This window comes from Mus musculus, chromosome 11 (genome assembly GCF_000001635.26).
Source record: "Mus musculus strain C57BL/6J chromosome 11, GRCm38.p6 C57BL/6J".
NCBI classification, from domain to species: domain Eukaryota; kingdom Metazoa; phylum Chordata; class Mammalia; order Rodentia; family Muridae; genus Mus; species Mus musculus.
The window spans coordinates 45,652,230-45,796,408 of record NC_000077.6 but is presented as its reverse complement, the minus strand read 5'-3'; the positions used below and the strand labels follow the sequence as shown (position 1 = coordinate 45,796,408).

The window sequence follows — 144,179 nt, the reverse complement described above, 5'->3', positions numbered from 1 at the left end:
TGAGCTAAATACCTAATAAAAAATGGAAAAGGAAAAAAAAAACACACAATCTGGGTTTAGTGGCTGGGTATAGGCAAGGTGATCAAGAGTTTAAAAGTCACCAATTGGTGACACAACAAGTTCGAGGCCAGCCTGGGTTGTATGAATGAGACCCTGACTCAAAAAAAAAAAAAAAAGAAGAAGAAGAAGAAAGAAAGAAACAAAACAAAACAAAACAAACAAACAAAAAAAGAAAGTCAGACAAATGAACAAAACCAAACAGCCCAGTGGTTTCTGGTGTACAGCCAGGTTTGAGAACCCCTGCTAGATATGTATATATATATTTTAAAAAACATTTCCTGGCAGGGACTTTCCTGGGGAGACAAGTTGTTACTGGCAAAAGGCCACAGCACATGCTGGTCTGGGATTATATTTCATGTTACAGATCTCCAGAGGTTTTTTGTTCTGCTTGGCCTCAGAGACCTGAGGAACTTCTCAGAACTCAGGATGGGAAGGAGCCAGGCATGCTGGGAGAGTTTGGGTTTGGCTCAGCAGCCCCCTCTGCTGTCAGAATTCCAAGGTTCAGTTCAGCAGAGCCAGCAGGGGATCTGGGAGGGAAGTGAAAACAGTCGCCTATGGATGCTATGGATGCCAACGGTAACCATAGCAACGAAACCTGTTGGTACCTTGAGGGTCACAGGAAGAGAGATTGCAGACCGAGTCTTAGAGCCAAGGAAGCTGTGGAGGTCGTTTGTCCCCTGCAAGCTCCTCTAGAGAATTTGGACAAATTAATTCTTCCTGAACGTCAGTTTCCTCATCTGAGCAGGGGAATAATGAGCTGCTTGCTCTGTCAGCTTTCCACACTGGAGACTATGGCAGTCTTAGCAGAATACGGAGAGTGGAGAGTGCTTTTGTCTGGCAAATGCTGCCAGCCAGTGACTGAACCATGTGTTGAGGAAGCTTTGGTCTCTTAATTGAGGTGGATCAGCCAGTTAACAAAACAAAGGAGAGGTGTACTCAGCCACTTCCGAAAGAACAGAGTGGGCCATGTTTATAAGGGTAGTTGAGGTTGGTTTTGTGCCTGGATGAATTAAAGTCAGGAGACCGTGCTCTTATGATACATTCACTTTCTCATGTATTCAGCTATTTTTTCAAAGCTAATTTTTACAAGGAAAGATTTCATGTTCCATAGACTGGCCTCAAACTCATCTTGTAGCTAAAGATGGCCTTCTGATTCTTCTGCTTCTACTACCTGAGTGCTGGGCTTACAGGTGTGTGCTGAGAACCCACTTTGTAAAGTGCTGTTGATAGAACTCAGGCTATCATGCCCGTTAGGTAGGCAAAGTCTCTACCAACCAATGGAGCCTCCTCGACTGAGCACCTCTTGCATGGCTGAAACTGTGTGAGAAGGCATGCTAAGGCAAATTAGATGCTCTTGTTTTGCCTTTGGCTGTTGATGTATTTTGCAGGTTTCGGTTGCCAGAGATGCCTTCAGTTAGGTGTTATGGTATCTAAGACCTCAACTAGGGGACAGAATATTAACTGCTATAAGTTGGGAGTTGTTTATGTGTCAGGCACTTCTTGTGTACTATCTTGTTCAGTAATCAGAGCAGAGGAGGAAATAGAGCTGAGGTAAGAGAGCAGGAAGTGGTGGTGGTGTGTACATGCCTCTAGCCCACATGGAAAATTACTTGTTTTTGTGAAAGGCTATGAAGTTCTAGGGAAAATACATTTACTTGGGTGTGTTCATTAGCACTACCTATAATAGTGCAAGTAACTCCAAATAGACAAAATGTATAAGACCATAGCATAGCAGCACACTTTAAAGAAACTACTGTCTGAGTGGGTTTGTACATATGAATGCAGTGCCAGCAGAGGCCGGAAGAGGGCGGCAAATTCCCTTGGTATGTGCTATGGGTACTGGGAATCAAACTCTGGTCCTCTGCATGAGCAGCGTGCATCCTTAACTGTGAAGCCATCTCTAATTAGGCATGGAAGGTGGCACAGGGAGGGGAACAATTGCCCAGCGAGCTTGAGGACCTGAGTTTAAGTCCTACACAAAGCTGGGTGTGGTGGTACATGTATGTCTGTAATCCTGATATTCCTAGGGATAGAAACAGAAGAATTCCTGAATGCTTGTTGCCCATCTAGCCTGGCTTAAGCCACTGCAAACAAAAAAGAGACCCTTCATTCCTTAGAAGGCAAGGACCCAGGAGTGAGGTTGTTCTCTGGCTTCCACATGTATTGTGGCTTGTGCACACCCCATTACAAAAATCTGCAACTGCTCGAGCGCTCGCGCGCGCGCGCGCACACACACACACACACACACACACACACACACACACGGGATAAAACAGATAGAGACTATTACATCTGGCTTTAAGCAATGACAACGACAACAACAACAACACCACAATAGAAATGTGGGGTCCCGGGGACCAAACTCAGGACAAGCACTTGACCAACTGTGTTCCCTTCTACCACCCATCTGGAGTTTGATTATGACAATTTCTAAACATAGAAAGAACTTGAAAGTAGGTCACTGCCTGACGGCATCGAGCAGAGCAAGGAGCGTTGGCTGTGGGCTCTGAAGAAATGTTACTGTGAGACCAGATGTGAGAGCTAAAGGGCAAGGTCAGTAACAGCATGGAAGGAAAGTAAGACTTGTAGCTGGGGACGAGTCAAGCTGACCAGGTAAGAGAGAGGGCAGGCAGGTTCTGGGAAGGCAGTGTCTGCAGGCTATGGTTGGTGACTCCCATGAAGTGATGAATCACTCTTTTTGCCCTTATACATATCTTGTTTCTTATACAGCCCCGTGTAAGCTTTAAGTAAGATGATATCTAACAAGGGTATTCCAGGCCACTCCATAGATAAGTAGTGAGGGGGCTACTTATGATGCACTCAATAAAGTCTGCAGCTACAATCTTGGCAACTATGGTAAGAGTCAGTTCGAGGTCAAAGTAAATTTGCAAGCTGGTAAGAGGACGTGGTTTAGCTAAGGGCTAAGAGACCCTGGCAAAATCTATAGCTAGCAGTACTTCAAGGTTAGTGAGTGACGGGGCTGGCCATGTCTAATGGCCAGAACACAATGAAAGTCACTAGCTATCAAAATGAGTCAGAGAGGGAGTGAGGACATCAAGGCATGGCCATTCTCCCAATGACAGGAGCAGCATGTGTGCAGCACATGAGCCTGTCCCTGGTACAGGGGGTGGGGGCACAGGTCTTGAGCTTGTTGGCTCTCCATCCTCTCAATATTCAAGGTGCTCAGAGAATTAACCAATCTCAGTAGAAATCACCCCAGTCTGTTCATTTTCTACTGTAAGTCCTATAAAAATCCTTACACGAAGAAGCCCAGTGCAACCCATTTGTGCCCCACTCCATACTCCCCCCCACCCCCCATGTACCACAGGGGGTTTACTTTTCTCACCATCCTTCCTTGGTTCCATCTGGAGCTTTGCTTGGTTTCTGTCACCCTCAAAGCCTTTGTTAAATCTTCTCTACAATCAAAGCTCTTTTTCAGGGCCTAGAGAGACGTGTAAGCAGTCAAAAGACCTTGCTGCTCTTGTGAAAGACCTGGGTTCAATTCCCAGCACCCACGTGGCCGCTCACAACCTTCTTAATTCCAGTTCCAGGGGATCTCAGTTCCTCTCCTGGTTTCTGGCAGCACCAGATCTACAAAGCTATGTACAGACAAAGCACCTATACATGCAAAAGGCATGAAAAAAATATAAAACAATAACCTCCAGTCCTTTAAAAGTGCATCATATTTGTCTCTGTGAATTTTGCTCTTCGAGATTCAGAGATTAAAAGCCCAAACCAAACTGTCACCTCAGTAACATGTGTGTGGTCATGAGTGTCTCACATGCTAACTCGATCCAGTTATGCATACCTGAGACAAACGTCAGTTGTCACCTTCACATTCAGAGATACCCACTTCTCCCATTTCAGCAAGGTCCAGGCTTCAGAGAGACCACGGAGAATAGTAAGGAGAATTGAAGTAAGGAGTCAGATTAGGGGTTAGGTTCACATCCAGACAAAGTTCTCTTCTTGCTCATTCATTTTGGGCAAGGGCTTGCATCTCTGCTCATAAGCTTCTCTCCTTGCTGAATGAAGACACTCTTAACTTTGTGTGTTTTAAACTGGATGAAGATACAGCCACCATTGTTTATGTAGGTGCCTGGGCAGCCTTTTGTCTTGGAGTTGGTAGCAGCTTCCATCTGGAATAGCCAGGTTTTAAATTTTCCCATTAGACCACAGAACAAACTCACTTAGCGATTTCACCCTAGCCAAACTCAATGAAGAGACTCGAACGAAGAGACAGCTATGTCACACATCTGCTGCTGGACCACTTGGCTGGTAGGTTTTCAGAGGTTGTAACCAACAAAAGAACAGAAATAAGCTCTCAAGGAGACCTGTGGGAGGGAGGGAGATTAAACTCTTCAACTCTTTAACTTCTACTAGTCAAAGCAGTAGCTCTAAAAAACCACATTGCCAGTCACTTAGCTTTACCACAGAGCTGTCTGTCGTACTGGACCATGGTTCTTCCCACACTTAGGCACCCACTTCCTTGAAATACATATGCTACCTATAGGGTGTGTATCTATACCTATAGGGTGTGTATCCATCTCATGCATCTCTTTCCTCTGTTGTTCTGAGTTATGGGGTGGCAACCTATTTTTCCAAAACTGCATGATCTCTATCGTTATGAAAACCACACATGTCTCAGTCATGATAACTTAACCCAGTCAATATCTTTCATGGCTGTTCAGTAGAAAGTTTGTGGCATTAGTACGCTTTTTTTTCAAGATTTATTTATTATTATATCTAAGTACACTGTAGCTGTCTTCAGATGCACCAGAAGTGGGCATCAGGTCTCATTATGGATGGTTGTGAGCCACCATGTGGTTGCTGGGATTTGAACTCAGGACCTTCGGAAGAGCAGTCGGTGCTCTTAACCACTGAGCCATCTCTCCAGCCCATTAGTACGCTTTTATGCTTAAATTTACATTAAGAATTTTGGGAAGGGGATGTGACTAAAGAGATGGCTCAGTGGTTGAGACTATTGGCTACTCTTCCAGAGGATTGGAGCTTGAATCCCAGCACCCACATGGTAGCTAGTAACTGTAACACCAAATCCTGAGTACCAAATGCCCTCTTCTGGCTTCCTCAGGCCATGTATGTGTGATGCACAGGCAAACACGTAACCAAAACACTCAAACACATGAAATTTAATAAATAATTAAATATTAATTTTTCCCCACAAAACTTACAATTAAAAATTTAGACTTCCTTCACACCCGTTTGCTTGTCTGTAAATACTCAGGAATCTTTTACAGGTGGTTTGATTGGATAAGGGAGCACGAATGGAAGATAAAAGAAATGAAACCTCCTTAACCCACCTTGAATTTTGTTTCTTTTTGTGTGTCTTTATGTACGTTATGCAAGCACATGTGTCGTGCATATGGAGGCCAGAGGCTAATATTCAATGTCTTCTTCAATTGCTCTCCAGATTGCGATTATGATCATTATTTACTACGACGACGACTACTACTGCTGCTACTACCGCTACTATTGAGACAGAGTCTCTCACTGAACCCAGATTGTGCTGATTTGGCTAGATTGGTTGGCAAGCACACTCCAGGGGCGCTCCTGTCTCTGACTACCCATTGCTGGATTATCTCTGACTGACTTCCCATTGCTGGATTATACACGCTCTGCTACGTAGGGCTCTTTGTTTATGTGTAGGGGATCAAACTCAGGCCCTCATCCTTGACTGACAAGTGCTTTACAAACTGAGCCAGCGACTGCTTGAAATTCCTGTTGTTCCCCAGACCTGAATAAGCTCTCTTCTTCCTTGCATGCTCCCAGACTTTGCAGAGGACCACTCTTGAATTAACCTCTCTGCCTGGAGATCATGAGTCAGGAATTTTACTTCAGACTCACTCAAAAAGTTGTGACTGCCGTTGAGAAAGCCTTTCAGGAATCTCTTAGTTTTCTGACGTGTCTCATGGTGTAGCAGATTAAAATGACTTTAAAATGTTGTGAAGACATAACCTGGACCCACCTTTCCATGTCTGTTTTACAGGACCAGGATTCACTTTGAATCAGGAGGAATTTGTTATCAAGCTCTGATGAGCCAAGGCATAGAAAACATGGAAGAAATACTGTTGCATTTTTTGCCTGGTTTTCAGACAGGGACTTACTGTGTAGTCCAGACAAGCCTGGATATTGCTTTTATAGCCTAGGCTGCCCTGAATCCCATGATCCTCCTGCCTTGGTCTCTTGAGTGCTGAGATTACAAGCATACAGCACCAAGGCTGGCTTTGTTGATTCATTCTTATGCTTTCCAACACAAATTTGGTTCAGAGCCTTTGCGGCTATGAAGAAATTCTTTGAAAGCAAAATGTAAGAGCGCTTTGTTTATCGAAAACCCCTCTTGCTCCTTGTCTGAAACCTCTTTGTTCATGTGCCATCTCTGCTCCTTCTGCTTTGTTTATACAACAAAGTCAATATTGTACCCCACTTACTATCATTTACTGTGGCAGGGAAGATGCTTGGATTGTAAACTGTGGCCCTAAAGGCACCGTGGCATAATAGAAGGGCTGAGAATTCAGTTCCGTATTCTGGAATTGAGGCTTGGGTTTTGCACTAATCATGTCTAAGAAAAAAGACTTGGACATCATACTGCAGATGAGATATTTGAGTTAGTAAACCTCTGGCAGGGTTTAGCTGTAGTTGACATGAAAGTGTTTTAGTCAGCATTTTCTACTTAGGAGGTAGGGGGAGAAAGCTGAACTCCCCAAAGCACAAGCTAAATGGCTCCTGAAAGGAGGGGGGTTTTGTTCAGAATGGCACACTATTGAAGATACACACTGGCTAGTGCTTTTCCTGAAGGCTATGGAGCAGGTGATGTGATTGACATGTTGTGGATTTTGAATAGGAAATATTAAGGCTTCAGGTTCTGCTCCATCCTTTAGTGGGATGCATGTAAAGTAGTTTGTAATAGAGAGTTAAGCCTTTCTTCTTACATCGTTATGAGGCTCCTGTGAGCTAAGGCAGTAGTCAGCAGAGTGATTCAACTTTTCTCAAGTGCTCCATAGCTGATGCTGAGAACTAGGCTAGAGGTTTGGATGACGTAATTAGTTAGGCATTCAGAAGGTACTAGTGTCCGTTGAAACAAGGTATGTCATTTGGGATCTCTAACTCTTCACACAATTGGATTCTTCTAGCTACAGATGAGTACCAACAATAAGTCCATAGCAGAGATTAGCTGTAATTGGTACCTAGTTGTTGCTTTGGGGTAAGTGCTGACCCATTCACTCTGAGGCCATTAGGTTTTGACTCTTTTTCTTTTTCTTTTTCTTTTTCTTTTTCTTTTTCTTTTTCTTTTTCTTTTTCTTTTTCTTTTTCTTTTTCTTTTGTCTTTTCCTTCCCTTCCCTTCCCTTCCCTTCCCTTCCCTTCCCTTCCCTTCCCTTCCCTTCCCTTCCCTTCCCTTTCCTTTCCTTTCCTTTCCTTTCTTTTCCTTTAAGACAGGATCTATTATGAAACTCTGGCTGTCCTCAAAATAAGTATGTATTCTAGGCTGATATACATATGCATGTGATATACTCACAGGGATCCTCTTGCCTGTGCTTCTTGAGTGCTAGGATTAAAGGCATGTGTCACCATGCCTGGCTTAAGTTTTGGATCTTAAATGACCCCAAAAGGACTAAATACTCTTGGAAGGTAGTGTCTATTGAAAAGATGGACCATTAAGTCTTCGGGGATATTTCTTTAAAGGAGACACTGAGAGTTTACCTCCTCCCCTCTTTGTTTCCTGCCTAGCTGTCATGAGTTAAACAAGGTTCTTCCTATAACCCCCCAACCCCCTCAGTACAAGGTGTGGTCTCACCACAGGGATGAGTAGCCCTTGACTGACACCTCTGAAACCATGAGCAAAATAAATCTCTGCTCTTCACAAAGTGCTATGATTGGATATTTTGTGAGACCAAGGGGAAGCTTCCTGTAAAATTTAAAACCACACTTCTGCCTTTCCTGGGAGCTTGGCCCATGCTCTGACCTCTCTTGGTTCCCTTTGTTCCAACTCGATCATAACCAATCCGCAACCCAGGAAAACTCGATCATAACCAATCCGCAACCCAGGAAAACTCGATCATAACCAATCCGCAACCCAGGAAAACTCGATCATAACCAATCCGCAACCCAGGGAAACTGGAAGCTGCTGTCTGCCACTTCACCAGTTCCCTTTGGCTTCTCTTTTGTTCTTCCTGGCTAGCTTCACCAAGATGCCAGCCTACTGCCTTTGCTCAGGAGCTGTGTTACCAGCTAGCTCACAGGAGACCTTTGAGTCCATGGATAAAAAACACACGCTCAGCCTTATTATTTTAGAATTTGCCTACCAGCACAATTGCTGGGCACAAAATCTCCTGCCCTAATCTTATCAGATATCAGCTAGTTCCAGTCAACCTCCTTGGGTCCCCGTCCTTGGCAGAGGCTGAAGATTGACCCTAGCTGCCAGGAGGCCTTACATGACTGCTTCTTTCTCTTCCTTTTATCCCTTTTCCTTCTGGGACCCAGAGGTCCCATCTTTACCCTTTGCCCAGCAATTAACTTCAGCCTTCTTTATTGATCAAATCAAGAACCAATTAGGGATTTTTTTTTTTTTTTTTTTTTTTTTTTTTTGTAGCAGTGCCTCTCCCTACAGCTTTAAACCGCAGAAGGCTAAGATGTCTAGAGTTGACTGAAGGAACTGCAGAGGAGAAAATTCATTCACATATGACTGTTGGGCATGTGTAATCCCTGCTCAATCTGTTTGGATCTCTCTATGAGCCAACAGTGTTTCGGCACCACGTGGATATGAGTGTTGTATCTAGGTTTGTAATATGTGTGGCTGAGACGGAGAGAATTATGTTTGATTTTTAAGTTGCGATGTAGACAAATCAGGATATAAACATTTAAGCAAAACAAACCAACCAAAAACCCAAGTAGACATCTGCTTGCTTAACTGATCTCATATGGATTTGTGTAACTTCAAAAGCTCTATAATCTGGATACAGTGGGATATGCATATAGTCCGAGCACTTGGGAAGTGGAGGCCTGAGCTAAACAGGAGTTTGGCTGTACAATGAGCTGAGTACCAACCCAGGCTACTTGAAACCCTGTCTCAAGAAGTCCAAAATAAACAAAAAGGAATGGAATTATTTTGATTTATGAACATGACCCATCATGAATTCTAATATATATATATATATATATATATATATATATATATATATTAGAAAAAAAAAATATATATATATATATATATATTTTTTTTTTTTTTTTCGAGACAGGGTTTCTCTGTATAGTCTTGGCTGTCCTGGAACTCACTCTGTAGACCAGGCTGGCCTTGAACTCAGAAATTGACCTGCCTCTGCCTCCCAAGTGCTGGGATTAAAGGCGTACACCACCCCACTGCCCAGATTGCATTCTAATCATTTAAAGAATAATTTTTATTTCATGGGACTAAGTATTTTTTCCTGAATGTATCTATGTGTACCACATATTTACCAGTTCCCTGAACCTGGGGTTAGAGAGAGTTGTAAACCACTCTGCGTTGGAAATTGAGCCTGAGTCTTGTGTGAGAACAGCAAACACTCTTAACCATTGAGCTATCTCTCCATCTCCAGCTTCTAATTTCTGTGAATTCCGGGTTAGCCTTGAACTTCAATCTTACTGGTTCCATTTCCCCAGTGTTGGGATTACAGGCACAAATGTCACTATACATAGTAAGAGTCATTCCTATTCATCGAGTGCCCCCCACCCCATCTCTCCATCCCTCCTTCCTTCCTGTGAAGCACACTGAACATGTCTGCTTTGTGTTAGAAATGAAATATAAGGGAAAAAAAACCTGTCTTTGAAACAGCAGACAAGGCCCCCCAGGACCTGGCTGACATTTCCTCTTTCTGTCTAGCCTTACCTGCCGTCATTCTAGCTCTTAATCTTCAAGCCAACTGAAAGTTTTCACTCCCTCTAACTTTCAGAGACGCTATAGCCTCTTAGAGCAGACTGGTCGCCTTCTGACGCCTGTTTCAGTTCTCCTTGTCTTTCACCTTTGTTTCCTGACTTTCTACTCAACCTCAGCTTAGAGATGACACCCTTGGATTGATTTTCCTTGACACCTCACTCGAGTGTCCCCCTGTCAGGCTTCTATATCATGGTCACTTCCCACCTCTCTCCTTTAACAGAGCATGAACTTGAGGAGACCCTCACATGGTGGCGGCGGTGGTGATGGTGGTGGGGTTATGTCTTTTTTTGTTCATTTGTGTCCTACCATACTAGGTAATTCTTTCTAACAGACTGGTTGGTACTCTGCCCACAGGCCAAATTTACCTCAGTCAGCCTTTTCTACCCCACCATTTGTTTTAATTGCACAGTTGTACATGACCGAGCAAACGGCACACAGGTACCTGTAATCAAACAGCCCAGAGAATTTAAGCACTTTTGTTCCTTCCCGGAGCGGTCAGTGAGCCTTGACAATAGGTAATTTAAATTCTGGACAACGAGTTCGCAAGCTGCTTCATTGGCTACATTTGGGGAAGAGCGGAAAAACCCTGGCCCTTTGATAATTAGACTGAATCAGTTTTCATAATTCTACTTTACTCACTAGAGTGGTTAGCAAACTTCATTATCGGCAGCTTGATGAGAAAGCTTTATGCATGTAATATGGATCTGGCGAGTAATTTCTCTCTGCAAGGAGGCTAAGGCCGTGCCACACGCAAGTGTTTCTGAGATAAGATGGTCTTACACTTTCGTCATTGTAAATAATTTCAAAGTGGGTGCAGGGTAAAGCATACAATTAGTGTTTTGTCTGTGTGCGATTGATCCAGAGAAAGGACAATAGATTGTCCCAGGTTGAAAGCAGCCACTGCAGACTGGTGTAACCTAGCCGGCCTGCATCTGCTGAAATTGTAAGTTGATATCTTTTCTTTGGCTCTGTGTATCTGGAACATTGCCAGTTGCCAAGTGATGCTCCATAATTAAGTGGAACGTATCTTTAAGAAATTTCCAGAAAAAAGATTTGTGGCTGATCTGTCAAGGGCTCAAAGAAGCTTGGTCTTTCCCTCTTTGTAATAGCCATAAATTGCTCTTTGTCTATCTCTCTAACCCACAATAGCCTGCAAGCTCTGTCAAGGCAGAGATGATTTCTGTCTTTGCTTCTGAACTCTCAGCATACACAAGAGGCATATTGTTGGCTGGGCAATTGATGGACGTGGACGAGTTCAGTTCTGCAGTGATATCTATTCAAGTTTTGTCTTCTGCACTCAGCCTGACTCTTCTCTGAGTTAGGACTCTGTAGTTTATGTGAGACCTTGCTTCACACTGCGGTTCAATTACAATGGTGGTGGGGCGGGCAAACTACCTCAAAAAGGAGAGAGAGAGAGAGAGAGAGAGAGAGAGAGAGAGAGAGAGTGTGTGTGTATGTGTGCTCATATGTGTGTGCTGTGGCCCACATGTGGAGGTCAGAGGTCAACTTATAGGAATCAATTTTCTCCTTACTCCATGTGTGTCCCAGGGTTCAAACTCAGGGTATCAGGCTTGTCAGCAAGCACCTTTATCTCCTGAGTCATCTTGGTGACCCCATGTTTGCTCTTGTTGGTAATGGTTGACAGTTTGGAGGCCAAACAGTCAGGATGGAATTCTCTGAGACCCATACCTATCCTAGGAGCCCTCAACATTGTGGGCCAGGTCAACTGACCTTAGATGTCTCTTCCTAACTATATGTACTCTTCTCGTTGCTTCTTGAGCATATTGGCCTCAGGATAAGTTGGATTTTTTTTAATGTGACAGCCCAGAGCTCCAGTATTCTTTTCTAAGAGGAAAATCATGTAGAATTTGTACTGCCTCATAAGTCTCAAGGCTATCCTGTAACTCAATTGTGTCCATGGAGAGACTAAGGCCAGGGCAGAATCTTTAGAAACTTTGTATTTTTGTGTGCAAGATGTTGGCAACCTTGCAAACATGTTTTGAATACCTCTGGTGATGTTATCACCATCCTGGAAGTTTTGCACAAAATTTGATCAAAATCTAAACTAAAGTTCAGACTTGAACCCTGGCTTTGAACCAGATAAAAATTTGTGTGGATGGATAAACCCAAGATGTGATTGTTGCTCCTTACAGGATTAAAGAGGTATGGTGTCATAAGGCTCTTCTCATTACAGTAAACTCCTCTGAATGGGAATGTTAGCAGGTCTACTTTTGTTTGTCGGATGGAGGCAAGGAGATGATGTCTCATAAATGGCGAGGTCAGCCTTTGATGTCAGTAGATGTTCTACTGTTAGATATACTGTCATCGATCCTTATTGGCTGCCTCTGAACTCTGGCTTATCTAGAACAGACCTTATGGTAACTTTCCCCTGATCCTCCCTTCTCCAACTTCTACCAGGGTTGTATAATTGTCTATAATACAGTCAATAAGTATGGGATTCTATGTTGCTGAGAAAGCTTGCTAGCTAGCAAGGGAGAATTACCCAGAACTGACTTTTACCTGATAGAATTATGACTGACAGTGAAGTAAAGTGTCATATTATTAAAAATTCTTAGCATTCTCATATATACCTTGAACAGCTGTGACTTACAGTATGAAGTCTCAGCGGAGATGTGGCCTATCAACTATGGATATGGGATTTAAAGAAGTCTCTGGTGTTCTTGTGACACATGGCACTAATCTCTATTAAGATAAATTGTAGGTTAACAACATATAGTGCAATGTGTGTGATTTTTGTTTTGTTTTTGCCAGACTAAGGACTAAAGAGTTTTTTCTTTTTTTCTAAGACAGTAAACATTTTGGAGTTTGATTGTCTCTGTTGGTAAGACCTCAGCGTGCCATTTTAGCTCCAAAGTAGCCACAGGGGCTGGTGAGATGACTCAGCAGGTAAAGACATTTTCTGTACAAGTCTGGGAATCTGAGTTGGATCCCTAGAATCCACACACTGAGTGACAGGAAAGAACCAACCCCTCAGAGTTGGCTTCTGACCTCCACACATGCACCATGGCACATGTGCCCATATATGCGCATCATACACTAACATGCACAGTGAACACAGAAACAAAACAGCCAGCCACAGACAATAAAACATGGGCAGAAGGTGATGGTGTCTTCCAGTGAAGCTTTATGTATAGATACAGGGGGTGGGCAGTGTTAGATCCTTGGGTCTTAGCCTGCCAACTAGTGTTCAGAAGTTAGCAGGCAGCCTATAAACCTAGACCCGAGGGAAGAAAGTGCTGTGTAATGGAAATAAAGATGGTGAAAGAGGAGGTAGAGTCAAACAGGCAAGGGATGGAAGAGACTGGAGATGCAGAAGAATAGTGCATGTGGTGGGGAAAATAGCACCCTCTGGAAGAGTAGAAAGGGGGAGGAACTCAGAGATGGCACCTGAACTATGCCATGCTGGACTTGAGACTCGGGGACGTAGTGGACAGCAAATGTAGGGGAGACTTGTTCTGATTTCCTGTGTCTGCCTAAAGACAATATTCTTAAAAAGACCCAACAGTCACAAATATCCTCCCTGGACTCGTGTCCAGTAGGGAAGACTAGAGAGCACCATCCCCAGGCTGACTGTCACAGGCGGGGTCCCCTGTCCTCCTGAGAGTCCATTCACTGTCTCCTCAAATCTCTTACTTTCCTTATGTGTTTCTTTGCTGCGCCAAAGTAATTCAGAGCCTTTAAAAGGAGAGAGAGGTTTCCTTCGACTCCTTCATTTCAGGCTGTGGCTGTTTGTTCTTGTTGCCTAAGTGCCTGTGCTAGGCAGGGCCTCATGGTGAAGGGCAAGTGGTGACTCAGCTCAAATCTACTCATCTTGATCTGGCCAGGAAGCAAAGATGGCGAAGGAAAGAGAGAGATAGAGAGACAGAGACAGAGTCAGAGACAGAAAGACAGACAGAAACAGACACAGAGAGGTACAGAGAAACAGAGACAGTGAGACAGACAGAAATATACAGAGAGAGAGAGAGAGAGAGAGAGAGAGAGAGAGAGAGAGAGAGAGAAAGAGAGAGAGTGTGAGCGAGAGAGAGCAAAACAGAGACAGACATGTACAGACAGACAGACAGAGGCAGACAGACAGACAGACAGACACAGATAGAGACAGAGAAAGACAGAGACTATATTTTTGAATGGTTCTACCCTCTCCCAGTAGTACTATAGGAACAGCAACCAAGCCTTTAGCATATGGACTATTGGGGAACATTCAAAATGTAAACCATAATATATCCTTAACTGCTTGTATTTCCCTTTCCCTGTACCCGATGAATAGAGCATGTAAGGTTCCAGATCTCTCTCCCTCTCTCTTACACACACACACACCCCAAATAATTTTTCTTTCACGTGACATTCATAACATATTGCAATACATTTTCTTCTCCTAGTTTTCTTCTGTCTACTTTTAGTTTATTTTACAGACACAGTTATTAAACCCTTAGAGAGAGGGAAAGTCTCTCTTTTGTGGTGGAGAAAAGGTTGATAATGAAGAAATGAAGGCTTAGGTTTAAACTGTGGGTTTTTTTTTCTGTGTAGTAGTAGAAAGCTTTTCATAAAAGGTACATGTTTTACATTATTCAAAAAATATTGGATGCACCTCAGGCTCTCAGTTAGCAAGGCTGGTAACACCAATAATGCCAGCCATTTGCCCCTTTTGAAGTCCTACATCCTATATAGTCAGGAATACAGCACTGATGCTTGATGTTCATGGCAAGACGACCCTGGTACCCGGGTCCACGTGTGGGATGTTTGAGAAGTCTCTGGAAGGATCCAGGCTTCAGCCCTGGAACCTGTGTTAGTCTCTCCCAGTCTTCCAACCATCTGCTTGCTTCCAGTGACCTTCAAAGACCAAAGTGCCCAGAGGGAAGTCCTCTTCATTCGGCAACGGTCTAGCTAATTGCAAGTATTGCCTCTAGAATATTCCGCACAGATGTCTTCTAGACAGTTAGCTGAGCATTTATGGTTCTATCTAGATGGAGCCTATCTTCCGTCCAGGTCTGGCCTCTAGGGTAATTCATTCAGGAATGTGGGGATGTGTGTATATAAGCAAGGGTCCTCCTCTCCCCTCTCTGGAAGTTTTGCTTTATGGCTTTGACACAAAGACTTGCTGGGAGGGAATAAATACTCATTCCTTCCTAGACAAGTACAAATAGATGAGTAGGTTATCTTGCTACATGGCACACTCAATAAATATTCATGCTGTGTATGTAAAATACTCTTTGCTGCTTAAACCAAACCCACAAGGAGGAAGAAACGAAATGATTCATGAGAAAGTTGGCTTGCTTTTATTTTCTCAGTGAGTGTAGGACATGTTTCATGGATGCAAACACATATTTCCTCGGCGAAGGAGATGTTCACACTTTAAAAGGGAGGAGAGTGCAAATGAGATTTTTATTTTTCTTAATTGGTTTCAGTATAGGAGGAGGAAATGCTTTTGCAGAACTGTGAGTTTGCTGGCTTGTTTTTGTTTTGTTTTGTTTTTTGTTTGTTTGTTTTGTTTGTTTCTTCTTCTTTGAACTTGTAATTATGAGGAGTTTGTTCTGAGTCCCTGAAAGTGGGTCAGCTGTGTGCGAAGCAATCATGTCAGTATTTCTGAATCCTGATCATCTCCAAGAGGCACTGAAGAGTCTGTCATTCTTTGTTAGTTCAAGTGATGTGACTGGACTAAGCCCTGCTGCCGTCTGTACACCCTCTAAGTGTGGTGGTGCTGCACAGGGCTCTGTTGAATTGAAGTGTTGGAGCTGGGGAGATGACCAAGATGGTAAGGTTACTTCCCGTCCAAGCGCAAAGTTCTGAATTGAAATCCTCATGTAAAAAGCCAGGAGTGGTGAAGTCCATGCCAGTAGCTTGTCAGTGGCGGAGACAGGAGGATTGCTGGTGTGTGTTGGCCACTTGCCTAGCTCCCCATCCAGTGAAAGACCCTCTCTCAAGGGAATAAAGGGGAGGATGATAGAACGAAGTACCTGACATCATCTTCTCATGGCTATGTGCGTGTGCACGCACCGGCACACACACACAACACACGTGTACACGAAAATTCAAAAGGAATATGTTAGAACATTTTCCTTCTAGCTGGTTCCTTAGTTAATTGTATAAGTTTTGGCCAAGGTCCGTAAACCACAGGCTGCTTTTCTCTAAATAGAGGTGATGAGAGCATCTCTCTGTAAGGTCAAGGATAGTATAGAGAGGAACGGTAAAGAAAGTGAACATGATACTGGATTGGGTTGTCCCGTGTTTTCATCTCTGCTGCCTGTCAACTCTAGGATAGTAGACTAAGCTGTTGACCTTAGCCCCAGTTTTCTGATATGGAGGTCAGAACCAACCAGGACCTGGCTCATAGGGATGCTATAATAGTTTACAAGTGGCTGTGAACGCCAGAACTGGGGACTGCCATCCTAGTGGCAGACAACTCAGACTGTTGCTCTTTCAGAATCCGTTCAACTATTTTTCATGCCGGACGAGAATTAAATGATTTACGGATTGTTTGCCATCTTACCACATGAAACAACCAATCAAAATAAACCAGACCTTAGAGTTGCTGTCATAAAACACAGTTACTGTCCAGAATCAAGTACCAGCCAATCAAAACTGACATGATTCAGTCCTTTGTATGGTAAGGACCAGAAATAGGGCAGATGCCATATAAAGTCACATGCTTCAGCATCTCCACATGGGCTATTCTGCCATGCCTGACCCCACTGCTCTCTTGCATTGAAATCAACTAGTAAACTATTGTTTTTCTATTCTGATGTGACATGGCAGATTCTTTCACCACACTTAAGGTAAAGCTTATGGCTTAGCAGAGCTCAGAAATTATGTGTTATTGGAAACAGAAACAAAAATCAACGTGAAAAAAATAGGTGGGACTTTAAGAAGAACAAATGTCACAGTAGAAGGAGAGGAAATTCAAGATACAAGATTATTTTGTATGGCATTTTAAGTTCTTAGAAAGGTTCCTTGGATGGGTGTCTAAATTGCCAGTGCAGACTGATAGTCATTAGAGGACAAATTCTTTATCTTAAGATGGTATGTTTTGATTGTTTCTTGCCAATTAAATCATTTGCCAGTTTTACTGATCAAAATACCAGTTCTTTGGGTTAACTCAGCAATTTTGCTCCCTGTGCTGGTGGGATTTAATTGGGGAGCTAAGTTGAGGGGGTCATTTAGCTTGGCAGGCAATTTGTAGTAGCTGTTGATAGGGAACTTAGAAGGGATAGCCTGCTCTCAACTCTTTCTTCCACATATTTTTCTCTGTGTGGTTTTAGTTTCTCACAGTGCACACTTATGTTCTAAGAGATAGGTTCCAGAAAATGGGGATGGGCAACTTTCCTAATTCCCAGGCTTCAAAGTTTTATAGTCCTCAGTCTAGAACTGGAGACAATCTGATGTGAGCAAAGTCAAGGGTTTCTCAGGCCATGTTAAAAATATCAGGGCATGCTTTTATGTGAGAAGTGAAGGTAGTGCAACGGAATATTCTGGAAACGATTGGCCTGGCTGGCTACTCATTATGGATTCACTGGCTGCTTATGGTAATAGAACCTTGTGAGGGCAGCTGACATTCAAATGACTGGTACATATTCCTTTCATAGAGTGTGGCCTATATTTTATAGGCAGCGATTGGAGACTGTCGATCATCTTTATTTCATTCTGGTCATAATGTTTCAGTAGCATCTGAAAGACATTATTAAAAAAAAAAAACCAAAAAAAAAAAAAAAAAAAGATGGCCACAGTCACCTTTGGCTCTGGCATGTATTAATCAGAAACAAAAGCAGTTTGTATTTAATTTAATGGTAGTGGGAGGCTTGTTGCACACATTGGTTATATGCCACACAGTGAAGGATTTCTGGGCAGATTTGCTCTTCATATCTTTTGTCTTTCACAGCCATCAGCCATGGTTGAATGGTTGAATGGTTGAGTGTGTGTGTGTGTGTGTGTGTGTGTGTGTGTGTGTGTGTGTGTGTTTGAGATCGTGACTCTCCCCTTCTTAGTGACAAATTTTTAAAATTTCATTTGTTTGTCTATCTTGTGGATTTGTAGGTATGCACATATGCCATGGTGCATGTCTAGAGGCAGAAGATAACCTGTGTGTGGGCTTGAGTCATTTCACAGTGTAGGTCCTGGGGATTGAACTCAGGTTGTAGGTACTAGTCCCAGATTTGTGCCAAGCGCCTTTATTGGTTGAGAACTTTGCCAGCCCCCTATTTTCATTTAAATCCCCCCGCCCCGTGTAGTCAATGTTGTATTTGGGGTTTATTTATTTTCACCTTGCATGCTTTTATTTTTGTGTTCTCTTTCTGGAGGGCCAATCAATTCCACTTCAATTCAATGGTCAGCAGCCTGATGAGGCTCACTGTGCCTTTGTGACTGTGTTTTCTCCCATAGTAATCTTATAACCTTCCCCTAAGATGCTAATATGCCATTGAGGTATTGATCCACAGAAAGAAAAAAATATAACTTGAATTCTTAAAAGTTGATAAAAGTTGAGAAAAATTTGATGAATAATTGGTGAGAGAATGATTTGAAACCTGGGGCAGTAAGACCCAACTTTGATTATCCACAGAGCTGGCTATCAGAGAACTGAGGGGCAGAGTACAAAATGTCTTTGTATTTTAAAACTCTTAATTGATTATATCAGTTTTTGAAAAATCATTTAATTTATTGTGATATGTGTGCGATATGTTTGAGTGCAGACATGTGTGTGCCACAGCATGCTTGTGGAAGTCAGAGGATAGCCAGCTCTGTGCAATTGGTTCTCTCCTTACACTTTTGATCTGGAGACTGAACTCAGGTCATCAGGCACTTGTACCTTCTGAGCATCTCACTGGCCAAGAATAAGGGTTTTAAAGGGTCAAGCAGAAGAGACTGGTGTTATAGACCGAACATGAATAAAGGAATCAGAAATAACCAAAAGATGGATTGGACATTTCAAAGTGCTCACATGGTGATAGAACATTAGAAAACAGCCTGATTGGTTCATATCAGGTGACCCTATGGTGGGAGTATTAAAAATTAGGCACTTCATTATCATACTAGTTGAAACTGGTCCATTTAGGAAGTTTTGCTGATCTCTCAGAGAAGAAGCTTAGTTTTGGCTGGGTGATGTGGAACATGAAGACTCAGTATAAATAGTTTGATTAATTTTATGTATTTTATTGTCATCATCATCATCATTATCATTACTACTGGGGGCAATGCAAGGATTGAACACAGGTTGTCACGTCTACACAGCAAGCTTTTTCATTACAAGTCAGGGTCTCACTCTAGGCCAGGTTGGTCAGGAACTCACTGGGTAGTCCAAACTGGCCTCATACTTACAGTAATTCTCCTGTCTCAGTCTCTCAAGGGTTGGGGTTATAGGTGTGAGCCAGAATCATTCCAGTTTTTTTTTTTTTCCATTTTTTATTAGGTATTTAGCTCATTTACATTTCCAATGCTATACCAAAAGTCCCCCTTACCCACCCACCCCCACTCCCCTACCCACCCACTCCCCCCCTTTGGCCCTGGCGTTCCCCTGTACCGGGGCACACAAAGTCTGCGTGTCCAATGGGCCTCTCTTTCCAGTGATGGCCGACTAGGCCATCTTTTGATACATATGCAGCTAGAGTCAAGAGCTCAGGGGTACTGGTTAGTTCATAATGTTGTTCCACCTATAGGGTTGAAGATCCCTTTAGCTCCTTGGATACTTTCTCTAGCTCCTCCATTGGGAGCCCTGTGATCCATCCATTAGCTGACTGTGAGCATCCACTTCTGTGTTTGCTAGGCCCCGGCATAGTCTCACAAGAGACAGCTACATCTGGGTCCTTTCGATAAAATCTTGCTAGTATATGCAATGGTGTCAGCGTTTGGATGCTGATTATGGGGTGGATCCCTGGATATGGCAGTCTCTACATGGTCCATCCTTTCATCTCAGCTCCAAACTTTGTTTCTGTAACTCCTTCCATGGGTGTTTTGTTCCCACTTCTAAGGAGGGGCATAGTGTCCACACTTCAGTCTTCATTTTTCTTGAGTTTCATGTGTTTAGGAAATTGTATCTTATATCGTGGGTATCCTAGGTTTTGGGCTAGTATCCACTTATCAGTGAGTACATATTGTGTGAGTTCCTTTGTGATTGTGTTACCTCACTCAGGATGATGCTCTCCAGGTCCATCCATTTGGCTAGGAATTTCATAAATTCATTCTTTTTAATAGCTGAGTAGTACTCCATTGTGTAGATGTACCACATTTTCTGTATCCATTCCTCTGTTGAGGGGCATCTGGGTTCTTTCCAGTTTCTGGCTATTATAAATAAGGCTGCTATGAACATAGTGGAGCATGTGTCCTTCTTACCAGTTGGGGCTTCTTCTGGATATATGCCCAGGAGAGGTATTGCTGGATCCTCCGGTAGTACTATGTCCAATTTTCTGAGGAACCGCCAGACTGATTTCCAGAGTGGTTGTACAAGCCTGCAATCCCACCAACAATGGAGGAGTGTTCCTCTTTCTCCACATCCTCGCCAGCATCTGCTGTCACCTGAATTTTTGATCTTAGCCATTCTCACTGGTGTGAGGTGGAATCTCAGGGTTGTTTTGATTTGCATTTCCCTGATGATTAAGGATGTTGAACATTTTTTCAGGTGCTTCTCTGCCATTCGGTATTCCTCAGGTGAGAATTCTTTGTTCAGTTCTGAGCCCCATTTTTTAAGGGGGTTATTTGATTTTCTGAGGTCCACCTTCTTGAGTTCTTTATATATGTTGGATATTAGTCCCCTATCTGATTTAGGATAGGTAAAGATCCTTTCCCAGTCTGTTGGTGGTCTTTTTGTCTTATAGACAGTGTCTTTTGCCTTGCAGAAACTTTGGAGTTTCATTAGGTCCCATTTGTCAATTCTCGATCTTACAGCACAAGCCATTGCTGTTCTGTTCAGGAATTTTTCCCCTGTGCCCATATCTTCAAGGCTTTTCCCCACTTTCTCCTCTATAAGTTTCAGTGTCTCTGGTTTTATGTGAAGTTCCTTGATCCACTTAGATTTGACCTTAGTACAAGGAGATAAGTATGGATCGATTCGCATTCTTCTACATGATAACAACCAGTTGTGCCAGCACCAATTGTTGAAAATGCTGTCTTTCTTCCACTGGATGGTTTTGGCTCCCTTGTCGAAGATCAAGTGACCATAGGTGTGTGGGTTCATTTCTGGGTCTTCAATTCTATTCCATTGGTCCACTTGTCTGTCTCTATACCAGTACCATGCAGTTTTTATCACAATTGCTCTGTAGTAAAGCTTTAGGTCAGGCATGGTGATTCCACCAGAGGTTCTTTTATCCTTGAGAAGAGTTTTTGTTATCCTCGGTTTTTTGTTATTCCAGATGAATTTGCAAATTGCTCCTTCTAATTCGTTGAAGAATTGAGTTGGAATTTTAATGGGGATTGCATTGAATCTGTAGATTGCTTTTGGCAAGATAGCCATTTTTACAATGTTGGTCCTGCCAATCCATGAGCATGGGAGATCTTTCCATCTTCTGAGATCTTCTTTAATTTCTTTCTTCAGGGACTTGAAGTTTTTATCATACAGATCTTTCACTTCCTTCGTTAGAGTCACGCCGAGATATTTTATATTATTTGTGGCTATTGAGAAGGGTGTTGTTTCCCTAATTTCTTTCTCAGCCTGTTTATTCTTTGTGTAGAGAAAGGCCATTGACTTGTTTGAGTTAATTTTATATCCAGCTACTTCACCGAAGCTGTTTATCAGGTTTAGGAGTTCTCTGTTGGAATTTTTAGGGTCACTTATATATACTATCATATCATCTGCAAAAAGTGATATTTTGACTTCCTCTTTTCCAATTTGTATCCCCTTGATCTCCTTTTGTTGTCGAATTGCTCTGGCTAATACTTCAAGTACTATGTTGAAAAGGTAGGGAGAAAGTGGGCAGCCTTGTCTAGTCCCTGATTTTAGTGGGATTGCTTCCAGCTTCTCTCCATTTACTTTGATGTTGGCTACTGGTTTGCTGTAGATTGCTTTTATCATGTTTAGGTATTGGCCTTGAATTCCTGATCTTTCCAGAACTTTTATCATGAATGGGTGTTGGATCTTGTCAAATGCTTTTTCTGCATCTAACGAGATGATCATGTGGTTTTTGTCTTTGAGTTTGTTTATATAATGGATTACATTGATGGATTTTCGTATATTAAACCATCCCTGCATCCCTGGAATAAAACCTACTTGGTCAGGATGGATGATTGCTTTAATGTGTTCTTGGATTCGGTTAGCGAGAATTTTATTAAGGATTTTTGCATCGATGTTCATAAGAGAAATTGGTCTGAAGTTCTCTATCTTTGTTGGATCTTTCTGTGGTTTAGGTATCAGAGTAATAGTGGCTTCATAAAATGAGTTGGGTAGAATACCTTCTACTTCTATCTTGTGAAAAAGTTTGTGCAGAACTGGAGTTAGATCTTCTTTGAAGGTCTGATAGAACTCTGCACTAAACCCGTCTGGTCCTGGGCTTTTTTTGGCTGGGAGACTATTAATAACTGCTTCTATTTCTTTAGGGGATATGGGACTGTTTAGAAGGTCAACTTGATCCTGATTCAACTTTGGTACCTGGTATCTGTCCAGAAATTTGTCCATTTCGTCCAGGTTTTCCAGTTTTGTTGAGTATAGCCTTTTGTAGAAGGATCTGATGGTGTTTTGGATTTCTTCAGGATCTGTTGTTATGTCTCCCTTTTCATTTCTGATTTTGTTAATTAGGATTTTGTCCCTGTGCCCTTTAGTGAGTCTAGCTAAGGGTTTATCTATCTTGTTGATTTTCTCAAAGAACCAACTCCTCGTTTGGTTAATTCTTTGAATAGTTCTTCTTGTTTCCACTTGGTTGATTTCACCCCTGAGTTTGATTATTTCCTGCCGTCTACTCCTCTTGGGTGAATTTGCTTCCTTTTTTTCTAGAGCTTTTAGATGTGTTGTCAAGCTGCTAGTATGTGCTCTCTCCCGTTTTTTCTTGAAGGCACTCATAGCTATGAGTTTCCCTCTTAGAAATGCTTTCATTGTGTCCCAAAGGTTTGGGTACGTTGTGGCTTCATTTTCATTAAACTCTAAAAAGTCTTTAATTTCTTTCTTTATTCCTTCCTTGACCAAGGTATCATTGAGAAGAGTGTTGTTCAGTTTCCATGTGAATGTTGGCTTTCTGTTATTTATTTTGTTATTGAAGATCAGCCTTAGTGCATGGTGATCTGATAGGATACATGGGACAATTTCAATATTTTTGAATCTGTTGAGGCCTGATTTGTGACCTATTATGTGGTCAATTTTGGAGAAGGTACCATGAGGTGCTGAGAAGAAGGTATATCCTTTTGTTTTAGGGTAAAATGTTCTGTAGATATCTGTCAGATCCATTTGTTTCATCACTTCTGTTAGTTTCAGTGTGTCCCTGTTTAGTTTCTGTTTCCATGATCTGTCCATTGGTAAAAGTGGTGTGTTGAAGTCTCCCACTATTATTGTGTGAGGCGCAATGTGTGCTTTGAGCTTTACTAAAGTTTCTTTAGTGAATGTGGCTGCTCTTGTATTTGGAGCATAGATATTCAGAATTGAGAGTTCCTCTTGGAGGATTTTACCTTTGATGAGAATGAAGTGTCCCTCCTTGTCTTTTTTGATGACTTTGGGTTGGAAGTCAATCTTATCAGATATTAGGATGGCTACTCCTGCTTGTTTCTTCATACCATTTGCTTGGAAAATTGTTTTCCAGCCTTTCATTCTGAGGTAGTGTCTATCTTTTTCTCTGAGATGAGTTTCCTGTAAGCAGCAAAATGTTGGGTCTTGTTTGTGTAGCCAGTTTGTTAGTCTATGTCTTTTTATTGGCGAGTTGAGACCATTGATGTTAAGAGATATTAAGGAAAAGTAATTGTTGCTTCCTGTTATTTTAGTTGTTAAAGGTGGCATTCTGTTCTTGTGGCTGTCTTCTTTTAGGTTTGTTGAGGGATTACCTTCTTGTTTTTTCTAGGGCGTTGTTCCCGTTCTTGTATTGGTTTTTTTCTGTTATTATCCTTTGAAGGGCTGGATTCGTGGAGAGATAATGCGTGAATTTGGTTTTGTCGTGGAATACTTTGGTTTCTCCCTCTATGATAATTGAGAGTTTGGTTGGGTATAGTAGCCTGGGCTGCAGTTTGTGTTCTCTTAGTGTCTGTATAACATCTGTCCAGGCTCTTCTGGCTTTCATAGTCTCTGGTGAAAAATCTGGTGTAATTCTGATAGGCTTGCCTTTATATGTTACTTGACCTTTTTCCCTTACTGCTTTTAGTATTCTATCTTTATTTAGTGCATTTGATGTTCTGATTATTATGTGTCGGGAGGAATTTCTTTTCTGGTCCAGTCTATTTGGAGTTCTGTAGGCTTCTTGTATGTTCATATGCATCTCATTCTTTAGATTTGGGAAGTTTTCTTCAATAATTTTGTTGAAGATGTTTGCTGGACCTTTGAGTTGAAAATCTTCATTCTCATCCACTCCTATTATCCGTACGTTTGGTCTTCTTATTGTGTCCTGGATTTCCTGGATATTTTGAGTTAGGATCTTTTTGCATTTTCCATTTTCTTTGATTGTTGTGCCGATGTTCTCTATGGAATCTTCTGCACCTGAGATTCTCTCTTCCATCTCTTGTATTCTGTTGCTGATGCTCAAATCTATGGTTCCAGATTTCTTTCCTAGGGTTTCTATCTCTAGTGTTGCCTCGCTTTGAGTTTTCTTTATTGTGTCTACTTCCCTTTTTAGGTCTAGTATGGTTTTGTTCATTTCCATCACCTGTTTGTATGTTTTTTCCTCTTTTTCTGTAAGGACTTCTACCTGTTTGATTGTGTTTTCCTGTTTTTCTTTAAGGACTTGTAACTCTTTAGCAGTGTTCTCCTGTATTTCTTTAAGTGATTTATTAAAGTCCTTCTTGATGTCCTCTACCATCATCATGAGATATGCTTTTAAATCTAGGTCTAGGTTCTCAGGTGTGTTGGGGTTCCCTGGACTGGGCGAAGTGGGTGTGCTGGGTTCTGGTGATGGTGAGTGGTCTTGGTTCCTGTTAGTAAGATTCCTCCGTTTACCTTTCGCCATCTGGTAATCTCTGGAGTTAGTAGTTATAGTTGACTCTGTTTAGAGATTGTTCTTCTGGTGATTCTGTTACCGTCTATCAGCAGACCTGGGAGACAGATTCTCTCCTCTGAGTTTCAGTGCTCAGAGCACTCTCTGCTGGCAAGCTCTCTTACAGGGAAGGTGCGCAGATATCTTGTATTTGGACCTCCTCCTGGCCGAAGAAGAAGGCCCAAAACAGGACCTTTCTCAGACACTGTGTTGCTTTGGCAGTTCCCAGGTGGTACAGACTCTCACCTAAGCAGACTAAATTCCTAAGTTCCTTGGAGTCCCGGGACCAAGATGGCGACCGCTGCTGCTGTGGCTTAGGCCGCCTCCCCTGTCGGGTGGGCACCTGTCCTCCGGTCCGGAAGGTGGCCGGCTGTCCCCGGCCCACACAGGGTGCTGCCTCAGCGCCTCTGTGCTTCTGCCTGTTCCAGAAGCTGTCAGGTTCTCTGGCGCACCCTCTCACCTGTTCAGACTAATTTCCTAAGTTCGGCGGGTCTCGGACCAAGATGGCGACCGCTGCTGCTGTGGCTTAGGCCGCCTCCCCAGCCGGGCGGGCACCTGTCCTCCGGTCCGGACGGTGGCTGGCTGTCCCCGGCCCACAAAGGGTGCTGCCTCAGCGCCTCTGTGCTTCCGCCTGTTCCAGAAGCTGTCAGGTTCTCTGGCGCACCCTCTCACCTGTTCAGACTAATTCCCTAAGTTCGGCGGGTCCCGGACCAAGATGGCGACCGCTGCTGCTGTGGCTTAGGTCGCCTCCCCAGCCGGGCGGGCACCTGTCCTCCGGTCCGGAAGGTGGCCGGCTGTCCCCGGCCCACACAGGGTGCTGCCTCAGCCCCTCTGTGCTTCTGCCTGTTCCAGAGGCTGTCAGGTTCTCTGGCGCACCCTCTCACCTGTTCAGACTAATTTCCTAAGTTCGGCGGGTCCCGGACCAAGATGGCGACCGCTGCTGCTGTGGCTTAGGCCGCCTCCCCAGCCGGGCGGGCACCTGTCCTCCGGTCCAGACGGTGGCTGGCTGTCCCCGGCCCACAAAGGGTGCTGCCTCAGCGCCTCTGTGCTTCCGCCTGTTCCAGAAGCTGTCAGGTTCTCTGGTGCACCCTCTCACCTGTTCAGACTAATTTCCTAAGTTCGGCGGGTCCCGGACCAAGATGGCGACCGCTGCTGCTGTGGCTTAGGTCGCCTCCCCAGCCGGGCGGGCACCTGTCCTCCGGTCCGGAAGGTGGCCGGCTGTCCCCGGCCCACACAGGGTGCTGCCTCAGCCCCTCTGTGCTTCTGCCTGTTCCAGAGGCTGTCAGGTTCTCTGGCGCACCCTCTCACCTGTTCAGACTAATTTCCTAAGTTCGGCGGGTCCCGGACCAAGATGGCGACCGCTGCTGCTGTGGCTTAGGCCGCCTCCCCAGCCGGGCGGGCACCTGTCCTCCGGTCCAGACGGTGGCTGGCTGTCCCCGGCCCACAAAGGGTGCTGCCTCAGTGCCTCTGTGCTTCCGCCTGTTCCAGAAGCTGTCAGGTTCTCTGGCGCACCCTCTCACCTGTTCAGACTAATTTCCTAAGTTCGGCGGGTCTCGGACCAAGATGGCGACCGCTGCTGCTGTGGCTTAGTCCGCCTCCCCAGCCGGGCGGGCACCTGTCCTCCGGTCCGGACAGTGGCTGGCTGTCCCCGGCCCACAAAGGGTGCTGCCTCAACGCCTCTGTGCTTCCGCCTGTTCCAGAAGCTGTCAGGTTCTCTGGCGCACCCTCTCACCTGTTCAGACTAATTTCCTAAGTTCGGCGGGTCCCGGACCAAGATCCCAGTTTTTTTTTTTTAAAGCTTTGTTGGAGCCTAGTACATGAGCTCAGTTTAACACTTAATACAATTTACTTGGATTAGAGTAAAGGCTAAGAGTATCTAGAAGACAAACACAGTTTAGGGTAAAACATGATGTTTGAAGGTAACTACAAGTATTCAGGGCCTGGAAGTTCTTTTGTGAAGTTTTAGAAAGCTGTAAGACAAGAATTTCTTGTAAGATGCGTCTAATGGGTGAACTCTGGACTACAACTCTTGAGATAGCTTATTTTCTCTTAGGAGAGCAGACAAACCCTCTCTGTGGTGAGCATGGTTTTGTGTCCTGGAACGAGTCCCTGGCTTCAATTTGCTATGCAGCAGTTATGTGAGAACAACAAAAGCACCAGGTGATTTACTGCTATAAAACAGTATTGATGACTTTCTGTGCTATCCTCACTTCCCAGACTTTTTGCATAGATTATTGTACTTCGTTCTTCCAAACAAGAGCAGAGTTCTTATGAGTAGACTAGACTGTGGCTGCTGGTTCGTGTCTGGTGTCTGCCGGGTGGACTGGTCTTCGGCTGCTGATTCATGTTTAGTGTTTGCTAGTGGACTGGACTGAGAACAACAAAGATTGGAATTGCCCCAAAGAACCATTTCTAAACATAAGAACAGAGTTCTTATGAGAGTAAAGTTTCCTGTTTTATAAGCAGGGTAACTGAGTGAGAAAGACATTTAATGTAGTTTTCCCTGAAGCGGAAACTTCTGGTATCTTTAGAAAGCCATTTATGCCAAAAGATGTTTCGCTGGGGCACACAGGTGAAAGAATGCTTTGCTGAAGCAGGCACAGGTCAAAGGATGGTTTGCTATAGCAGACACGTGAAAGGACATGTGATGTTTAGAAGGAGTATAAATATGACTCCACAGACAGTAGGAGCTGGAGCATTTGTTTGCTTTGCTCTGCCTTGCTATTCTTTGCTGAGGACACACATGTATTGGTTCACCTTACAGTGTATTGCTAAACTTCTCTTGTGGTGACTTCATAGAGGAAAACTTGACAAAGAACATCTTGTAAGGTTCCTGCAGCTTCCACTGACTTGGGCCAGTTGGTGAGCCTCACGGTTTCTTCTGGATTGAACTGCCCTTGCTGATTTGGGTGTGGTGTTCACCAAATGGACTGGTCTACAGCTGCTGATTCACATTTACGGTTGGCTAGTGGACTAGACTGAAGGCAATGAAGATTGGAATTGCCCCCCAAAACTATTCCTAAATGGGTCTGCTTGCCTATATCCTAATAACCCTCCTTTTCCACTACCTCTGATGGGTTGTGGGCTAAATGGGAGGTTGAACTCTTATTAAGGTAGGCTATAAAAAATATATGTCAACATTTCCCATCCATAGTTGGTTATGGGCAAGAGGTGAACTCTAGAACCTTTTATTTCACAATTTATTTTATCTTCAATTATGTGAATGGGTGTGTTTCTATGCACTCAAGTTCATGGAGGCCAAAAACAAACAAACAAACAAACAAACAAACAAACAAACAAAAAGGGTATCAAATGGTGTAAGCTGCCTGACATAGGTTCTGAGAACTAAAATTCTGGTTCTCCGCAAGATCAAAAAGTACTCTTAGCCAGCTCGCCAGGCCTCAGAACCTTAAATACATTCATTCATTCATTCATTCATTCATTAATTCACTCATATATTTATTCATTTATTGGCTGATTGATTTAATTAGGATAGGGCCTCATGTAGCCCAGGCTGGCCTCAGTTTCACTATGTAGCCCAGGATGATCTTCCTGCTAACTTCCTGGGGTTGCTGGGATTGCAGGTGTTCACCACCACATCTGGTTTTCTGTAGCACTGCCATTGGACTTAGGGCCTGGTGTAAAATAGGCAAGCACTCTATGGGCTCAGTCACACTAGCCTTTTCTCTTCACACTCAGTTTCAAGGTCTTTCTGAGCTCACTGGATTATTTCTTTTTGCAAAGGGAGACTTGTGATCATTTCTGACATGCTTCTCTTATTCAAGAAAATCGAAGGAGTAAGGAAGGGACAGTGTTTTAAAGATGTTAAAGGAGTAGAAACATATAACCATCTATTTATTTAATTATGGGCAGGCTGAAATAAAGCCAGGGAAAGGCAAGCTCCCTGGAGTGAGCTGGGACATTGACATAAGTGGCCAAGCTGGGAACCTGCGTCCCTTTCCCGCAGCTGTCAGAATGCCAGTGGAAGGGCACAGATGCAAGGCCTGGGCATCCGGGCATGAGGGAAAGGCTCCCTGAACTGCATCTGTGGTTAGAAGTGGTGAGTGCTTGACATTTTGAATGCAAAATACTTGTCAGGGTGCCAAGGGCTAGCCAGCCACGGCTGGGGCAGTGGGAATTGTGCTGTGGCTGCCCCAGGATGCACAGGGTCTGTTTGGAGAGAAATAGCTTCTACTGAAGTAATATTTGGAAATTAGAATCCTGTGCCATCTGGCTGGCATCTCTCAGTTTTCACAAAGCTTGCTTCCATTTTATTTTAATTAATTTAGCAACAGGGTTCCTTGTGGGCAGGCTAGTCTTCATGTAACACGGGATGACCTTGAACTTTCCTGGGTCACACCAGCCCATGCCTCTACCTCCCAAATACCAGGACTGCAGGTGTTCATCACCATACTAGACAAGATCTCATTGCATAAATGTGTAGCCTCTTGTAATTTGCATTACTGGAGGGTTGGTGTGTATGTGTGTGTTATCTATCTTCTAACTATAAAATTGTATGATGTATTTAAAGCAAAGGTTTTAAAATTGAAATTTTTCTCTCCATCCCTACCCTAATTCTGAAAAATCTCTTGGGGCCAGGGAGGAATGCTGGTTTATTTTACTGGGAATCGCCATTATAAATAAATAGAATTTGTATAGAAATGTCTCAGATGAGTCATTTGGAGCAGAGATCTGTATGCAAAATACAGTTGTGGGCTGTTTTTACAGTTGTTTCTGGCATGAATGCTTTCCTTTAGGAGTCAAGATGCAGAAGCTCTTAGGATAGGTTAGTGGTTTTAAGTTAGGTGTTTACAGATGTTGAGCTACTACGTTGCTTATGAATTCACACTAGTGTTTAAATGTTTGTCATTAGGTGGACTGTAAAATGAGAGATCTGCCACATTCTGTATTAGATTCCCCTTCACCACTTAAATTTGTTTCTTTTCCTCTTAATAAATGGAGTCTGGGGCTGGAAAGATGGTTCAGGGTAAAAGGACTTACGGCTTCATCAGTGACCTGGAGTTTGGCTCCCAGTATCCATGCTGTGTGGCTTACAAATGCTTGCCACTCTAGTTACAAGGCATCTAATGCCCCCTTTCTGGCCTCTCTGATCACTTGCACACAGGAACACATATCCCATACAGACATACAGACACAGACTCACAGGAATGGACACACCATAGAAACACACGTCTTCAAAAAAGAAGAAATGCAATCTAGCTAGGCTTTGTGGTGTGTGTCTGTAATACCAACACTGAGAAGGCAGAGGCAAGAGAACCAGGATGCTACATAGTAAATTGTGTAGCCTGGGCTACACAGGACTCTATCTAAAAGTATTCCTCAAAGGGAAAAAAAAATAGAGTCAGTTCTGCACCCCTGCGTTCACACTTGGTCATGCAACTTACTTTGCTGAAAGAAATAAGGAGAGCAGAGCCTTGAGCAGGCCCTGCCTGCCAGCTGTCCCTTTCCTATTGCCACTACCCCCTTTGTCACTGTATGCAAAGGTTTAGAGTGCTCGGCTACATAAGAGGAGCTTTGAGAAGCCAGGCTGAGCATGCCTAAATGAGGTCCTAGACTAGTGGTTCTCAACCTTCCTAGTGTCTTGACCCTTTAATACAGTTCATGTTGTGGTGACCCCCAACCATAAAGTCATTTTCATTGCTACTTCATAACAGTAATATTGATACTGTTATAAATCATAATGTAAATATCTGAAAGGGTCACTCAAGGTTGAGAACAGCTGCTCTAGACCAACTTTATTAACAAGCCCCAGGGAGGGAGAGTACAGTCAGCCTGGATGCCCCATTTGCAGAGACTCAGACTGAGATTGACCCAGACTGAGATTGACCCACAGACTGATATAGGTGCATTGCTTTGTGCCACTAAGTTTTATTTTGCTCTATGATGATGAACTGAATCAGACTCTAGCAAGTGTTTTTTTTTTTTTCCAGCCTAAATTAATGGTTGTTCTGTGTTTGTAAGCCAGTTTGTGGAACATGGTTGATTCATCCTGCATTTCGTATGTACCTTTGTGAAATGACTGAGTGTTGAAGGTCATCTGTCCTCACAGATTAAACTCCTTATCATCTGGCCATTTGAGAAAGTATGGAGCCAGTCTGTGAGGCAGTCAGTGGGTAAAGTGCTGATCTCACAAGTGAGAGGTCCACATTCCATGCCTAGAACCCCGTATAGGCTCATATTTTTTAAACCTACTTTTAATAAGGGTTCTCAAATGCTTCCATATCTCCATTTAGCCCGCCATCCAAAGATAGGAGAGAAAGAGGACAAATAGGTCAAGGAGATGTGGACCTATTTAGAAGTAGTTCTTTGGGGCGATTCCATTTGTCAGGATAACAACAGTCCAGTTCAGTAGTGTCAGGATACCAAACATGAATCAACAGTGGTGGCATGATCCAGCAGAAACAGCCAGGCCTCCACTGAATTGGCACGAGTCAGTGGGAGTGACCAGAACCAGCTGGGATGGCAGGAGAAGTTCTCTGCCATGCCTCTCTCAATGAAGTAAGGATCAGCAAAGATTTGAGACCAACTAAATGTTGCAAGGCTAGCTATGCAAGTGCCCCATCACTGTCCATTGAGTCCTATTTATACTCTCTCTAAACATCTCATGTCCTCCCACTTCAACAAGACACCACATGAGTCTGCATTATATGACACAACCAGAAACTTTCACTCTAGAACCTACTTAAGTGGAAAGAGAGAATAACTCCATAAAATTGTCCTCTTGCCTCAACATGTGTGCTGTGGCACATGAGTGTGCGAGCACACACATAGGCACACACATGTACTCACTTTAATAATAATACACACACTTACTCACTTCAATAATAATACTAAATTAAAAATTACAAGTGTTTAGACCCTCTGATGACTTGCTCCTATGTCTGTAAGTGTCATGTGGGACTTCTGGGACGGTCACATGCATGGAAAACATTTGCTTACAGTCTGTCATGTCTTTTTCTTTTCAGTTCTCTTTTGATGAATACTTTCTTAATTTTTAAATAGCCAACTGGATAAATCCGTGTTTTACAGTTAATGCTTTTTATGTCTTTTAAAATGGATCATCTGCTACTATAAGGTTAAAAAAAAAAGCTACTTAACTTTTTTTTCAAAACAAGAGCTTTGTTTTGACATTTATGTCCTTAATGCATCTGGAGTTGGGTTTGGGAGATGATGTCAGGAAGAAAATCAATTCTTCTTTTGCTACAAGTACATCTGCTTATTGCTTCACTTGTTTATTTTTATTTCTAGAATTTAATTTCATTTTATGTCTATGGTTGTCTGGCCTGCATGTATGTCTGTACACCATGTGCATTCCTGGTTTCCATGGAAGCTGAATGATAGTATCAGACCCTCTGGTAGTAGAGTTAGCAACAGTTGTGAGCTGCCATGCGGGTGCTGGGAATTGAACCTGTGTTCTCTGGAAGAACAGCCAGGGCTCTTAACCACCAAGCTCTTTGGCTTTAGTGTTCCAGTTATTGAAGTGATAATTTTTTCCACTGATGCAAGATGCCACATCTGTCATTTCTATGACTTAAATGTGTTAAAAATGTCATTCTTAATGCAAAGGTGCCAAGAGTCAGGATCTTGTTATTTTTTTTAAATGAACTTTAATTATAACTTTTAAATAATGTATATATTTTTTCCTGTGTATGTGTACATGTGCACAGATGTTTCTGGAGTCTAAAGGCTTCAGACTTCCTGGAGATGGAGGTCTTAGGCAGTTGTGAGATGCCCAGGAAGGAAGCTAGGAAGCAAACTTTGGTCTTCTACAGGTGTAGTGTGCACTCTTCAAAAAAGATTTTTTATTGTTTAACTTGTGTTAAGTATGCATGTATACATGTATGTGTAGGTGCCGGTAGAGGCTAGAGGCATCAGATCCTGAAAGAAAATTAAATTCAAGGTCCATGACTCATGCTGCTTGCTAGTTAGGAGGGCGTTTTTGGCCAAGGGCAAAGAACAAAGACTGTTGCTGTTAAGTCGTTCCAGGAACTGGCTAGCCAGAAAGATAGGAGAGGCAATTTGCTGATGTTTAAACTGTTCAATTGTGTGTAACTGTGCCAATTCTTCCCCTGCCCCCAACTTTTTTGTATATAAACCCTAGCTTCTGAGCCTCGTGGTTGACACCTCTGTCTCCTGTGTGAGATACATGTCAGCCCTGAGCTCCGTCATTAAACTACCTCGTGTGTTTGCATCAAGATGGTCTCTCATTTCCTGGTGAGTGCACAGGGATCCGCCAGCCCGAGAGGTTTGTGCCTCAGGCCCCAGCGGGAGCCTCCTTGGCTCCGGGACTCCACGGAGGGCAGGCTGCGGAGGGCAGGCTGCACGGGTGACGGTGTGGAATACAGAGGCCAGCTGTTTCTGGGACAAGCAAGAGCCAGAGAGCTTCTGAGGTGGCGCCATCTTCGGCTCCAGACAACCGGCCACCTTCCTGGCCAAAGCAACACAGCTTCTGGGAAAGATCCTGTTTTGGGCCTTCATCTTCAGCCAGGAGGAGGTCCAAACACCAGATAACTGTGCACCTTCCCTGAAAGAGGAGAGCTTGCCTGCAGAGACTGCTCTGACCACTGAAACTCAGAGGAGAGAGCTAGTCTCCCACGTCTGCTAGTAGAGGGTAACAAAATCAACAGAGGAACAATCTCTAAACAAAGACAACTATAACAACTAACTCCAGAGATTGCCAGATGGCGAAAGGTAAACGTAAGAATCCTACTAACAGGAACCAAGACCACTCACCATCATCAGAACCCAGCACTCCCACTTCGCCCAGTCCAGGGCATCCTAACAAACCTGAAAAGGTAGACCTGGATTTAAAAGCATTTCTCATGATGATGGTAGAAAACATAAAGAAGGAATTTAATAACTCACTTAAAGAAATACAGGAGAACACTGCTAAAGAGTTACAAGTCCTTAAAGAAAAACAGGAAAACACAACCAAACAGGTAGAAGTCCTTATAGAAAAACAGGAAAACACATCGAAACAGGTGATAGAAATGAACAAAACCATACTAGACCTAAAAAGGGAAGTAGACACAATAAAGAAAACCCAAAGTGAGACAACGCTGGAGATAGAAACCCTAGGAAAGAAATCTGGAACCATAGATGCCAGCATCAGCAACAGAATACAAGAGATGGAAGAGAGAATCTCAGGTGCAGAAGATTCCATAGAGAACATCGGCACAACAATCAAAGAAAATGGAAAATGCAAAAAGATCCTAACTCAAAGCATCCAGGAAATCCAGGACACAATGAGAAGACCAAACCTACATATAATAGGAGTGGATGAGAATGAAGATTTTCAACTCAAAGGCCCAGCAAACATCTTCAACAAAATTATTGAAGAAAACTTCCCAAATCTAAAGAAAGAGATGCCCATGAACATACAAGAAGCCTACAGAACTCCAAATAGACTGGACCAGAAAAGAAATTCCTCCCGACACATAATAATCAGAACATCAAATGCACTAAATAAAGATAGAATACTAAAAGCAGTAAGGGAAAAAGGTCAAGTAACATATAAAGGCAAGCCTATCAGAATTACACCAGATTTTTCACCAGAGACTATGAAAGCCAGAAGAGCCTGGGCAGATGTTATACAGACACTAAGAGAACACAAATTCCAGCCCAGACTACTATACCCAGCCAAACTCTCAATTACCATAGATGGAGAAACCAAAGTATTCCACGACAAAACTAAATTCACCCATTATCTCTCCACGAATCCAGCCCTTCAAAGGATAATAACAGGAAAAAACCAATACAAGGACGGGAACCACGCCCTAGAAAAAACAAGAAGATAATCCTTCAACAAAAATAAAAGAAGACAGCCACAAGAACAGAATGCCAACTTTAACAACAAAAATAACAGGAAGCAACAATTACTTTTCCTTAATATCTCTTAATATCAATGGTCTCAACTCCCCAATAAAAAGACATAGACTAACAGAGTGGCTACACAAACAAGACCCAACATTCTGCTGCTTACAGGAAACCCATCTCAGGGAAAAAGACAGACACTACCTCAGAGTGAAAGGCTGGAAAACAATTTTCCAAGCAAATGGTCTGAAGAAACAAGCTGGAGTAGCCATTTTAATATCGGATAAAATCGACTTCCAACCCAAAGTTATCAAAAAAGACAAGGAGGGACACTTCATACTCATCAAAGGTAAAATCTTCCAAGAGGAACTCACAATTCTGAATATCTACGCTCCAAATGCAAGGGCAGCCACATTCATTAAAGACACTTTAGTAAAGCTCAAAGCACACATTGCACCTCACACAATAATAGTGGGAGACTTCAACACACCACTTCCATCAATGGACAGATCGTGGAAACAGAAACTAAACAGGGACACAGTGAAACTAACAGAAGTTATGAAACAAATGGACCTGACAGATATCTACAGAACATTTTATCCTAAAACAAAAGGATATACCTTCTTCTCAGCACCTCACGGGACCTTCTCCAAAATTGACCATATAATTGGTCACAAAACAGGCCTCAACAGATACAAAAATATTGAAATTGTCCCATGTATCCTATCAGACCACCATGGCCTAAGACTGATCTTCAATAACAACATAAATAATGGAAAGCCAACATTCACGTGGAAACTGAATAACACTCTTCTCAATGATACCTTGGTCAAGGAAGGAATAAAGAAAGAAATTAAAGACTTTTTAGAGTTTAATGAAAATGAAGCCACAACGTACCCAAACCTATGGGACACAATGAAAGCATTTCTAAGAGGGAAACTCATAGCTCTGAGTGCTCCAAGAAGAAACGGGAGAGAGCACATACTAGCAGCTTGACAACACATCTAAAAGCTCTAGAAAAAAGGAAGAAAATTCACCCAAGAGGAGTAGACGGCAGGAAATAATCAAACTCAGGGGTGAAATCAACCAAGTGGAAACAAGAAGAACTATTCAAAGAATTAACCAAACAAGGAGTTGGTTCTTTGAGAAAATCAACAAGATAGATAAACCCTTAGCTAGACTCACTAAAGGGCACAGGGAAAAAATCCTAATTAACAAAATCAGAAATGAAAAGGGAGACATAACAACAGATCCTGAAGAAATCCAAAACACCATCAGATCCTTCTACAAAAGGCTATACTCAACAAAACTGGAAAACCTGGACGAAATGGACAAATTTCTAGACCGATACCAGGTACCAAAGTTGAATCAGGATCAAGTTGACCATCTAAACAGTCCCATATCCCCTAAAGAAATAGAAGCAGTTATTAATAGTCTCCCAGCCAAAAAAAGCCCAGGACCAGACGGGTTTAGTGCAGAGTTCTATCAGACCTTCAAAGAGGACCTAATTCCAGTTCTGCACAAACTATTTCACAAAATAGAAGTAGAAGGTACTCTACCCAACTCATTTTATGAGGCCACTATTACTCTGATACCTAAACCACAGAAAGACCCAACAAAGATAGAGAACTTCAGACCAATTTGTCTTATGAATATCGATGCAAAAATCCTCAATAAAATTCTCGCTAACCGAATCCAACAACATATTAAAGCAATCATCCATCCTGACCAAGTAGGTTTTATTCCAGGGATGCAGGGATGGTTTAATATACGAAATCCATCAATGTAATCCATTATATAAACAAACTCAAAGACAAAAACCACATGATCATCTCATTAGATGCAGAAAAAGCATTTGACAAGATCCAACACCCATTCATGATAAAAGTTTTGGAAAGATCAGGAATTCAAGGCCCATACCTAAACATGATAAAAGCAATCTACAGCAAACCAGTAGCCAACATCAAAGTAAATGGAGAGAAGTTGGAAGCAATCCCACTAAAATCAGGGACTAGACAAGGCTGCCCACTTTCTCCCTACCTTTTCAACATAGTACTTGAAGTATTAGCTAGAGCAATTCGACAACAAAAGGAGATCAAGGGGATACAAATTGGAAAAGAGGAAGTCAAAATATCACTTTTTGCAGATGATATGATAGTATATATAAGTGACCCTAAAAATTCTACCAGAGAACTCCTAAACCTTATAAACAGCTTCGGTGAAGTAGCTGGATATAAAATTAACTCAAACAAGTCAATGGCCTTTCTCTATACAAAGAATAAACAGGCTGAGAAAGAAATTAGGGAAACAACACCCTTCTCAATAGTCACAAATAGTATAAAATATCTTGGCGTGACTCTAACTAAGGAAGTGAAAGATCTGTATGATAAAAACTTCAAATCTCTGAAGAAAGAAATTAAAGAAGATCTCAGAAGATGGAAAGATCTCCCATGCTCATGGATTGGCAGGATAAACATTGTAAAAATGGCTATCTTGCCAAAAGCAATCTACAGATTCAATGCAATTCCCATCAAAATTCCAACTCAATTCTTCAACGAATTAGAAGGAGCAATTTGCAAATTCATCTGGAATAACAAAAAACCTAGGATAGCAAAAAGTCTTCTCAAGGATAAAAGAGCCTCTGGTGGAATCACCATGCCTGACCTAAAGCTTTACTACAGAGCAATTGTGATAAAAACTGCATGGTACTGGTATAGAGACAGACAAGTAGACCAATGGAATAGAATTGAAGACTCAGAAATGAACCCACACACCTACGGTCACTTGATCTTCGACAAGGGAGCTAAAACCATCCAGTGGAAGAAAGACAGCATTTTCAACAATTGGTGCTGGCACAACTGGTTGTTATCGTGTAGAAGAATGCGAATCGATCCATACTTATCTCCTTGTACTAAGGTCAAATCTAAGTGGATCAAGGAACTTCACATAAAACCAGAGACACTGAAACTTATAGAGGAGAAAGTGGGGAAAAGCCTTGAAGATATGGGCACAGGGGAAAAATTCCTGAACAGAACAGCAATGGCTTGTACTGTAAGATCGAGAATTGACAAATGGGACCTAATGAAACTCCAAAGTTTCTGCAAGGCAAAAGACACCGTCAATAAGACAAAAAGACCACCAACAGATTGGGAAAGGATCTTTACCTATCCTAAATCAGATAGGGGACTAATATCCAACATATATAAAGAACTCAAGAAGGTGGACTTCAGAAAATCAAATAACCCCATTAAAAAATGGGGCTCAGAACTGAACAAAGAATTCTCACCTGAGGAATACCGAATGGCAGAGAAGCACCTGAAAAAATGTTCAACATCCTTAATCATCAGGGAAATGCAAATCAAAACAACCCTGAGATTCCACCTCACACCAGTCAGAATGGCTAAGATCAAAAATTCAGGTGATAGCAGATGCTGGCGTGGATGTGGAGAAAGAGGAACACTCCTCCATTGTTGGTGGGATTGCAGGCTTGTACAACCACTCTGGAAATCAGTCTGGCGGTTCCTCAGAAAATTGGACATAGTACTACCGGAGGATCCAGCAATACCTCTCCTGGGCATATATTCAGAAGATGCCCCAACTGGTAAGAAGGACACATGCTCCACTATGTTCATAGCAGCCTTATTTATAATAGCCAGAAGCTGGAAAGAGCCCAGATGCCTCTCAACAGAGGAATGGATACAGAAAATGTGGTACATCTACACAATGGAGTACTACTCAGCTATTAAAAAGAATGAATTTATGAAATTCCTATCCAAATGGATGGACCTGGAGGGCATCATCCTGAGTGAGGTAACACATTCACAAAGGAACTCACACAATATGTAATCACTGATAAGTGGATATTAGCCCCAAACCTAGGATACCCAAGATATAAGATACAATTTGCTAAACACATGAAACTCAAGAAGAATGAAGACTGAAGTGTGGACACTATGCCCCTCCTTAGAATTGGGAACAAAACACCCATGGAAGGAGTTACAGAGACAAAGTTTGGAGCTGAGATGAAAGGATGGACCAAGAAGAGACTATGTTCATAGCAGCCTTATTTATAATAGCCAGAAGCTGGAAAGAGCCCAGATGCTCCTCAACAGAGGAATGGATACAGAAAATGTGGTACATGTACACAATGGAGTACTACTCAGCTATTAAAAAGAATGAATTTATGAAATTCCTATCCAAATGGATGGACCTGGAGGGCATCATCCTGAGTGAGGTAACACATTCACAAAGGAACTCACACAATATGTACTCACTGATAAGTGGATATTAGCCCCAAACCTAGGATACCCAAGATATAAGATACAATTTGCTAAACACATGAAACTCAAGAAGAATGAAGACTGAAGTGTGGACACTATGCCCCTCCTTAGAAGTGGGAACAAAACACCCATGGAAGGAGTTACAGAGACAAAGTTTGGAGCTGAGATGAAAGGATGGACCATGTAGAGACTGCCATATCCAGGGATCCACCCCATAATCAGCATCCAAACGCTGACACCATTGCATACACTAGCAAGATTTTATTGAAAGGACCCAGATGTAGCTGTCTCTTGTGAGACTATGCCGGGGCCTAGCAAACACAGAAGTGGATGCTCACAGTCAGCTAATGGATGGATCACAGGGCTCCCAATGGAGGAGCTAGAGAAAGTACCCAAGGAGCTAAAGGGATCTGCAACCCTATAGGTGGAACAACATTATGAACTAACCAGTACCCCGGAGCTCTTGACTCTAGCTGCATATGTATCAAAAGATGGCCTAGTCGGCCATCACTGGAAAGAGAGGCCCATTGGACTTGCAAACTTTATATGCCCCAGTACAGGGGAACGCCAGGGCCAAAAAGGGAGAGTGGGTGGGTAGGGGAGTGGGGGTGGGTGGTATAGCATTGGTATACCATTGGTATGGGGGACGTTTGGTATAGCATTGGAAATGTAAATGAGCTAAATACCTAATAAAAAATGGAAAAAAAAAAAGAAAGAGTAAACTAAGATGAACAATGGGACTAGGGATATAGTCCAGTGGTTAAGAACATGCCCTGCTCTTGTAAAGGTTATAGGTTCTGTTCATTCCCAGAATGTGCAGGGGAGCTCACAAAAAAAAAAAAAAAAAAAAAGATGGTCTCTCATGATTCCTTGGGTGTGCGCGCCATCTTGGGGCTTGAGTGGGGGTCTCCCCACTGCGGTCTTTCAATCCCTTCTGTAGCAGTAGTTATGAGAGGCTGTGAACTATCTGATATATGTGTGGGGAACTGAACTTGGGTCTTCTGCAAGAGCAATATGTCTTTTTAACTGCGGAGCCATCTCTCCAGCCCAATTTTGTGTAGACATTCTTTTCAAGTAATCTTTCAAATTAGTGTTAATTATACAGCTAACTAGAGACATTGTTTTCTTTTCCAGTTTTGCAGCTTCAGTTTCTTTTCAGGAGTTGTATCGGTGTTGACCATCACAATATGCACAGGAACAGCATTGGGGGAGTCCTACCCTGTGCCTGATTTTCAAGGGATGTTTCTAGTATCTCTCACACAGAATAATGTTTTACTTAAGTCACTTGTTAGTATGTCTGCTTGGTGTTAAATCCTCAATATCCTTTGAGCCCTTCCCTACTTTCTACTGATAAGTATGTTCTATGTTGAGCTTAGTTTTAGAGTCAGCCTCTTCTTTCCAAAGAGTCTTGATTGTTGTTAAGTAGAGACTGGAAAGCAGTGTTTGGGTATCAGGCATACTGACTCTTATTAAATCAGGCTTAACTGTCTATTAGTGGGTAGAATCTCTATTCTATAACACATGTGCATTTATTCCTTTTTCTTCTTATTCATATGCAAAGAACTATAAACACACATGAATACCTCATACCATTTCCCCCCCATATTTATAACTCTTTCCCCAACAACAAACATGGTTTTATGATTATCTATGGAATTATTTTCTTTCTGATATATAATCAGACTTTTGTAATGTTGGCCAAAAATACAAGGAAGGCGTGTGTCTTGGTCACATGTATCATGGTCACACCATGACCATGGCAACTCTTACAGAGTAAAGCATTTACTTGAGGTTGGCTTATAATGTTGGAGATTGCAGTAGAAGAGAGGCACTGGGCCTGGCTTGGGTTTTTGAAACCTCAAAGCCCACCCTCAGTAACACACTTCCTCTAGCTTGGCCACACCCACTCCAACAGGATCACACTTTCTAATTCTTCTCAAGTAGTGCTGCACAGGGAAGGGTGGGTGAAGAAGAGAGAACAAGGGAAGAGTAGGTCAGGAGGGGGAAATGTTTTGAGTAATTTTGTCTTATTTTACAGAACCACCTCTCCCTTTTAATAAAACAAGGGGCAAATAGGCAGGGAAGGGGAAGTGCCCCGTGGAAAACAGACTATGTGGCATCTGCAGTGTGGAGAGGGGCTGAATGGCTCTTAGGAGATGGAACCAGTTACCCTGTCCTCTTGCCTTTCAGGTGGCTCCTGGAAGCCTTTTGCTTTTTTTCTTTACTTTAAAAAGACAGTACTGGAGATTGAACTCAACATCTGCCTCACGCCAGGCAAATGCTGTACCATTGAGCTGTACCCCCAGATCTCTGGCAGCCTTTTAATCAAGTTCTCTGGTTATTGTAAAAAAATAAATCAGAAAAAGCAATACAAGAGAAAGAAAGAAAGAAAGAAAGAAAGGAAGGGAGAAAGAAAGAAAGAAAGAAAGAAAGAAAGAAAGAAAATAAGAAAGAAAGAAAGAAAGCAATCAAACAAGCAGAGACAGAGAGCAAAGGAGTGGAAACAGATTTGACTCAGGAGTGTGATAATAGGTGAAAAGAGGCCTCAGTTTAGAACTGGATCCAATTTCAAATAGAATAGACAAGTGGGAATTCATATCAGATAGCTGTGTGAGGTAGGGTCTATGGATGGAGACCACTAAGTAAGGGAAAACGTCAAGGTGAGAGAGGCTCAGGCTAACCTGAGCTAGCGATGTTGCTGAAGGCCTGCCAAGATCATCAGTATCACTTGTTGGATAGTGGAGAATGAGGAGCCTGATTGGATGCCCAGGGTGATCAGATACCGAGGTGGAGGCCTCCAGTTAAAACAACCTAGCATGGTTCTTGCAAAAGCTGAACAATATGTTTGTAATCATGAGATTATAAAAGTCAGGCCTTTGGGGGGAAAAAAATGTCTGGAGAGCCTGGGTTGAGTTTGGTTAAAAGAATCTTTGTCCCTGTTTTTGAAAGTGCTGCTTTGGAAGGCTGTAAAGATGCAAAGCATGCTTTGTCACTGAGATGCTTGGGGACAGCAGAGTAAGAGTTTGAGTCCCTTTGCTGTTGGCTGCGTGGAGCCCTGGCCCTGGGTACCACTTGTGCACAGCAGCACATCTCTTACTCAGCCTATGCTGGCAGCTGTCCAGGTTAAGACTCTTCCCCAATTCAAAATCAGGCATCATCTCCATGGGTTCCCCGGAGAGTGAGATCTCCATATTTCACATATAACAGTTGTAGGTGTGGCTTGGCCTCTCTAAGCTTTTATTTTTACCTCATCATTTTTTTTTTTTTGAGGCAGGTCTCATGTGAGAGACCAGATCTTGGGTTCAGACTCCATCTTAAGAACCTGACCTAAGGTTGAACTCTCTAGCACCAGTTTCCAGGTTACTTCCCAACAAACGTGTGCATCCAAGTTACAAGCTTGCCCCTGGCACTTCACTTCCTAACGACCACCAATCAGGAGGAAAGAGGAAGTTAAGTTTATGGTTTGGTTCCCAGCACCAGCCAATTATTTTAAAGGGCAACAAAATTCCACTCTAGCCCCCCTCCCAATCAGATGTGTGCCAGGCTAGAAGTCCCCCTTGCTTGTTTGCTATAAATGCTTGCTTGAAACTGGGCTCTGGGCTTCACCCTCTCATCCTACTGTGTCAGAGATGGCAGTGTGGCCTGGGCTCAAACTTGTAAGTAGAGACCTTAGTGTGATGGCCTCGGGGATCGGCTCCTTGGTGGTCTTTTGGGGTTTGTGAACACTGAACGGCACAACACATGTAGTCTAGATTGGCCTTGAACCCATCACACTGGGGGACATGAACAAAGGGTAGGAATTCTTTAACTGTAATCCCCCATCAGGTTAGAGCAAGAAGGAGGGACTGCCATTGCAAGTGATAATCCAGGCTGCATTCCTCCTGGTTTAGTCTCAACAATAGTTTCTTTAGATTTATTTATTTATTTAATGCATATGGGTACACTGTCAGTCTCTTCAGACACACCAGACGAGGGCATCAGACAGCCACCGTGTGGTTTCTGGCAATTAAACTCAGGACTTCTGGAAGAGCAGTCAGTGCTCTTACTGTTAAGCCATCTCTCCAGCCCCAAATGTGGGGATTTTAAACTTATCTTTTACATTTCTTTTAAAAATTGTATTCCTACTATAGCTTGTGCCTATAAAGCAAAATGACCTCATATAAGCAAAGTTAGCAATGACATCATTCTAAAAGAGGAAGTTTTAAAATCTTTAACATCTCCTACTTCTGAAATGGTTTCATTTCTTTTGTATTGTGTGCTTGAGTCAGAAGCCAAGGGAGGTTGCCACACGGACCGGTAATGGCTTGTAAGTCTGTTAATTCATGAATTTCCACTCTGACTCCTCACTGTGTGAAGAATTCAGGTTGCTGCTGGCTTTTGCTGGTTTTAATCCTGTAGAGCAGTGGTTCTCAACCTTCCTAATTCTGTGACCCCTTTACTGAGTAATTTATATGTAAGTCAATTACGTGAGGAATACAGTTCCTCATGTTGTGTGACCCCGGACCATAATGTTATTTTGTTGCTGCTTATAACTATAATTTTGCTACTATTATAAATCGTTATGTAAATGTCTGACATGCAAGATATCTGATATGGGAGCCTTGTGAGAACGACTGCTATAGACAATGTAGTGCCTGCATGTGAACAGAGAGATGGTGAAGTCTGATTGGAATCAGATGAGATCTCTTCCTAGCTAAGAGAGTCTGTTCTTTGAGGGGTGTGGCTTGCTCAGCAGCCTGGGGTTTGTATATGGTACCTGTAGCCTCTTGTCTTTCCCTGAGTCCCTGCTTTGTGCACTGCTCTGACCTCTAGTGGAATTGGCTTGTTAACACATACAGACCAAGTGCTTCCTTCTGCTTTGGCTGGGAGCATGCCTGCCCTTGCATCCTTAAGTCTGCTGCTCCTCAGATTTCTAGGACTTGAGGAGGAGTCAGGATTCCAGATACTGTCTTGAAGTGATCAGGTGGATTTTGACCACTAAATCTTTCTTAGGAGTAGAAGAATCATTCTTTAGAGCAGCTGGAAGCAACTGTCCTTCCACCAACATTTCAAGCGGCCACAGAACTCAGCTTGACCAGTGTTCAGAGAGAGGCCGGGACCCAGCCTGGGAATGATGGGAGGGTAAGCCTCTTTTTGTTCCTGGCATCTAGAGTTACAAGGTCTCTGCCTCTTTGGTCACATGGAGAGACAGGCTGCCTGAGAATGAAATCAACAGTGTCTCTGGAGCCATCATTAAGCTGCACTTCCTGGTCGTGCCTGGATCGAGCCAATGCACTTTTTCTCTCTTTGGCTCATCGCACTGGGATACTGTTCCTTGCATCTGTAAAAGCAATTTCGGTGGCAATCAGGTTAGCTATGACTATTTCATAGGTAGTGAATCAAAACTAACTGTGAAACATATATACTGTGGTACTATTTCTGACCCTCAGCACATTCAAAATTACTGAGGAGTCCAAGGGACTGTTTTGAAATGCCAGACTCCACCCATGAAGGCAGGAAGCAGGTTTGCTAAACTCATCTCTTTCACTCACTGATCGAGAACAAGTCCTCAGTAAATTTTGGTGGAACTCATCGGCAGTTGCTTGGTAGTGCTCACTGATATGGGGATGTAATCTCCATCCCCTGATACTGGCGAACCATTCAGGAGAACGCCTTTTCTCAGTTCTGCTAAAGGGAGAATGAGGCTTACAATTTGGCTCAGGGAAAAAGTGTGTATCTTGCATGTGTGCATGGGGTGAGGGAGGAAGCAATTGCCACTGAAGGTTTAACTGCTGCAAGATTTCTGTGGCAGCCTAGTGGGATGCTCATTGTTTAAATTCTTTCAACATTCCTATGTTTAAGAATAACCAAAATGAAAAGCTACCCAAAGAAAAATGGTTATCAATATCTAGTGGGTACTTCATGTTTATCCAACCCAAAACAAACTTTCAATTCTTGAATCATAGGGTGAATGTCAGATAAAGCCAACTGCTTACAAAGTAAGTATTCATTTTCTACAACAACAACAACAAAACTCCCTAGAGTCTTCTTTAAGGAATAGGAATATAGCCTCAGCTACTGGGAAAGTTGGGGTAACAGAATTATTTGGACTTGGAGTCGGAGGTCTGCCTGGGCAACCTTGTAGACTCTTATTTCAAGAGAAAGAAGCAATATAAAACGATAACAGTAATTAAAGTAATCCAAGAGGAGCCCAGCGGGGATGGCTCAGCAGTTAAGAGCACTTGCTGCTCTTCCAAAGGACTCGGGTTCAATTCCCAGCACCCACATGACAGCTGATAACTTTCTGTAACTCTCCTTCCCAAGGGCTCCTTACCCTCTTTTGGTTTCTGTGGGCATGAGGCATGCATGAGGTGCACAGACATAAATGCAGGTAACACAGCCACACCTATAAATAATAAAACATCTTAACTAATGACCCTGTAAAGAGACAATTTAAGCTGAAGAGGTAAGAGGAAATTGGAATCAGCTCAGAGTGTAGATTCTTCCCTTTTGCCTTCCTGCCTGCCCCTGTCCTTTACTTTGCTAAGATAAAGAGGCTTTCATATTATAACATCATTGCTGAATTTGGGACCACAGACAAGATGGTAAGATTTATCCATGATGTGATCACCTAACAACAGTGGTCAACGTGACTCAAAACTTCACACTTTATAGACACTGGCAAGCTGAAGCTATACAGCCCTAGGGAGAATTTCCGTTGTCAGCACAACTTATTGATGAGGAAGCTGACCAGGCAGAAGAAAGGAAGTTTCTTCTGCAGAGCAAATGCCAGCTCCACCCAAGAGCCACAGGGGAGTCTGCACTTGAACTCAAGGGCTCTGTAGCTTTTCCTCATCCACACTCTGAGTGCAGCCTGGCTGGGGAACTGGTTCTCTTGAACTAGTTCACTATCCTTTCATATAGTTGGGGCACTGTGGCTCATTGGATCAGTGCTTGCCTTGCTATGTATCAGGCCCTGAGTGGGAGTCCCAGAATGGCAAAATCCCCTCAAAATCCTTTCATATTGATAACTGCAGAATGCACACATGTGCTCTCTCTCTCTCTCTCTCACACACACACATACACACACATACGATCACACACACACACACACACACACACACATATATATATATATATATATATATATATATATATACACACACACATGACACATGTACAAGTATAACATTTGTACAATAACTTTATTCATGGCGCTTTATGGCTTAAACACTATCTACAAAGGGCTGAATTTGATGGCACACTCCTTTAAGTTTAATACTTGGGAGGCAGAAAGTGGCTGAATTTGATGGCACACTCCTTTAAGTTTAGTACTTGGGAGGCAGAAAGTGGATGATCTCTGTGAGTTTGAGGTCATCCTGGTCTACATCGAGTTTCAGGACAGCAATAGCTACATAGAGAGACCCTGTCTCAAACAAAACAAGCAAAACCCCCAAACAACAACAAAACTGTATATGAAAAGGGCTGGAGAGATTGCTCAATGATTAGAATGCACACTGCTCTCACAGAAGATCCAGTTGGTTCCCTATATAGGGCAACTCACCACTGCCAGTAACTCCAGTTCTCTTCGGGGCTGGGGCAATAGCTAGGTTGGTGAAGGATGATGGGTAAGGATGGTGGCCTGACTCAAATCCCCAGAACCCGCATGAGCCATTGGATGTGGGGCATATGTGTATGATCAGCGTTGGTGAGGTGGAGTCAGGAAGCTCAGCCAGCCTAGCCTACTCATTTTGAGCTCTGTGTCAGTAAGGAATTCTGTCTCAGGAAACAACAAGCAAGCAACAAAAGCGGGTGTCTGGCACTCAAGGAATGAGATCGGAGGGTTGTTCTTTGGCCCCTATACGCACTTATTGTTCACGAACACTGTCCCCACAAGTATATACAACAAAATAGGCTCTTTGCAGATGTAAACAAGTTAAGATGCAGCTTTTGTAAGACACACCCTAAGACTGCTAGTATCTCTTAAAGAAAAGGATACTGCCACTTGAAGCTGATGCGAAGGAAGCCTTTCCAATGACCTAGGGAACCAGATGATAGGTCGAGGCAGGGCAAGGTACCTGAAATCTCAGAGTGTGGCCCTGGCTGGCATCCTGATTTCAGACTTGCAGCATCCACAGCCGTGGGAGAATAAACCAGAGTTGTTTTCTGCCACTCAGTTTGTGATAAGTCTGTTATAGTGGAAAAACAAGTAAGACCCCAATTCCCTTTTAGGGAGCCTGGGCATTACCCTAAGGATTGGAAGGCCATTAGCTCAGCATAGACTCCGTTTCTCTCTGTTTGCCCCTCTGTGGTTTTCCACCCGGTGAGCACACAGGGTTTCCCACGTGGAGGCGCATGCGTGATCTGCAGGCGCTTTCCTGCGCTTTTCCGGATTATTTAGGCTGGGTGCAAATTGCTTCTTAGGCGATTATTAGGGTACAACCCCTCGTCTTTGCATTATGCTTTTCCTTCCTTCCTTCCTTCCTTCCTTCCTTCCTTCCTTCCTTCCTTCCTTCCTTCCTTCCTTCCTTCCTTCCTCCCTCCCTCCCTCCCTCCCTCCCTCCCTCCCTTCCTTCCTTCCTTCTCAGTATTTTCTCTTCCATCGGTCGTTTTTCTTGGAATGTTTTGCTTAACCCCCTGCCAACTTTTGTAAGACTATGTTCTGGTGGATTTATGTCTGTGGTTCTGGACAGAGTAGCTATCAATTGTCCTTTCCCTGGGTACGGGTGTTGAACTTCTATCAATGAGGTAAACTGTTGTTGCTGCCGTAACATGGTTATTTAACTAAATACCACATCTCTTTTCTATTTTAACCTGTAGCTTTCGAAACATACTTACCTAATTTAATATCCCTCTTTAACCGTAGGGTGTCACATGGCTCCTGTTATTTACCCCCCCCCCCCAACTCTCATAATTTCCTTCCAGCTTGATGAAATAGCCTTGTTTCTGTGAGAGCACTGTTTCTTGTGGATTTAGTTAAGAATTTTGTGTTTTACAAATACAAAAGAATAGCTTTGCCCCTGTGGGTTGATTACGCTGTTGAATGAGGGCTTGGGGGATGATGGTGGTGGTGGTGATGATGATGTGTGTGAGATAGATAGATAGATAGATACATAGATACATAGATACATAGATACATAGATACATAGATACATAGATACATAGATACATAGATACATAGATACATAGATACATAGATAGATACAGACAGACAGACAAGGACTCACTTTGCAGCTCAGGCTGGCCTACAACCTGTTATGTAGACTAGGCTGGCCTCAAATTCACAGAGATCCTCTTGCCACCTAGCACCATGCCAGGCTGACACTCCCTATCCCCATAGACTCTCAGTGAGGAGTGGAGCCTTCGAGCCCCTCCCCCACACATGATGAAAAGCTGACCAGTGTTCTTGAGTGGATAATTCCAGCTGCAGTAGTTGACTAGTGCTTTGGCCCTGTGAAGGGGACAGTGTTTCACAGCACCTCTGCTAACTCTGGCTCTCACACTGCTTTTGTCTCTCTTCTGTGATGTCTCCTGTGCCCTCTTTCTGTGTTCTGAGGAGGCTTTGTGTCTTTTTAGTCACAGTGCTATTAAAGGAGGCCTCTGCTTTCTGAGCATTTGACTCTGGAAACAACGGCATTCCAAGATTACAACTGTATGATGGAGACTGCTGGTGACGTCATTACCTATATCCTAGACATTATTAAATGTCCTTCTCAGATGGAAATCCTAGGACATGAATTGAAACACCTGAAAGTGCACAGTTGCACTGAATGTGTGACAGGATTGTTGGAGTCCTTTTGTCCTGTGGTGCCAAGGTAATGTGTTCAACACTTTCTGCCCATTTCCAGCCCTTAGTCACAGACACAAGCTTCGTTCTGTCACTGTGGGTTTATCTGTTTTGGAGATCTCATGTGAACGAACTCACAGAACGTGTGCTTTCCATGCCCTGCTTTGGCTTAGTGTAATGCCTTGAAGTTTCATCTATGGTATTATGTGTGTCCGTAATTCATTCCTTTTTACAAATGTGTAAGAATCCAGTGTGTGTTTGTCTATGCAGTCATCTATTGATGGGCATTTGTGATATTCTCATTTTCAGCTGTCATGAATAGTACAGCTATGAACATTCTGCATTATATATGTATATATATAATACACACACACACACACACACACACACACACATATCATGTGGGCCTTGAACTCACCATCCTCCTGTCTCTGTCTGTTGAGAGCTGGGATCCAGGAACTGCACCCAGCATCCATCATGTTTTCTGAGACAGTGTCTCATGTAGTCCAGGCTGGCCTCAGACTTGCTTTATAGCAGAGGATGATTTTGAATTACTGATCCTCCTGCCTACATCTCCCAAGGTCAGGGATTACAAGTGTGTGCCCCTGTGCCCAGTTTATTCAGTGCAGGGGATAAACCCAGGTCTCTGAATGCCGAGCAAGCACTCCACCGGCTGAGCCACAGCCCCATGCAGTCTTCATCCTCTGGTGATATTCTCTATCATTTGAGGGTTTATTTTATAATATATACTGGTTATTACCCTCATTTTGCAGATGGGGAAACTGAGGCTTGTAAAACGCAAAGCATCTTTGCAAGTTATACATCACTAAGCGATAGACTATAAATCTCTGTGATTCTGAAAGTTGAAATTTGTCACAATTATGTGCCCCTATTTGAAATTTTTTCCCTTCTGATTTTATTGAACAGTTACATTACTGCATCAGAGTAGATGGAGTATATCATATGGCAAAGGTTATGATTTTATCAAACTCTGATTTATCTGTGCATTGATAAACACACATGTCTTTCCTGGGTCATGATGCAGTACGTATGATTGTGAACTGGAGTCAAAGGCTGCCAACACACTGCTCTGAACTTTTTATGTGTGTGCATATGTGTCTGTGTGTCCAAGTCTGACAAACTTCTTGGAATTATCCTTGGAATTCACAAGTCAGAAATCCCTCTCCCCCAGGCGCAACTTCCCTCTACACAGCCACCACTGCCCCACCCTACAGGCTTTCAACCAGCATTTGTTTGCAGAGAGGCCAATGTCTTTGAAGTTTATTTCCCCTCAATTATTAAATGACAATGGTGTACTTTTTCTAGGTGATAGTCCACATCATCTCACTTAGCATGACAGACCCGGAGTGCTCTTTTTGTCTTTATTAGCTCCCACATCAGAAAGACAGGCCTCTGGAGGAGTCTAAGAGAGAGACATCTTCCTTCCTAGAATGGTAGTCCCCAAGGAACTTCTGGAAAGGGCCCCCATGGCTGTGCCAATGATGATTTCCTGTAGTGAACGGCGGGTTTTCTGCACATCAGTCGCTGTCTTGTAGTGGTTCTCTAGGGAGCACTTCAAAAGCCAGTCTGAAAATGTGTTCTGCAAAACATAGATTTTTATTATTAATAATGAGAATGTATTAAAGTTGTCAAGTTGTTGGTCGGCAGACTCCAAAGTGGCCTTTTAGTAAACTTGAGTGAATTATGGTCTAAATCTATAAACCATGATTAGGATGTTGAGTTTTTATTTATTTTAGAGGCAAGAGTTGTGTCACTGAAATGGTTTAGAAAAAGCCAGAATGTCCAGAGGCTCTTAAAAAATCTTTACATATGTCTTTATTATTTTTTAAACATTTAATTGTTAAATATACTTTCACTGTGTGTATGTGTGTGCGTATGTGTGCATGTGTGTGTGTGGGTATGTATACCCAAGGATAACAGGTGTCATTCTCTATTAGTCTTTATCCTATTGTCTTGAGAAAAGATCTTCCACTAAACTTGATCTTTGCCATTTCTGCTAGACTCATGGCCAGAAAACCCCAGTGCTCATTCTGGTTCTACCTCTGTATGATGCTGGGGTTTGCAGGTGTGGGTATAGCTATGTCTGCTGTCTTTTTAAGCTGGGTACTGGGATCTGAACTTGGGTCCTCATACTTACATAGGTACTCTTACCCACTGAGACATCTTCCCAACTCCTCTACATACAAATGCTCAAGTGTAAAGGCATTTTAATCCAGTAACATGGCTACTTTGATCACATCCAGAGATCTTCTAGGTCTGTTCTAGGTCTGTGTGATCTGACTGGAATACAGACACATCCTTAGTACACGCCTTTAATCTGTAAAGCTTAGTTTGTAGAAGGAAGCAGCCATGTTTGAAAGTAACATCTAATTGAGGGGCAGACAAAGTGATGAATCACAGAAAGATTTGACAGAATGAATCACAGATAGGATACTCCCAACTTTCAGGAGAAAAGCTATTTAAGAGCAGTGCTGGGGGAGAGACTCAGTTTCGTTCAGTCAGTTCTGTTGAGTGGAGTTGAGTTTGACAATTAGTTGGGAGTTGAGAAGGGTGGGAGTCACTGCAGTGAGTGTAGTGCAGTGGAGTTGCATTTGTTAGTGAGTTCATGCAGGTCAGTGCAGGTCAGAAGAGGCAGTTGATAGAGAGTAAGAAGGAGCCAGAAGACTAGAACCCAATTGCCAGAGTTAGTTTGAGGTCAAGCAGAGCAAATCAGCGAGACGCTGAGAGAAGACAGATTGAATCAGTTAGCTTGGAGAGGAGTTTGAGCCAGAACAGCTGAGTTGAACCAGTTAGTCAGAGCTCAGAAAGAACAAGAAAGGGTGACTTTATTCAGTAGTAAACCTCCAAGACAACAATTACATCTGGTGAATAAGAGTTATATTTACACTCAAGGTGTATTGTGATGATTTAATGAGATGCCTATTGTGTAGTGATTTCTGCCATCATCAGACTAACATCTATGACACTCCCCATACTCAACATGAAGAACTTGTACACACTGTAACTTAAAATTGGCACATTTTATCCAATGTCTCCTTACTTCCTTTATCCCTAGCCATTTTAACATATATATATATATACATATATATATTTTTTTGCCTTTATGTATTTGACTTTTTTATTTTTTTAGATACCACATGTTAGTATTTGTCTGATCGTACTTGGCTTGATGTCCTCTGTCAACTAACATGCTTTGTGTGTGTGTGTACACATGCATGGATGTGTATGCATGTGTGTGTACATATGTGTGGATGTGTATGCATGTGTATTACAATCTTTTAAAATAGGCTATTTGATTCTTTTTTTATTAGATATTTTCTTTATTTACATTTCAAATGTTATCCCCTTTCCTAGTTTCCCCTCTGAAAATCCCCTATCCCTTCCCCCTGCTCCCCAACCCACCCACTCCCGGCTATTTGATTCTTAAAGATCCTATTTTTAAAATAGGATTTTTCTTATTGTTTTTATTTTGAAACATTACTTTAAAAAATGAATTATTTATTTTATATATAGGACTATACTGTAGCTGTTTTCAAATACACCAGAAGAGGGCATTGGATCACATTACAGATGGTTGTGAGTTACCATGTGGTTGCTGGGAATTCAACTCAGGACCACTGAGCCATCTCTCCAGCCCCTGAAAAATTACTTCTTGTGAGATAATATTAATGTATTTCCCTGAATACCTATTTTTCTTTTTTCCTTCCTTCCTTCCTTCCTCTTCTCTTCCTTCCCTTCTTGTCCCCTACCCTCCTGTCCTCCACCTCTCCCCTCCCCTCTCCTCTTATCTCCTCTTCTTTTCTTTTCTATTCCTTTTCTTCTCCTTTTTTAAAAAATGATTTCAACTCATAAAAATTGGTTTTAGGCTTCAGTTGGGAAGCAAGCCCATGCTGCTTGGTGAAGGAGACACTTTCTGAGGAATGTGTCAGTCACCTGATTACATCATGTGAGCATTTTGGAGTACATTTAAACTAACACAGTAATGACATCACCAAATGGCATAATCTTTTGGGACATAGGTTTATATATGCAGTTAGTCATTGGATAAAATCTAATTGTGCAATAGAACTAGTTATGTGAATCATACGAAGCATGTATGTATGATAGACTAGACTTAAGAGCAATAGAACAAAGCCAGGTAGAAACCAAGCAGACATGTCTTCCTAGAAATGGAGGCAGAGGAAGGCAACTCGCTGCACAGGGAGCTATTGGGAATGATGTATTGTTTTGTATCTTGATCATAGCTGTAGATGCACCAGAATATATCATTTCCAAAATTTATTGCAAAGTCACATCAAAATATTATTGAATATTATTGTATATTAATTTGTCTTCAATAAACTGACTTAGAAAAGCAGTAGAATACAAAATTTTATGCAAAAGGGCAGATTTCCCAATAAAACACAAATCTTTATGTCACCTAACAGCTTGTAAGTACTTCTACTGTAGGACTCAGTGTCTCTGCAGTGCAGATAAAAAGTGACAATAAACATTTATCAAAGTCAACACACTGACTAGCATACTGACTCAGAATTCATGGAAAAGAGGCCGGAGGTGGATCATTGAGTGAAGCGCTTGCAATGCAAGCCTGAAGCCCTGAGTTTGGATCCTCAGTACCCATATAAAGGCTGGGGGTGGTGGCGTGTGTCTGTAGGCCATGTGCTATCAACCATGGTCTTGGAGACAGAAGAATTCCTAGGGCTTTCTGATACTGAGCCAACCAAATTGTTGAGCTCCAAGTTCAGTGAGAGGCTCTGTGTTAAAGCACAGGGACAGCGTGGGAGAGAAAGATGCCTGGCATCAGCCTCTAGTCTCCAGGTGTGTGCATACATGTGAACATGTGCCTCTGCATGCATATACATACAAGAAATTCTTGGGAAAGAAACTCTGTAGAACTTCATGTTTCTTTGAAATGGGATCCCTCTGTGTAGCGTGGTCTGGCCTTGAACTCATCAACTTCTTCCCAAGCTTCTGAAGAATTCTTAGAGGCACTGATTAACATTCCCAGCCCCAGCACATGTATAGAGCAGCCTTGCTTTCTTTTTTAATGTTCTCTGTTAGCAACCAAACTCTTAGAACAGATCTGTCTTTAGAATTCCATTTCCTCACATTCTAACAAGCTGGGCGGGGGCTACTAAGACTTGGTTGCGCATGCATGCATATCATCTGAATGTTGATTAAAATGCTGTTTGATCATAGACCTGCCCCTTGCCCCCCCAAATTAGGCTATACCTCCCCAAAGCATGTCATTCAAAATAAGGAACTTCCAGGCTTCTGATCTGTCTGGTTAGAGCACTCAACCTTCTGGGCAGGAAAAGCAAATTCTCCTTTCCCACTCTGCTGCCCAAGACAAAGGCAGTTTTTTTTTTATTAGATATTTTCTTTATAATATATATATTTCAAATGCTATCCTGAAAGTTCCCTATACTCTCCTTCTGCCCTGCTCCCCTACCCACCCACTTCTGCTTCTTGGCCCTGGCATTCCCCTGTACAGGGGCATAAGTTTGCAATACCAAGGGGCCTCTCTTCCCAATGATGGCTGACTAGGCCATCTTTTGCTACATATGCAGCTAAAGACAAGAGCTCCCGGGTACTGGTTAGTTCATATTGTTATTCCACCTATAGTGTTTGCAGACCCCTTCAGCTCCTTGGGTGCTTTCTCTAGCTTCTCCTTTGGGGATCCTGTGTTCCATCTTATAGATGACTGTGAGCATCCACTTCTGTATTTGCCAGGCACTGGCATAGCCTCATACGAGACAGCTATACCAGGGTCCCTTCAGCAAAATCTTTCTGGCATATGCAATAGTGTATGGGTTTGGTGGCTGATTATGGGATGGATCCCTGGGTGGGGTATTCTCTGGATAGTCCATCCTTTCGTCTTAGCTCCAAACTTTGTCTCTGTAACTCCTTTCATGGGTATTTTGTTCCCTATTCTAAGGAGGAATGAAGTATCCACCCATTGGTCTTCCCTCTTCTTGATTTTCTTGTGTTTTGCAAATTGTATCCTGGGTGTTCTATGTTTCTGGGGTAATATCCACTTATCAGTGAGTGCATAACTAATGACTTCTTTTGTGATTGGGTTACCTCACTAAGGATGATATCCTCTAGATACATCCATTTGTCCAAGAATTTAATAAATCCATTGTTTTTAATAGCTGAGTAGCAACTTTAAACTACGTTTCCTCTAGTGTACGCTGCCTCCAAGTCAGGAGTCATGTAGGCTGGGGTCACTTGGTGGGAAGCTTGCCTACCCACTCTAGGGAACTTATGAGTCAGAAATCCTGCATTCATTTTGGGGGCCTGGCTCTCTCCCTCTTTCTTCAAGCCCCATCACGCTCCTTGTGGTATGGTACTCCATCCCTGACAATGCTCTCCCACTTTGAGACTGACCATGGCTCCTATGGTCACCAGTCTCTCCCTCCTATTAAAGTTCTTCTGAAGGGAGATCTCATGTTAGCTCCCTTTATTAACCTGCATTTTATTTCTATCAGATGCATCTCTGACTCCATAGATCTGAATGTGGCCCGAGATTCTGTGTTTCTAACATGCTCTTAGGTAACACCACTGCTGCTGTCTGTGGGCTACACTTTGAGCATCAAGGTGGGAATTCTACTTTTAATTTCCCTTCTCTTCTCCATCCCCACCCTGCTTTTAGGTTTTAGAAGTCAGGATTGGTGGAGAGGGAACCCACCACTAGCCATATCTCTTGCATTAAGCTCTGGTATAATTTCATATTATTTTCCCCCTTCTATCTTGTATATGACATATTTTGGGCTCTTCCTTCATCCTTGTTGGATGTTCATCTTCTAGCTCTCATGAATTGGGATTATCCCACTGAAAGAAGGTGACACAAAGAATTCTATGTGATGATAGAACCATCTATTATAATGTAGTTTGTAGTGGCTGTGTCTGTTTTGTAGTCTGGGACAGCAGCCTGGACGAAATGATTTAAATCAGTGAAAAAAATATTACTAGGGAAAAATATAATTAGGACAGGCCTGGTGCTGAATAAATCCCATTGTGTGCAGCACATGCCTCATAGACAAAGCAACAGAAGCCATTGTTCCCAGCATTCATTTGCTGGCTGTCACCCATGTTGATTTCTGTCTGCTTCTGAGGTGGATGTGGGAGGAGTAATGGTAGCAATTATAGCTCCTCAAGGATCTATTTTTTTCCCATGGCACTAAGAGAGGTCCTGAAGGTCTGACACAGAGTAGCTAAACATAGTAGTGAGGGACCTTGAGCTAATCATTGAAGCTGCCATTAGTGCAAGAGGTGGACCCCCTTGTAATAGGAATTACTGTAAATGGATATAGGAGTCAGGGGGATAATTGACTGACCAAGTCATAAGCATGTTTGTGGAAAGGAAAAGCCACAAAACCATATTGGATGCCTTCGTCCATTAGCCCTTCAGTGTAAGTGAGTGGCTGCTGCTGCTGGTCCATCTTGGACTAAGAGTGGAGCTCTTAAGGGCGTCAAATCCTGTAGAAATGATAACTTAAGGAGGATGTGAGGATGTGCTTCTTGAATCTGTGAGACTGTATCTTTATGAGTTGGATTCTTTTCCAAGAAACTGTATTCAAATTCAACTTATCACGAACGCTCTTTGGATGAACTATGTTAGCAGTGCGCATGGTGAGAAAGAGTCTTCCAGGGATTCTTTGAGAACACTCTGCTTTTTTTTTTTTTTTTTTTTTAACTGCTGAGTTTGAAAGTTCACTTGGCCAGAATTTGAAAGGTAGAGAAAGGAGTAGTGCCACCCAATGCTACCTCTGCAGCCTGCTGAGAGCTGGAGTCTATGGAGTGTCCTGTTGGGAAGCTCAGGATTCCAGGCTCTGTGGTTTGCACGTGTTTCTCAGCCAGGTTCCTTCAATCTTTTCATCCCTGTTAGAGGTGATATTGGTGTAGTTCTTTAGACTTGCCAGGTATAGTCACATCCATATTATAAATAGGAACTTATGATCTTCATTTCCAGCTGGCAGGGGCCCAATGTTTGAATATACAATGGTGATTAATTATTGTTCCACAAAATCCTTGGATATCAAAACCTTTTTATTACATTACAAAACAAACAAACAAACAAACAAACAAACACCAAAACACCCAAACCAAACCAAAACCCCAGCTAGGCGGTGTGGTGAATGCTTGGATCTCTGAGTTTGAGACCAGCCTGGTCTACAGAGTGAGTCAGTTCCAAAACAGCCAGGGATACACAGAGAAATGCTGTTTTGAAACTGAAAGACCCACAATGTGAGGGCTCCCCCACGTTCTGACTCAGGAGAGGCGACACCCCAAAATCACCCACAAGAAACAGGTCTTGCTGCAAATTGCAAGAGGATTTTTATTCAAGAGCGCTCTCGGGCCCATGGTCATACACCACGCAGGGGTAGAGGACCGTGGCGAGTAGCTGGGTAAGGGGGTATTTAAAGGAAGAAACCGAAACTCAAGGAAGTGGGGAGGGCGTTGTTGGAAGATACCAAAGATACCAGTTAAGAGTCACAAGGAAGTGTAAAGTTACAAGAGTCACAAGGAATACCTGGTAATTGTTAACTCTCAAGACAGCTTCTAAGAGCCTCTAACAATAGCACATTTGCATTGCAGGTTCTGGTAATGGCCAGGGTGACTTTCTTTGAATGAGCACTCTTTGAACCCAGGAAGCGGGTGGGTAGAGGAATGTCGCTATCTTTTTTATGATTAGCATACCTTTACAAAGGCCACATTCCCAAGCCTGGGCCTAAAGGCCTAGAATTCTGTTTTTACGTTGTTATACTTTCAAAACCAAAACCAAAACCCAAAACTGAAATAAACAAACCAAAACCAAAACCAACCAACCTAAGAAACTACCGAAACCCAAAGAGTAGCTCTTCAAACATTGAATAACTGAAACCCAGATGCTGCCTGCCTCCCGTGGTGGGGCTGGTGCTTATACTATTTCCTAAGGTCCATGAACACGAATGCAAAAACACTTAAATACACACACACACACACACACACACACACACACACACACTGAATTCACGAGATACTAGACGTGATTTATAGCACACACCACATAGGAGGCAGCTAACAGACCTCCCATCCCACTCTGTCCTCTGCCAGCTGCGCCCTCCCTTACTTCAGACAGATCTTGCAACTCTGTTATCTAGGCCACACTGTATGTGTTTTTCACACCCCAGCTGGCTAGACCAAACCTTGGGATTATCTCTGGATCATTTTCCTGTACCTCTCAGAGGTATTTTTACAACCAGAGCTTTGGAGTTAGCACATGGTGAAGGGAGGCTGAGGCAGGAGGATTGTGAGTTAGAGGTTAGACACTGTTGCAGAAAGAAACAGAACCCTACCAAGCTTCTTGTAGTTTTCACTCATTAGAACCTCACTGAGAGCTGTTAGCTTCCTCTGCTGAATAAAGACTGTCTCCATTTTGTTAACCACTTTGCCTACTGAAAAAAAAAAGTGAATCCCCATTTTTATGGGTTCAGGTGTTTGTAAAAATAAGGATTTTTAAAGTGCATAGTCATTTTTCTAAAAAGAAAATAATTTTGTTTCTATGGGTCTGAGCATCTTGCCTGCATGTAAACCTGTTTATCTTGTATTTACATTGATTGTGGAAGCCAGAAGAGGCTGTTGGATCCCCTGGAACTGGAGTTTTACAGACAGTTGTGAGTGGCTGTTTGAGTTCTGGGTCTTCTGGAAGAGCAGCCAGTGTTCCTAACCATTGAGCCATCTTTCCAGCCCCTAAATCATGTAGTCTTAATGGGAGATGTCATTTGAATCATTATTGATCACCATACAGTCTTCTAGTCTCTCCTTTCAGTGACTCTGAAAAAAGAAAAACTGGTTTTGTGTCTCTCTACACTTTTCTTTAATGTCTTGGCAGGACGCTTGCACTTCCTACTATGCCTCTTGGTCCTCCCACTATGCCTCTTGGTCTCCACACTGTCATGCTTTCTCCCCCATGCTATGCCACATTATTTCACCACAATCTTTCTGAAGGCCACCCCTTAGATTTTTCTCTCTTTAGATTTTTTTCCTTCACTGTTTCTGTTACACAGAGATGTTGGTGAGTGACAGTAACATGGTGTGTCCTGTGTACAAGGCCATTTGCATGCCAGTAGGGACTACTGCATTTGTACAGTCTGAACCCTGGTGAGTATTCTCCTTGGGAGAATTACAGTCACTCGTTAGACCAAAGAGACCAGTTTTTGGCAGAGGATAGCCAACCTCATGTGTGAGTTTCCCCATGTCAGGGTCAGGGTTAAGTTGCATGCTGAGATAAGAACATGAAAGAGAACTTGACATTACAATTTAATTTTGTCTAGTGGCTTCGATGAGCTCCTCTATAACCAAACAATAGAATCATAGTCACACATTTTTGGATAGCTGGCTTGCTGCGATTTCCTATGTATTTTGAATGGTGGCTTTCACATGATAAATCTTGAATAATTATTTGTGAAATAGGCAGATCAATAGATTTAGTTTCCCAACATTTACCCAATCTGGTCTTCACCTATCGGGACTGAAAACACCTTTCTCTTGAGAATTCTGACCTGAGAGTTATTTGTGAATTCTGCCTTTTTCTTCTAGCTGCCAGAGGGTGTCGCTGTTGAAGCTGTATTCTGACTTAGCCCAATGAGGCTCCTATATCTGGGAGTCTGTGCCAGAGAGAGGCTGTTTCTATCTCTGCAAAAGTCAGGGTGGTCCTCTAGGGACCATAGGTCAGGGATGTTCAGAGCTCTGGGTGCCAAGACTGCAGATCTGAGCGTGTCTCTGTGTCCCTGGGCTCTGCTACATCCTGGGGTATAAGCCTACCCAGGAGTCTGCTGGAAGGCCATTCTCAGATCTGTGCACTCACACACAGGGTTTTGACCTTCCTTTTATAGAGAGCATTCTTCCAAGAAGACAGTGTCAGGGCCTCCCAAGGATTGTTGTCTATCCTGCCTATAGTGTGATATGACTGAAGATGCTCTGGCTAAATAGAACTACTAAATGGTGTTGGCAAACACAGATATGATGCCAATATTAGGTACAAGACATAAATTCAGTCATTCAACAAGTCCTATATTAGATAGTCTCATTACATTTGCCATAGGGAAGAGAAAAATATCTGAGTGTGTTCAAAGCCACATTTTCAAGGCTTATATTTTAGTGAAGGGTAACATGAAACCCTGCATGTCTTTAGAGTGACTGTCCTTAATCACTCCACAGTTACTCTGTCAGCAACCTTTGGAGGAGCGCTCTGCAAATAGAGGTATGACCTCAGACAACACTGCAGTGTCAAAGGATTGATTCTTCCTTCTGGTAGCAAGGAACTCAGAGGCTCCAGGTGTCCTAAATTTCCTGCCCTTAGAATTCTCCAGTGTCGACTCACTTACTTAACAATCTGCAGTCATACAGATGTCTCATGTGAGACCTCTTCTATGTCCCCTGACTCCGAAGTTCCATGAGACGGAACCAATCCTACCAACTCCCCCCCCTTTCCCGCCCCCCATGAAAACCAGAGGAAGTCAGGAATGGCAGTGCACCCCTGTAATTCTAGATTGCAATTCTAATATTCAGGGGGGAGTTTGTGGTCAACTTGAGATATATAGTAAGTTCCAGGTCAGCCTAGACTATAAATCAAGTCAAAACAAAACAAGACAAAACCAGCAAAAATACCTATCCAGCCGCACTGAGGTCCAATAGGCATACACCAGACCTTCTAATCCCCTTTGAGAAAGATTACAAAAACATTCCGATTCAGCCTGTTCTGTTCCTTAAATCAAAATCTAATTCTCCCTCCTATGTCTATAATTTGAGGTTAGTTTAAACCAAGCCAAGTCTTCAGAGGCAATATGAGATGATTTCTTTGTTCAAAGAGCAGGGGCATTGCATCTTGAAGTGAACATTCAAAGCTTTGTCTCCTGAAGGATCCCTGAGAGGGCTCTAACCAGCGTGTGTGCGCGTGCGTGTGTGTGTGTGCATCTGTGTGCATGTGTGTGTGTATGCATGTATGCATGCGTGTATTTCTCAGTCTTTAAGAATATTTCTCCTTAGAAAGTGTGTATAAAAAAATCCTCCCACCAGTTCTGATCCAATGGTGCTAATGTGCCCCTGGGAAATCATGTCCCCTTTAAGAGTAGCTTCATGTTCTCTCTCTGTCCCTAAGCAAGAGAACTGGGTTGAGCTTTATTATTAGAAATTTGTCTTAGGAAAGCGTTTGGTTTTCTTGTCTTTTCTAAATGGAGTGTATTAACCTACCAGAGATTAATTTACCGCTAGTGGTTAAACTTTTTTTTTTTAAGAGCATCTTTGTGAGGTTACAAATAATAATGTTTAAAGAGTTTCGTTCTGGTGCTTGGCATACTGTGAGCATCCTGGAAATGCTGGCTGGTATTGTCATTGCTGCTATGACCTCTCTCATAAGTGGAGCCACTTCCTGCTTGGGTAACCAGCCCTAGTTATGGGATCTTCACTGTGGGGAAGTGTTGTCTGTCAGCTAATATATGGGAAGTGTTTAGTGTAGGCTTCAGCACCTAGTGAGCAGTTAGCAAATTCAAGCACGTTTCTAAAGTGTGAATCTAGCATGGTAGATTTATTTAGCTGAGGCAATAGATAAAAAAAAAATCTCAATGACACCAAGAGAAATGAATTTATTTCTGATTGTGCTGTGGGTTCCAGGCATTCCAAAAGACGGCAGAAAACTTTGGAAGCACGTACCAAAGTCGTATCAGAATTAAGAGTATAAGCAAAATGACCTGGGTGGCCCCTTCCCCGGATTCACACTTGGCAGGGACATTTTATGGGGTAGGGAGAGTGTGGATAGATGATCATTGTCAGATGTAGAACGGAAAGTCTGGCTAAGGGTCAGTAGAACCTTGACTGACAGTTGGCAATTGTGTGTGTGGGTAATTGGACATGTGGGTAATTGGCTTCCCAGAGCAAACCTTAATCCTGTTAAAGTTCACAGAAAATTGCTTAAGCATTCTATCAGGAACGCTAACTTCTCAGGAGGTTATTAAGAAAAAAAAAAGACTCTCCCCTCTGGTCAAATTTGAAACACTCTTTAGTATTTGTAGGGCTCAGTCACTCTGTGCTACTCAGATCATTCAGGGGATCCTGGCTGATGGCAGCTTCATCATTATGTGTACAGTGTGTGTGACTTCATCCTGGTCGCTGTCTTTACTCATCGAGGATGGAAGAAAGAACAGAGTAGCAGCAACAGAGTTTCCTTCAGCACATGAGCGAGAAGTTGGACATGCAGCTCGTGTTACAGACCGGGAGGAGACATTTGGCTAAATGGCTCACGAACATCAAAGAGGGCTTCAAAATGCAACCCTTGACTCCCAAGTCTGTGTTCACATCCATTTACTAGCCATACGGGTTTTACTATAGGAAAGTAACTGGAGAGAGCCTGTGGTCTGTGTCACAGTGAGGAAGTACTTACCCTTGCGGTACCTACTGCATCCTAGTGTGGAGCTGATAAACTAGGACCCTTAGGCCATGTCCATCTACAGTCTGTATTATAAGCGTTTTTATTAGACCACAGCATGCCCAGACATACATCTGACATCGGGGGCTAACTTCACACTACAGTGACAGCAGAATTGTTGGAACAGAGACCACAACGGCTCCACATTGTGAAGGATTTATTTTTTGGACCTTCATAGGAAAAGTTTGCTGACTTTTGTAACACCAGGGCTTTTGAACTGCCCGCAGTGCATACACTTAGAACGTCAGTCAGTATTGCTTTCTGTACTTATGCTAGCGATGTATGAGGTTACCTGCTGCACAGCATCCTTAGCAACACAGAATATCAAACTTGTGTGGGTAGATTATGATGTGCTGACACACACCAATAGTCCCAGAACTCTTGAAGCTGGGGCAGGAGGATGCAGAGTTGGAGGTGACTCTGGCAGAGTAAGACTTTGTCTCAGACCAAGAAACAAATGAAGCTTCTATGTGTGCACACTTTGATAGATGAAAAAGTGACATTTCATTATAGCTTTAACCATACTTATATTAAGATTGAGCCTTCTGCTGGGTACTGATGGGCCACACCCTTAATCCTAGCACTCAGAAGGAAAAGGCAGGCAGATCTCGGAGTCTGAGGCCAGCCTGGTCTACACAGTGAGTTCTAAGATAGCCAAGGCTGCACAAAAGGAAACAAATTGAGTTTTTTTTAAAATAAATGAAATTGGTAAAATCTTTTTAATTTGGCTCAGGGTGTTTTGAGTTAGGGTTTTTCTGGGTAACCCTGGGTGTCCTAGAACTTACTCCAGAGGCTAGAACTCAGAGATCTGCCTGCTTCTACCTCCCTAGTGCTGGGATTAAGGAAGATGCTCAGCACACCCAACAGAAGTTTTAAGACTCTTTAGCTTGCTGTTTTCTGGACCATTTGTTTGTATCCATTAAGGTGTTGGTGGCGGTCTTTATGTGCTACGAAGTGGATTCTTGTTTTACTCATCATGTAATCTCTAGTTTGCCTGTGAAAGTCTTTGTTGTGAAAGATTTAATTTTTTTCTCGTGTGTGTGTGTGTGTGTGTGTGTGTGTGTGTGTGTATTCAAATTTAAGAGTTTTTTTTTTTTTTTATATCTGAGTGTGTTGGTGCACACTTATAATCCCAGTGCTTTGGAGATAGAGACAGGAGGATGGCAAGTTCCATTCCAGCCTGTGCTATGTACATTTTGTCTCAAACCAAACCAAAAGTGGTTTTCTTCACTGACTTCTGACTCACATGCCTTAGTTAGGAGGCCTTCCCCGCCCAACTCTAAGACTAGACAAGAATCTCTTTCACTGTTTTCTAGAAGAGTTTTGTGGTTATCATATTTTACATCTAAATATTTGTTACATCTGTGATTTATTTTGCCTTATAGTTAGAGGAGTGGATTTGATTTTTCCCCTCTAAATGGCGACCCATTGTGTGTATGACATTTTAGAAATAATACTTCTTTAGCATATATTAAGTTTCAATATATTTTTAGGTTCCACCAGCATGTGTATTTATGGCCCTGTATTATGTTGCTTTAATTAATGTAATTTTATATTTTCATATATGTCAGGGCTAATTTGCCCTCATCACTTTTATTATTTTAACACAAAAGTTTTTTTTTTTTTTTTTTTTTTTTGTAGTTCCATAGTATTTTCTTTTTTTTTTTTTTCTCTTATATTTTTTTTCCATTTTTTATTAGGTATTTAGCTCATTTACATTTCCAATGCTATACCAAAAGTCCCCCTTACCCACCCACCCCCACTCCCCTACCCACCCACTCCCCCCCTTTGGCCCTGGTGTTCCCCTGTACCGGGGCACACAAAGTCTGCGTGTCCAATGGGCCTCTCTTTCCAGTGATGGCCGACTAGGCCATCTTTTGATACATATGCAGCTAGAGTCAAGAGCTCAGGGGTACTGGTTAGTTCATAATGTTGTTCCACCTATAGGGTTGAAGATCCCTTTAGCTCCTTGGGTACTTTCTCTAGCTCCTCCATTGGGAGCCCTGTGATCCATCCATTAGCTGACTGTGAGCATCCACTTCTGTGTTTGCTAGGCCCCGGCATAGTCTCACAAGAGACAGCTACATCTGGGTCCTTTCGATAAAATCTTGCTAGTATATGCAATGGTGTCAGCGTTTGGATGCTGATTATGGGGTGGATCCCTGGATATGGCAGTCTCTACATGGTCCATCCTTTCATCTCAGCTCCAAACTTTGTTTCTGTAACTCCTTCCATGGGTGTTTTGTTCCCACTTCTAAGGAGGGGCATAGTGTCCACACTTCAGTCTTCATTTTTCTTGAGTTTCATGTGTTTAGGAAATTGTATCTTATATCGTGGGTATCCTAGGTTTTGGGCTAGTATCCACTTATCAGTGAGTACATATTGTGTGAGTTCCTTTGTGATTGTGTTACCTCACTCAGGATGATGCTCTCCAGGTCCATCCATTTGGCTAGGAATTTCATAAATTCATTCTTTTTAATAGCTGAGTAGTACTCCATTGTGTAGATGTACCACATTTTCTGTATCCATTCCTCTGTTGAGGGGCATCTGGGTTCTTTCCAGTTTCTGGCTATTATAAATAAGGCTGCTATGAACATAGTGGAGCATGTGTCCTTCTTACCAGTTGGGGCTTCTTCTGGATATATGCCCAGGAGAGGTATTGCTGGATCCTCCGGTAGTACTATGTCCAATTTTCTGAGGAACCGCCAGACTGATTTCCAGAGTGGTTGTACAAGCCTGCAATTCCACCAACAATGGAGGAGTGTTCCTCTTTCTCCACATCCTCGCCAGCATCTGCTGTCACCTGAATTTTTGATCTTAGCCATTCTCACTGGTGTGAGGTGGAATCTCAGGGTTGTTTTGATTTGCATTTCCCTGATGATTAAGGATGTTGAACATTTTTTCAGGTGCTTCTCTGCCATTCGGTATTCCTCAGGTGAGAATTCTTTGTTCAGTTCTGAGCCCCATTTTTTAAGGGGGTTATTTGATTTTCTGAGGTCCACCTTCTTGAGTTCTTTATATATGTTGGATATTAGTCCCCTATCTGATTTAGGATAGGTAAAGATCCTTTCCCAGTCTGTTGGTGGTCTTTTTGTCTTATAGACAGTGTCTTTTGCCTTGCAGAAACTTTGGAGTTTCATTAGGTCCCATTTGTCAATTCTCGATCTTACAGCACAAGCCATTGCTGTTCTGTTCAGGAATTTTTCCCCTGTGCCCATATCTTCAAGGCTTTTCCCCACTTTCTCCTCTATAAGTTTCAGTGTCTCTGGTTTTATGTGAAGTTCCTTGATCCACTTAGATTTGACCTTAGTACAAGGAGATAAGTATGGATCGATTCGCATTCTTCTACATGATAACAACCAGTTGTGCCAGCACCAATTGTTGAAAATGCTGTCTTTCTTCCACTGGATGGTTTTGGCTCCCTTGTCGAAGATCAAGTGACCATAGGTGTGTGGGTTCATTTCTGGGTCTTCAATTCTATTCCATTGGTCCACTTGTCTGTCTCTATACCAGTACCATGCAGTTTTTATCACAATTGCTCTGTAGTAAAGCTTTAGGTCAGGCATGGTGATTCCACCAGAGGTTCTTTTATCCTTGAGAAGAGTTTTTGCTATCCTCGGTTTTTTGTTATTCCAGATGAATTTGCAAATTGCTCCTTCTAATTCGTTGAAGAATTGAGTTGGAATTTTAATGGGGATTGCATTGAATCTGTAGATTGCTTTTGGCAAGATAGCCATTTTTACAATGTTGGTCCTGCCAATCCATGAGCATGGGAGATCTTTCCATCTTCTGAGATCTTCTTTAATTTCTTTCTTCAGGGACTTGAAGTTTTTATCATACAGATCTTTCACTTCCTTCGTTAGAGTCACGCCGAGATATTTTATATTATTTGTGGCTATTGAGAAGGGTGTTGTTTCCCTAATTTCTTTCTCAGCCTGTTTATTCTTTGTGTAGAGAAAGGCCATTGACTTGTTTGAGTTAATTTTATATCCAGCTACTTCACCGAAGCTGTTTATCAGGTTTAGGAGTTCTCTGTTGGAATTTTTAGGGTCACTTATATATACTATCATATCATCTGCAAAAAGTGATATTTTGACTTCCTCTTTTCCAATTTGTATCCCCTTGATCTCCTTTTGTTGTCGAATTGCTCTGGCTAATACTTCAAGTACTATGTTGAAAAGGTAGGGAGAAAGTGGGCAGCCTTGTCTAGTCCCTGATTTTAGTGGGATTGCTTCCAGCTTCTCTCCATTTACTTTGATGTTGGCTACTGGTTTGCTGTAGATTGCTTTTATCATGTTTAGGTATTGGCCTTGAATTCCTGATCTTTCCAGAACTTTTATCATGAATGGGTGTTGGATCTTGTCAAATGCTTTTTCTGCATCTAACGAGATGATCATGTGGTTTTTGTCTTTGAGTTTGTTTATATAATGGATTACATTGATGGATTTTCGTATATTAAACCATCCCTGCATCCCTGGAATAAAACCTACTTGGTCAGGATGGATGATTGCTTTAATGTGTTCTTGGATTCGGTTAGCGAGAATTTTATTAAGGATTTTTGCATCGATGTTCATAAGAGAAATTGGTCTGAAGTTCTCTATCTTTGTTGGATCTTTCTGTGGTTTAGGTATCAGAGTAATAGTGGCTTCATAAAATGAGTTGGGTAGAATACCTTCTACTTCTATCTTGTGAAAAAGTTTGTGCAGAACTGGAGTTAGATCTTCTTTGAAGGTCTGATAGAACTCTGCACTAAACCCGTCTGGTCCTGGGCTTTTTTTGGCTGGGAGACTATTAATAACTGCTTCTATTTCTTTAGGGGATATGGGACTGTTTAGAAGGTCTACTTGATCCTGATTCAACTTTGGTACCTGGTATCTGTCCAGAAATTTGTCCATTTCGTCCAGGTTTTCCAGTTTTGTTGAGTATAGCCTTTTGTAGAAGGATCTGATGGTGTTTTGGATTTCTTCAGGATCTGTTGTTATGTCTCCCTTTTCATTTCTGATTTTGTTAATTAGGATTTTGTCCCTGTGCCCTTTAGTGAGTCTAGCTAAGGGTTTATCTATCTTGTTGATTTTCTCAAAGAACCAACTCCTCGTTTGGTTAATTCTTTGAATAGTTCTTCTTGTTTCCACTTGGTTGATTTCACCCCTGAGTTTGATTATTTCCTGCCGTCTACTCCTCTTGGGTGAATTTGCTTCCTTTTTTTCTAGAGCTTTTAGATGTGTTGTCAAGCTGCTAGTATGTGCTCTCTCCCGTTTTTTCTTGAAGGCACTCATAGCTATGAGTTTCCCTCTTAGAAATGCTTTCATTGTGTCCCAAAGGTTTGGGTACGTTGTGGCTTCATTTTCATTAAACTCTAAAAAGTCTTTAATTTCTTTCTTTATTCCTTCCTTGACCAAGGTATCATTGAGAAGAGTGTTGTTCAGTTTCCATGTGAATGTTGGCTTTCTGTTATTTATTTTGTTATTGAAGATCAGCCTTAGTGCATGGTGATCTGATAGGATACATGGGACAATTTCAATATTTTTGAATCTGTTGAGGCCTGATTTGTGACCTATTATGTGGTCAATTTTGGAGAAGGTACCATGAGGTGCTGAGAAGAAGGTATATCCTTTTGTTTTAGGGAAAAATGTTCTGTAGATATCTGTCAGATCCATTTGTTTCATCACTTCTGTTAGTTTCAGTGTGTCCCTGTTTAGTTTCTGTTTCCATGATCTGTCCATTGGTGAAAGTGGTGTGTTGAAGTCTCCCACTATTATTGTGTGAGGCGCAATGTGTGCTTTGAGCTTTACTAAAGTTTCTTTAGTGAATGTGGCTGCTCTTGTATTTGGAGCATAGATATTCAGAATTGAGAGTTCCTCTTGGAGGATTTTACCTTTGATGAGAATGAAGTGTCCCTCCTTGTCTTTTTTGATGACTTTGGGTTGGAAGTCAATCTTATCAGATATTAGGATGGCTACTCCTGCTTGTTTCTTCATACCATTTGCTTGGAAAATTGTTTTCCAGCCTTTCATTCTGAGGTAGTGTCTATCTTTTTCTCTGAGATGAGTTTCCTGTAAGCAGCAAAATGTTGGGTCTTGTTTGTGTAGCCAGTTTGTTAGTCTATGTCTTTTTATTGGCGAGTTGAGACCATTGATGTTAAGAGATATTAAGGAAAAGTAATTGTTGCTTCCTGTTATTTTAGTTGTTAAAGGTGGCATTCTGTTCTTGTGGCTGTCTTCTTTTATGTTTGTTGAGGGATTACCTTCTTGTTTTTTCTAGGGCGTTGTTCCCGTTCTTGTATTGGTTTTTTTCTGTTATTATCCTTTGAAGGGCTGGATTCGTGGAGAGATAATGCGTGAATTTGGTTTTGTCGTGGAATACTTTGGTTTCTCCCTCTATGATAATTGAGAGTTTGGCTGGGTATAGTAGCCTGGGCTGCAGTTTGTGTTCTCTTAGTATCTGTATAACATCTGTCCAGGCTCTTCTGGCTTTCATAGTCTCTGGTGAAAAATCTGGTGTAATTCTGATAGGCTTGCCTTTATATGTTACTTGACCTTTTTCCCTTACTGCTTTTAGTATTCTATCTTTATTTAGTGCATTTGATGTTCTGATTATTATGTGTCGGGAGGAATTTCTTTTCTGGTCCAGTCTATTTGGAGTTCTGTAGGCTTCTTGTATGTTCATATGCATCTCATTCTTTAGATTTGGGAAGTTTTCTTCAATAATTTTGTTGAAGATGTTTGCTGGACCTTTGAGTTGAAAATCTTCATTCTCATCCACTCCTATTATCCGTACGTTTGGTCTTCTTATTGTGTCCTGGATTTCCTGGATATTTTGAGTTAGGATCTTTTTGCATTTTCCATTTTCTTTGATTGTTGTGCCGATGTTCTCTATGGAATCTTCTGCACCTGAGATTCTCTCTTCCATCTCTTGTATTCTGTTGCTGATGCTCAAATCTATGGTTCCAGATTTCTTTCCTAGGGTTTCTATCTCTAGAGTTGCCTCGCTTTGAGTTTTCTTTATTGTGTCTACTTCCCTTTTTAGGTCTAGTATGGTTTTGTTCATTTCCATCACCTGTTTGTATGTTTTTTCCTCTTTTTCTGTAAGGACTTCTACCTGTTTGATTGTGTTTTCCTGTTTTTCTTTAAGGACTTGTAACTCTTTAGCAGTGTTCTCCTGTATTTCTTTAAGTGATTTATTAAAGTCCTTCTTGATGTCCTCTACCATCATCATGAGATATGCTTTTAAATCTAGGTCTAGGTTCTCAGGTGTGTTGGGGTTCCCTGGACTGGGCGAAGTGGGTGTGCTGGGTTCTGGTGATGGTGAGTGGTCTTGGTTCCTGTTAGTAAGATTCCTCCGTTTACCTTTCGCCATCTGGTAATCTCTGGAGTTAGTAGTTATAGTTGACTCTGTTTAGAGATTGTTCTTCTGGTGATTCTGTTACCGTCTATCAGCAGACCTGGGAGACAGATTCTCTCCTCTGAGTTTCAGTGCTCAGAGCACTCTCTGCTGGCAAGCTCTCTTACAGGGAAGGTGCGCAGATATCTTGTATTTGGACCTCCTCCTGGCCGAAGAAGAAGGCCCAAAACAGGACCTTTCTCAGACACTGTGTTGCTTTGGCAGTTCCCAGGTGGTACAGACTCTCACCTAAGCAGACTAAATTCCTAAGTTCCTTGGAGTCCCGGGACCAAGATGGCGACCGCTGCTGCTGTGGCTTAGGCCGCCTCCCCTGTCGGGTGGGCACCTGTCCTCCGGTCCGGAAGGTGGCCGGCTGTCCCCGGCCCACACAGGGTGCTGCCTCAGCGCCTCTGTGCTTCTGCCTGTTCCAGAAGCTGTCAGGTTCTCTGGCGCACCCTCTCACCTGTTCAGACTAATTTCCTAAGTTCGGCGGGTCTCGGACCAAGATGGCGACTGCTGCTGCTGTGGCTTAGGCCGCCTCCCCAGCCGGACGGGCACCTGTCCTCCGGTCCGGACGGTGGCTGGCTGTCCCCGGCCCACAAAGGGTGCTGCCTCAGCGCCTCTGTGCTTCCGCCTGTTCCAGAAGCTGTCAGGTTCTCTGGCGCACCCTCTCACCTGTTCAGACTAATTCCCTAAGTTCGGCGGGTCCCGGACCAAGATGGCGACCGCTGCTGCTGTGGCTTAGGTCGCCTCCCCAGCCGGGCGGGCACCTGTCCTCTGGTCCGGAAGGTGGCCGGCTGTCCCCGGCCCACACAGGGTGCTGCCTCAGCGCCTCTGTGCTTCTGCCTGTTCCAGAAGCTGTCAGGTTTTCTGGCGCACCCTCTCACCTGTTCAGACTAATTTCCTAAGTTCGGCGGGTCCCGGACCAAGATGGCGACCGCTGCTGCTGTGGCTTAGGCCGCCTCCCCAGCCGGGTGGGCACCTGTCCTCTGGTCCGGAAGGTGGCCGGCTGTCCCCGGCCCACACAGGGTGCTGCCTCAGCGCCTCTGTGCTTCCGCCTGTTCCAGAAGCTGTCAGGTTCTCTGGTGCACCCTCTCACCTGTTCAGACTAATTTCCTAAGTTCGGCGGGTCCCGGACCAAGATGGCGACCGCTGCTGCTGTGGCTTAGGTCGCCTCCCCAGCCGGGCGGGCACCTGTCCTCCGGTCCGGAAGGTGGCCGGCTGTCCCCGGCCCACACAGGGTGCTGCCTCAGCCCCTCTGTGCTTCTGCCTGTTCCAGAGGCTGTCAGGTTCTCTGGCGCACCCTCTCACCTGTTCAGACTAATTTCCTAAGTTCGGCGGGTCCCGGACCAAGATGGCGACCGCTGCTGCTGTGGCTTAGGCCGCCTCCCCAGCCGGGCGGGCACCTGTCCTCCGGTCCGGAAGGTGGCCGGCTGTCCCCGGCCCACGCAGGGTGCTGCCTCAGCCCCTCTGTGCTTCTGCCTGTTCCAGAGGCTGTCAGGTTCTCTGGCGCTCCCTCTCACCTGTTCAGACTAATTTCCTAAGTTCGGCGGGTCCCGGACCAAGATGGCGACCGCTGCTGCTGTGGCTTAGGCCGCCTCCCCAGCCGGGTGGGCACCTGTCCTCTGGTCCGGAAGGTGGCCGGCTGTCCCCGGCCCACGCAGGGTGCTGCCTCAGCGCCTCTTCGCCTCTGTGCTTCCGCCTGTTCCAGAAGCTGTCAGGTTCTCTGGCGCACCCTCTCACCTGTTCAGACTAATTTCCTAAGTTCGGCGGGTCCCGGACCGGTCCGGAAGGTGGCCGGCTGTCCCCGGCCCACACAGGGTGCTGCCTCAGCCCCTCTGTGCTTCTGCCTGTTCCAGAGGCTGTCAGGTTCTCTGGCGCACCCTCTCACCTGTTCAGACTAATTTCCTAAGTTCGGCGGGTCCCGGACCAAGATGGCGACCGCTGCTGCTGTGGCTTAGGCCGCCTCCCCAGCCGGGCGGGCACCTGTCCTCCGGTCCGGAAGGTGGCCGGCTGTCCCCGGCCCACGCAGGGTGCTGCCTCAGCCCCTCTGTGCTTCTGCCTGTTCCAGAGGCTGTCAGGTTCTCTGGCGCTCCCTCTCACCTGTTCAGACTAATTTCCTAAGTTCGGCGGGTCCCACAAAAGTTTTTATAACATAAAATTCTAGATTTATTCATCTAATTTTCCATAAGAAATATTTAAAAGTATTACTACTCATTTTTATTTTAATTGCATTTCTATATTACCTTGGCAGACTTGACATCTTCATGGTGTTGCTGGTGAGGGTTTTTTATATAGGATTTCTCTGTGTAAGCCCTGCCTGTCCTGGATTCACTCTGTAGATCAGGGTGACCTCAAATTCAGAGATCCCGCTGCCTCTGTCTCCCCAGTGCTGGGATTGAAGGCGTGAAACACCACTGCCATCCAGATTCTGTTGAGATCTTAAGCACAGCCATGGTCCCTTCCCTTTGAGGAACTTCTGTGTCTGACTTTGGTGGCTGACTGCATTTTTCTGATAGTGACATTCTTCTGAGGCTGGTTCACTCCTTGGTTGTTTTCAGCAGTTGTTTTTATTGCTCAGAAGGAACTCCCCCTCCCCCCCCCCAAGTTCAGGGCATCTAGAAGCTAAAGACTTGTTCAATTGATGTTCATGGTCCAAACAATCAAAGGAGCAAAGGATGGGCTTGTTGATGTTGCCATTTCCCTGCTGTCTGGTCGTGTTTGCCAGGGATTGTGTCACAGAAGAAGGGCAACAGAATCATGACACAGAGAAGGGACAAGGTCTGGAGAAAGCATTGGTTCATACTGGTGAATCTGAAGAAAGCATTGGTTCGTACTGGTGAATCTGGAGAAAGCATTGGTTCGTCCTGGTGAATCTGGAGAAAACATTGGTTCGTACTGGTGAATCTGGAGAAAGCATTGGTTCGTCCTGGTGAATCTGGAGAAAACATTGGTTCGTACTGGTGAATCTGGAGATCTTTTTAAGGTTGCATTTCTAGGAATCAGTCTGCACAGTCTGAATGAGAGCTTGTGAATCTGAATCATAAATAATAAAGAGAAGGAAAGAAGGAAGGGAGACTGGACGGGAAGATGGCCGGTGTGCATGTTTGTGTTCCTGAGTGGCTGACCTCCTGAAAACGGGCTCAATCCGCTTGGAAAAGTGCAGGAACATCTGAGTGGTCATTCTCTTGGGTTAAAGCCTTTGGGTCACTCCAGAGTTCCCATTTGGGCTGAAGGTGTCCCTTAGTGTCACCATCTCTCACACATCTGTGCCTTATCTTGATAGAGAATTGTATATAAGCCTATATGAACAGCTGCAGGGAGAGTCTTGGCCAAACTGTGCAGGGACGTGGTCAGTCTGTCCAGGAACAAAGGAGGCTCTCTTACAACTACCTTAAAAAAGGTATATTCCTTCATCATTAATCACAGTTACTAGTCCTCGTGGGAACCAACTGGGGACATTAAAGAGTTCACCTTTCTTACTTTAATGCCTTTGTTAGGGAATGCTGCCACTTGAGCAGGGTGCTGTGCTCTGCTTTAAAGCCCACCCTGGCCACTTCATCCCCACCACACTGATGGCCATCTTTATTAAGAAATTTATGGGCTTGTCAATGATCTATGATTTGTTATCGGAATTGGTTTCAATTCAAATGAGCAGGCCAGGTCAGACTCCTCACTTGGAGATAGGGATTTGAGAAACAGACTGTTGCCAATTACCAGTTGAAATTAGAATTAAAATGTTAAGATGTAAAGAGAGCAATCAATGTAGGATGACTATATTTAAGGAGAAAGTGAGTGTATTTGCATGTGCGTGTGCATGCGTGTGAGCACGTAGGCAGAGGTCAACCACCAACATCATGTGTTCCTTACGAGGTGTCACTGTATTTTTCAGACGAGGTTTCTAACTGGCTGGGAGGTGGGAGGATTCTCCAAGCAGGCTGGGCTGGGTGACTAGCTAAGGGTCATCCATCTCTGTGTCACTGGGATTACCACTGAGTACCAGCAAGCGCAGCTTTATGGATTCTGGGGCTGTAACTTCATGCTTGTACTTTGTAAGCACTTTACTTTCGAAGCCAGGGTTTCAAGCTCATTGTATAGTCTAAATATTGACTCTCTACTGGGAGAATGGCTAGAAGAATTTCCTCACACCCTGTAGTATATGTCTTCACTCTATTGCTTCTTCTTCCGTGCAGAATCTTTTAATTGGATGCTGCCTATTAGCTAGTGCTTAGTATTTCCTGAGCTACTGGAATCCTTCTCAGAAGGTCAGTCCCCATTCCCATATCTTGAAGTGCCCCCCCCATCTTCCTATACTTGCAAAGACTAATGCCATACATTAAGCTATTTGATTAAAATTGATTTTTGTACAGTGTGAGAGATAGAGATTGAGTTTCATTCTTCCAAATGTGAACATTAGCTTTCCCAGCACCATCTGAAGATGCTATTGATACTTTGATGGGGAATCAGATGGCTGCAGCGGTGAGGCTTTTGTTGTTGGGTCCTCTGATCTACTCCCTGGATCTCCACGAACATTTCTGTGCTATCGCAAGCGTGTGCTGCTACTACCATGCCTAGCTCCAGAGTTACCTTGTCTGTTACCTTTTCTAAATCCTGCTTCAAAGTTTCTTGCTTTCTCACAAGGCATTCCTAATCTGTACAATAACACCCTTCCCCATTCTTTGACTAGCAGGAGAGAGCTACTATTATATTGCAGTCTCTGTCCTTAAACTTGCAGATGGTCCTCTTAGAGCAGCACTTCGAAACTTCCCAAGGCTACAACCCTTTAAAACAGTTCCTCATGTTGTGGTGACCCTCAACCATCAATTTTTTTCCTTGTCACTTCATATCTGTAGTTTTGATCCTGTTGTTGGTCATACTGTAAATATCTGATATGTAGCACTCAAAGGGGTGGAGACCTACGAGCTGAGAGCCACAGTCTTAGACTTCATTCTCCCTTCCTTCTTCCTCCACCATATTGGGAGACGCTGATCTGCCAGTCTCCTTCCTCTGCCTGCTGCCTGCTGCTATGAACGACTCCAGGAAGATAAAACCCAGAGAAAATGTTCATTCATTTAGTAGAAGACGCTCCTCTTTCCCAGAACAGGCAGCGATAGCATCATGAAGCGCACCCTGGAAGGAAGCCGTGTTTTTACCCTCTCAAGAAAAGAGAAAACCTGATTAATCTTTTATAGTCTTAAGCCTTCTGTTTCATAAATGGGTCTTGACAGTAAGGAGGTTAAAGGGGAGGAAGCATTAGCAAATTCGCTCTAATGAAACTTGATGGGACCCCCTCACCTGGAGTTTCTTCCTAGCTGACGCTGCTTTGGGACACAGCATCAGCTGCCATCCACAGAAGTAGCTCAGTGATCAAGGGAAACCAGACAGAAGCAAGTGGGTCTCCTCCCCCAGCATCCACCCATAATCCACTCATAATCAAGCTACCTTAAATACGTGTCTTGGGGACAGCATAGAGAACTTCACTGACGGTCTTCCATGCTAGGAGCTGGATTCATGATGTCCATGGGACAAGGAGGATGCTAGCAGTGGAGTTGTAAATATCACTAGTATCATCAAAGGGAGGGGCAAGAGAACAGGATGGAGCGAGCCTCCCCAGGAGCAGTTGGAGGCCAAGGTCAGTACTGTTTGACAGAGGGCGGGCACGAGGCTGCTTTCAGTGGCTTGCCTGGCACCAAGTATCAGCCCATCCCTTTCCACCTCTCATTGTCGCTGTCGTTAGAATGTAAAGCTGACATTAAAAAGTCTATTTCCACGTTAGAAGTCAAGTGAAGGGAAGTGACATCCTTGGTTTTCCTTTTCACCTAGCTGAGTTATCTTCGAGTAATAGTGAAACTTGTAATTCCAGACTTAGAAGTGAGAAAGAGGAGAACGAAAGAGCTTCATTAGCAAACCATAGAGGTCACACATCTAAGGATTTTCTGGTTTTTCTTTTTTGTTTGTTTTTGGTTGTTTTGTTTTTCCTAGTTGGGGTCTGTGAAAAGTAATGACTGGAGCTGGGAAGCACGGCGCTTCCCTGGAGGCTGAGTCCGAGGCAGTCCTGGGTGGGGCGTGTGTCTCTAGCCCTTCTGGTACAGAAGTGTTCTTGCTTCAGAATTCAGGTTAGCTGGAATACCTTTACCTGTTCCACGAGATGCAAGCTCTGTGCTTTCATCCATCCTTAGGATCTATCAGGGGCAGAAGAAAGGAGAAGTGGAATTAGCCTTTGTCTTAGATAGGGTTTTTCTGCTGTGAACCGACACCATGACCAAGGCAACTCTTATAAAGACAACATTTAATTGGGGCTGGGTTACAGGTTCAGAGGTTCAGTCAGTTATCATCAAGGCAGGAACATGGCAGCATCCAGGCAGGCATGGTGCAGGAAGAGCTGAGAGTTCCTCATCTTTATCTGAAGGTTGCAAGCAGAATACTGGCTTCCAGGCAGCTAGGACAAGAATTTTAAAGCCCACACCCACAGTGCCACTCATACTCCAACAAGGCCACACCTTCTAATAGTGCCACGCCCTGGGCCGAGCATCACAGGCTTCCCTGACTTACAAGTGAGTCTTGAAGCCTGTTGGTTGCCAAGCACAGCTCTTGGCGTTCCAGCGGAGCTGGGAAGAAGTGAATGTCTCAGCCACCGGCTCTGCTTCATCCAAGGAAGGGTTTGGAGAAAGGAGGATTCGGAGGTCAAAATAAAGCCAGACATTAGAAAACATGTCCTATGCTACTGTACAGCCACCACCAATCAATGTCCAAACGCACGTCTTTATTTTTAAAATTTGATCAATCATGTGCTCTTTAGTTGGAGACAGAGATCCGTGGGAGCAAATGCATTTTATTTTATTTTGTTTTTTATTGGATATTTTCTTTATTTACATTTCAAATGTTATTCTCTTTCCTGGTCACACCCCCCCCCCCCAGAATCTCCTATCCCACTCCCCTTCCCCTTGCTTCTATGAGGGTGCTCCCCCACCCACATACTCCCACCTCACCGCCATGGCATTTCCCTACACTGGGGCATAGAGCCTTCACAGGACCAAGGACTTCTCCTCCCATTGATGCCCGATAAGGCCATCCTCTGCTACATGTGTGGCTGGAGCCATGGATCACTCCATGTGAACTCTTTGGTTGGGGGTTTAATCCCTGGGAGCTCTGGGGGGGGGGCGTCTGGTTGGTTCCCCTTCAGCTCCTGCAGTCCTTTCTCTAACTCCTCCGTTGGGGACCTGTGCTCAGTCCAATGATTGGCTGCGAGCATCTGCCTCTGTATTTGTCAGGCTCTGGCAGAGCCTCTCAGGAGACAACTTAGGCTTCTGTCAGCATGCATTTGTTGGCATCCACAATAGTGTCTGGGTTTGGTGACTGTATAGGATGGGTGCCAGGTGTGGCAGTCTCTTCAGCCACACCTGGGCACCCATGGTCTTTCCTTCAGCCTCGAGCAGAGACATTTTACTGTCAGAAACTTGGGACAATGGCTGTTATCCTGGAGGATGCATGTATGAGCCACTACAGCTGCAGGCTTGCAGAATGCAAGGCTGTGGGTCTCTGACTATGGGCAGGAAATAAGATTGTGTTTAGGTAGAGACGGGCTTGTCATCTCAGGTTTACTAGTTTTGCTCATGACTGGTCCTGGAATTACTGGTCAGGTCATTGTGCTATTTCTATAAATGTGGGGTGACTGTGTGTATGTGGTTGAAAGTAGACATGATTTATCATTCCAAAGCAATGGATCTGGGCATGGGCCCAGTGCTACTGAAAGGGCCCCTTTTGCTATGTGTGGCAAGTCTCTTCACTTCCCTAAGACATCAGTGAGGTGACTGGACTGACTTTAATACATGAATCCTTTCAAATGACACACAAGTCTCATGATTTACAGTCCCCAAAGTTTATCTTTCTCTGGGAAAAAAAGGGGAACTTGGAACTTAAGCTTTCCATTTAGAAGCCAACGAAAACATCTTAAAATAACACCCCCTCCCCCTTCTCCATAATGAGACTTGGAGTGATTTAGCAAGAGGCAGGGGCTTTGGGTAGAACTCTGGCAATCACCAGCAACTGAGCTTCAAGGTCCAGGCACTTTGTTGTGGGCACTGGAACCCTAATGATTTATAATTAACTCCAACCAGAAAACCCAAATGCCAGGCACCCTCCTAACAGAGCTACAAAAATAACCACATTCACAGTGTTTGCAAAATTGGAAACAAATGTCCCAAGAAGCAAAAGTGCTGCACGCCATGCCCCCAACCCCGAAAGCCTGAGAGAAAGACAAACACTGCCACCCCAGCAGGACCACAAGCGATGAGCCAGTGTCCCTCGTCATGGGAAATCCATCTAGGCACAATCACATTGCACCATTAGCCCTCAGTGACTCTGAGAAGTAACCAAACTGAAATGCCTCAGATGAAAAGCAGCCAAGGATCAGACTGAGCTTTCTCTCTCCTACCACTGAGTTTTGGTTCTTGAACCCTTTTTTAATACTTGGAAGAGCTGAAAGTGGGAAAATAATAATGTCCAACTGTACTTTTGTTTTTGAAAGAGCTTACAGCCATGTGGTTCTTTCTTTCTGTTTTATTGCAGGTGTGTGCATGTGTGGTGTGTGCGGTGAACTTATACCTGTGTAAGTGCATGTGTTTGCGTATGCGCTTGTTTGTTTGTGTGTGTGTGTGCGTGTGTGTGCATGAGAGAGCGTGCACATGTACCCCAGCATACACGCATGCATGTGCCTGTCAAAGCTAGGCTGTGAGATTTCCTCATTGATTATGCTACCCTTTTCATTGAGATAAGGTGTTCAGAGGTAATCTGTCTAGGCAGCGGGCTCCAGGGCTCCTCTGTCTTCACTTTCTGAACACTGAAGTTACAGACAGGTTCTGTCCCTACCCACGCATTAACATGAGTGCTGGAGCTCCAAACTCTGATTCTCAAGCGTGCATGGTAAGCAATTAACCAACAGAGTCATCTCCCCATCCTCCTCATGGTTCTCCCTCCCTCCCTCCCTCCCTCCCTCCCTCCCTCCCTCCCTCCCTCCCTCCCTCCCTCCCTCCTTTGCTTTTTCTTTCTTCATTGTTTTAAGACAAGGTCTCACTATGTAGCCATGGCTGGCTTGGAACTCACTATGTAGTCTAGGTTAGCTTAAAACTCATAGATCCACGTGCCCCTGCCTTCTGAATGCCATGATGGAAGGTGTACAATCACCACACCCCCAAAATCTGGCTCTATATAGTTGTTTTGAAAAGTGTGTTCTCAAAGGGCTGATGACCAAGACAATATCTAGATTAATAACCTTAACTGAATATATATATACATATATATATATGAATGCTACCCTATGAATTTGCTTAGTTTTTATGCTGACATGGGACATGAGATGATTATATTACATTTACTCAGCAGCAATTATCTATGACACTTCTTTGGAGGCTCTGGAATCCCAAAGCCACACAGCAAAGGACAGTTAGTATTCTGAAACAAAGGTGCATTGAGTCTGGACATTTACAGTGAATTCATTAGAGTCCTCTCAAGTCTTGGACTCCCACTTCGCAGATGGGAATGTAAAGCCTCTGAAAGTCTCAGTCACTTGCATAACTTAGTTAGTGGTCAGCAGAGCTGGGGCAAGGTCCAATTACGCCATAACTCCAAAGCCTATGTACTGAACCAGGTCTCCAGAGGAGGGGCGGTTCTACGCATTGCCCTCCATTAGGGTGACATTTCCCAACCACCTTTGAGGGGATGTAGAAATATTTTGAATGACTTCGTCTGTATTTGCCTAATTCTGCATGTCAGAGGGGGTGGAGAACAGAATCCTTTTCACTCTCACATACCATAGTTCTGTATATGATTCTATGAATTAAGCATCGTGCCTCTCTCTGGGGACCCAGAGCAGTAACAGTATCTGAATAAGAAGAAACAGAAATGGACGAACTTTCAAGCCATCCAACTTATAGGCAGCGGGAATAAATTGTGGACTTGAAAAGAGTATGGGAATAGACTGTCTGGCCATTGTCAGTCTATGTAAACTGTGTGCATTGAATATGTAAATTGCCTACATATATTCATGTTCACACACTTCTAACAGACCTGGATATGGCCTCTTGGGAAAGTGTTGGTTTAAGCCTTTCTGCAGAAGTCACCTATGGGACTGAGAATTTCTATTGTTTCTGTCCAAAACGTGGGACTAATTGAAGAAATTCTCCTTTTTATTTTTTGGCCTGAGAGAAATTAATTCTTCCTGTGGGAAATATTTTTAATGTTCTAAAACTATCTGAACTTTGGGAACTTGAGCCTTGCATTCCAGCTGCCTTCTGCCTCCAAGGAATAGAATCTACCTAAGTCATTAAATTGTTTTGAGTACCAGTGATGGGGCATTTTTATCAGGCTACAGATCTGCAGTGAAAGCAGCTTAGATGGCTGTGTGTTTGCTCACATTAAAGCCAGTTAAACACATCAAACCTCTTTAGATTGCAGTGTTATTTATTGTAAAACTCTTGCACTTCTGAAGGCAGCAGGCTTCCAGTGATCTTTCTTTGGCTATGAAAGGGTCTTATCCTCCTATGTGTGGCTACCTGTCCCTGTCCTTCCTTAATGTATGTGCATGTGTATGTGTGTGCATGTGTATGATTGTATGTGTGTACATGCATGTATATGAGTGTGTGTGCAGCGTGTGCATGTGTGTGCATGTGTATGATTGTGTGTGTGTGTACATGCATGTGTACGAGTGTGTGTGCAGCGTGTGCATGTGTGTGCATGTGTATGATTGTGTGTGTGTGTACATGCATGTGTACGAGTGTGTGTGCAGCGTGTGCATGTGTGTGCATGTGTATGATTGTGTGTGTGTGTGTGTGTGTGTGTGTGTGTGTGTACATGTGGAGACCAGAAGTTGACACCAAATGCTTACCTTGGTCAATTCCCCACTTTGTTTTTGAGACAGTGTCTTTCATTATACCCAGAGCTTGCCTATTTGGGTAGACTGGCCAGCCAGCAAGCTGCTGGGATCTGCCATCTCTGCTTCTCAAGGCTGTGCCAACAATACTCAGTTTTAGGTGCAGGCCATGGGTCTGAACTCTGCTTCTCATGCTTGTGCAGCAAGCACTTTTACCACGGAGCCTTCTCCTGTGTTCTGGTCCTTCCTTCCTTCCTTCCTTCCTTCCTTCCTTCCTTCCTTCCTTCCTTCCTTCCTCTCTCCCGCCTTCCCTCCTTTCTCCCTCTCTCTCTCTCTTTCTTTCTTCCTTTCATCTTCCTTCTCCTGTTCTTTTGGCTTGAACTTAGTCTCAACCTGAAAATAAAATGTTAAATCCATTTGTGAAGCTCCAGTTGTAAGAATCTGCAAATGGCACTCAGGAGGCTGAGGCCCAAAGGTACCTGGCCATTTGAGACTATCCAATTCTGTCTAGTGAGTTCTAGTTCAGGGATACACAGGCAGACCCTGTCTTAACCCATCAATTAAATAACACATGCAAATGGAATCATACATATTTTAAATTATAAGCACATACAGAATTGTCTTATATGAAGACCAAGATTTAATTTCAGCAGGCTTTTTTTTTTTTGAGGGAGGGGAGGCAGGGTCTAATTATGTATGAGACCCTTGACTAGCTTAGAGCTTACTCTGTAGACCAGGCTGGATTCGAACTGACAGAGATCTGCCTGACTCTGTCTCTCAAGTGCTAGGATTAAAGGCGTGTCTCCTGATTGGCTCCCAGGAGATTTTGGTAAGTGTTCTCCTTCTCACCAGTTAGGGTGGGCAATATAAAAAAGTCATATTTTAAAAATATCTTTGACTCAAACAGTAGTCTAAAAGAAAGAAATCAGAGAAAGTTAATGCTGGTCAGAACTCAAATGACATTTATGTGTTTCCATTTTTTTTTCTTGAGGCCAGGAAACAAATGATATTCAGAAGTAGGACATACAAAACAGCCTTGTACCTCCGTCTCTTCCCACAGGCGCATGGGCATGAGTTCGTGCATGCTTCATTGAGATGGGGCATTTGTCTGCTGGGAATAGTGATTACCTAAATCTCTTAGGATGGTAGATTAAAATTTTCTGATCTCAGACTGTCCTACCATTTTCACCACGGGAGAACCTATGTCTCCGAAAGCAGAACTGGGTTACACAACGTTTACACTGATAGAAGGATGTGGAGAAGTATTTGGATTGAGAATTCTGCTGCTTTTCTGTTATCACACACTGCCTTGTACTTTAGAGAATGCAGAGGTGACATGTGGCTGCCACCGAGGCATCCAGTGATCTCTGTGTATATGTAATTTTATTGTAAAGTTAGCTGATGCGAAAGGATTGTTGACCTCTTGTGAAGGCCCATGAAGGTGATCACTAAAAATGGGTCCAATCAGGAGTGTGAGCATGAGTCCAAAGGCTTGGTATAATGACCCTGGAAAAAAGGAGGGTGTTGTATCCACTCTGAGTGCTTCCACTATCCTTAAAGTCCCAACAAACATCAAGGAAATATAAGCTGGACACATCATTGCAGTATGAATTTAATTTATGCACAAAGAAAATGACCACTTTTTGTGAACACACCCCAAGGACGTATTAACAAATGGAAAAGCATACATATGCATGCTGGAAGTTAAAATTGTTAAATGATATACTAGTTTTTATAATTATTTGTGAGGGCCAGTGAGGTGGTTCCATGGTAAAGACGCTGGCTGCCAAGGCTGATGACCACTGCTGATCCCCAGTTTTGATCCTCAGGGCCCACAGAAGAAAATAACTGACGCTTGGTAATTGTCTCTCCTGCATGCCATGCATGTGCCACCACTCCACCTCCCTCAGTAAACTAAAAAAATGTAAACTACGAGTATATTTTAAAAATTAAAATGATTTTAGATGAACTGATTTAGGTGAATATGTGAACCTTTCCTCTTATGTGTACCATTCACTGAGACCAATGCAAGTTTTCTTTTAGCTCTCTTGAGTTATAATTTTTGGGTCCAGGAATATAGAACATTATGGTAGAGCACTTGTGATTCTGATTTATAGTTGCAATTAGTTCATAAATGGTGAATACAGTTAAAGTTCCCTCCAGAAAGATCTCTGCAAAATTGCTTTGAGCCCCCCATAGTGGCCCCTTACCTATAGGACCCATATCTAAGAGCCCAACTGTTTGAAACACTGGATGGTACTGAATCTTATATCTACAATAAAATTAGATTGTAGTCAGTAAAGGAATAAGAACAATAAAATAAAATAAAATTATAGCTGAGCATAGTAAAGCGATAAGAACAATAAAATATAACAATTATAATATTATATAATAAAAGTTATATGGCTATATCATATCAGCTTCTCTCTCTCTCTCTGTGTCTGTGTGTTGTACTATGCATAGTAATGGGCAGATAGCATACACAATGAGGATACCTTGGACAAAAGGGTGATTCATGTCCCACTCAGAACAGAACAGGATGACCTAAGATGTCATCGTGTTACTCTGAATGGCACACACTTTAAACTTATGAGCTGCTTATTCTAGAACTTTCCGCCTAATATTTCATACTATGGTTGACTGACTAATTGGCATCGGGGACAGCGACACTGAGAGTTGAGCGGCTATTGGAAGGTAGCTCCCACTTCCACCCAGCTCACTGTGAAAGTCTCTCATGACTCCATTTCGTTGGAACTTTGTGCTTCTTCGGTTGTAGTTTTCCATGTAGATATTTTCATACTGGGCAGGCTCAAATCCAGTGAGATTTTTACTCACTGTCGAAGAAATGAAGACATCAGTTATGCAAAGGAGTAACAAACTGCAGTGGCCTTCACTCTGGCTCATCACCTTGATGCAGGCTAAGAGGATATAGCAGGGATTTGTTATAGGCAGGATGGGATTCTCCCTCTCTTCTAGGATGCTTTTTCTTGTGGACTATTGGTTTTCAGAGAAACTGCACTTCACAGTTCTTCAGGGCTTGGGTGGTCCCTCTTTCGACCCTTAGTTGAAATGTCTGCAGCTGCAGGCTAGAGCTGTGAAGTGGCCAATCTCACTCATGGCTCCCCGGGCCTTGTTAGCATGCCCTTCCCTTGTTACTCTTGCAAAATGAGGGGTCCAGCCAGGAAAAAAGAACGGCTAGGGCATGATCTGTGAACACATGGTAGGTTCTGGGAAGCTGGGCTGGAGCAAGCAAGTACACTCAGCTCTTTTGTTGTATCAGGCCTGTATTTCCATCATTGAAGATCCATCACCCCTCTGTTTCACAAAAGCATTTTATTTCCTTTCAAATATGGAGAAATCACACTCTAATTGAGTTAGCATCTTCACAGGAATTAGGATATTTCTTTCATTCTGAGATGTATCCCCTTCTCTAACCACATTTTACCACTTAGGAAACACTCCATTAGGATACAATGTATGCACTTGATCTGATGTCTCCTTGCTACTTTTTGGAAGGCTGTTTTGAAATCACTGATTAATTTTTTTAAAAAAGGGATAACATCTTAGAACCAGAAAGATACCCTAAGCTCTTTAGCTAATTCCTAATTTTGACATGATGAAATTGTGTTACCACAAGACAACGGTGGTAGTTAGTGTTGTTAGTTGTGGGAGATGGGAGGGAGAGGACATCACAGCACTTTTGAAAGGGATCAAAGGCCTGTGCTATAGAAAAATCTGCCCATTTATTTTTTATCCACGATAATGGTTTTGGTCCCTGGTCCATCGTCTTTAGTTGGGCATATTTCATTCCTGGTTTTAGGTGAACACCTATGTTTTCCTCATTCAGTACAATTTTGCTATATGTTTGCTTTGAGAGCCTTTATTGTTTGAAATGACATGTCCTAATTAGTGCCAGTTGTTAACTTGACACCTGGGAAGAAGGAACATCAGTTGAGAGGTTACCTCTGAGGGATTGGCCTATGGGCATGTCATGGTGGCATTTTCTTAACTGCTAAATGCTAATTGGTCATGGTGGGCGGGGCCACCCTTGAGGTGATGCCCTGGTCTTTATAAGTAAGGTAGGTGACCTTGAGCAAGGAGCAGGTCAGAAAGCAGGGCACACTTCCACGGCCTCTGCTTCAGTTCCCATGTCCAAATCTTTGCCCTGACTCGCCTCAGTGATGGATTGAGACCTGGAAGTCTATGGTGAATAAAGCCTTTTCATCTTTAGCTGGTCAGCAACCAGGAATTAAATTAGGATAGATCATGATCCTCTATTCCTAACATCCTCAGGGTTGTATTACATAGGGAAGCTGACTTTTGTTAAAAGTTTTCTCCGGGTATCTATTGAAGAGTTATGTGACTTTTGTCTTGGCTTTTGTCTAGGCGCAGCATGACATTTATTGATTTACATACTTGGAGCCATCTTTGCATTTCTGGAGTGAAATCAAAATCAATTTGATTACATGTTGCATGACTTTTACTTTTTCATTTTTACATTTTATTTTATTTTTTTAATATTTAAGATAATGCCTCACTCTGTAGCCCGGGCTGGCCCCAAGTCAAATGTACAATTATTTTGTTTATGCCTCCCAGGAGCTAGAACTGCACCCGAGGGCCACAACGCCTGGCATTTTGACATAATGATCCAACTTGCGTGTTTGTTGTTGAAGACTTTGAATCTCTGTTCATCAGATATTGTCTATAGTTCTGCCTCTTTCTCCCTCTCTCCCTTTTCTTTCTTCCCTCTCCCCTCCCCTCCTCTTTTCTTTCCTCTTCCGCTTTCTCTCTCTCCATCTCTTCTTCTTCTCTTTTCCTTACCTGGTTTGGGTATCAACATAATATTGTCTTCCTTTGAGTTTGGAAGCATTCTTTCCTTATTTTATGGGATAGTTTTAGGAACATTGGTACTAGCTTCCTTGTGTTCTAGTAAAACTCAGCAATGAACCTGTGCAGCCCCAGACTTCTATCTTCTGGGAGACTCATGGCTGCAACCTACTTCTTACCTACTTGTTTAGGAATTTTAGGTTCTCTTGGTTCAATTTTGGCAGACTATATAAGACTAGAAATTTCCCAATTCTAGATTTTCTAGTTGACTGGAGTATACATTTTCAAAGTAATCTCTAAGAAACTCCTGGATTTCAGTAGCTTTCTGCTTGAATAACGCCCCTCCCCATTTTGTTTGTAATTCTACTAACTTGAGTCTTCTGCCCTCTCTCTTACTAGCTGACTTTTGAAATGTCTTGACAAGACCAAGGGTACCGTGAAGAGGGACACTCACGTTCCTCCCTTTCATTACCAGACTACTGAGAAAATGGACTCGAAGGCATTGGAATTTCCTTGGGAGAAGGGAAATGAACTCATAGTAGTTGTGACAGGATCCATAAGGCAGATGACATTCCAGCATAGACAGAGGGAGGTGGATACAAAGCTCCACCTCACCTAAGGAGTGATTGGCAATTGACAGCGCCTGAGAGAGGAAACATCAGTTTCCTTGAAGAGTATAGCACCTCGTAGGTTGACTATGCTCCAGTGTGCCAAGAACATATATGCTGCACAAACTGGGCTTAATGGATTGAAAAAAAAAAAGAGGATGCAAAATCTGGTAAGTAGGATGGGAGAGTACATCTTGGAGAAATTGAAGGGTGGGGTTAATAGGATCAAAACACACCATACGAATTTCTCAAAGAACAAGAGAGAGGAATCATAATGATAATGTTGTTGATGATCATGATGATGATGATAAATTATTCATCTGGCCAGACATGGTAGCTCCAATCTGTAGTCTTAGTATTTGAAAGTCTGAGGCCAGGGGATCCCTTGAGCTCAGCACTTACAGCATGATGATCATAGTGAGACCATGTCTTCAAAACAAGGTACTTACTCAGGAGAAAAGACTTAAGGAAAATATAGAAACCTATGGCTGGAGAGATGGCTCAGTGGGTGATTTCAGCCAAGCACGAGGATCTAAGGTTGGCTCACCAGTCCCCACAGGAAGCTGGGATGTACCTGAAACCCCAGTGCTGGGAGTGAAGTCAGTTGGATCCTGGGGGCTTGTTGAGCAGGCAGTCTACCTAACTTGGTGGTGGTTTGGAGGTCCTGACCCCCAAAATAAAGTGCAGAGTGACTGATGAAGATACCTGGCATTGACTTCTGGCCTTCCCATGTTCCATGCAGGTAAGCATTCCCATCTTCATACACAGAAACACATAAATGCCATACTAATATGTGCTGCTACATACATATATAAAAATACAGATACCAAATATATATATATATTGCTTTGAAAGTTGATATTTGAGTCAACAATTGAGGGATTTGTGCAGAGACACCTGTTGGAGGACTTCAGATTGATGTAGACAACTTACCAGACCACCTTGCATGACACACCAGGGCTGATACAACAGTGGGCCAGTGATGGGCAGGGCCGTGCCATACCCAGGACTACCTAGTTCCTTACACCTCTTGTCTTCTGTTCAAACCCAAACCTCATGTTAGTTTTAGATGAGCTTGGGTGGGGGCACTGGGCATTTTCTGAAGTGACCACATCGAATAGAGTCCCTTCCTCTTATTACGCTATTATTTATATGTTTAATTGACATATTGAAGAACATCATGTTAGGGCTGCTAGGGCCCAGGCTTTGGCCCTAAAACTACTTAATAGTTGTTGATCTTGTTTACCTTCGCAAAGAACCTGCTTTGTTTAGTGATCCCTTCATCATTATTTTAGGCTTCATTTAATCAATTCTAGTTTAGATATTTGCTATTTCTTTCCTTTCCCTCCCCTGCTAGGTTTTCTCGTATTTGCCAGAGTCCAACATACGGAATTAGTCATTTGAATTCTCACCCAGCTCTACATGGGAACACCCGACTCTTTTTTTCTTAGCAAATTGCCTTTGCTCCATCCCAGAGAACCTGATATCCTGTGCATCCACCTGCATGTAATTCTAGGAATTTTAAAATTTCCCCAGTTTCTTCTGATCTGAAACTGTTCATGTCACACACTGTTTTCAGTTAAACTGTTTGCAGCTGCTGGGCAGGGCCAAACTCTGAGAATCCTTTAAGCATCCTTGTGCCTAGGACCACTTTGCTTAGAAGCAAGCCAAATGCAAGACTCAGCTCTGCCATCTTGGATTGAAGGCCACTGTTTCAGTGATCCCTCCTGCCTCTAGATTTTCATTTTCACACACTTGGTCAAAGTTTCAAGGTTCTGTAGCACCCGAGCCTTTATTCTTATCTCCAGATGGTTCCTGTCTAATTACAGGAGTCTTGTCATTACTATGGTGTATGGTGACAGCAAGCCATTTTGCAACAGACTTCCTTTCATAACTTTTTTTTTGTTTGTTTATATACTTGTTTTATGTGCATGGTGTGTGTGTGTGTGTGTGTGTGTGTGTGTGTGTGTTGTTCATGTGGAGGTCAGAAGACAACTTTCAGGAGTTTGTTCTCCTCCACTGGGGATCGAAGACAAATCCTGGGAGTTAGTGACAAGCCCCTTAACTGGCTGAGCCATCTTGATGGCTCTATAACAGAACTTGGACTTTTCTTTTGTGCCGTGGAAGGCACTAGGTATTTTTGGAGTTAAGATGTGGTCATCATATTGTCTGTGGGGGTGAGTCTATGTCACAGAGACAAGTGTTTTACAGAGTGGTAGAGATTGGAGCTTTTATTTTATAGCAATGGCCTATTATGTTTTTAAAAACTAAGCAGATGACTACCACAGGTGATTTATAGTTTCTTACTTGAACACTGAGGCAATAAATGTTGTTAGAGTTTCAGCTGTTCACTTAAAGTTGTTAATGGATTTGTGCTAAGTCAGGTTAGAGTCTAAGCTCAGGAACCCCCTCCCCTGCCTTCCACCAAATAAGCCTCTGTGTGTGGATTGAGCATTTCAAATAAAGTTCAAGGCTATGTTCTTGACACATTTGACAGTCTTGTATAGCCAATTATATAGGGTGACATGTTTAACAGGAGGTGCACAGTTTGTTTGTTTGTTTGTTTGTTTGTTTATTTATTCAGTTCAAAAAAAGGTTTTTGGTACTGTATACTATTTCTGTACAGATGTCTGGGAGGCAGCTATTATTCTCTAGCCTTGGACATTGTTCTGGTCTTCTCAAGAAGTTAGTGTTTCTTCCGACTTGTGTTTCTAGGTCATGGTGATGAATACACGTAAACTCATGGATCATAGCAGGCTGATGAGATGAAGAACAGCCCTCATGGACAGGTGGGTGGATTATTCCTTATGTGACTTGTTCATCTGTCAGGCAGTCAGAAGCACACTCAAGGTCTTGGCAGATGCATACGAGCTAGGCATTTGCACACACGGGAGCTTGCTTCTGATTGACGAGGGTGCTTTGTCCAAGTAAGTAGGGTTTTATGTCCAGGAACATGGCCTTGGTTCTGGGACCAAGGGAGATAATGGGCAAGTATTTCTGCTAAAAATAAAGAACAGAGAGGCTACTGTTTTTATCCCTGTACCTAGGGTGATAAATGACAACGAATGGGCTTTTTTTTTCCTGGCTGTTTCTGACCATCAAACTTTTTATGTGCTCAAATACTTTCTCTGTTCTTCTCTATTGATTCACAGCCTTGAGGTATAAATCAGTGGGTGTTTGTATGGCAAAAGGCAGTACCGAATGGACTCACGGCATTCAGGAATATCATTACCAAATATGGGTTCTCCTAACTCTGTCTGTTTATCCCACAAGATGGAGGAAGAGAAATATATGCCTTACTTGATAATTGAGTTCTGAGAATGGGTCTGTCTTTCTTGAGATAGCAATTCAGAGTTAGAGGCTAGTTTTTTTTGAAAATGACTGGGTGGAAATGTCTAAAGTATTCCATCATTAAAATTTACATAGATGCACCGCATATAAACACAAAATATTTAACCAAATATCTCCCCTCTTATTCCTAGGATTTAAAATTTTAGGACTAGATTTTTGTGCCTAATATTTTCTTCTCTTATTGAATATATACATACATATATATATATATATATATATATATATATATATATATATCAGATCTATGGTGTAATGGTTAGCATTCTGGACTTTGAAAGTATATTTTTTTCATAAAATATATTCTGATTTTGGTCATTCCTCCCTCATATCCTCCCAGATCTTCCCCACCTCCCCTCTCATCCAATATCACACCCTTCTCAATAGGCATCTGAAAAATAATCATAAATAAAATAAGATAAAATCAAACCAAACCAGACCAGGACAAAGGAAACAGAAGGAAAAGAGCCAGCGAGGACACTATTCACACAGACATGGAGAGCCTGTTTTAAAAATACTTTTAATTAAACAGCTTTACCTAAAGCATGGGTCACATTATATAGACTAAAGCCGACAACTCAATATAAAGGGATCAGTTCATCCCATAATATGATGAGTTATATTGTATAATATTAACCTTTCAGTGGAATTTCTGTTGCCGTCAGAGATACTTGTCAGGTTCTAGCCAATACTCATCGCAAAATGCTGTCCATCATGCACTGCATATGAAGAGAGACATGGTCTTTATTCATGAGTTCATAATCCGCTCACTACAATAGGAATCTGTGATAGATAATAAATGTCAGCTATCACCAGACACCACACTGTGTAGGGTTGGCCGGATATTGATTGGGCCAGATCTGTATTAACAAAAAGAGCACATACCAAGGCTGAGCAGACTTGGTGCTCCCTATCTCTGGGGCTTCTGAAATACAACCTCGGGCTTACTACCTGTTCATTGCCTGTGGGTCAGTATCAGGTCTGATAGATACTTTATATGGGCACTCATGGTGGAGTGGGCTGTCCTGTTCAGATAGGATAGTTCATGTTCATGTTGCCATTGTGGTAGGAACCACTGAAGACTGTGATGCCATAATTCAAATAACACCATCAAATGATTACTTTTTTGGCTTGGTTCATTCTCTTGAAGGAAATGGCTCTTAGAGGGAGGGATGGATAGGACACCTCTATCAGAGGCCGTGTGATGGGAGGAGGGGGTGATGGGATCAAAAGTCAGGACATCTGGAGTAGAGTTCTGGCTTGATATTTCCTGAGGGATGTTGATCAGGAAAAAACCTTCTCTTCGTATCAGTTATCTTATGAACACAGAAAACTATGCCATATGCCACCTAACTCCTGTGCTGTTGTAAGGGTCAAATGAGCTAATGCAGACTGAGTCTTAGGAGCCCCCAGTGGACAGTTGCAAGGTTAAAAAGAAAAGAAAACAAAACAACGAGAACATCCAAACCTTAGCATTATTAAAATAAAAAAAAAAGAAACAAAACAAACAAAAAAAAACCCAACCAACCAAGGAAAACAACAACAACAACAACAAGCCAGAAAGGAATGTAGGAAACCAGTCTCATACTTCCCCTCCCGCTTAAGGTTCTATCTACCTGCCTGTTTATCCTTCCAGACCTCACAATGGAAGGCTTAAAAAACAAACAAACAAACAAACAAACAAACAAAAAACCCAAAACAACCCACACCACCAGGGCCTGTGGAGACTGCTTAGTTAAGAGTGTTGTTCTCACAGAGGATTAGAATTTGGTTTCCAGCATCCATGTAGGGTTATCTAACTTCACTTTTCTCATTGGTCAAATGGAAACTACCATAGTTCCTACAACTAGAGTGTAAGGAACATTAAAATGATAACAACAGGGCTGGTGAGATGGCACAGCAGGTAAGAGCACTGACTGCTCTTCTGTAGGTCCTGAGTTCAAATCCCAGCAAACACATGTAAATGAGGCTCACAACCGCCCGTAATGAGATCTGACACCCTCTTCTGGTGTGTCTGAAGACAGTTACAGTGTACTTATGTATAATAATAAATAAATCTTTGGGCCAGAGCGAGCAGGGACTGAGTGAGCAGGTTGACCAGAGCAAGCAGAGGTCCTAAAATTCAGTTCCCAACAACCACATGAAGGCTCACTATCTTTACAGCTACAGTGTACTCACATAATAAAATAAATCTTAAAAAAAAAGCAATAACAACAAACCAACCAACAACACCTCCTCCCCAACACCACCCAAAGCCTTGGAGACCATCTACACAAACACCTGTAACTCTAGCTTCAAAGGATCTGACGCCCTCTTCTGGCCTCTTAAGGCACTACACTCATATGTACACTTCCTAACATAGACACGCGCGCGCACACACACACAATTGAAAATAAAACAAATGCTACAGAGACTCAATCAGAATATGTGTGCACCCCTCTGAATGGTGTTCCCTGGATCCCCTAATTTCACCCAGTCCATGATACCCAGGGTCAGCCTAGCCCAGGATAGGCATTACTCACAACAGGAACAGAGAGTGCTTCTTTTAGACACAGGATTGTAGACGGTTGTTGGATTTCAGAGCCCCTCAGTGATGAAGTGTTCCTGGACACTGCAGGCACTTAGAAGAATAACAGATATCAGCGTTGTTATAAATCAGGGAGCAGGTTCATCATAGCAATCACATTCTTGGAATCTGAGTCCTGCCACTGAAGATTGGTGTGCTGGCGCAAGAGCTGCCTGCCCTTGGCTTCACCTTGGGCTATTAACTAACACGTCTGTTATTAGCTGGTGGTAATGACCAATTTCCAAGAGATGATTGCTTAAACATCACCCACCTTGAAAAAGAGAATTATTATTCAACCGAGATCTGAGCTCTTTATTTCCGAGTTGGTGGAGCTAATGATGTTAGCTCACTTTGCTGTGTCTTCCTTACTAGCGCCCCCTCCCAACTCCCTCCTCTCATCTGCTCCCCTCACCCCTGGGCGCAGTGTGAGGCATCACATGGTTACATAACTGCTTCCCTCTCAGCCTCGGTGACTGGAGTCCAGGAAAGGCTCCATACTTGATACTTATTCAAGCAGTGGTAGATGAAGACAGATGGTAATGAAGTCAGTCTTGCTGACAGTGACCACAATGAAAATAGATCCTTTATGACGTCCAGGAATTCTGGACTCCTGTCTCTGCTTAAATGCACATTGGCGCCGATTCTGTCGTCTTCTGCTTCATTGTTACTGTCATTCTCCTGACCTCTCCTCTTGGGCCAGAGGAGGCAGGCTGTTTGTTCTCTGGGAGTCACTCTGTCTTTTTCCTCATATAAATGCTTCAAGCACCTACAGCTACAAATGACTCACGGGAGTGAGGGCTTTTTCATTGTTTTTCTTTTATAAAAAGACAAAGTAAGGTTAAGTGAAGGAGCGCCTTTAGAGCTAGAGGGTACGTGGCTGGTCCTCTTATGTGGACTGGTTTTACAGGAGTTGCCCACTGCCCGTAAGTGGTCCCTGTGGAAGGCTCTAGATACCTCTCTTAGTTTGTTGGAGATCCCAGACTCTATCCACCCTCCACCCCAAAGGCTATATTAACATTGGATGGAAGTGGGGTGGAGAGAGAGAGAGAGAGAGAGAGAGAGAGAGAGAGAGAGAGAGAGAGAGCTGTCTCTCCAATGATGGTGAAGAGCAGGGAGAGAGGGAAAAGGGGAGATGTCAAAGAAACAAACTCAGCTGATTGCATTGTCGATAGCCAGGCCCTGGGTTAGGTGCAGTGCTCTGAAGCCATCTGGCAGCCCCCTTTAGTACTCAGAGGTAAATCACTGTGAAGTCCCTTGCTATTTGAGGCATTAATCACGCTGAATTTCTTTGTTATGCCGGGGTCCAGATCAAGTGTAATTCCATTGGAATGCCATGGCATTCTAGTATCAATTAATCTTAGTACCTTTCTCTGCATGTGCCCCTGTGTGTACTAGTTATTTGCTCTGTTAGCACCCAGCTTCCCCCACCCCTCAGTCTTAGAAAGGACCAGGGCAGATCACACTTTACACTTGAGCCTTGTGAGTGATGGGGTGATCAAAGGGTTGCTTATATTCCCCAGAAGATGCAGAGAAACCTGGGGTTTGAACTTTGGCTCCGCTCTTGGCCAGCTGAGTGACTTTGGGGAGGGGGTACGTTGTCCAACTTCACTTTCCTCATTTGTCAAATGGAAAATACCATAGTTCCTACAACTAGAGTGTAAGGAACATTAAAACAATAGCAACAAACCAACTACCCCTCCCCAAGAACACAGCAAAGCTAACCAGACCCCAAGCCTCAGAGAACATCTACACAGTGTGACTAGGCTCTCTGAGGCTGCAGAGCTTCTCGTGGGCCTTTACACTTTTCACTCGTGAGTGTTTTTATAACAAAGCTTATGAAATGAAAAGAGCAAGCAAGAATCCATCGAGAACAAAGACTGCTGATGAGAGACGGCTCTTATGGGATCATAGGTGATACTGCAGAAATCTTGCTTCTGGGACATGGGGGTGCCAGGGTGGTGTTGCAGTTCACTTTCAAGCCCAACATTTTGAATGTTTGTAGCAGAAGGTGCCTGTTATTGGCTCCAGGAGGCCCATGCCTGCCTCTTGAGCCTTCCCAGAAAATGCCTAAGCAATAATTGAAGGTCAGAGGCTAGGAGTCTTGGCTTTCCACTGGTAAATAATGAATGTTGCGCTAGCTGCACACTCTACATTGAGAGGCAGAAGGAAAGGGAAAAAAAACCAGCAACAAACAATAAAAAAAAATCACTGAATAAACATTAATCTGCACCGTTATCCACAAATAGCTCCTGTCAGATCTCACAAAAGATACCGCCATCCTCTCTCCTGTCTGGTCCTTTGTGTCCTGCCACAAAATAGAACTCGTGGCCCTAGATGTTTGACCTAGTATAAAAAGCAGTATATTTTCATGACCTGGTAACAGTCACATTTCTGCACCATAAAATATTTAAGAAGGCGAGGCCATGCCTGCAAGATCTTGAGGCAGGTGCAACCAGCATGTGCCCCTTGATTATTTATTTATTTAGCTCTCTGTATGGCAAGGCTTAAATGCTTTTCAGGCCAAATAATTAAATTCCATTATGGAAAGTGGGGATAGTTGGCAAAATGTACTCACTATTAGACCCTAGCGTCCTCAGGGGAGTTCCATGGGAAGGATAAGGAAAAAGGGATGCTGCTTATGTGTAAGATGTGCAGTGTGATTTAGATTGGGCCCTCAGGAGTGACACGAGGGAGGGGGTTATCAGTCATCAGTCTCCTGGACCCTGACTCTGTTGACTTTAGCTTTTAAGCTAAATCCAGCCCACTGCTTGTTTTTGTATATCCACTAGCAGAATATGGCCCTTTTTTTTTTTTTGTTTTTGTTTTTGTTTTTTCGAGACAGGGTTTCTCTGTATAGCCCTGGCTGTCCTGGAGCTCACTTTGTAGAGCAGGCTGGCCTCGAACTCAGAAATCCGCCTGCCTCTGCCTCCTGAGTGCCGGGATTAAAGGCGTGCGCCAACACGCCCGGCTCAGAATACGGCTCTTTAAAAAATAATATTTTATAGAATGGGAAACTCTGTGAAGTCAAAACTTTGTTGTCCATAAAAATGATGTGGATACAACCATAATTTCTTTACATGCGGAATACTGGCATATTTGCATCAGCACCATTTGAATTTTGTGACAGCACATGGCTACGAAGCCAACAATACTTTCCAAACGGTCCTTCAAAGCAAGAGGTTCTGATGGTTCTTAGACAATGATTCTCAACCTGTGAGTCACAGCCCCCTTGGAGGGTCAAATGACCCTTTCACAGGGGTTGCCTAAAACCATTAGAAAGCAGATATTTACATTATAATTGACAACAGCAGCAAAATCACAGTTATTAAGTAGCAATGAAAATAATTTTATGGTTGGGGGTTACCAGAACATGAGGAACTGTATTAAAGGGTCACAGTATTCGGGAGGTTGAGAACATTGGTCTAGATAAATGTGAACTGGAAATAGTCCGTCACTGTGGCTAGAAGAGTTTCCTCTGTCTCTGTCTCTCTGTCTCTCTGTCTCTCTGTCTGTCTCTCTGTCTCTGTCTCTCTGTCTCTCTGTCTCTCTGTCTCTCTCTCTCTCTCTGTGTAAGTTTGGCTTTCTACATGGGTGCTAGAAATCTGAACTCAGGTTCTCCATGTTTGTGTGGCAATTGTTTTACTGACTGACTTTCACTATCTTCCCATCCATCCCTAGGTTCCTACGTTGTCAATGCATTTGGGTGTGGGTTTGATGATAATGGATTTGATGCTGATGGACTGGCTGGATGCATTTGGGTGTGGGTTTGATGCTGATGAGATGGCTACTTTCTGAAGTGTACAGATGGGCAAGTTAAAGGATGAGGGTGGCCATACTCTAGAGCAGCATTTGGAGCCTATAACCTTCCCTCCAAAATGCTGTCTCTAGACCATATACCCTTTTGCATTGGCTCCAGTCTCTCTGCATCCCCTCACTGTCTCCATTGCTCTTACTGAAGCTTGAGGTCTGAGCATCACCTCTGAACTCTTGAGTAAGCCTTCAGAGCAATCTTTCTCTATAGTTGACAACCAACAGTTTATCTTCCATGTAAAATTTCCATCGATGCTTTCAGACACACACAGTTCTACACGGGTATCTTCCACACTTGAAGTCTTTTTCTTGGATGGCATCTGGGAAAGGCTTTCCTTTGAACAGCAGCCCGCACCCCGCCCCACCCCTCTTTATTCTGCCATGTCTTTGTATCACTGTCCCAGCATTTGATAGTGTTGGACTTTATCTGGTTTGGCTTCCTGGATTTCACCCATTTTCCCCCACCACATAGGAAGCTCTTTAGAATTGGGATCTTCAAGGTCTGTTTTATTAGATCCCCCGCCCCCAATATCTTGCATGAAGACTCAGGAAAAGTTTGTTGCATAAATAATACGAGATGAGTCTCTCCGCTCGAACTCATTGTAGTTTTGGCATCAAACTCTGCTTGCCTGAATCTCCAGGGAGATGGTGAATTTATATCTATGTCCTTGCTCTCCAAGACAAGTCTGTCTCCTTCTTGAGGTCTGCTCTCTTGTAAGGTTAGCCTGCTTCTTTTAGGTGAACTCTAATAAAGTGTTGGTTACTGTTAACTATCAATTCCATAGAATCTCTTGAGAGATGGGCATGACGGTGGCAGTTAGCTTGATTATGTTACTTAGTGTGGGGAGACCCACCCACTGTGGGCTGCCCCATTTCCTGGCTGGGTCCTGGATGGTACTGTGGAGAAAAGAGCTGAGTCACAGCATTCCTCGCTCTCTGCTTCCTGATTGTGGGAACAACATCACCAGCTGCTTCAGGCTCCTGCTTGATTTCCCTGCCAGGATGGGCTGCCCATTTAACGATGAGCAAAAAGGAAACCTTTCCCTCTTCAGTTCCCTCTTCAGTTGCCTTTGTCCGTGTATGTTATCAGAGCCACAGGAAGAGAATCCAAGACACCCAGTGCAGGCATCTGTTTGCAGCTTCCTGTTTGAGGCAAACTCTGTGAAGCTTCTTTTAGATCCCTATGGATCTATTATTTCCTGCCCCATATTCTGGTTGCTTTTGTCTCTATGACAACCTGCCCCATCTATCTTTTGATGGATACTGTTTGGCTGCTAGATGTGAGTGGCATTGCCTAAAACATACAGACTTTAGTCACCAGGGTCAGCTTTTTGTGAGCAATGAGCTGACTTGACAGGAATTCAGAAGGCTGGCTCCTTTGCTTGCAGTGGAGAGAACCTTGGGAGTCTGTAGCTTATACTGTAGGTTCCCTGAGCAATCAGCTCAAAAGGCTCTTCGTGGGAATTTGGTGGGGCTTTGCCAGAAACCAGGCTCTGGCTTCCCTTTTCTCTCTTCCTGCATCTGCCTTACCAGTTTCTCTTGGGGATGGTTCCCTAACAAGTCCCTCACTCTGTAAGTTTCCTCTCTGGCTCTACTTCTATCTCTCTGCTAACATGCCTAATGTGCCACGCTTCCAATATCAGAGAGCTATCTGCCATTTCAAGACGGATATAATGTGACCAACAGCACTAGCAATGCCAGTGTTTCACACATATTGTTGTTGTTATTGTTTTGGTGTTGTCTAGGTCTCATGGGGCATCAGACAGGAAGACTTTGGAGGACCCTGAAATTTAAACCATGAAGGTCATTTATTATTTTGTTAACAAATGAGGCTTATACCTATTAAAGAAATCACACAAAAGGAGGAAACTAAGAATGCCCTCATGTGGGGGGGGTGCGAGGGGGGGGGGCCCAACAACCCAAAGCCCGGGACTGGGGAAATGATGTAGCTGGAATCTGGTCCCTAGAACTCACATAAAAAAGCTGTGTGGGATGCCGCACACTTATACTCCTAGTGCTGGAGAAGCAGAGACAAGAGGAATCTCCGGGGCTCACTGGACAGCCAGCATTGCCTACTTGCTGAGCTCAGCACCAGTGAGACATACTTTTTTATTTTTTGTAAGTGGTTGGCATCTGAAGACTGACACCTGAGGTTGTAATCTGTCCTCCATTCCCCGAGTGTACAGCCTTGCACTATAGCTGCATACACATAAACACATATAAGTGTGAGTCTACATTTTATTTTACAGACTGCTTATGAGTCTGTATTGCAAAGGAAGTTCACAATCAGGAAGTTCTACTTTAAGTTCCACTCTGGCAGATGTGCTTAGGTCCCCTGAAGTGATCACCAACAGGCCACCCATCTTTTCTATCTCACACAGACTGGTCTTCTGTAAGATCGGCACGTCCGGGTTGATACAGCTTTTGTCGTCCTCCTCCACCAGACGGTTCAATTAGTCAAAATTCTTTCTGCCCAGTGTATTCAAGCCAGACACTCCTTCAAAGCCCAATGCCCATCCTTAAGGCATCAGGTTGCTTCTTCCTGATGGGTCCCTGAGGGGAAGGAGAATGCTGCTGGTGTGGTCCATGCACCAGGGTATGCCAACACCAGCAGGAAGAGGAGAAAGGAGCTTGCTTTCTGGCAGACTGTCTGGAATGAACGACCCATGAAGGAATCAGAAGGGAAGATGCTTTTCCGCCAGTGCCCTGCCCCGACACCCACAAAGTCACACCGTAACACTGCTTTCAATGCCTTGGTATCTTGGCATCACCTGGATGCCTTTACTTGCTAGATACATGGAATTAGTTCCACATACCTTCCCTCACAATTAGCATATTAATGTGGCAGACTGATAACACTGTGAGGGCGACTGCTTGAGCATGCTGCCTTTTTTTTTTTTTTTTGAGCGCTAAAGAGTAGCTTCCTTTTCTCTAGTGAACCTCAGCACATTGACACCGAGTCACCAGACTGAAATTGTAAAAAGGAAGTCTCTTTGACCTCCTCATTCCTCCTGAAGGGAAACTAGAGCTTTGACTGACGTACGATCTGATTCAAGTGAGGCTCAGTGGTCCCATGGAATGATAGACTGGTTGAAAGAAACAATTAAGAGGAGAGGTCCTCGGTCTTGCAAAGACCATATGCCCCAGTACAGGGGAATGCCAGGGCCAGGAAGCGGGAGTGGGTGGGTTGGGGAGCAGGGCAGGGGGAGGGTATAGGGGACTTTCAGGATAGTAGTTGAAATGTAAATGAAGAAAATATCTATTAAAAATTGTTTAAAAAAGAGTATATAAAAAGAAATTACTTATTTATTTACTTATTTATATTTACTTACATCCCAAATTCTGCCCCCTCACTGTCCCCCCCTTACAGAGTCCCTTTTCCCACTCCCTCTCCTTTACCTCTGAGAGGTTGGGGTCTCCTTGAGAATCCCTCTATCTTGGTGCATCAAGCCTCTGTGGAATTAGGTGCCCCCTCTCCCACTGAGGCCAGACAAGGCAGCCCTGTTGAGGACCAGATACCACAGCCAAGCTACAGCTTTAGGGACAGTCCCAGCTCCAGTTGTTGGGGGACCCACATGGAGGCTGAGCTGCATGTCAGCTACATATGAGCAGGGCTGGGGGCTTGGAGCAGCTCATGTATGCTCTTTAGTTGGTGGTTCAGTCTCTGAGAGTTCCCAGGGTCCAGGTTGGTTGACTCTATTGGTTAGTCTTCCTGTGGGGTTCCTAACCCCTTCAGGGCCTTCAGTTCTTCCCCCAACTCTTCCATAAGGGCCCTCAACCGCTGTCCAATGTTTGGCCGTGGGTATCTGCATCTGTTTCAGCCAGCTGCTGGGTAGACCCTCTCAGAGGACAGTTATTAAAAATATTTTTTTCTGAGCCACAGGGTGGTGGCACACGCTTTTAATCCCAGCACTTGGAAGGTGAAGGCAGATGGATCCAAGCTCAAGGTTAGCATGGTCTACAGAGTGAGATCCAGGGCCATACGGAGAAACCCTGTCTTGAAAAAACGAAAACAATTTTTTTTTGCATGTATGGTATGTGTGTGTATTCCCATATGTGGATGGACACACATGTGTGTGGGTGTATGTACATGTGTTCATGTTGTGGAGTCCAGAAGTTGGTATCTTCCTTGATTGCCCTCTAGCACATGAGGCAAGGCCTCTCATCTGAACCCAGAACTAGTCAATTTGGCTAGTCTAGCCATCTAGCTTGCTCCAGGTAGCCACTGTTTTTGCCTTCCAAGTGCTGGGATTACTGGTGGCTGCAGTGCTCTTGAGTGGGTGTTGGGGATCTGCACTGTGGTTCTCATGGTTTCAGGGTAAGTGCTTTGCTCATGAGCAGACGTCTAGCAGGCGTCTAGTAGTCTCCCAGAATTTTAAATATTACCCTCTCATACTATAAGAGAAAAGTTGGTGCTGATAGGAAAAATGAGACAAATCTGTATTTTCTGGATGACAGACATGGGTCAAATCTTAGCTTTTCTAGTAGGTATTTGTGGGTCAAATGTTCAAGGTCTCTGAGTGTTCAGTTTTGAGAACTTGGGTAGAACTTCTTGGGAAAGAAATTTCATTTAAAAATAATCTTCAGGGATAGTGTAATACAAAATTTGCTGGTAGAAAGGGGCTATTCAAATGCCTCATGGCCATTCTTTCCCCAAAGAAGCACAGCTAACAGATGGCCAATCTGGTATCTAAGTCTGCTGGCTTCCGATCTGATGTTCCGTCCCCTTCCAGGATTCCTCACTCAAGATACTTTCCTGTCTGAAACAGGGCTGTTGACTCTTCTGCAGACTTTGAAAATTAGACCTATTATACAGGTATTAGAGATCATTGCCAACTAAGACCCAGAATGTAGTACAAGTTATAAGGGCATGAGTTGGTTTATGTCAGATAATGAAGCAACAAGAAAGGGTAGAAATGATATTGATCATTCATTCACATGGGCATTCCCATGTGAATGAATGAAGTAGATCTAGCCTCTATGCCCGCTGTAGCAGTCAGTGGGGCGAAGTCATGGGATTCTCTTTTTAAAACTCATCTGTACAACTTAAGAAAGACCCAGGTAGGTAAACATCAGCTGAAGGGAGGAAGCCCAAGTGGGCACAGGTCAGAATCAAAGACTGTGCGACTCAAGAGAGTCAGAGCTGAAAATGGAAAGAAAGCTTTTGTTTTCTTCTCTTTTCGAGGCAGGTCTTGTCATATAGCTTAGGCAAGCCTTGAGTTCACTGTGTATTGGAAGACGGCCTCTGACTGGCTGAATCTCCTTGCCTTCATCTCTCGAGTGATGGGATTCCAGATGTGCACCACCATACCTGACTGCAAATGGAGCTTTTCTGTTTTCACTTAAAAGTTCTACAGTTTTACAATGATTAGTGATTCCTTAAAATGGGACTTTTGACAAGCACTCAGGGAATATTTGTATATATTTAAGGCTGGTGTCAGAGCAGAAGCCCGTTTTCACATTAACAGTTTCAGCAATAGGATGTAATGATGTCAGTCTCTACTAGTGAATCTTACTGAGGGCCAGTTCTATGATGTGTGGTTTAAATGCACGGCCTCATTTTTTTTTATTAGTTTTAATCATGTGTTTATGTGTGGGTATGAGCATGAGAGTGCAGGTGCCAGGAAAAAGCTGGAGATGTCAGCCTGGAACTGGAGTTGTAGGGTTGTGGTCTGTCTTATATGGATGCTTAGAATTGAACTCAGGCCCTCTGGAAGAGCAATACTTGGACTTAATTGCTGAGCCTTTGATATTACCATTATTTTTCATGGACAGAGAAATTAGAATGCTAGGAAGTCTTGATGAAAAAACCCGGGGTCAGCCTCAGGGTCCAGAGTCATGTTGTCCAACTTACAGAGTGGTCTTAGTTGCTTTTCTATTGCTGTGGTAAGATGTCACAATCAAGACAACCTATAGAAGCAAGAGTTTAGTTTGGAGTTTACAGTTTCAGAAGGTTATAGTAAATGAACACCATAGTGGGGAGAATGGCAGTAGGCAGACAAACATGGTGCTGGAGCAGGAGCTGAGAGCTCCTTGAGACAGCCAGAAGGCAGAGAGAGCACACTGGGAATGGCATGAGCTTCTGATCCCTCAAAGCCCACCCCCGGTGACATACTTCCTCCAACAAGGCCACACCTCCTAATCCTTCCCAAACTGTTCCATCAATGAACAACCAAGCATTCCAATATATGAGCTTGTGGGAATCATTTTCATTTATAGCACCCCAAGAGCCCTGGATATCAAATACTTCTCAGCTTGCTTTAGAGGGAGACACAGTTGGTAGGCTCAGCTCCCTGGCTTGCAACTGTACAATTTGGGCAATTACTGGGCATGCCTGTGGTTTGGTTTCCCATGGTTGTACAACGGGTTATGTCCCAGGGTTTTCTAGTAAGAAATTAGATTAGAAAATATTCATCAAAGAGTTGTGTTAGGGCTGAGAGGATGGTGCCGTGGGTAAGAAAGTGTGCTGCACTGGCATAACTTGAATTTGGATCCTCATTATCCACACAGTAAGCAGGCATTGCTGCATTTACATGTACACCTGGCATCGGAGGGCAGAGATGGGCAGTTTTGGGATTTTACTGACCATGCAGCCTAGCTAAAGTGGAGTGCTTCAGGAAGACAACCAACATCTTCCTTTGGTTTCTGAACGCATGCCCACACACGCACGTATGCACGCACGCACACACTCACACACCTTTTATGTGTACAGGTGTTTTACCTTCATATATGCCTATATATCACTTGTGTGCCTGGCCTCTAGAGGTCAAAAATCAGTATCAGATCCCCTGGAACTGGAGTTAGAGACAATTGTGAGTCACCATCTAGGTGCTGGGAATCAAATTTAGGTCTTCTGGAAGAGCCGTTAGCCTTCAGCTCCCTTCTCACACATATTTTTCTAAAAAGTTCATGTTGATTTGCTGGAATGGCAGCTTTTCCAGAGTTTTTTTTTTCTCTTCCATTTGCACTCTCCCTCCTGCAGCCTTGGACTTCCTTAGATCCAGGCAGTCCTTTCCATGGGAGTCTCAGTACTAGCTACAGGATGTTTGGTCACAGTGGTAACAGATTGGGGAGGACAGGAAGCTGCTCTGGGAGGTAAATGGATTTCAGCTGCTGTTGGAGCCGCTGTCAGCTCAGTGGGCTTTGAGTCTTCGGGGCAAGACTGATAAGGGCTGTGAGAAAAGTGGGGGAGTGAGAGCAGAGATCGGGAGACAGGATGCCTGTCAAGCCTTGAGGGCTGTGCATTGTGTCTGTAAGGCTCCCTCCTGGAGCCGCTCTGAAGGGACGCTCAGGCTCTGAAGGGACGCTCAGAGGCTCAGGATGAGTTTTTGAGTTCAAGAATGGGAAGAAAGGAAGTTTAGATGGCAAACAGCCACATTTGACATTTTGAGATACAACCTTTCCTCTGTTTTTCACCTGTGTGTGTGTGTGTGCATGTGCTACTGTGTGCCTGTGGAGAGCAATGGAATTGGGTTCTCTTTCCACTGTGTGGGTCCTAGGGATCAAACTCAGGCCTTAGCTGGGAGGCCTTTTCCTGGTAAGTCATCTCACTAGCCCCCACATTCTCCTTTGGTACCTTTGGCTCTTTGTGGATTTTCACCTGACCTTTGCCACTGACTATATGATATTTGACAACCTATTTTACTTCTTTCTTTCTTTCTTTCTTTCTTTCTTCCTTTTTTTTTTTTTTGGTTTTTCGAGACAGGGTTTCCCTGGCTATCCTGGAACCCACTCTGTAGACCTGGCTGGCCTTGAACTCAGAAATCCACCTGCCTCTGCCTCCCAAGTGCTGGGGTTAAAGCTGTGCGCCACCACTGCCTGGCTACTTCTTTAATTCTTATTCACTACATAAAAAATGCTTGCCACTCTGACTGGTGTGAGATGGAATCTCAGGGTTGTTTTGATTTGCATTTCCCTGATGATTAAGGATGCTGAACATTTTTTCAGGTGTTTCTCAGCCATTCGGTATTCCTCAGGTGAGAATTCTTTGTTTAGCTCTGAGCCCCATTTTTTAATGGGGTTATTTGATTTTCTGGAGTCCACCTCCTTGAGTTCTTTATATAAATTGGATATTAGTACTCTATCTGATTTAGGATAGGTAAAGATCCTTTCCCAATCTGTTGGTGGTCTTTTTGTCTTATTGACGGTGTCTTTTGCCTTACAGAAGCTTTGCAGTTTCATGAGGTCCCATTTGTCAATTCTCGATCTTACAGCACAAGCCATTGCTGTTCTATTCAGGAATTTTTTCCCTGTGCCAATATCTTTGAGGCTTTTCCCCACTTTCTCCTCTACAAGTTTCAGTGTCTCTGGTTTTATGTGGAGTTCCTTAATCCACTTAGATTTGACCTTAGTATAAGGAGATAGAAATGGATCAATTCGCATTCTTCTACATGATAACCGCCAGTTGTGCCAGCACCATTAGTTGAAAATGCTGACTTTTTTCCACTGGATGGTTTTAGCTCCCTTGTCAAAGATCAAGTGACCATAGGTGTGTGGGTTCATCTCTGGGTCTTCAATTCTGTTCCATTGGTCTACTTGTCTGTCGCTATACCAGTACCATGCAGTTTTTATCACAATTGCTCTGTAGTACAGCTTTAGGTCAGGCATGGTGATTCCACCAGGGTGGTTTCTCAGAAAATTGGACATGGTACTACCGGAGGATCCCGCAATACCTCTCCTGGGCATATATCCAGAAGATGTTCCAACTAGTAAGAAAGAAACATGCTCTACTATGTTCATAGCAGCCTTATTTATAATAGCCAGAAGCTGGAAAGAACCCAGATGCCCTTCAACAGAGGAATGGATACAAAAAATGTGGTACATTTACACAATGGAGTACTACTCAGCTATTAAAAAGAATGAATTTATGAAATTCCTAGGCAAATGGTTGGACCTGGAGGGCATTATCCTGAGTGAGGTAACCTAAGCACAAAAGAACTCAAATGATATGATCACTGATAAGTGGATATTAGTCCAGAAACTTAGAATACCCAAGATATAAGTTACAATTTGCAAAACACATGAAGCTCAAGAAGAACGAAGACCAAAGTGTGGACACTTTGCCCCTTCTTAGAATTGGGAACAAAACACCCATGGAAGGAGTTACAGAGACAAAGTTTGGAGCTGAGACAAAAGGATGGACCATCTAGAGACTGCCATATCCAGGGATCCATCCCATAATCAGCCTCCAAACGCTGACACCATTCTATACACTAGCAAGATTTTGCTGAAAGGACCCTGATATAGCCGTCTCTTGTGAGACTATGCCGGGGCCTAGCAAACACAGAAGTGGATGCTCACAGTTAGCTATTGGTTGGATCACAGGGCCCCCAATGGAGGAGCTAGAGAAAGTAGCCAAGGAGCTAAAGGGATTTGCAACCCTATAGGTGAACAACATTATGAACTAACCAGTACCCCGGAGCTCTTGACTCTAGCTGCATATGTATCAAAGATGGCCTAGTCGGCCATAACTGGAAAGAGAGGCCCATTGGACTTGCAAACTTTATATGCCCCAGTATAGGGGAACGCAAGGCCAAGAAGTGGGAGTGGGTGGGTATGGGGGTAGGGGGTAGGGTATGGGGGACTTTTGGGATAGCATTGGAAATGTAAATGAGGACAATACCTAATTAAAAAAAAAAGAAATGCTTGCCACAAATGAAACATTCAGTAGCTGCTAGTGCCTGAGCCTGCTATTGTTATTCATATACTATTCCTATTATTGTTACTGCATTAGGATAGGGTTGTTAGGTTATTGAAATAAAAGTACAAGATGGCAAATCAAATGTGACTTAATTTGTTTTAGATTGATTTATTTTATTATTTTATGTGTTTGAGTGATTTGCTTGCATGATTGTGCACTGCGGTGCCTGCGGAGGTAAGAAGAGGGCCTCAGATCCTCTGGGACTAGAGTTAGGGACACTTGTGTGCTGCTATGTGGGCTCTTGGAATCGAACCTCGGTCCTCTGAACCATCTCTTCAGCTGTTAATTATGAATTTTAGACAAATAATAGTTTTATTGATTTAGATAGGGTCTTATAGCCCTGGCTAGCATAGAACTCACTGTGTATGCCAGGCTGGCCTGCAATCTGTGATGGCCCTTCTTCCCGCTGAGCTCTGGGATTATACCAGCTGGCTTAGATTAATTGTAATCATGGATCAGGGCATACTTATACTAAGGGTCATTCATTGTATGAAGTTCAAATTCATTTCGGCATTCCACATTTTATCTACCAACTTTATATTACGATAATCAAAAACCCAGTTAAATGGGGTTTTTGGGCATCTGTACAATGTAGGACTGTCAGGCTAAACTGGGACAGTCACACCCGTCTGAAGGCAGCAGCCTAGAAGCTGAAACTCAGGTGCTGTTCATTCTCACAAGAATGCAGTGGTTTGGATTCATCTGAAGGGATTTCTCGGATCTTTTTTAGCCTGTCCATAAATTCCTGGTTAAGTATACGGCTCTGAGAAACCATCTGGGTCTGTCAAGTTTGAACTGTTAAGATTTAGAGTGCCTCTAATCGGACGCGACAAGGCCAGTTGCATAGTTGATGAAAAAAATGACTATATCAGGGCACCATAAAAAACACATTTATACTTTGTATTCTGACCCAAGTCACATAAAGTATGGGTTCATTTCCTCATCATCTGATGTCTGCTCAAGGTCTTTTCAAGGGCATGCACTCCATGATCTGTGACAATTAGTTTCTATTTTATTCTTTTTAATTGCAGTGTCCATTTAAATGGAGCTTGGGAATCTAGATTCCTTCCAGAGGTTTACTGCAATCCACTTAATTGTAATTAAATTTTTTTATTAGAATCTCATGCAATGTATTTTGGTCATATTCACTCTAAATCCACCCAAACTCCTCCCAGATCCACTCCCACCTCTTTACCTGCTTCAACTTCTTGTTCTCTTAAAAAAAGAAAATTACCCATAGAATCCAATTTGTATAGCCCATATACTCTTGGGTGTGGAGCCATCCACGGAATCATGGTCAACTTACCGGGAGCCACATTCTTAAATAAAGCTGACTCCTCTGTCCTCCTGAAGCCCCCAGTGTTCATTGCTTTTCTATTAGTAGTGGGGCTCGTGAGCCTCTTTGCACTCCATGCTAGAACATTTGCTGACTTGAGCGTGAATAGGAAGCCATATTTGCCAGATGAGTGCAGCAATCATGTCAGAAGAAGCTATTTTGCTCTGATCCTCCCTGACTTCTGGGTCTTAAAGTCTTTCTACCTTCCATTCGGCTATGGTCCCTGAGGAGCACTGGGGTATGGGGTATGATGAAGATGCCCCATTTGTGGCTGACACTGTCTCTGTACCTTGATGAGCTGTGTATACTTTAACCACCACCCACTGACCAAAGACACTTTTCTGATGAGACCTGAGAGCTGCATTCATCTTACCGTAGAGAGATACAGATCTAGAGGGCAGTTGGATGCTCTGTGCAGTAGGAGATTCACCCCTGAGGCTCCTGAGCTCAACAGCTGTGGCTCTCAGCCAGATTTACAGTACCAATCACACATTTCTCATGTCAAGGTTGGCTTAAATCCAATTAGAAAGCAATAGGTGACTTCCACATCACCATGCCTTTCATTCTAATCTCCTTCACCAAGACCAAGCAAGACCAAACTTAACAGACATTTCTCTTTAAGTGTACTTTTATTGAGTTTGTGCTAAGCATTCAACTTAGCTATGATGGGAGTGAGAGCTGAGATTTTATACTTCTGCTCTGTTTCCTTGTGTGGAGTGAACTAAGTCTCACAAGCATAGTAGCTGTGCAATGGTCACGCTCCAGGCTGGGGATAACAAGTGCTGAGGAGTCAGTCAGTTGTATGTAGGGAAATGGGTAACATGTGTAGCGAAGATGAACACAGAGGGTCAGTCATCAGAGGTCATTGACTATGGGTCTAAATTGGCTTGCTGGAGGGTATGTATCATGTTTTTTCTCTCAAACCCTCAATGAAATATCATCACCTGTCAGGCACTTACTAAGAAGATTCAGCAAGAAGAGGGGTTGAACTTCTTGTCTGGATTCCTTTAGTTGAGTTGGTGCCCTGGATTTGGGAGCCAAGAGGCCAAACTCTAGGAAACCACAGGAATTTCCAGGAGATGTAGGGTTCTTCCCATAATGCACTGGAATTTTGAGGCAATCCTACTTAGATTATTGAGACTTAGGAAATCCCAGATGATGTTATAAATAAATAAATAAATAAATGCATTTAGGGGATCTTAAATGTTAATGTGAAGGAAATTCTCTTGTAACTCATAGCTGTTTGCTTGGTAAGACCAAAGGCCAAGTGATTTTACAAGTGGTGTTTTCCAAGGTCCAGGGCTATCTCTATAGTCACTCTTTCTGGGACTTGGCCTAGCTGAGGTGCTTGGACAGCATTATAGGACCTGGTGTCCTGGTGTGTGACTGACTCCTGTACTGGTGAAGCTTACACCTTGCATTTACATCTTCCAGTTGACAACTGAACCCCAACTCCAGGTATAAACACAAAACATCACTATTTTCATCATGCTGGAGGCAGGCCTACTGTCATGCTTGCTCATAGGAGGATGAAAAGCCTACTTAAAATGTTGATTTGAGTCAAGCAACAACCTCCTTTGCTACTTGAACTACTTTTGAAGAAATTAAATTTACAGATTAGCAAGAAGAAGAGAATGAAGAGAATTAGTCTCAGGCGAAGAGAATGTTTGGCAGGTTTAAACTGAGGACAGGAGTGTCCCCTGAAGGTTCAAAGGGCCTTAAGCAAAGGTTTTCAACCTGTGAATTGTGACCCCATGGGAGTTTGCATTTCAGATATCCTGTATATCAGATAATTACCTTATTATCATAACAGTAGCAAAATGACAGGTATAAAGTAGCAATGGAAATAATTTTATGGCTGGGAGTCATCACTCTATGAGGAACTGTATTAAAGTGGTAAAGCATTGGCGAGGTTGAGAACCACTGGCCTAAGGTTACTTGAGATAGAACATAGTTTATTTTGAGACCATGGGCATCAAAAAGAGACAGCATGAATTATTAGATGTTCAGCCAGGAAGATGTACTCTAAAAATCAACAAAGAGATTAACAAAGTGCTGAGGACCTTGGTTTCCATGGTTGTGTCGCTGGCTCTGGCCTACCTCTTTGCTTCCACCGAAAGACCTGACTTGAATAATTTTGCTTGGCCCTTCTTGTTCTCAGTAACAACCAATAGTTGTCCTTGTGCAGTTCCTTTCGTATACAAACCTAGAGAATGGTGATCTCCATTTTCCTTGAGCACAAGAAAGTTCTGGCTTTGAGGGCAGAGAAGGGCAAATCTGTATTTACTTTGGATTGAGTCAAGTCTGGAATGAGTGAGCCACACGCTGGTACTGAGTCTGGTGTTCCTTTTTAAATGTATGTTCTGTAGATGAAATCACCGGGCAGATGTTGGTTTAGCTGGCTTCATTATTCGGGTTCTGAATTCTCAGTGCTTCCGGGCTGTTTCCCATTAAAAACAAGAATTTTTATTTTAAAGGCTAATCTCCAGTTAGGTTCTTACTGTGAATAAGCACAGACACTTTTTATGCTTTATCTCCTGGAATGTTTCTGATACAACTGAGAGGTAGGTACTGAGGCTTCTTAAGTAAGAACCTGGTAGGGGCAGAGCCTTGGTTTGCACTCCCTTCATTCTGCACAAAAGCTGGTGCTCTTGATGGCCAGGTGGAGACGTTGGCTCCTGAGTCCCCGGAGGAGGTTGTACTTGTGCCCTGGAAAGCTCCCAAGGAGCTACTTTCCCACCCATTCTGCACATTCGCCTCAGCTGAACTCTTATTGTCATCGGAGAAGCTATCATCTGGGCTTCTTCTGGTATGTGAGGAATATGTTGACTCCTGCTCCATCTCTGGATCGCAGTGTCCCCATCAGAGAAACAGGAATGGCCAAACATCCTGAGTCTAAAGACACCGTAGAATATAGACCTTTCTAGGTCAAGGTTGTGGTAGCCATAGGAATGATGCAAACAGGAATGACCATCAGATGAAACCCACCCAGGAGTACAGAAACAAAACAAACAAAAATGCAAGCAGAAAAAAAAAGTGATGTGTGTGTGTGTGTGTGTGAGTACTGTGACTTTCTAGAGCATTCTAACATAGCAGCAGCTTTTAGTCTCATTATCTAAGAAACAGTGTGTTTTTCTTTCAAAACAACTCAAGGCCTCATGTCCCAGTTTGGGTAGAACTTCTATCTTGCTTAGTCCTTGGAAGTATCTCTCGGTACCCCAGAAGGATTAGAGGATCTGCAGTGGAGTCACGGGACTTGTGAGGGTCCTGGGGCAGAGACCATTGGTGTGTCTTGACTAATGAGATGTCCATTAATCCAGATTACATGGTATATTTCCTGTTTCTCGGAATTTTAAGCCACAATGGAAAGAAGAAAATCACTGTCAAAGCAGAGATCTCCATAGATATTCTTGTCTCAAGTTGTAACATCTCTGGGAGCCTGCTTGGGCTTCTGCTCTCATTGGCTCCAAAGGCCTCTTATCTTCTCTCTGTCTTCAAGACATTCTTAATCTTTTGAGACTTTCTCTTCTTGCTTTTATTAGAGCAATTTTACTATCTACACCCATTTCTTCAGGACTCCTGGCATCCTGTCCTCCATAGGGTAAGGCCCACCATGGCAAACTCAGATGGCAGTGGAGTTCAGGGAGGAGTGAGCCATGCCGTTATGTAAGAACTCAGTGTACCAGAGGACATTTGGTCTGACGAGAGGGGCGTGCCACTTCTGGGTTTTACCACCCATGCTGCTTTGTGTTGTTGGATCTTCTAATTTTTTAAGAAAAAAATTTCCAGATTTTTATGAGTAATCTCCCATGGGTCAAACGCTGGTTCAAATATTTGAAATGATTCTGGTGCGTCCAAAATGAAATAGCCACATGCTTGCTAACAGTTTCCATTACCAGTGTAGGTGTTTAAAGACAAAGTCCAGAGAAGAATTAATTCTGCAGTTACTTGGGCAAGAAAACGCAGAGCTTGGTATTGAATACATGGGGTGGGAGAAAGGGAAGAGAAAAAGACTAGAAGGAAAAACATGAGGTGAATTTCTCAAGGGTCCTCCTATCCTACAGAGGAAGATGTTTTAGCATTTGCTTTTCTCAACTTAGTTGCTGAGGGACTAATAAATTATCTTACTTTTGGTGCATCTTGCTCATCGAGTCTTGATCCTGAGTGATGTCATAGAATGGACAGAGAAGGAATTGATGCCCACTGGTTCTGAAGTCAACATTATGCCTCATGAGTGGTTGGAGTTAAGTTTGTGGGGTTTGTTCGGTTCATTCCCAGGCTTTGCTGTACGCGTTTGTTGATTCTTTTATTTGGAGAACACTGACAACTCTGGGTGAGATGTTTCTCAGGTATGAGAAGTGGAGAAGACCAAATATTATTGGTAACTGCTGGTATTAATACAAGTGCTCAATTTGGCTGAAAAGGGCACGTCTCTAATGAAGACCAGATTGGACAAAGAAGGGGCTTGCATGGAATGTCGGACATTTTTCTTTCTTCCATCGTAAGCTTCATGAGTGTTGTGGCCACCGGCTAAATAAATGTCACAAGGACTTGGTTTCCTTGCATTTATCATATCTGCTCCTCGTCATACTGGCTTTATTCCCAGGATCCTTATGATGTCATCTTGATGCATGCTAAGTTCAGCAGAGAGGCATTTCAATTGAGTAACTGTCTATCACTTTGGTCTGTAGGCATGTCTGTCGGGGGATTGTCTGGACTGTTATTTTGATGCAGGGCATTGGCACCATCACTAGGCAAGTGGTCCTGGGTTGGGTAAGAGTTAGCCAAACATGTGCCTGTGAGCAAGCTATGTTCCTTCACAGTTTCTCCTTCAAGCTTTGGATTGAGTTTCTGCCCTGACTTTCTTCAATGATGGACTGCGCCCTGAATGTGTAAGCCAAATAGATCTTTTATTCCCCCAAACTGCTTTTGGCTAGAGTGCGTTTTCACTGCAACAGAAAGGAAATTAGAACATCCTGGAAACTCCTTCCTTGCTGAGGACTGTAGAACTCTTGGAATGCAGCCCACAGGTTAACACAGCCACGACGAGTGTGACTTAATGTGGCACGACCCTGGGGACCACGAGTCCTGAGGACTTTATGCTGTTATGGAGTTCTGCTCTGGTTGCTGTCCTTACATCCCTCTTAATCTAAGAATTGTAGGAAAACTCTAAGGGGGCTTCGAGACCCGCACTGGGCAGCATTTCTGGCACTCATAATACTAATGCTTGATCTCTCTCGGGCATTGCTGTTGGAGCAGATTAATGATTCAATCACTACCCTTGGAAAGAACTTAGAAATGTAGATTGTCAGCTATGATCTCCACCCTTAGAAAACATTTGGAAAAATAAAATTGTTAGTGAAGCTAGGTCAAGATACTTTTGCTACTGGCTCTGATGTAGGAAATCGTAGGGAACAATCTGAAGTCCAGAAAGGCACACTCTTAATAGTTCAGCTAGGGAGGTTTTAAAGGCCAGGGAACAAGAACAATGGCAGCACTGAGTGACTCTCACTGAGGCCAGACTGGTGATGATTGATTTCTTATACCCAGTTTTGCCCTCAGCTTCCATTTATGATTTGTTAAGAATTGCTGATGAGTAGATATGCATTCAGAGGATTTGAAGTAGATATAACTGATTTTTTAAATGAAAGTTTATATTTGTGACTCTTTTAAGATTCATACAAGATTACTTTTAAAGATAAATAATAAAATAATAAATCCTTTCTTTGTAACTGCAAATTGCTGCCTGTCAGGAAGAGAAAGTGGCTGAGAAAACTCCCTTGCTTGCTTACACTTTGTTAATCTATAACAAGTTGCTTAGTTACATATGTACGTGGGTTCTTGGGAATAAGTTTTCCCTTACCGGTGCTACATAATGTTATTTCTTGTAAAGGTATTGAGGAATATACTGTTTTTTCATAGTCATTCATTAGAAGAAAACTAAAACATAACCACATTGTAATTTTATACTGCTTGAAAGAGTTGCTGGGATATTTAAGCTATGGGAGAAAAAAATAGAAAAAATAAAGTTGTTGGAACATTGTTCCTTCCACCCACGAACTGTGTGAATGTATGTATGTATGTATGTATGTATGTATATACGCATACACACACAAACACACACACACACACACACACACACACACACACACACACGGTTGCATGATATGCTTGGAGCCTGCTTGCTTTGCTCCAGTCATTCAATGTGTGAATATGTATATGTCTGTTTGTCTGAAGGTCTGCATGTATGCATGTCTTAGTCGGGGTTTCTATTTCTGCACAAACATCATGACCAAGAAATAAGTTGGGGAGGAAAGGGTTTATTCGACATACACTTCCATACTGCTGTTCATCACCAAGGAAGTCAGGACTGGAACTCAAGCAGGTCAGAAAGAAAGAGCTGATGCAGAGGCCATGGAGGGATGTTCATTACTGGCTTGCTTCCCCTGGCTTGCTCAGCCTGCTCTCTTATAGAACAAGACTACCAGCCCAGAGATGGTCCCACCTACAAGGGGCCTTTCCCCCTTGATCACTAATTGAGAAAATGCCTTACAGCTGGATCTCATGGAGGCATTTCCTCAACTGAAGCTCCTTTCTCTGTGATAACTCCAGCTGTGTCAAGATGACACAAAACTAGCCAGTACACATGCATGTATTGAGAGGCCAAACCTACTCCATCTTGGGACCAGACTCCATCTTAAAAGAAAAAGAGCCTGAAAATCTGACCTTCAGCTGAATCCAAGCTACACCCAAGTACCAGAGAGAACCCCATGGCTGGTCCTCGGCCCATACCCCAGAGTTACTCCCTAGGTATCTTCTAACAACAGCCCATCAAGATAAGTCTGGTTGTTTCATATGTACTTTCAGACCATTTGTGATTGTTCATAGTTTCGCTTCAGAGCACCCACCTGTTGGCTACCAATAGTCATTCAGTTAGATGCTTGCTAGGATAGACACCCTCTCACTTGCTCACCATTTCCTATGAAAACCTTGTCCTGCTGCTGAGGGTTCGGAGCTGCTCCACCTTCCCATCCTGTTATGTCAGGGTTGGATGTCAGGGAGCCTGAGCCTGAGCTGAAATAGAGACCTTCTGTGATTACATCAGAGTCGGCTCCTGGTTGGTCTTTGAGGCTCTTGAATGATGTACAACCTATGTATGTATGTATGTATGTATGTATGTATGTGTGAATGTGTGAAGTTGCTGGAACTTGTTTTGTGCTTCAACCATTCCCTGTGTGTGCATTTGATTTCCTTTCTCTTCTCTAATCTCTGGCTGCCTTAGGCAGCTGCCCTGGTCAGTATCTGGACCAAGCCCTGTCAGCTGCTCTCCACACTGACTCCAGCCAATGCCGCTCACTGCCTGCCTTGGTTTATCCTGTAGTGTCAAAGCTGATCATTGGCACTTCCTGGTACAAACCCAAGAGAAATCACGATGGCGTGCTCTTACCAGTCAGTCTCAGACAGACCTTCGAGGTTCTGATCTAACAGATTGCTAAGACTAGAGAATTCCTTGTTTGACTGGCTAAGCTTAAATCAAAATTAGTTCCCTTCTCTACACTCTCCTATCACAGCCTGGACTGGAGTCAATTCTCTTTAAAGCAAATTGACTGAGAGTTGGAGGCCCCAGGGCAAAGCTGTAATGCTGATAAGTACAGAAGGGTGTCTGGATGTCAGGCAGAAAACATCAAGTGTCTACGGCAAGTGGTTACTCGAGGGGGCAGTGTATAATTTCCCCTCTAACTCCAATCAGGTTGGATTCTCTTTGGCGTTTCTAACTAATGTTTTGGTGGCAAATAATGTTAACATTGGAGAGTGGAAACGGGGCTTTTGGAAGTCAGATAAGTCACCAAGTGCCCACATCTTGTCTAAACAATAAAGCTAAATGCTCTGTGAAGGTGGGAATAGTGTCTCATCTTGCTTAGTTTTACTCACAAATTAAGCAGGTCAACCCCCCCCCCCCCCGCAACAGTCAGAATCACTGAGGAGTCTATGACACAAAAGCAATGGCAGGGACACTGTGCCCCATCCTCAATCTGCTGCGATTTGAAATTGTGCGACATCAGCAAATGACTCAGTTATCCCAAACATCATCTGTTCAATGGGACTAATGGAATATTTGGGCTAGGCTGTTATGAAGCATGAGAATTCTATAGAATGATTGCTACACAGTCTGCACTCAGTAAGCACTAGGATTTATTTATCTATTTGTGTATTTATTGGTTTTGGGCATTGGACACAAGGCCTTGCATATGATACACAAATACTGTACCACTGAATTCCATCTTCAGTCCTTGTAGTTCTATTACATTATGAACATTTTTATTATCTTATTTTATTCTTCCAACATAGGAGATGGTAGGAAAACAATATCATATAGTCCATTTATCAATAATAAAAAAAAGAAGGCTAGAAAGTCTAACCTTCTCAGCCAGTATCATATGTAAGGAAAGGGTGGAGGCGGAATTTAAGTCCAATTTTTCCTGACTCCAAATGTCATCTCCCTAATTACCATTCCATCCTTCCTTTCCATCCTTTAATATACTAACTGAGAAGACGTGAGGTCACCAAAGCCCTGGATTTCTGTTCCTGTGTGGGTGGGTGAGCCAAACCACTGGGAATGTGGGAAGAAACCAGAGAAGCCTTTGCCTTCTGCAATCTATTTATCTTTTCCCACACAGTGGAGTTCTGCAGAATCCTAATACCAAGGCTTTGCTAATAAACGCCAGCAGATGTACAGATTTAGCTTACGCTTTGCTAGACTAGAGCCTCTGAGAAACGTTCTGGTCTCAAACACCTAGAAGGAGATAGGTGCATGATTCATCTTCAAGCTGCGATGGATGGTACACATGGAGCCACCTGAGCCTCTTCTTTGTATTGTGGGTACTCAATGTGGATTTCATTCAGCACTTATAGGTCATTCACTCAACTCCAGGCACTGTTTAAAGTGCCTCAGATATACTGGGTTTTCTTGCCTAATCCTCTCAAGTGACCCCACAGGGTAGACGTCCAAGCACAGCAAGATGAAGTCACAGTGTCACACAGGTGGCCACTAGAACTTCTAAGATTTGAACCCAAACTTGCTTTGTCACGGAACGTAAACGTGTTATCTGCTAAGGATCCAAGCCATCACTGGCAAGTCATACATTGTTGAGTGACGCTTAACTCTTCCTCTGCTTGTAAAACATAAAAAGTATATGACCTCTGCCTAATGTGAACCTCTCCAGCCCCTAACATTTGAAAGGAATCTGTTTTTGAGTTAGCTGGACTGCCTTATCTGATGGACAATGATCTCTTTCACTGACCCATGAATCCATTATGTTGTAAATTCTGCCTGCACACTCCAGGCAGAATGTATATTCTACTTCTATTTACAGGGTAAACATAATATTCTATTTGTAATGTGTCTGTCTCTCTCTCTGTGTGTATTTGTGCATGTGTGTGCATGTTTTCTTCAATTGTTCTCCACCTTATTTTTGGGACAGGTTCTTACCTTGAACCTGAATCTCACTGAGTGCACTGCTTGGGTTACAGGTATGGGCTGCTGTACCCAGGTTTTCATATGGGTTCTGGAGATCTGACCTCAGGTCTTCATGTTTGCACGGTAAGTACTTTACTGACTGACTCTACTTCCCTAGCCCCAGCTGTTCAGTTTTTATGCAATGACCTTACTAGATACCAGGGTATAACTTGTGTCCAATAGTGAGCCAACTTTGGACATTTGGGGATAAAGCCTTTAGACACACCTCAGGATAAAGAAGTTAGGGTCCACCTGGGGATTGGCTCTTGGCAATTGGGATTAATGTCACTGGCTGTGTGCTCTCCTCCACACCTGTTTCTGGACCGATGTGACGTGCTGGCTTCACACGAGTGTTCTCTCAACACCTCTTCCTCCTGCTTGCCCTTGCCCTTCCTCTTGGTCTGGGGCCCCACTCCTCCAGCAGCATCCCATCTGAAAACCCTTGACCAGAGTGGCCTTGTCATGTCTCACCAAGCCCCATCTGTGTTTGGGACGAACATCCAAGCATTACACACTCTTCTCTAAGAGTGTAAAATGTTGACTGCGCCACTTAGCCAAGGTTCCCGCCCCCCAATCCTCACCCCCAGAAGAGGACAAAGAGAGGCGAAGCCCGAGGAAACACGGACATTTCTGTGTGAAACTGAGAAGACATCCTGTTCCACTCTGGCTCTCATAAACATTAAACTTCTTTTTAAATGGTGATATTTCTAGCCTATTCTGACTGAAATGTATTGATTTTTTTCCCCTCTGTGAGTCACTGCCTATTTTTCCTTCCTACAGTAGAAACATATTAAATATCAATGTGATGATAAAAAAACACATATGTGTATGTGTGGGTGGGCAGATGAGAGCGTGAGGGGATTGTTTTTACAAACTCTCAGAAAGGAAATGGCTTTCTTACAGATTCCCACATCGTCATCCAGCTCCTCACATCCTCAGTCCACTGAAACAAAACCAAATAACCATTTCCGGTTTGAAAGCCAGCAGGGGAAAAATTTCAGAAAGTTCCGGCGATGGTCCGCCATTTCGGGGCTATGTGTCTATATACTTAATATATATCAGCAATTTGAGGTGGTGAGGGAGTCAGGCTGCTATTCCTACTTTGGGCAGTAGAGGGCAGATGTTTCCACTCCTGCCTGGCTGATATTACCCAGGCAACAACATTATGTTTATGCAAACAGCCTTTGACATAATAGCTTTGCAACAGCTGAAAATTGAATTGTGCCTTCAGGCCAAACATCTAGACCACCGCCTTTGTTAGATTCCTCTGCCGCAGTAAATTGCGCTCACCCTTGGCTCCGGAGCTACTTTCCCCTGGATTCCAGGCCCACGATAACTTTAGAAGAAAGACAAATGCTATTTCTTCACACAAATGGTCCTTACGTATTTTTTTTTGTTGTTTTTTTGTTTTTTTGTTTTTTTCACTTCCAACTCTCATCTGAGGGCCTGAAATTGCTGCGTGCATTTCTCCAGCCAACTGAAGAAAGAAAATAAAAAGAAAACCCGAGACCTACACCAAATCCATCGAATTCTAGAATCTCTGTGGGTTCCCACAGCTTTTTAGTGCTTCCACTTGATCTAATTAGGACTTCGCCTCCCGAAATAAATACCTAATAAAGAATGAACCTATTAACAGACTAAATTTACTACACGCCCATTTGTGTGAGTCCTTTGCGCGTTTTCTTGAAGTGGTAATGCAGATGAAACTGAACGTTGTTTGAGTGGATAATGGTCTCCCGCTGTAAGATGGATTGTAGAAAGTAAAGGTGGGGCAGGAGGGGGGAGCAGGTCGCTTTATTGAATTCCATAGATGATAATGGTGTCACCTGAAATAGCTTCCTGAATAGAGAGTAAAGGGGAGAGAAACAGCAACATCCACAGCCAATGTGCAACCGGGGAACAGTTGGTTTTCTTGGAAGTAATCTTACATTGGTTTTGGGCTCATTGTCCTAGTTTTGGTGTGTGTGTGTGTGTGTGTGTGTGTGTGTGTGTTGCTAGAAGGTAGATTTAAAAATAATATTTTATTTTTAATTAAATTGTGTGTGTATGTGTGCTCGTGCGCACTACATGTGAGTACAGATTCCTGAAGAGGCTAGTGATCTCAGGTCCCTAGGTGCTGCAGTTGCAGGTGCTTGTGAGTCACCTGACCTGGGTGCTGAGAGCTGATCTGGGACCTTTTGCGAGTCATGCCCTTTAAATGATGATCCGTCTCTCCAGCCCAGAAAGCAGATTTCAGAGACAGTTGTTGTTGGGCCTCATTGATATCCTGGTTGGCTTTTGTTGTTGTTGTTAACTAGACACAAAAAGGTCTTATTAGATTGACTACGGCAAGTCTCTATAGAACATTTTCTTGATTCCTGATTGGCATGAGAGGGCCCAGCTCATTGTGGCTGACGACACCCCTGGACTCATGGTCCTGGGCTGTATAAGAAAGCAGGTCTAGCAAGTTGTGGAGAGCAAGCAAGTAGGCAATGTTCTTCCGTGGCTTTTGCTTCAGTTGCTGTCTTTACATTCCTCTCTTGAGTTCTTGCCATGGCTGTCTTCAGTGGACTACGGCCTGGGATCCATAAGCAGAAATAAACCCTTTGCTGATTGCTTGTGGTCATGGTGCTTAGCACAACAATAGAACCCAAGCTAGGAAAACAGATGCTTTCGGAGAAAAAAAAATAGATAATGTCAGTATGAAACTGAAACTTAGTGTGTAGGGGTGTAGTAGAATTCATTCATTAGCAAATATTCACCAGATGCCCACCTGCTACAAAGTAACTCTGAAATTGCAGCTTGGATACACGGTGGAAAGGCAAGTCCCAGGTGTTCTGTCCGTCTCTCTTCTCTTCTCTTCTCTTCTCTTCTCTTCTCTTCTCTTCTCTTCTCTTCTCTTCTCTTTTCTTTTTTCTTTTTTGGTTTTTCGAGACAGGGTTTCTCTGTATAGCTCTTTGGCTGTCCTAGAACTCACTCTGTAGACCAGGCTGGCCTCAAACTCAGAAATCTGCCTGTCTCTGCCTCCCAAGTGCTGGGATTAAAGGCGTGGGCCACCACTGCCTGGCTTACTTATTTCTTTAGGTTGCTTCCCAACCTTGATCAGCTTGTAGCCCCCCACCCCCCTTTGTTGGTCAAGACATTTTAATAGATCTCCAGGTATCAGAAATAGGTCTATGAATCAAACACTGACTGATAACAAGTCATGAAGAAATTAGTCTTAAAGCATTTATTTACTACACAATTTCCCCGTTAAAGTTCAAAGCAAATTTGCACCCTAGTGAAAATAAATAGGGCTTTTTATTATTCATGGTTTTACTAATTTTTAAATACTTATTTTTAAGTGTGTATGTGTGTATGCATGAACACACATATACATGCGCTGAGTACAGTGCTATGGAGCTCAGAGGCATTGGATTTCCAGGAGCTACACTCGGTGAGCAGCCTGAGGTGGGCACTGGGAACTGAACTCATGTCCTCTATAAAAGCAGAGTATACACTCTCACCTCTGAGCTTTCTCTCTAGAGAATTAAATTTCATAGAGAATTAAATTACATAGAGGAGAATTAGATCTTGGCTGAATATTTGCTACTACAAGACTTAGAACATTTTCACCATTTTAAAAGAGCTGATTGATATTTTAATTTTATAATAACCAGTGCCAAAGTGCTCCTTTGATAAATACGTAGTCCAAAGGGCAGAAATGGATGGAATGTCTGCCCTAATCTCGACCCTAATTCACTTAACAAGTACTTATAAGTTCAAGTCTCCAATGCTACATTAGTTACTTTTCTGTGAACTAAAATAAGACACCGCCATATCAAGGCAACTCATGGAAGAAAGAGTTGATTTACTTGTGATTCCAGAGGTTTCCGTCTATGGCAGGGTGGAGACAGCAGGCAGGCATGGTGGCTGGAGCAGCGTGCTCTGAGCTCACATCTTGTACTAGATGCCCAAAACAGACAGTAACCTGGAGTCTTTAAACTCTCAAAGTCTGCCCTGGCTCCAAGTGATGTATTTCCTCCAACAAAGCCATGTCTCCTAAGCCTCCTAAATAGTGTCACCAGGTGAAAGTCAAATATTCAAATAATGCAAGTTTATGGGGGACATTTTCATCAAATTACAAAAAAAATCAAACAGCATTTAAAAAATTAAGCATTCTAACACAATCCAAAGGTACATTAATTTGATACTTAAATGCCAAGAAAGGCCAGGAGGAAGTTATAACATCTTTGTTTTCTGCAATAAACAATTATATTTCTGTAAATACAGGACAAACATCTACACAGTAAAAACATAACAATTTATGACATTTCATTGTTTCACATATGCGTGTTAGGCAGATTTCATTGGCATTGTGGTAAGACAGTATATGCAGCACACAGTGTGTATGCAGCACCCAGTGGGCATACTATGTGTTTAGAGCCAATACAGCAGTGATGTCTCATGACACAACATGGAGGTAGACTGTGGGGAAACATCCAGGATTCATAACACATTTGATTTTAAATTAATATTTTTTTGGTCCCAGCATTTGGGAACTTTTTACCAATTAAAAAAAATTTAAACAATTTATTTTGAGTGTGGTGTGTGTTGGGGAAAGAGGTAGAGAACAATGGGAACAAATCTATTTTCTTTTTCCACCTATAGATCCCAAGAATTGAACCCAGGTTGTCAGGCTTGCCAGCAAATGCCTCTACCCACTGAGCCATCTTACCAGCCTGACTACCAAGTATTTTCACAGTGGGACCACAGCTCATAGTTTAAGGAACCAAGCCTTTGAAAATTAATGCTAAAATATATTTTTATAAGAAGAGAGGGCTAGCGTGATGGGTAAGTGGGCAAAGGTGCTCGCCACCAAGCCTAGAGAAAGTGAATCTGATCCTTAGAACTCTCACGGCGGAAGGAGAGAATTGACATCTGCAAGTTGTCCTCTGACCCCTAATGTTCACCATGGCATATCCCAATAGATAGATAGATAGATAGATAGATAGATAGATAGATAGATAGAAAGATAAATGTAAAAAATAATAAAGGAGAAAATGTTTGGCAGATGACTTAGTTGACAAAGCATTGCTGAGAACATGAAGACCTCAATTTGATACCACAGAACTGGAAAAGTAGACACAGGAAGAACTCTGGGCCCAAATTTATGAGCTATGGGTTTAGTGAGAGACCCTGTCTCAAAAATAAAGCAGTGAACAATGAGAGACATGTCTAGCATCAACCTCTGGCCTCCACATGCTACACACACACACACACACACACACACACACACACACTATACACACACACACACACACACAAACACACACACAGACATGCTATATATATATACACACACACATGCTATATATACATACACAAACAAACACACAGCCTCACAAGAAAAAAAGGGACAATTTTTAAGAATAATTTTAGGAAAAATCATGTGACCCCCATACCATCATGGGACAGAGAAGGCTAGAGCTTACAGTAGACACTCTGTCTGTTGGAAATACATTCCCAGACTTGCAGGGGCTGTTTGAAACTGTGGATAGTACTGAACTGTGTGTGCCTGCCTGTTTTTTCTGTACTCAGATACACGAGATAACATTTAATTATAAATAAGGCAGCATAAGGGATTGAAAACAATGAAAACACCCCTGACAGCAATTTATACTAGAAATTGTGAATATGTTCTTTCCATTAAAACATTTTATTGTACTTTAACTCTCTCAAGGAAAGGAAGAACTCCACAACTTTCTGACATTGGTGTACTGCCAATATCTCTCACCTCTTGCTTTGGCATCATTTTAGTGAAAGCAGCCTCTTTGATAACCCACATAGCAGCTAAATGACTAATGGGTGGGTAGCATGTATAGTGTGCATACACTTGGCACAGAGGCAAGTCGTAGGCCAAGCAGGACAAAATACAATGGTGTAAGGTTTCATTATACTACTTTAGATGACACATGATCTCACATTTGTCTATCTGTCTGTCTGTCTATCTATCTATCTATCTATCTATCTATCTATCTATCTATCTATCTATGGTGTGTGCGTACTTGCACAAGTAGAGAGGTCAAATGACAACTTGTTGAAGTTGTTCCTCTCCTTTCACCATGCATGTCCTGGACATTGAACTTAGGTTATCACATTTGGTGGAGGGCACCTTTACCCGTGGAGCCATCTCACTGACCTATAATTTCAAAATTGCAGCTTATATATAGAATTTTCAAGTTTTATAATTTTTGAACTATAGCTAAATGCAGGTAACTCCAGGCTCTCAAAATGAATAATGGAACAAGGGACAAAGACTGTATTATGGAGCCATAAATTCAGTTACTAGACTTAAATACAGACACAACCCTTTTCTGGGACTTGGGCTCCTTTTCAGGATAGAAGTCTATAATTATTTCTCTTTAGTTTGTCTAACTATATATAATTTGAATCAAAAGAAAGAATATGTTTATCAGTGCCTTTGTAGAAGGCGATAATGATAGAGGTTATTATGCATTGCCATTTCTCTAGACTTTACCTATAGGACTTCAATACCCTGTTTGAAAAGACAGGGGCAACGCTGGTTGGTGAATGACAAACAAGTTCAGTTTATGGTGATGTGGTCATCACTCTGATCAGAGTGATGTACCATACCATGTGAGGTTTAGGAGATGAGTGGGGCTTCTAGGGCAAACAGTGGGTGGGGTTTATAAAGAGATGGGCAGGTGTCAGAGGCTGGGCCATTGGGACACTGGTAAGCCCTGTGGCAGTTACACTGTGCTAGCTGTGTGTAGGATGGAGGGGTCCTAGTGGGTGCAGCTCAGCTTCATGGTGATCCTACTGGCTTCTGACAAAGTACACACACATCTGTTAGATTGATAGCTAATACTCTGCTTCCCATGCTTGTGTGGTTGTCACCAGTGCTAAGACATTGCTGGGAGATGAAGGCACCGTTCATATCTTACCCCACTTTCTGAGAAGACAATGCTTGAAGCCCTAGCTTTCTTAGATCACGCCATGCACACACCATTTTGAAGGAAACGAGGTTCTCTTGGTTGCAAAGAGGGCAATCCTGTCTTCCTTAACAATACTTTCCACCGCAGATTGCTACCACACAGGATGTTCTTTTGGCTGCTAGAATTCATTTTTTTCCCTTTTAAAATTACATGAAAACACAATGCAAAAATGTTCTCGAATCTCTCAGGCTCTTGAGAAAATGTGCAGAGTTTACAAGAAAAAAAGGGGAGGCCTTGGGGACGGGCACAGACCCTCAGCAAAGGAAAGCTCATCTCTGTGACTTTAGAAAGCTGTTTGGGATCTACTATTTTGGGTTCCCAGTGGGCTTTAAATTTAGCACTGCAGATGGCTCCCCATACCTCCAGGCTCTCAGCTCTGCTCTCAGCCCCCTTTCTCCAGGAGTTTTCTTCATACAGCTAATCAATAGACATCCCTTTGATTCTCACAATGCTGGAGGTTCTCACTGGCCCTCATCCGGGCCTCTCAACCAAGAAGGTATTCGGTTCCCATTCAAAGGCACCATGGCTATCCCCAGTGCCTTACTCCAAGTGTGAGTGTTATACTTTGTTGGAAGTTTTAGGGACTGTGAGATGGCTCAGTGGGTAAGCTTGCTGGCTGCCAAGCCCGAATGCCAGCGTCCCATCCTCATTACCCATAGGGTAGAAAGAGAGGACCGACTGCCGCAAGTTTTCCTCTAGCACCCAAATAAATACATGAATACCTAATAAAATAAAATATACATCTCGATCTCTTTCTCTCAATCCCCAGAAGCCTACTTCTTTTCCTTTGAGCAATCACCATTGTAGAATCCTCCTGGCAGAAATATTCTGTGAATCCATGATCATATATGACCATGCTATTTGCATGTCATTGGGCTAACATGGACGATTCATATGTGTGTTTTGAGTTTTAATTACCCACTCATACAGAGAAACATCCTTGATATTAGAAACTTCCTGTTAGGTCCTCTCATAGAACTTACCATAATTGTTTGAACCAAATCTCTGATGCTGGGTATTCAGGTCACTGTAGTTTTGTGCTTCAGTAAACAGTAGCCAATACGACTGCTGGCTGTCATACACACAAGCAGGTACATTTCAGCATAGACCACTGGAGCTTTAGTTGTTGAGCTAAATGAAGTGTGCATTTTAATTTTGCTAAGTAATGTTGACTTGCTTTTCTCAGAGGTTAAACCAATGCAGATTCCCATTGATAAACCTTGCAAATCTTTTTTTTCCCACTTTAATACAAGATAACACAATTTAAAAAAAAATCTTGTCAGTCTAACAAGTAAAAGGTAAACTTTCTATGTGGTTTTGAATGTTTGTTTCTCTTCTAAGCAGATTAAATACAGCTTTTCTGCAAAGCTGTCCTCGCTACTCGTGAGGGGTCCATGACCTCGTCTACTTTCCCTTGTGTAGTTGGATTTTTTTTCTCATTGATTTATAACAGGTCTTTGCATATGAATAAAGTAGATTTTGGTCTAGAGTATTCATTACAACTGATTTTCTTTTAGCTTGCTATTTATCTTTGGCTCTTTTTCTGGAATCTTCTTTCATGCAGAATTGTTTTTGGCCTGATGCATCTCTGCTTCCTTTTTGGACTTTGAGTTGTGCAGTGAGCACAGAAGTTTCCTCTCTTGGAGCATCCTGTCATCCTCCCCAGACTCTCTCTCCTCTAGGAGCCTGACCAACGTTTCATTTGACCATCAGTCTTTGACATAGCTGAAATCCTTTCTGGGTCTTGGATGGCTCAGATGTGGAACATCTCCCCCGACTCCCACCATGATTATTAGGTTTTCTTAAAAAAGATTTAATTATTTTACTTAGTTTATTTATTAAGTATGTGTGTGTTTCTGTATGTGCATGCAGTGCCCTCAGAGGTCAAATAGGATGTCGGATTCCTTGGAGCTGGAATGATAGCAGTGAACTGCCTGATGTGGGTGCTAGACACCAACTCGGATCCTCCAAAGAACAGAACCTACTCTTAAACCTTCTCTCCAGCCCCTGATCAGTTAATTTTTTTACCACAATCTTACAGTTGCCGAACATTTTTATCCACCATGGTCAACTCAGTTACACTGAAATTCTTTGTCCTGTGTCACAGAATGACTGTGACTGTGTCACAAATCATTCATCTTGGTTATTTTGGGGGAAAGAGAAACTATGCAATAAGATGTAGTCATTCTTTCTCCTATCCCTCCGTTGTCCTCATTTCTCTCTGGGTTCCAATAACACTGGAACCAATGTTGTTCCTGCATTCTGTTTCCAGAGTGATTGGCAGGCAGGTTGAGCATCTGAGAAACTCGAGTAATGAATGCCTGCCATTGATAAGTCTGGAAAGGAATCCCAGGGCAGGAGTGGGTGGGAGAGTCTGTTTTCATTTCTTAACCCCTTTTTCGGGCAGGACATTTATAACCTTGAGAAGAATGGGCTGGCCTCACAGATAATACTCTTGGGGCCAAACCTTGGCAACTACTGAAGAATTGGCTAGAGCGGATAGAAATGAGGTATAACGAGCCCATGTTAAATATGTGCTTTGCTGTGGTGATGGAAGGTCACTTGGCTCGTAATGGCTTTTTCCTATCATAAATTATTGCCTGCTATTCTTGAGGAGATTTTTTTTTAATCCACCAGCATATCTCTGAGAGGTGATTTTTATCTCCAGAGCCCTCGTTCTGGACTGTTTCCTTTCTGATTTTCCCCACAGTGATTTGCTGTGTTGGCTGCTTCCCCCTCCCCCACTCCATGGTCAACTCAGTGACACTGAAATTCTTTGTCCTGTGTCACAGTTAAAGTCATTCATCTTGGTTATTTTGGGGAAAGAGATACTTTGCAATAAGATGTAGTCGTTCTTTCTCACATCCCTCCGCTGTCCTCATCTCTCTCTCTGGGCCTGTGTCCACATGAAACACTGAGGTCATCCATCAGAAGCTGACTGGCCAGGTCATTGATGCAGAACTATGTCTAGCATCTTTACTTGGGTCTGCCAGGCACTTGGCATCTCTTGACAGAAAATAATCACATCTTAGAGAATATAGCTTTGCTCTCAAGACTGTATTTAAATTTTTTACAAAAGATTTTATTTATTCTTATTTGAAATGGAGGTGTGTTTTGCCTGCTTGTATGTCTGTGTACATACATGTGTGCAGTACTAACAGGGGACAGAAGAGAGAGTATAAGGTCCCTTAGAACTGTGTTGCAGATGGTTGTGAGCTGCCATGTGGGTGCTGGGAATAGATCTTGTGTTCTGTGGAAGAGCAGTCAGTGGTCTTTACCACTAGCTATCTCCCTAGCCCCTTAAAGATAGTATGTTTTAGGTTCTTTTATTCTTTTATTATTAAAAATGTTCATATGAGTATGAATTATACTTTGAGAACATTACTGTCCATACCTCTGTCTTTTATTTTTTACCTCATTTCTCCTGTTTCTCTTTTGTGTCCTAGATAGTTTTCCTCTGATTTCATATTACTTTTACACACTGAGTTTTGTATCTCTATAAAATTTGAGAGATCACATATTGGAGAAAGCATAGGATATTTGTCTTTCTGGTTTGATTGTCAAATAAATTGATTATTTAACGAGAGTGTGCTCAGTTGTATCTATATTCTGTAAATGTTGTAACTTCATTCTTCCTCAGAGCTGAAAAGAATCCCACTGTGCGTCTATACCTCCTTTCTTCTACTCATTCCTCTGTGTTGGAAACTTAGGTTGGTTCCATAGCTTAGTTATTGTGAGTGTGAATATGGATTAAGTAGGCACAGTGTGATGGTTTGTATATGCTCAGCCCAGGGAGTGGCGCTATTAGAAGGTGTGGCCCTGTTGGAGTAGGTGTGTTACAGTGGGTGTGGGCTTTAAGACCCTCATTCTAGCTGTCTGGAAGCTAGTCTTCCACTAGTAGCCTTCAGATGAAGATGTAGAACTCACAGCTCCTCTAGCACCATGCCTGCCTGGATGCTGCCATGCTTCCTGCCTTGATGATAATGGACTGAACCTCTGAACCTACCTGTAAGGCAGCCCCAATTAAATGTTGTCCTTATAAGAGTTGCCTTGGTCATGGTGCCTGTTCACAGCAGTAAAACCCTAACTAAGACACACAATATCTCTGTGATGTGTTGACTTGGAGTCCAGAAGACTTTATCTATTTATTTAATATTTTTTATTCCATGAGAATTTCATACAATGTATTTTGATCATAGTTGTCCACCTACCCACCCAACTTTGAGTTTCCTCTTCTTTATTTTCCTTATATTCTAGGAATGAACCACTAGCCTTTGTTTTCTAGTGATACACCAACACAGTGATAAGACACCACAACCAAGGCAATAAAAGAAAACACTTAATTGGAGGTTTGCTAACAGTTTCAAAGGGGTAGTTCATGATCGTCATAGTAGGGGACACGACAGCAGGCAGACAGGATGACATTGGAGCAGTAGGTGAGAACTTACATCCCATTCTGCAAGGAGTGAGGCAGAAAAAGAGAGTACTATCTTAGAACTGTGTAGTTTTTGAAGCTTCAAAGCCTGCTTCCAGTGACAGGCCTCTCCTAATGATGTCACATCTCCTGAGAGAGGCCCATTGGTTGTGCAAACTTTATATGCCTCAGTACAGGGGAACGCCAGGGCCAAGAAGTGGGAGTGGGTGGGTAGGGGAGTCGGGGGGGGGGAGGGTGTGGGGGACTTTTGGGATAGCATTGGAAATGTAAATGAAGAAAATACCTAATTAAAAAAAAGATAAGAAAAAAAAATAGTTCCACCAGTTGCAGACCAAGCACTTATTATATATGAACTTATGGGGGCTATTCTCATCCAAAACACCAAAGATGGCATGTAATAAGCTTAGACCTGTGAGTAGTTCTGGTTCTGCAGTGACCTTGCCAGGTAAGTGCTGTGTGTCCATCTATAGGTGTCAAAAGGAAGGCCAAGAAAGTGCTAGCAACTCTGCAGGTGAGGCACAGAGTAGCCCTTGCAGGTATTTCTCCAACTTACAAATCCAGGACCTTCTCGCTATATACTCAGGCTGTTTAAAACCATCATTTACTGTAAATGAGACCAGAAGAGGGCATTGGATTCTGAAGTGGAAACTTCTAGTTTCTTTGGAAAGTCCGTTATGTCAAATGATGGTTTGCTGGGGCACACAGGTGAAAGGGAGTATTGCTAAAGCAAACACGTGAAAGAATGTTTTCCTGAAGCAGACACAGGTGAGAGGATGTTTTGATAGAGCAAACACGTGAAAGGACCCAGGATGAAGGGTTATAAATATGACCCCGCAGACAGTGAGAGATGAGCACTGAGCTTCGGTTTGGTGTGCTCTGGCTTGCCATTCTTTGCTAATGATAAGCATGTATTGGTTTGCCTTACATAGTGTTGTTGCGCTCAACTTGTAAAACTGCCATTGAGAGAGAAACTCACCCAAGAACTGCTCGTGAGGTTCCTGCGGGCAGCTTGCTGCCTCTGAGGCCTTGCCTCAGGCTGGTTGGCAAGCTTGGTAGTTTCTTCAGGATTGAACTATACAGCTGCCTGATGTCTGCTTGCTCAACGGACGACACTGTAGCTGCTGGTTCGTGCCTGGCTCTGCCTGCCTAGAGGACTGGTCTGAACTGCATGCAGTTGCTAAGTTGTATTTGGTGTTTGCTACAGGACTGCGCTGCTGCCAAAGAAGATCAAGCTCACTCCCAAAGGACTACTGCGGAACAGGTACAGTTTCCCCATATCCTAATAACCTTCCTCATCCATTACCTCTGCTGGGTAGTGGGCTAGAGGAGAGGTCAAACCCTTATTAAAAGTAGGCTGCAAAGAAAAATTGTGCCTATAGGATTCTCTGGAGCTGAAGTTACTGTCAGTTGTGAGCTGCTGCATGGTGCTGGGAGCCACGCCTGGATCGTCTGCAACAGCAACAACTGCTAAGCATTATCTCCAGCGTTTTTGTCTCTTTTAAAACTGCCAGCTTCTTAATTTTTTTTTTCATTTTTTTGTGATTGTGTAGTGTGGGCTCCTCATTTATTCTGAATATTAGCTTCTTGTGAGCTTGGTGGTTTGCAAACTCATGTTCCAGATTCTTCCCTCCGCTGGGCAGACTCTCTCTAGTCTGCTTCCATTTGTTGGTCTCTGTTTCTGCTACCTACATTTTTGATGTCACATTTACGCAACCACAGCTCAGCTTGATGTCCAAGAGCTTTTCCTGAGCTTTCTTGTAGGAGAGTTTTTATTTCCAAGTCTCATATTTAAATCTATAATGCATACTCAGTTTATTTTTGTATATGGTGTCTAATTTTCACTTTTTTTTTATATGTGGATATCCAGTTTTGTTTTTGTTTGTTTGTTTTGCATGCGTTGAAGAGATAAATGTTCATAGAGGGCTAAAAATGGCAGAATTCTTTAAACAACACTCATCATCCAATCATGAAGACCTTTATCTCATGCGACTTCTTCTTTTCTATAGTTTACAAGGTTCCCAAGACAGACCATTCCCATTGTCCATTGAAGCTTCTTTCTTCAATCATGAAACCCAAGGTAGTGGTCTTGAGGGGCTTGGACAGAAGAACACACGTGAACAAAGCCGGAAAGCTCTTTCTGGATCACGGTGGGATAAATAAGCCTGGAAGGAGTAGGCGCCGCTCATGTGTAGCAATGGACACCTGGGTCTATCTCTACAGCAGTGATTTCTTTATTGATCATCAGCTGTTCCTCGAACTCATGAGGAGGAACCCAGCTGAGAGGAGAAAGGAGGCATCTTGATGCTTCTACACCAGGATTCTACATTGTTGCCAGAACCCTGCTTGCACCACCAATGAAATCCTTTATTACTTAAGCCAGTGTGTTAGTTCATTTCTCTTTATAACAAAACATGAGAGGCAGGGTGATGGTAAAAGTAGAACCGACTTAATTGGTTCACTGTTCTGGAGGCTCATGGGAACAGAGTGGTTCCATTTTCATGGTGGCAGTACATGACAGACTTGATAGAATGATAGGCCACAGATCCATCCAAGGAGCCAGGTTTGACTAGACATTATCCTGACAATCCTCCTTTGAGAACTAACTCTGAAGTTAGAAAGAGCATCCTCTAATGACCTAAGGACCTCTCCCTAGGCTCCTTAAAGGTCCCACTATCTCCACATGTTACACTGCGGTCCATCCTCCCAGGATGGGAATCTTAAGGGATAAACTACATCCTGACCGCAGTAGCTACTTTGAGCTAAACGCTTATCCTTTGCAGTTGAGAAGATTCTGCCTGTTCAAAGTGTAATGCGGTGTTGGGTGTGGCTTTTTGAATGTTACTTGCCCATCTTTGCCCAAATCAATTCTCTCTCTTTCCCTCCCTCCATCCCTCTATCCCTCCCTCTTCCTCTCTCGACTTTCCTGTAGCCACCTCTTCTGTTCTCTTTGTAATGTGTGCATTCTTTTTTTTTTTCTTTTGACTTTGCTTTCTTCCCATCGTTGGAAGCTGCCTTCATGTGAGAAAGAGTGTGTTGTGAGTATTCCAACAAGCGGTGCTCCTCACTCACATCTGTCAGTGTGGTTGGCTTACCTCCTGTGTCACATCTACAGGAAGTCTCCCTGAGTGTAGTCCCTGCCTAGATGCTCTGTTCCATTGCTTTGTTCTTTCATATGCAGACACATTTGCTCTTCATTCCCTTCCCCCATCCTCTTTCCTGTTCCAGACTCTTGAGTTTAGAGAGAACCACATTATCGCTCTTTACCTGACATTTAACTGGTGTTCTGCAAGCTCATGTTGTAAAGTAGATAAATGATGGCTGCAGAGTGTGGCCTGTTGTTTTGGAGGCTGCTCTTGATTTTATTGTTTGGAATACTTTGACCCAAATGAACTCTAAATGTGAGCTATTTAACTCCATATATCTGTCAATTATCAAATCTTAAGTTTCTATTTTGAGGAAAGAAATTGAAATGCAAAGTGCACAAGTGCATGATAAACAATGGCCAGAAACACATGTGGAAGAGGAGGAGGAAAGAGGAGGAGGAAGAGGAGGAAGAAGAGGAGGAGGAAAGGGGGAAGAGGAGGCAGCCATAGTGACAGCTCTGTCTGAAGCTTGTGGGGACCATAGTGTAGACACAAGACCTTGGTTTACAATAAACCTGCGGCACATGGAACATCTCAGTGGTGCTAAGGTTCAAACAGATTTGTGTGTCTGTTGTTTCTCCATGCCTTTCAAGAGTTTTCTAATGCTTTCCTGAATGTAGCTATTTCATGTAAGCATGTTCTTCAGAGACATTATCCCAGCTTCAGTCAGATATTGCAGGGCTCCAGGACCTTCCAGACATTGAGAACCCCAATCCTGCAGAGCCCACCTAGATCCAGGATCTTCCTCCCTCCCTTACCCCCTTATGCCCCCCCCCCCCAGACAGGTTTCTCTGTGTAGCCCTGGCTGTTCTGGAGCTCACTCTAGACCAGGCTGTCCTTGAACTCTCAGAGATCCAGCTGTCTCTGCCTCTTAAGTGCTGCGATTAAAGGAGTGAGCCACCACTGTCTGGCTAGATCCAGGATTATTTTTTTAACTAACTTTCCCCATGATTTATGATAGAAAAGCCTGAGGCTGACGATAATGGATATGGAAGGGCAATGACTGCTTCCTCCTCCTCCCCCTTCTCCCCCCCCCCTTCTCTCTTGTTCCTCCTCCTCCTTCTGTGTGTATTCTGGTAGCTGCTTGTCCTGACCTCATGTGATTTACATTTCAGTCTCTTCTCTGAAAATATATAAACAGTGCAATGTGCAGGTACGCAGTTCAAGGACAACAAGCCAGTGACACTGTAAACACCAGGTAAAATCCTCCTGCCTGACCCCAGGCTTTGGGAATATTCCTGTTAGTTTGAAGTATATTCTGTCCACTTGGGAGTGCAACTGTTCATCCACTTGTAAAAGTGACAGTGTTTATAAAGGAAAGTAGTACAACTAAGCAAAGGAGAGATGCCAGCTGAGTAGACGAAGTGAGGAATCCATGCTTCTGGGCTCACCTCCAGCAGCAAATGCAGCTAGGCAGGGCCATTGCAGCTGCAGCAGCGGGCAACACTGAGCTCTGCTGGGCCTTTGGATGATGCTCCTGTGATTCTGTTATCATGATTGTAACAGCCCAGGGCATTGAGGCACGAAAATGTGGATGCTTCCAGTTAAGAGGTATGCCTGTGAGGTTAACACTTTTATTTTCAAACTTGGGTTTGAGAAGAAGACACACATGTGCATGCACGCGCGCACGCGCACGCGCGCGCGCACACACACACACACACACACACACAGTGTAGTTATGCTGGTAGGGAAAACACAGTGTTCATTTCACCCTGGGGTCTGCTCCTGGTGAGATGTCACTTCCAGCAGCTTCTGCCTGTTTCCCAATCTCTTTTCACTGGAGGAAGGGATGGATCAACCCTAATGTGGTTTTGTTAATCCAGCTTTCTCAAAGCGTTGGTCTGAAAAACTCTGAAGGGGCTGTAGAAATTGAACTGTGTATCTGTGAAATTCTCATATCAAATTACTTTTTAAAATAGCCATGCTAACGTCTCCCATGGCATAGGAACTTTCTAAGCCAAAGTGGGACCTGCCACTGGCCCAGGGAGAAGGAAGTTAATGATGTGAGGTGGGAGCCAACGGATGCTGGGACTCCTCCAGTTATTAATGATAGCAATAATGGTGATGATAAATTAAGACAATCAATTGGATTTCAGCAATGTCCTAATTACAATGTGATCACAGCGGAGGACACTCTTCTAACAAAGCCACCGGTGTGTGTGTGTGTGTGTGTGTGTGTGTGTGTGTAAGGGGCTCTCAGGTTCCTGGCCTATTGGCCACACTTCTGGTCTGGCTCAATAGAAGCTGCTTCCTACCTTCTTGTCAGAGAAAGCAAGCAAATTTCAGGCTTAGATGAGAAGTACCTTTTCAAACGCCATGTTATTTTTTCCTTTTTGAAACAGGGTTTCCCTGTGTAGCATGGCTGTCCTGGAACTCACTCTGTAGACCATAAGAGAGCCTTCTGCCTCTGCCTCTGGAGTGTTGGCATTAAAGGCATTCACCACCATGCCCAGCTGCCATTTTTTTTTAAATGAATAAATGTACCTGAGACTTTTATTGAGAATTCTATTGTTTATTTACCCCCGGGGAGCATCTTAGTACATCCATAATTTATATCTGAATGGGATGCAGGGAACTTAAGTGCCCTGGCTTACAGATGCTCAGGGTGGGGACATCATATCTCCAGAGCCATGCTGAGTCACTATGCTCACTGTAGTCCTTTCGTTTCTTCGACGCTCCTTGCTTAGGATTAGGTGTGTGCCTTACTTTGTACCTGTGCTTCCCCTGGGATTCCGTGTGTCATTGAGAGCATACCTTCCAAAGTTGTTTGATTCTAGACTTCCACTGCCCTTGAGCTATTTTATTACTCTCCAGCGTTATGAATAATAGGCAGAAAGGCAAAATAATTCTTGCCTCAGGACATGGAAATGAATTCTGTCTTTTGAGGGAACAAGTATTTTCCTCTGTGAAGGAAAGTCGTGCTCGATCTATTTCCACGCTCATTTCAATATTCTTTAACTCTATGTAGATGAGACGTCTTTGCCTTGTGCTCTGAACTGGTTCTTTCTTCTGCTTACTCTGTGTACTTAGGTAATACACATCATAAGCTGTAAGCCCTTCAGTATGTACCTTTATTTATGTGCGAGTCATAGCTTTACAGTTTTGGAGTGGAAGTTACTGATCAATAGTCTTGGCTTCATGTTTTAGATAGGTTTAAGAATCACAAGTCATAATTTTATATATTTTTTAGTGGATACTATAAACATAGTTGTCTTCATGCATTAGGGGTATATTCAAGAACCATAATAAAAAGACATTCATGTGTGTGTGCATGCACATGAGCATGCCGTGGTGCCTCCTATATGGAGGGCAGGGGATTGCTTTCAGGAGTTGTTCGCTTCCCTCCTTTAACTGTGTGGGTCACAAGGATCTAGTGCAGGCTTGGCAGCAAGTGCCTTTACCCACTGAGCCACTTTTTACTCAATATCTATCTTTGAACCTGGTTAATTGTAGAATACACATGCTCTTTGGCTTACAGTAGGGTTGTACCCTGACAAACCCAGCATGAGCTGAAATATTGTAGTTGCTACATCCCACCCATCGCACCATAGCCTAACAAGACAGCACTTCAGAGTGCCGGCTGTGTCCCTTTGACCAGATGGGCAGACTTGCCACCATGATAGCCAGCTTGGGAAAAGACGATAAATTAAAAAATTGAAGTTTGATTTTTTTTTTTTTTTTTTTTTACTGAATGCATACTATGGCTTTTGCTCTATGGTGAAGTAGAAAAAAAAAACCACAAGTTTGGGACATCTCCATTTAGTGTTTCAGAAGGAAACATGGCATCTGTCTGGCTTACTTGTCTTGCTGCTATGACAAAACACCAGACAGAAGCAACCTAAGGAAGGAAAGGTTTATTTATTTTGACTTGTAGCTCAATTGTACAAGTCCCTGGCAGCAGGGGGCTTGAGGCAGCAGGCTATGTTGGGCCAGGTCAGGGAGCAGAGAGACATAGGTGCAGTCTCAGCTTGCTTTCTTCCTTTCTCATCCATCCCGGGGTCCCAGCACCTGGAACAGTGCCACCTACAGTTAAGGTGGCTTTTGCACCTCAATTGATCTAAGTGATCCCTCTTAGGCCGGCCAGGAGGTTTGTCTCCTAGGTGAGTCTCGATGCCATCAGATTGACAGTTGAGATTAACTGTCATGACATCTGTGTGTAAATGGAAATGATTGGCCATCCACAGAGTTAAGTATAAAAATAACTAAAAATTATTAAAAATTATTGAGTTCTAACTAAAACCTTAGGCATGGAGAACTCTGAAGGTACAGCCTAATTTCTCATTATTATGAGCGGACATTAGTAGGAATAAGAGGTTGTTGAGTGCAGAGCTTATATCTGAATGATTCTTTTTATTACACAGGCCTGATCAGAAGGATTGAATGAGAAAAATAAACTCTCCTGTTGCGCCCACCTTGGCCGGCAAGGAAGACACAACACGGTCGGATTCTTCTCAACAGCCTTTATTGCAGGAACGCCTCGATGCTGCTACGGGGACCCCGGGAACCCAGGGAGGTCTGTTTATATGCACCCCAGCACAGGGAAAGGCTTCGTGTCCTCCTGGGATAGGTTGAACCGCTGTCACCTAATTAGCATGTACTCGCTCAGGAGGGGTTGGCGCCAGACTCGGGCTTATGCCTGTGCAGTGGTGTTGTTTATGACAATGGCACACTGGAAACCGGTGCCATCTTAGAGTTGGCTTCCTACATCTCCCCCTTTTTTGTTTAATAATATGATGCTGGACTAGGTCTGGTCAAATCTGTCCCTCGGCCACGGCTCCTGTCTTAGGTCGATCCTCTGGTGTCACAGCCTTACCTATCATAGGGTTGCCCTATCGCCTCCAGGCCCCGTGTCTTAGGTTGGTCTGTGCACAAGGAAAGTTGCCCATCTCTGGATACCGTGGATCTGTGTGACTACAACTGCCAATTGACCTAGAGTGAACTCTTAATTTTTCAAAGAGGCCAGCCAAATATTGGGAGATGTGCCATCTTTGACGGCAATCATGGCCTGATATACCACAGCCTTGTATCTGGTATGATCTCTCTTAAGGTGACATACAAGTAAAAGAAACCACAGAAACCACATCCCAGGAGGACCACCAATCCCCAGGCTAACCAGGTAGCATTAGCTTTAGTAGATACAGCTGAACACAATCACTCATCTGTGAAATATTTTGAATCATCTGAAAACACAACAATCTCTTTTGCTGAAGCAGCATAGAAAAAAGGCAATTGTAGTGAAGCATTAGATGTAAAGAATTGAGGAAACACTTGAATGTGTCAACGGCATGGACCTCAGGAACACAGACATAATTCCCCAACGTAGCTCTTCAGTTCTCACTAGTGGGAGGCATTTCCAGCCACAGGAACATCCATGTCCTCATAGCTCTGCTTGTTCTGAATTGCTCTTGTCAGCCGTTCTGGGACCCACAGCTGTTGTCGATGATCCTGAGGAAATACACAAACAGACTCTCTCCCCCAAACCAATTGAGAGTGCTCCTCTCTTACCTGATTCAGCGCCTCATTACCTCTCTGGAGTTTGCGCCCCATCTTTATCTTCTATGCAATTTCTCACTAACTTCCAGACCAGCAAAACCCCTGTTCCTCTGCAAACCTCAAGTCCCCATGGTACTTGGTGCAACTTGTCCCAAAACCGGGAACCTTATTGTCTCAATCCGAGAACTTAAATTGTCCCACTTACCTGGGAACCTTATCGTCCCAGTATCCTGGGAACTTACCGGTGCCACTGTTCCGGGCCACCAGATGTTGCGCCCACCTCGGCTGGCAAGGAAGATACAACACGGTCAGATTCTTCTCAATAGCCTTTATTGCAGGAACACCTTGATGCTGCTATAGGGACCCCGGGAACCCAGGGAGGTCTGTTTATATGCACCCCAGCACAAGGAAAGGCTTCATGTCCTCCTGGGATTGGTTGAACCGCTGTCATCTAATTAGCATGTACCCGCTCAGGAGGGGTTGGCGCCAGACTCGGGCTTATGCCTGTGCAGTGATGTTTATGACAACGGCACACCGGAAACCGGCGCCATCTTAGAGTTGGCTTCCTACACTCTCCCACAGAGATGGAAATTTATTGAGTGGCATATCCATGTATCACTAAAGTGGGAATTTCTGGTTTCTTTGGAGACTCAGGTTATAGTGATGTTTTGCTGAAGCAGACACAGGTGAAAAAGGATGTTTGGCTATAACAAACATGTGAAAGAACCACATGATGGTTAGAAGGAATATAAATATGACCCCACAGACAGCAGGAGCTTAAGCACTGATTTGCTTTGCTCTGTCTTGCTAGTCTTCACTAGCAAGTGTTATGAGATTAGCGGATGGTGACTTCATAGGTAGAAACTCACCAAAGAACTTCTTGTGAGGACTTGTGTTGATTGGTAAGCTTCACAGTTTTTTCTAATTTGAACTGCCCTTGCTGATTTGTGTGTGTGTGTGTGTGTGTGTGGTACCTGCCAAGTGGACTGGACTGCAGCTACTGATTCATGTTTGGTGCTTGCTAGTGGACTGGACTGAGAACAACGAAGATTGGAATTGCCCCAAAGAACTATTTCTAAACAGGTCTGCTTCTCTCATATCCCAGTGACCTTTCCTTTCCACAACCTCTGGTGGGTGTTGGGCTAGAGGGGAGGTTGAACCCTTATTAAAGCAGGTTGTAAAAAAATATGCCTACATATCACCTCCTCCCCTGTTACCTATACACATTTGAAGTACTCTTGCTAATTCTGTATATAGAGACAAATCATGGCTTGTATCAGCTATGACAGCACATGATAGAAAAAGTCGTCGGTGCTTAGGAAGTCAAATATATCTTATAGTGACACCCTTCATGTAAAGCCTTAATTAGTAAAACATACCTGTAAAACTGACTCTCACCCAATACAAGATAAGCTTTTTGTTTTTTTTTTGTTGTTTTTTTTTTGAGTCAGGGTTTCTCTGTGTAGCCCTGGCTGTCCTGGAACTCACTCTGTAGACCAGGCTGGCCTCAAACTCAGAAATCCGCCTGTCTCGGCCTCCCAAGTGCTGGGATTAAAGGTGTGTGCCTACACTGCCTAGTGAGATAAGCTTCTTTCATGCCTTTCCATAAATTACGTTGTAAAATGAAGACCTAAAACCAACAGCTCCCAGCTATGGAGATGGAATGTAGCTGGCAGAGGCCCTGTCTATGCATGGAGTCCTGGATTAGACCTCCAATGCTGCATAAGCTCTGCATAGCAGGGAACGCCTGCAATCCCAGGCTTCTGGAGGAAGAGACAGGAGGATCAGATGTTTAAGGTCATCCTTCACCACATGATTACTCTGAGGTTAACCTGGGGTACATGAAACTCTGTCTTCAAGCAAAAATCAGCCACAGGTGCTAATAGTAAAACAAGGACTCCATTTATCTCCTGCTTCATGGGTCATTTTGGTCAACTCTCTTGACTTCTCTGGATTGTTTGTCTAAGAACTCTAATTAAAAAAATCTTCCAGCTCAGCCTCGGGTACTGAGCTGGCAGGTATGAGCCACCCTTCCCTTCCTTGAAGGAGGTCTCTTCTTCACATGCCACAGCCAATCTCCTTTCAGCAAGTGCCTTTAAAGTCAGTGAATCTAAACTTCCTTTCTGTTGCTATGGCAACTAGTTTAAGAGCTATAGGATAAAGGAACAATAATCCTATTACCAGGAGGTATGTTGTCTTATTTTGGTAAATGAACTTACTTACCAAATATGAATGGGGTCATTGAGAGAAGATTCCACTCCTTCCCCAACAGAAGTTTTCTTCTTATCTACAAGAGTCTGTGTCTGCGGGAAAGAAGATAGCTGCCGTCCATTGGCTAAATGAGTTGAATTGGGACTAATTGGGTGACCCTACTCAGTTAATGATGTTAGTGGAGGGATCAAATGAATAAATGAGTGAGGAAAATAGTACGGGACCTGCATCCTAGGACCCAGTGAGTTTGAATCAGATGCCTAGGTAGGAGTGCAATTTGAATGTATGCAGTCCTCCTCCTTGAAAGATATCAAAGAACAGAAAGTTAAGTCCTGGCTCACGTGTGGGGTGTTAGCTGTGGCAGGTAGATTTTTAGTGTCCTGCTGTCTTGACAACACATGCCAATTTGGTTTGGGGTTAATTCTCTTTGTTCTCAGGATGGGGTTAGAGTCAAAGACAAATAATGCAAACTCATTTCAGTGGCAGCTTCAAAAGATCATTGAAGACAAAGCTGGGAATTTGAAGGTGCACAATGATTTTTTTTTCCCCAAAGCAAAATGAGAAAGAATTTTGTAGTATTTGATGACTTGCATTGGTTCCATCCCAATAGTGGGCATAATTACTGTGGGCAGGGTTAGTGGAGAGAATGTGGGATTAAGAACAGAGCTGTTTCGTAGCATCCGGCATCCTCTGGTGATCTTCTAAAATGCAAAGCACACGTGAGAGGAACTCTGAGAACCTCAGCTGCACAGGGCATCTCTCCAGCTGTGGTTACCCTGTTTCACACTGCTCCCCAAAACCACATACCATCCTCTCCTCCCTCAGCATCTCCTCCTCTTCCTTCTCCCACTTCCTCCCCCTAGCATGGTCAGTTCTCCTCCTTGTTCAACATGCAGAATACACACAAGAGATACCTTCTGGGATGCTAGGTCTGTTGGCAGGTTCGATTTACCCATCATCCCACAGCGTCTAGACCTAGCTTCCCCATGCATCGCACCATATACATAAGTATAATCTGCCAGTTGACACAGACATGAGTAACATAGATACATTCAAATGCAGAAATGTACCTGGGCCGTGCCGGATGCTTGTTCTCCTGACACCCTTCCAGTCCAGCCAGAGGGCAAGAAAGCAAATGATGAAATCCCAGATGGTCTCCGGGATCACCATTCAGAGCAGGGGCTGAAAGCATGTCCAAAGCTGGTAGAGACAGCCCCTCTGCCTACCCAGGCTCATAATCAGACTCCTCCTCTGAGAATAAAATAGATGTTTGTGAAAGATGAAAAAAAAAAAAAAAAGAACAGAGCCGTTTAGGTTAGAGTCCCGGTTCCTCTATTTTATAGCTGTGCTGTCTTATGCAAAGCTGTGAATCTCCCTTTTTCAAGTGTACAGGCAAGGCCTGTGGATGATTAGAATGGCACTGATATAGAATGCTGCCAACACTGGGGCCTGTGGTATGGAGACACACCCCTGCTACAGATAGACTTGCCTGGGATCACCAAGCCTCGCTGTGGCTTACCATTAACTTTGTTTGACTTTTTATTTTTCTATTTTTCATGTGTGTGTATACACGTGAGGGTCAGAGGTCATCTTTGGGTGTCTTTCTTTAGTCCTATCCATACCTTGATTTTGACAAGGTTTCTTACTTTGTCTGGAACTTGTCAATTTAGGCTAGCCAGCAGGCCCAGGGATCTGCCAAATCGGTCTTCCCAGCTCTGTAATTACAAGTGAGCTCTCCCATGTCTAGCCTTTTCTTTTAGTATGTGCTCTGAAGGGCAAACTGGGTTCCCATGCTCACAAGGCAAGAACTTTACCGACTGAGCTATCTCTTTAACCTCTTGTGAAGTCAGTCTTCATCTCTCATTTGTATTATAAAATAAGATAGTCCTATAATATGATATTTTCTAAAGTATTTTAGCTGGCATATAGAAAAGCTTTTAATTTTGGCAAACTCATCTTGTAACAATCCATAAATCCTTTAATAGTTCAAATAGTTTTAAAGGTGATTTCCAAGGAAAATAGTCATGACAATTATTAATAGTAGTTTTGCCTGATTACCATACCCATCCATGTATATATGTATGTACATACATATATAAGTATATGTGTCTGTATCTATGTATTGCTGTATCTATATATCTATATGTATTAGTCAGGGTTCTCTAGAGTCACAGAACTTATGGATAATCTCTAAATAGTAAAGGAATTTATTGATGACTTACAGTCGGCAGCCGAATTCCCAACAATTGTTCAGTCGCAGCTGTGAATGGAAGTCCAAGGATCTAGCAGTTACTCAGTCTCACGCAGCAAGCAGGCAAAGGAGCAAGAGCAAGAGCTAGACTCCCTTCTTCCAATGTCCTTATATTGTCTCCAGCAAAAGGTGTAGCCCAGATTAAAGGTGTGTTCCACCACACCTTTAATCCCAGATGAAAGGCATAGCCCAGATTAAAGGTGTGTTCCTTAACTCGGAGATTCAATCTTCTGGAATCCATAGCCACTATGGCTCAAGATCTTCAAACCAAGATCCAGATAAGGATCTCCAAGCCTCCAGATAAGGGTCACTGGTGAGCCTTCCAATTCCGAATTGTAGTTCATTCCAAATATTGTCAAGTTGACAACCAGGAATAGCCACTACAATCCACCCCTTGTCAACTTGACACAAATAATATCTCATGTTCACATGAAACAATAACAAGGTTGTAAATACGCCTAACATGATATAACTATCCCTCGTACAATCGCAAACGCATTAGTAAATTTACAATGGGCATTCATATTACTTTATAATCCTCGTTTCTGCAACTGGTTACGTGGCCTTAATTGGTATTTATAACTACCTTCCTCTACTACCCATTCTGTATTTCCTTCACCTTCAGCCAGCACCTCAGCAGGTCTTGGCTCTTTTCCTGGAGGATTGACCCATACCTTCATTCCTGATGGGTCTGTGTCCTTTGTCATCCTGCTTGGATTAGGCTGTTGTAGTTTCCCATTGACTTTAATCACAGGACATGGTAGTACTAAGAGACGCCCTAAGGGATCTCCTGCACTCCAGACATAATCTTGCTTACCACCATTGTGAAGAGGTAATCCAATTTCCCCATGGTAATCTGGATCTATCACCCCTCCTAACACTGTTATTCCTTTTTTTAGCCTGTTGGTTTAAGGGCATTAGAAGCCCAAAATGACCAGGGGGAAGTCTGAGCTTCCAGTTCAATGAAATGTTTGTTGTAGCTCCTGGTAGGAGCACTCCCCTCTCTGGAGCCAAAACTTCTAAGCCAGCAGAACCTAGAGTTATGGGGACAGGAAGCAAAAATTTTCCTAGAGGGTCACTAGGAGTGATAGTAAGTGGAACTATTCCGTTTTCCACCCCTTGATTCCTGGACCCATGAATCCTGGCTATGGGTGAAACTGTACCATATATCGAGCGCTGATTCAAAGCATATACTGCCTTCTGAAGAACTCTGCCCCAGCCTTCCAAGCTGTTACCACCTAATTGGCGCTGTAACTGCGTCTTCAAAAGGCCATTCCATCTTTCTATCAGCCCAGCTGCTTCAGGATGATGGGGAATGTGGTAAGACCAGTGAATTCCATGATCGTGAGCCCACTGTCGTACTTCTCTGGCTGTGAAATGAGTTCCTTGGTCAGAAGCAATACTGTGTGGAATACCATGACGATAGATGAGGCATTCTGTCAGTCCGTGAATGGTGGTTTTAGCAGAGGCATTACGTGCAGGAAAGGCAAATCCATAACCAGAATAAGTATCTACTCCAGTAAGAACAAAACGCTGTCCTTTCCACGAAGGAAGTGGTCCAATGTAGTCAACCTGCCACCAGGTTGCTGGCTGGTCACCTCGAGGAATGGTGCCATATCTGGGGCTCAGTGTTGGTTTCTGCTGTTGGCAGATCTGGCAATCAGCAGCAGCTGTAGCCAGGTCAGCCTTGGTGAGTGGAAGCCCATGTTGCTGAGCCCAAGCATAACCTCCATCTCGACCACCATGGCCACTTTGTTCATGTGCCCATTGAGCAATGACAGGGATGGCTGGGGAGAGAGGCTGATTGTCCACAGAACGGGTCATCTTATCCACTTGATTATTGAACTCCTCCTCAGCTGAAGTCACCTTTTGGTGAGCATTTACATGGGACACAAATATCTTCACATCCTTTGCCCATTTGGAGAGATCTATCCACATACTTCTTCCCCAGATGTCTTTCTCACCAATTTTCCAATTGTGATCTTTCCAAGTCCCTGACCATCCAGCCAATCCATTGGCTACAGCCCATGAGTCAGTGTATAATCGTACATCTGGCCATTTCTTCTTGCAAACAAACTGTAATACCATGTGTACTGCCCGAAGTTCTGCCCACTGTGAAGATTTCCCTAAGTCTTAAAATCCCTTCATCAACACTAAGCCACGGAATATCAGGCATCTCCAAGTCATTTCCAGTAGGCCATCTTTTGATAAACACCTCAGCCAACCATTCAAACAAACTTTTGACACCTTTTTTAACTATGCGAGCTTCCGTATTAAACCTAGAATCTCTACTCAGAGGACCCATGTCAATAAACTCAGCCTGCTCTAGTCTTATGTTCCTTCCACCCTTATCCCACACCCTTAAAATCCATTCCCACACATATTCACCAGGTTTCTGCTTGAATGAATTAGCAAAGTCATTAAGCTCCTTAGTAGTGTAGCGAATTTCCTCATGGACTACACTTTCTACCTCCCCTCTAGGAGCCTGTTTTGCTTTGAGTCTGGTTACAGGTCTAGAAGAAACTATTGGTGGGCCTTGAGAAACATCAGTAGTGAAAGTCATTGCTGGTTTATCAGACTCTGCAAAATTAATTTCCTCATGTGGGAAAGGCATTATTTCAAGAGGTGGGGCTGAGGGTACTACTTCCTCAGGTGGGGCAAACCCTTGAGAATCTGAAGATTCAAAATTCTCAGCTTCAACATGGTCTTCCCACACATCCCCGTCCCATGTTGTAGGATCCCATTCTTTGCCAATTAGAGCCCTTACTTTAACTGTCGACACACTCTGAGGCTGAGACTTGAATTTTCGCTGTAGTTCAGCCAACCTTACAATGAGAGTTTCTGTTTGATTTTCTGCAACTTGAGCTCTATTGCTACAAGAGAGAAGATTCTCCTCAAGGACACACTTAGCAACTTTTAGATCATTTACTTGTGTCTGGAGCCTTTCGATTTTATCACACAACTCCTTCCTTTCATTCATCATTTTTTCCACAGATACTAAGAGCAGCCAGCCAGTAAAATCATTTTTCGATTTTTTCCCCATCTTGTAGAAAGCTTTGTGCACTGAATCACCTAATTCATTAAGAAAATCAAGGGCATTAGCTTCTTTAAGTTCGGAATATAGTTTCAACCATGGGTCTTCAAAATTCTCTGAGCTCCCAGGAGGGAGAGAATCTGGAGAGGTTTCAATATTTGAAAGTGCTGGTGGATCAACAAGCCAATTCAAGTATTTTAAAAGATTCATCCTTGTACTTCTG

At 43.2% G+C, this 144,179-nt stretch overlaps 2 long non-coding RNA genes across 4 annotated transcripts; one reads left to right on the top strand and one right to left on the bottom strand.

The window, feature by feature from the left end:
* Positions 1-43,465: 43,465 nt before the first annotated feature.
* Positions 43,466-135,439, top strand: Gm39816. 2 transcript variants are annotated; one of them, XR_879813.2, is made up of 7 exons: positions 43,466-43,504; positions 44,191-44,319; positions 88,851-88,924; positions 129,029-129,085; positions 129,831-129,901; positions 132,083-132,165; positions 135,329-135,439. It is a non-coding gene; the product is annotated as a predicted gene, 39816 (long non-coding RNA). The 2 variants fall into 2 exon arrangements; XR_001780196.1 differs by lacking the exons at positions 129,831-129,901; positions 132,083-132,165.
* Gm35282 lies at positions 75,846-92,604 on the bottom strand. 2 transcript variants are annotated; one of them, XR_388601.1, is made up of 3 exons: positions 92,462-92,604; positions 92,006-92,103; positions 75,846-76,015 (listed from the first exon to the last, which is right to left on the bottom strand). It is a non-coding gene; the product is annotated as a predicted gene, 35282 (long non-coding RNA). The 2 variants fall into 2 exon arrangements; XR_388600.1 differs by lacking the exon at positions 75,846-76,015 and adding an exon at positions 90,125-90,202.
* Positions 135,440-144,179: the final 8,740 nt, after the last annotated feature.